Source organism: Gallinula chloropus (assembly GCF_964237585.1).
Source record: "Gallinula chloropus genome assembly, chromosome: 9".
NCBI classification, from domain to species: Eukaryota; Metazoa; Chordata; class Aves; order Gruiformes; family Rallidae; genus Gallinula; species Gallinula chloropus.
In genome coordinates, this window is record NC_140094.1 from 1012763 (window position 1) to 1119216 (window position 106454).

General features: G+C 39.7%; 1 protein-coding gene across 1 annotated transcript; it reads right to left on the reverse strand.

The window, feature by feature from the left end:
* Positions 1-2419: 2419 nt before the first annotated feature.
* HERC1 (HECT and RLD domain containing E3 ubiquitin protein ligase family member 1) lies at positions 2420-81295 on the reverse strand (the record flags this gene model as incomplete). The annotated part of the gene is made up of 77 exons (XM_084268221.1): positions 2420-3324; positions 4158-4463; positions 5417-5569; positions 6091-6343; positions 6755-6831; positions 8152-8317; positions 8495-8664; positions 9040-9209; positions 9945-10083; positions 11109-11278; positions 11974-12076; positions 12415-12537; positions 12806-12961; positions 13432-13613; positions 13978-14116; positions 14745-14870; positions 14985-15050; positions 15767-16060; positions 16401-16574; positions 17004-17105; positions 17629-17775; positions 18321-18435; positions 18930-19129; positions 20114-20244; positions 21091-21291; positions 21810-21937; positions 22984-23111; positions 23679-23884; positions 24669-24882; positions 25744-26014; positions 26758-26932; positions 27514-27714; positions 28592-28644; positions 29096-29364; positions 30556-30776; positions 31030-31154; positions 32231-32462; positions 32644-32760; positions 34285-34445; positions 35349-35547; positions 36610-37385; positions 39467-39987; positions 40937-41020; positions 41223-41462; positions 42430-42606; positions 42688-42798; positions 43026-43132; positions 43350-43505; positions 45689-45882; positions 46882-47119; positions 48043-48163; positions 48255-48470; positions 48755-49026; positions 55020-55071; positions 55352-55472; positions 56410-56716; positions 58361-58532; positions 59192-59305; positions 59422-59540; positions 61100-61273; positions 62145-62366; positions 63436-63627; positions 64094-64226; positions 64394-64546; positions 65556-65777; positions 66838-66963; positions 67512-67677; positions 68904-69038; positions 70150-70321; positions 70412-70556; positions 71378-71505; positions 74086-74229; positions 75833-75929; positions 76555-76866; positions 78437-78631; positions 78931-79026; positions 80366-81295. The coding sequence occupies 77 exons, from the start codon at positions 81293-81295 to the stop codon at positions 3139-3141; spliced, it is 14589 nt and encodes a 4862-aa protein (XP_084124347.1). The 3' UTR covers positions 2420-3138.
* Positions 81296-106454: the final 25159 nt, after the last annotated feature.

Sequence of the window (106454 nt, forward strand, 5' to 3'; positions counted from 1 at the left end):
CCTGGAACACAGGGCCTGATGCCTCTCCAACTGTGCTGTTTGTAGGTAGCCATGTACCCATGACGGTGACATGGGGAATTGTAGGACTGCTACACAGTGGCCACATCCCTTGCAATGTGTATTTCCTGTCCGGAGAGAAGCTACATGTCAACTCTTGATGCTTTACGGATACTTTTCCCTGTCCTGAATACAGATGACAATCCCAGTACAGCCAGAAAGCCTCCATGTATAATCATGTATTACCAAAACATCTGGGTACACATGAACCATGGGATTATTAGGTCCTGTTTTAATAGGAAGGGTTTAACAGCAAGTTTAATGGCAAGGGTTCCCACGACATCGTGTACAAAAGTCGTAACCAAAGGCTGACATGGCTCTATGAAATTAAAAATTATCTTCAGGAGAGGAGAGTTTACGTTTGGCTGAGAGTACCTGCCCATGAGGGGTGATGCGAGACACCCGCACGTCATGCAACAGAAGCTGCAACAAGGTGAGGAAAAGCTGTCATGATACAACCTCTCCGGGAAATCTGCCCAAAGCGCTCGTGACACACCAGGTTAGGACAGTGCTGTGGCAGCTGCACAGCGTATGCACAGCTGAGTGAAGATGGCCTGGGCCTACACTGGCCCAAAGTTTAAACAGGCACCAAGAAAGAAAACAGACCCTCAATGTAAAATCAAGCCTCACTAAACTTGCGGCTAACCTTAGAGTTTCACACAGAGGGTTAAAGTCCCGCCTGCCGCGTTCCAGCTAAAAACTCAGGGTAGTGTCCCGTGCGCCACGCGTGCCGCATATACGGGAGCTTCTCGCCGCACTTCCCTAGGGAGTCGCCTCACATCACGGTGCGTCCCGCCGCACTCCCCTGAGGAGTCGCCTCACATCACGGTGCCTCCCGCCGCACTCCCCTGAGGAGTCGCCTCACATCACGGTGCCTCCCGCCGCGCTCCCCTGAGGAGTCGCCTCACATCACGGTGCCTCCCGCCGCGCTCCCCTGAGGAGTCGCCTCACATCACGGTGCCTCCCGCCGCACTCCCCTAAGGAGTCGCCTCATATCACGGTGCCTCCCGCCGCACTCCCCTAAGGAGTCGCCTCACATCACGGTGCTTCCCGCCGCACTCCCCTGAGGAGTCGCCTCACATCACGGTGCCTCCCGCCGCACTCCCCTAGGGAGTCGCCTCACATCACGGTGCCTCCCGCCGCACTCCCCTAAGGAGTCGCCTCACATCACGGTGCTTCCCGCCGCACTCCCCTGAGGAGTCGCCTCACATCACGGTGCTTCCCGCCGCACTCCTCCCTAAGGAGTCGCCTCACATCACGGTGCCTCCCGCCGCACTCCCCTAAGGAGTCGCCTCACATCACAGTGCCTCCCCGCCGCACTCCCCTAAGGAGTCGCCTCACATCACGGTGCTTCCCGCCGCACTCCCCTGCAAGCCGGAGTGACACGCGCCGCGCGCGGGACGCGCCCGACACAACGGTCGCCGCGCGCCGCTCCCTGACTGAGACGCGCGCGACTTGCACCTCGAGTCACAAGCGCCGCGCGCGGGACGCGTGACAGAAAAGGAAGCGCGGGGCGCGCGCCCCCGCGGCCCGGCGCCGCGCGGTCGGCTCTGAAGGGTGCGCGCGCGCTCAGCGCTGCTGCCGCCGGAGCGCGTCCCCGCCCCCCGCGTGCGGAGGCCTCGGACAAGTGCCAAGTTCTACCTGTCGACCCCTGCTAACGGACACGAATCGTGTGAGGGAAACACACAGGAGTTCAACCCTTTCCTCCAGACTCAGACGGACCTCTCTTGTCCCGGGTGAGATGAAGGTAATCCATGTCCTGGCTAGCCCTCAGCCCCCACAGCACACCCACCAAGGAATTCCATGAGAACAAAGGGGAGAAATCGGGGCGGAGCAACAGCACCTCACCTGGGGACGGACAGACTCCACCCGCTTCCTCAGCCCGGTTCAGTCCTGCTCCTGGTAGTTTGACAGAAACCGTGTTTGAGATAGGGAAGAATCGAAGAACAGGCAGTTGCCCAGTGTCTCTAAGAACAAGAATGTCTTTGTACGGTACATTCCTATCCGAATGTGACCGTCACTGTCTAAGCCAAACCCTGCTGATCACAGCACAATCACAGCTGCAACAAAATCAGACCAAGCACACAACATTTAGTAAAATCAAAGGCATAAACTAAGAAGGTGTATAAAATCCATTGCCTCGACTACTACCCAGTCATCACTTGCATTGAAACTTTCTGTACTCTGATCAGGAATTGGCCACAGTGATCTCTAGATTGGAAAGATGTTTTTTTTTTTTTCCCTAAATGAAATTTAACGACAGATTTAAAGTTTTCTGAGTCAGGGTGGCAGCAATGTAATTACTGTCCACAACTACTACTCTGGAGGAGAACATAAAAATCAAGAAGGAACCAAGTAAAGTGTTAACTTGTATTTCAGTATGAGGAATAAATAGTGGTATACCCGAAAAAGCCAGTACCTTGGAGACATTAAGAATTAAGAGCACAGTACTACAAAGCAGATGTTAAAGGTAAACATTTTAAGATGCTTCAAATGTTACATCCTCTCTAAGCACTGTAAGACTACAATTTCCTGAGACAAAACATAAAAAACACAAAGACTGAGCAAACCAATCACAGTTCACAAATGCAGACGAGCAACCGATTCTTGAATTTGCTTTATTTTTCTCTGCATAAGGAACCCTGCACAGGCAATTCAAATTAAACCAAAATAAATATGTGAATATTCATGTAAAACTGTCCTTGCTAATGAACAATTATACACAATGTACAACTCTTCATGTTCACTGGGAGGGCTTACAAATGTACTATTCCCAACAAAAATGCACCAAAATGTCTCCATGCAAACTTATCAAAAGTGACCAAAAAAGGAGAAAAAACTTACCGATCATACTTTTTTTGTCTGCTTTTTTCCTTTTCTCTTTTTTACAATCACAAAAAAATAAAAACATCTATTTGTTTTGTTTGTTACATTTAGAGTAACTAAAACGTGGCCACTTGTCTATTAACATCTGGGTTTATGCTCCTAAAACATCTATGGTTACTGTAAAGGTATGTCAACAATGAATCGGACTTAGGGCGCTACCTGTAGCAAAAGGAAGATGATTGTGTTCACAGAATGTTAATAATCTGTGTCTGAGCCCTCTGCATTGTCCACGTTCCGTGAGAGCATGTAATTGTCCATATCTATAGACCTGCAATTATTGATTGCATAGCGCAAACGCTCTGCCATGATTAGTTGACTGGAGTAAGGTGGGAGCCTCAGTTGAAAGAAACAAGTCTGTGAGGTAGGCAAGCTGTCGTAAGGCTGTGGAAACGGATAAAAGGTGGGACACCGTTAAGTTGTGAATGAAGCAGAAAATGCAACACATCCTATGTCAGCACTGCCTCCCTTCCTTGCCTCTAGCATTCAGCATTTCCATGTTCTACCTCAAACACATTCATGTATGTGCTGAGCCGCTGCTTTATCTCCTCCATAGATAATTCAATGCGCTACTGTTTCAGGTCCCACTGGAAGATACCAAGCAGCACTCAAGCTCCGTACCGTAGTGCACCTTAACATGTGGCAAGTTCAGAGACACCCAACCCGAGCTGACAGTCAAGCAGCTGTTATCTCAGATTTTGCCAAGGTTTCAATTAACACAGTTGACAGAGAATGTGCTTTCACTGCACAAGACCCAAAAATGCCAAATGAATGCATCCTGTGTATAAAGCAGTGGATGGCAAACTCATCACAGTGGCTTTACGGTGTATAGAATTCACCAGTCATCAAATGTTGCCACTTACAGAGATTTAAAACTTGTTAAAAACAAGTGAAAATTATCAAATGAAAAGAAGGGATGGTGACAGAAAATGACTGTACAAACTGCAATACAAGAAGGTTTGTTTCTTGTACAAGAACTTGTCTCAATCTCCAATTGCGTAACTATAGTAAATGCAGCAAGCCAGTTAAGATGCAATTCATGCAGCGTCTGTGCCTCTGCACAATTAAAATGTTCCATCTGAACAGCTCGCAGCATATCCCACCCCATACTTTCTAAATTTACAATTTGGGAGACCTGTCTCCTATTGCCAAAGGACATGCTATGCTAAACAGGAATTAAAACCCCCCCAAACCGAAAACCAGAACTGGCATCTTACCCTATCAACCTTCATTATTTGGAATCGCTGAGAGATGTCAGCTGTGTTGGCCGGCAATCGAGATCTTCCTGACACAAACCTCATGAAAAGGACTCTCTCCTCATTTGAAAACTCTTCAAGGGTATGCCAGAACCACTGTACTAGCTGATGCTGCTCATCGACTTCTCTGTATCGCACAACTTTCTTCAGAACTTCAACTGATATTTCTGGCATTCCACAGACCATCTGCTCCAACTGCTTGGCAGTCAGCAGAGACAACAAAGGAACTGGAACAATCCAAGACATTCCTTCTCTTACAGCGGCGACCTATTGCCCAAAGAAAAGACATCTGAAGTGCAGCTGTCTTACCTCAGCCACTCGCTGCACTGTCCCAATGCAAAAGCAAGCTGAGAAATGGGATGAAGACAAAGAATTATAGAACGTCTGCCACATTACAGAACCTCCCACACGTGTCCCCTGCAAGGGCCGTATCCTCTCTCGAAATCCCAGAGAATAGCACAGGTATTTTCCATTACAATCGTACTTTAAAGAACATGTTTTGATACAAAACAGAAGACCTTAAAAAAGTACAAGTTAGCAGCACAAACAGTGCCAGCTAAACAAAAACCCCCCAACGCGTAGGCACCACGGATCTATTGCACATCTGGGCTGGAACAGAGTCCTACTCGTAACGAGTCCGCACTTGTTCTAGACAACTTTGCATTTGGTACCTCTGAAATGAACGTTTCTTTTCTAATTCAGGTAACATCATGCATACCTCTGGATCTTGAAAAACAGGAAAAGAACTTAATTGCACGTAATTGCTACTCTGCTTTCTCAAGCTTTGCTATGCAAAGTATGCAAATAGGTAATTAACCCATCTTGAAACTTATCATGAGATATTCGTAGTTTCTGTGCTAAAGCAGAAGGGAAACAGCTTTAAGTTAAATAACCATTTGCCAATAATACCTACTGTATCCAGTATCCAGGTTGCTATAATGTGCATAGCATGCACAACTGTAGGTTATTTTCCTCTGACAGTTGCAGTGGGGCTACTCAAATGAAAGATAGGTTCTGATTTCTAATGCCCTTTGTCAACAGAGCAATTGCTAAGCAAACCAGGACTAATTCAAAACAAAAACTCAAACCAGTTGTGGGGTGGGGGGAGCCACAGAGAGGTAAGCTTTTCTTATCCCCTAATAAACAACGATGGAAACTTGCACAAAGCAAAACCACTGATCCCATTAACAATGGGGATAGGGTCGCGGTGAGATTCTTACCTGACGGTCCATTTCATGGAGTCTGTACTCAATTGCCCTCTCCACATATTCTTTCCTGTTTGAAAAGGTAAGTGGGATGCTGTTCCCTCCAGGGATTATGGGAACCATTTTGCCATCAGCACTTTGGCCAACAAAAGAATCTAAAGGAATCATCTGTAATACAAAACAAGAAAAGCACAGTCAGCTTAAGTCAACTTTTTTAAAGAGCAGATAATGGCAGGACAAGGGGGAATGGACTAAAGCTAAAGGAGGGAAGGTCTAGATTAGATATTAGGGGGAAGATTTTTACAGAAAGAGTGGTGAGGTGCTGAACAGGGTGCCCAGAGAAGTAGTGGATGCCCCGTCCCTGGAGGTGTTCAAGGCCAGGTTGGATGGGGTCCTGGGCAGCCTTGTGTTGGTGGCCCTGCCTGTGGCAGAGGGGTTGGAGCTCTATGATCCTTGGGGTCCCTTCCAACCCAGACCATTCTATGATTCTATGATTCTAAGTCACTCCAGCGACCCAAGTTTAATTTTATTATTGGTCACCTAGAACTATTATGAGATCACAAACTATTCCAAAGATGTACAAAGTGCTTGTTATCCCACTGATTTACACAAATACTGAAGTTAAGGTCAATCTAGTCAAGTAACTGCTTTCCGAATAAACCTAAAAGCTCCAGCTTTTCCTATCTTACCTCATGGAAATTTTCTTCAGTAATCCCACTGTCTTCAATGTGAAGAATGCTGTTGAGGGTCTGCACATAGAGCAGATCTACCTCCTCCAAATCCTCCAAGATGAGTGGGATACAACAAAGTTGCTTCCAGACCATTGGAGCCAAATGAAGATCTAATGGCTTTTTTGTACGAATAGCTACGCCCATGAGAATACCCAAGAATTTAAACTGCATCAGATGTTCATCTAAGCATGCCGACGGGTTAAAGAGGAACCTGGAAGAACAAAGACTCCGTGAAAACGCTCTAGTGTGATTTCTACACGACTTCATTCCAACCATTCAAAGCACAGTGCAGTAAATGTCAATGCAATTATTGGCAAGGAGCATCCAATTAAGAAGATTATTGTTATCTTTGGCTGTTAAAATAATGGAGGCTGAGACAGGCAGAACTAACCCTGACCGCAAAGGCTGGTACCGTTGATGTTACTCCCAATTCTGCTGTCGGGAATACAGGAAGTTCACTTAAAACCCTGCCCTCTCCTCCACTATACAGTAACATGGCAACTGGAAGGAAGGAATACACTAGAACTATAAGACATCTCATAACTTGGTATAAAACAATTCATGGAAGAGTTTAATTTTAACCTCTATCGACTGCGAGAAAAACAAATCTGGGATGACTTACCTATCTCTATTGTAGCCTACTTCAGCAGTAGCATTTGGGGAAGGAATAAGCAGGTCTACTATTCCAGTTTCCAGTTCCTTGAAAATCAACAAGAAAAAAACATTCTTTTACATTATATCTATTTCTTAAGACATCTTAAATATCTATTTCTCAGATACAGTGATAACAAGCCTATTACAGAAACATGACATCGTAGCGTTACAAGACAGAATATTCCATTATAGTGCTGATTACGTCTTACAAATTAAGGTGAAAGATTTAAAGGAAAGTAAACACTGTAGGGATGATTTCTAATAATAAAAACATGTTTATTTCAACACCTGCCCTTACATCCATTACAGAATGGTTATTTTTCTGTGAGATGGCTCTGTGATGCATTCCCAGTACCTGTTTCAGAAATCATCTGAAGCTGTAAGCTATGCACCCTACCGGAGCACCTCTTTCAAGAATCAAAGACAAAGCAAAGTTTTCAATGGGTTCTGTTCTGAATCCTCATTGCACCTCATATTTAGTGTAACCTGTCTAGGACAGAACCCAAAAATTATGCTTCAGGTCCTCACCTGAACCAACCCTACTCTTGTCTTACAGGCTTCAGCAATACTATTAAATAAACAGAGCTCTTTGGCTTCTTCCATCCTCTACCCTACCTCTGACTTCAGTGCCAGCTCCAGCACTATCCATAGCTGTTGCCCTGTCCCAGACTAAGCAGATACACTAATTATTCTCACAAATCTTCATTCTTTGCTTTTTGAAGCTCTGGGAAGATTAAGAAACAATCAGATTTCTCAAATCGTCCTCCTGGCTACAATCACAATTCTGTCACACGGCTGACATACACCTTTAAAACTAAGTGGTACACATTAGCATTGACTGGCTTTCTCTTCGTCCTGGCAGTCTGAGGCCTTCAGTTTCCAGGTGAATCTGAAGAGACAGCAGCTATGCTGACAATAGCACAATATCCTGGGTCCAGACAGGTAACAACATGCCCTTTCTGCTACTAATCTCTGTTCAAGCACTGAACCTGAGAGGTGACACACAGGAGAGAAACCTGCCTGAGCTACTTCTGTATTGTACCCAGGGAATGTACCGTCATCGTGGAATGCTGTACCTTACAGAAAGTAGCGGCTGCGCAGAATGGGAGGCTGCAAAATGCCCATATAATGAGCCACCTCAGTGTTTCAAAGGCCCCAATTATAGCATGGCCTCTCCTTGCTACAGTCTAGGGAGATTCTTTACCCTCAAAGACATCCTTAAGTAAGCAGCTCTACTGCTGTGGCTCAGCACAGAAGAACAAGTATCTGCTAAGCTCCAATAAGGAAACGTGGAAAATGCTAAGAGGCATCGGAGAGAACCAAAACCTCTACTCTGGCATTCTGAACTGGTAAGACTTTTCATACCTGACACATTTCTGTAATGGTGTCATCAAACACTCCACCTGCATCATCAGCTCCTTCTCCAACCAGTTTCACTTTCCAGGCACGGGAAGGTAAGCGAAGGTCTGATGCGTTCAGCTTTACCACTTGCCTTGCTATCTGTACAAAAATGGGCTTGCATTTCCGACCTCTTTCAAAACAGAAAACAAAACAAAAGAAAGACACGGCCATACAATGTAACTCATAAACATGTAAAGGCTGCAGAAGTCACTGGATGAACAAACACATACAGAGAGAGCTCAGTATTGCAAGATGTGAGAGTATCAGTTGTTTGTCTAATACAATGCCCATGGAAAACAATACTGACCTGGTTGATATCCTCTTCACAGTAATCTGAGGCCCATAGTTTTTCCCCTGAACCATAGTTTTTCCTATAGAGCGTACCATGGGGAGCGTGTATACGCGTGGTGCTAGCAAGGGCCTCAGCTGTCCTTGAACTATTCCCCATGTTCCAGCATTGTAATGAGATGTGCTGTTCTGCAATAAAACAGTATGAGAAAAAAAAATTAATAAAGGCTTTTAATTCCATTCTTTACACATTAAAATCTTTTGTAGTAATCACCAGCACTTTGACATTTCATGAAACAGACAGGTTTTAGCTTTGAGGTTCCTAAGCATTTGGAAACCGACACACTGACATGTCAAGTTAACATAAGGGAATATGTATAACAGTACTCTGATGAGGTTTGGTTTCATCTGGATTTATACTTTTTAAAATTATATCAAAACCCGTATAGAACCCATGACTAAGATCTGCTTTGATCTGGTCAAAACCACTCTAGCGACATCGCATAACATGACACAGCTAAGCTGGCTTTTTTTTTCCCCTCCCCTCCTGCAATGGCATTTTACCTGGTTATTGGGACTGAGGTTAAGTAATCTCCACGAAGAGTACATGAGGTCAGAAAAATGGTACAACAGTCTAAGCCTTGCTCTTACTGTATGAACGCTCACTTCTTTCAGTGCCCCATACTGTGGTGGGATGGCATCAGGCAAACCAAGCTGTAAAGGCACTGAAACACCTACCACAGAAAAGAAAAAACACCACCATTATTTCACACAAGGTTGCCGTACTGCTTTTGGTTGACTGAAGGGAGCTTATAAACAGGAGGGGATTCAACTTTTTAAAAGAGCAGATAATGGCAGGACAAGGGGGAATGGACTAAAGCTAAAGGAGGGAAGGTTTAGATTAGATGTTAGGGGGAAGTTTTTTACAGAAAGAGTGGTGAGGTGCTGAACAGGCTGCCCAGAGAAGTAGTGGATTCCCCGTCCCTGGAGGTGTTCAAGGCCAGGTTGGATGGCCCTGCCTGTGGCAGGGGGGTTGGAGCTCTATGATCCTTGGGGTCCCTTCCAACCCAGACCATTCTATGATTCTATGACTGAAGTTAGTTTTCTTTGTGGTAGCTTATGCGGTGCGCATAGCTGCCTACTGGAGTCGATGGCAGTGAATTTGGTTTTTATCCCCCTTATTTACACCTCCTCAATGTATGCAAAATGAAAAGACAGAGATAATTTGAAAACCTGCACAGTTATAAAACAAAACAAATTTTGTCCAAAATTCACAGAACAGGAAGGGCTGGAAGGGATGTCTGGAGATCATCTAGTCCAACTCCCCTACTAAAGCAGAATCGCATTTCACAGCATTGTGTCCAGGAAGGTCTTGAATATCTCCAGAGAAGAAAGTTCTTGTTGCTTGTGCCCCCCAGGAAACAGAAGGCCTAAATCTATTGACTGTACAAACAATCTCAGTTCTTTACCTGGAGCTCTTGGTGGAACAGGTGGAGCTGTCCAGGCAGCACTGTGGCAACGTCCTGCTGAAATCTGTCGAACATTCTTTCCTTGCAGGACTGTTACAAGGGTTGGTTCTCTGACATGGTTGGTATGGCCTAGTCCAAGCTGACAATTTATAACAGATGTAACAGGGACAAAGAAGAATCAACAACAGTGATGATACTTCTAAAACTCTCCAAGCAAAAATTCAGAGCTAATGGTAAAGAAATGGTATTAATCTACAGTTTATAACGGGATAAATGTTTATTTTCATATGTATTTTCATATGCTAAATGTGAAAATTCCCTATTATAAGAGTGTAATTCCTGGTTTTACCCCTTGGTATAAAACAAATTTTTTGCACTACAAGGAAAAACATATAAAACAGGCTGTCAAACAAAGTTTCTCTCCATTTTTCACCCTAACAACTTTCTCTCTTCCAAAAACACAAAGGCATTATTAGACAAAAGCACAAAACCCCCCAAACAAAACCCAAAAAACTTCATTCTTTCAGGTTCCTCATAAATTATTCTCAACAATTTGCTTAACAGCCCTTCTCAAAATCTCAATCCTGAAATACCAGAGGGCAAACTTTACCCAAACTTCTTGAAACACCAACAGCCAATAAATCCAGAGACATTTGTAGTGTGCAAAATTCTCAAAAAGCTGAAGTCCTTTCAAAAGGTTGAGTTGATACATGGGGTGAGGAATGAAAACTGACCTTCAGAGGCAGGGATAAAATTAGGGTCCCGAAGAAAACAGAGAAGTCATTATTGCCTTCTTTTCCCCCTAACATAAAAAAATAACTCTCTACAAAACCTTCATTTCTCATTTATGAAAAGCATCTGCAGAGTTCACAAGCCTGACTGATATCAATCACAAATGTTGAAAAAGTTGATGACAGCTCAAAAATTAGGTAAAAAATTTATTGTTTTTTAAAAATGTTGTGATTAGAATAATTTGGTTAGAATGTTGTCAGTAGTTTCCCAAACTGCTATCATGTAAGATCACAGTTGTTATGGCTGGGGGATGGCAGGGAGGGAAGGAGGAGAGAAACATTATTTGCTGCAACAGCACAGATATTCCCACCACACCTCTAAGTACAATTATAGCCTTGTCAAGGTTAGGAATGGACAGGGAATAGTACGTACCTGCCCTTCGGAGTTGCTACCCCAAGCGTACACATCCCCTGTAGATGACAAAGCTAGTGTGTGCTCTGCTCCTACAGCTATGTCTTCAATGAAGATTCCTGACAGTACCGGAACTTGTTGGGGTCTGTTGTGATTTCGGGCTCGACCTTCTGGCAAACCTATCAGGCGATCTAAAATTGCAAGCACATGTCTGTGTATTTAAAGAACATTCAAAAGTTCTTTTTACTTGAAGGCAGAAGTCAGGGAGGAACAAAATGAATTCTGTGTACTCTTGGAACTGGGACAGAAGTGCATGGGTTACAGGTAAAGCCAGTGTACGTTTCCTACAGAGCAGTGCTTGCTACGGCGCTCGTTCATATTGCTGAAGCTGTTATTTGTGCTTTAAGTCTGAAACCAGATGGATATTCTATTTAAACAAAACTTCCAGATCTCAGTGTACAGCGTTATAATATGTGAATGGACTGACTTGAGGCATTTGAACAGGTATAATTTGGCGCCCTTGGAAATTCTCCTATCCAGCTTTTTAAAGCCCTTATGTAGACATACACTTTATTAGACAAAGTAAGCTTTTAAGTAACCTAATGTTTGTGGATATGTGGCATTCCATGAAGTTTCAGGAAAACGCTGTTCAAAATGTAAATTAGTAAACTGAAAGGCTATCCTGAGCTCAAACTAGACAGATGCACTTCTGGATTTGAGGCCTATGTTAAAACTGCTATGGTTACATTAAAAACTTCAGGTAAGGTCAGCGCGAATCTAAACCGCAGCATTAGGTCAGTCTTACAAATGGCTCAACAGTCTTCCTTTTCACTTGCAATTCCCACAGACCTCTAGATGGAAAGATCTAAGTCCAAGATTGTCCTACCTTGTCCAAAAGTGTACACATGACCATCTTTCGTCAGTGCAACAGAGAACTGGGTTCCACAGGCAACTTTTTTTATTCCAATTCCACAAAGAATATCCACTTTCTAGGGGTAAAAGAAAGGAAGAAGAGCTATGGTATTATGAGGAGATAAACAGAAAGCAAGCACGAATGTAATCTGTAATTCCTGCTTCCAAAAGGAATTTTCATAACTCCCCAATGCACACATGGCAGCCCATCTAATTAACGCTACCTTTATCTACATTCAATCCTTTGAAGTATCAGGCTCTGTATCATCAGAATCTTTTATGCTAGATTGTATCAGAACAGCATAATGGATGGAATTTCTATTTTAACTTCTGCAAATTACACTCTAAACACTTTGTAATGTGTGTAACAACACTGAAAATTTACACAAAGAATAATTTCTCTAAGAATTCTCACCTGTGGGGAGGATTTTGCAGTGGAATTTCCCAAACCAAGTTTACCATAATCTCCATCTCCAAAAGCCCAAACCATCGAGCCATCTGTTGATACAGCTACAGTATGATTGAGTCCACAGGCCACCTGGTTGAGAGAAATATGTTATTATCACAGTTTTTCCCTACTTATTACTAACTCAAAACACCCCAACTACCTTTAAAAATAGGAGAAGTTTTTCAGAAAGAGGATTAAAAAAGTCAGGAAAGCAATCATTCTAAAAATAAAAGCCAAGGTTAAAAAAAACAACCCTGACCTCCCCTCCCCCCCAAAAAACCCTACCCCAGAACACTTAAATATGTTGAAAATTCCACCTTTAAACAAAGATACATTGCTAGCTTTAGATAAACCATGCCTGTCCTATCTGGTATCCTTCCAGCGCTGTCACTCTTTCTGGAAGTTTCTTATTGGATGTATTTCCAAGACCTAGTCGACCATAGTCACCGTTTCCAAATGTAAAAAGTTTGCCATCTGCTGTCACCACAGCTGAGTGTTTGAAGCCACATGACATCTGGAAGCAAAATAAACGTAATTTTTACATCATTTTAAATTGGGGGGAGGGAGGGGTATTACAGGTAAATATGCAATATCTTTTCCTCCCTAAATTATATGCTCTTTATAAAGCAACCTCCAGCTAAAGCCAAATAGGTTTTTGTGCATTGTTGTAATGCATGCTTAAGAGGTGGTCTTGGTGACTAGTTTTGTCAATCAAAGACAAAGGCAAGGGCAAAGGGAAACTTCTAGATCATGTCTGTCCTGTGACGATCTTTTGATCACCCTTGTCTTCCAAGCTCTTCCTAATTTTTAGTCCTCTCTGGTAGCAACTGTCCATGAACATCACAGACCAATAATGAGCTCTGTGACATTAACACCCTTCATCCCTGAACTGTCACTTGGTTTGTAATGCTCAGAGAAGGAAGAAGTTCCCTCAAACTGTCAAAACTGACAATGGTTCTGGTTCCTAGCACCAGGGTAGCACACCTGCACCACTTCTTCTCCTTGCAGAGCTTCTATTTGCCTAGGTCTGCGCTGCCTGTCGCTGTTTCCATGTCCCAGTTTGCCATAATCTCCATCTCCCCAGCTGAAGACTTCCCCACTTTCTGTTAAAGCCATGGAATGTCCATCGGATCCACAAGATGTCACCAACTGTGTCACAACAAAGCCTGATAAAGAAAAGTGACAGAGCCAAACTTTAGACAACTTATCTATTTTTATTTTGAACAAAATCTTTCTCTTTCAGAGCACAGCCTATGCTGCTGGCCTGCCAAGAGTTCTGAAATTAAATGCTCCTATCTTGAACAACCGCTTTTCCCTGAAGTGTTCTTAAAATTAAGGCATTTCAATGTGTTACTACTTAAATCTCCCAGAGAAAAAGCAATCTATTTTATTAGTTCGATTGTTTAATTAAAGACTACGACATTTTAAAGTGTGAATCTGCAAAACCAGCATTGACACAAATAATTATGTTCCTACCGACGTCTCATTTGTGCTTTATCAACTGCCTCACTTCAAACCCAAGGGCTTTACCTTGCAGTGCTGAGATGACGGTTAACACATGAAGATCATCAGAGTTCCCCTGTCCCAGTCGCCCATAGCTCCCTTCTCCACAAGCCAAAACCGTGCCATTGGCTTGAATGACAAAAGTACAATTCTGACCACAAACAACCTGGTTTGGAAAGACACAAAGGAGTTTCAATACTTTTTGTGCTAGGTGCAGCAATGCTGTAATACCCACATTGCAGTGTGCAATCTTCTTGCTGAGCTGTTTTTCTTTGTGATTTTCTCATACAACAGAGTCACCAGAAATACCTCTGTGACAACCCCGTTCCCCCTGTGACTTCCACTCACCCCATGGAAGTTTCATTACCCAAACACATCACACAGTAAAAGTTACTTCACTGAAACGTGCTACTAGTTCTGACAAACACTCTTCCACTGAGAGTAATCACAACATACTTCTACTCGAGATTTAGTTTTGACATGTCCATACTGAATATTGTTTCAGAAAGAAAATTTAAAAGAAACTGGCAGACATATTATGTTAAAGCTCTGCATATGTTTTCAAATCATGCTCACAGCAAACAACTTGGTTTTGTCAGATGTCAGTGGCTTCTTGGTCTGCATTTTTTAAATAATTAAAGACTTCCTCTTCAGTGAAAACATGTTTGGGGGTACTTCATGGTAAATTGAAACAAATAGAAATGGCATTTCGAGAGCAATTTGGAACAAATGTACAAACAATACAGGCTAAAATCATTAAAAATAGAAACATGTGACTGTTTATAAATGATCACCTGCTGAGCCTGAGAGAATGAAGGTGCTGCTACCGGTATCATGACATTTCTACCAGCTTCTGCTAACTGTCCATGTCTTCCTGCTCCCCAGAGATACACGTCACACTTGCCTCCCAAGTGCCAATCCTATGGAATAGCATGAAAGAATGCTTTACAACAAGAGTATTTTCAGTAGCTTACAATACCTACAAACAGTAATCCAAACCCCCAAACAAGCAAAGCCACATCGATTTTACTAACCTCTGGCCTTGACGTAGCCCAAGACATTATCTGTTCATCCATTCCATTGATCCATTTACTGTTATCCTACACAACAAAGGTCACAGTTGCTACATTCAGTTTAAGAAATGAACATTATTTTGCTGTTATGTAATACACACTTTTCTTTTTACATATGAACAATACTGACATTAAACGGTACAGCAGTAAGAATGAATGCCTAGACTCAAGTACTCTTTTCATCCATGTGCCAAGTTTGTTTCCTTACTATACCCATCTAGCAATGATATCATTACCTGTAACTTGCAATCAGAATGAAAGAAGAAAATCCAACAAAATTCATGAAGCAATCTTTTTGTATTTACTGATGATTAGAGCTTTTCAAAGTTTTAACTGCAAACACTGGCTTAAAATGTTAAAACGTTGCCAATACAAAAATTCTTAATCAAAAATTTCTGTTTTGCCTTACATATCTCAACAAGTCATAGAGACATCTAATTTGATGTAGAAATGCATTCAAAATGTTACCCTAAAAATACCTCTGTAAAGCTCTATCATATGCCAGAGTTACTGTCACAGCTTGGGGGTTATTTTGTAACAGGCAACTCACTTGCACCTGTGGCTACATGTACAGGGAGCTGATTTTACAGGATATTCTAGCCAGTTAATTGAAAAATAAACTTCCACTTATCGCTGGTGCTTACGTTAATGAATCTAAATCTTTGCAGTTCAGAGATGTTAATTGCATCGTACCGTTCGCTCGACAACATGTTTTGCTGTTGGGGCAATATAGCATGTTTTACCATTAGGAGAGTCAGTTCATCCTCTGGAACAGGCTCCAGGTCTGGAACAGTGAAGGATTCTGGGAACCGTGCTCCCTTGGCCAGGGCTTCAGCAGCTTTTATGGTGGTAGAGAAACACTCCAGCCAGGCCCATTCTGTGGGATTCCAGGCTGATGGATCAGGGAGGCAGTGCTGGTGATGAGGTGGTACCGGGGGGTTGCACAAGAGCTGGTCTAGGTGAAGGCCCACAGCAAGCGATGCCAAGCACTGCATATAAGGACTATGAACAAGCTGGTCTCCACAAACAACATGGGGCTGAAGGTGCAGGGAGTGGGAGAGAGAAATTGAACATGCCAAGTTAGAAATATGTATCCATCAACTCACAAACAGGAGTCCTTCAAACTTAGTCCTGTACAAAAATACTTTCCTCCATCCTTAATCAACATTATTCTAATATTTTAAATTTTCTTAAAGCAGGAGAGTTTTGTAGAAGACTTAAAGTCTTTGTAGCTCTGAGAATACTGAAAGGCATCTGCAAACAGCATGCAAGAAAGTCTTCTGGGTTCTCTGTGGTCAAACACTGAGACCAGCTGAGATTCAAACAGCGACCTCACATCAGACTTGATTTTTAAATGTTCACATTATCTCCTCTTACCTTCTCATAAGCGTACTGCTCCTGAAGCATTATTGGCAAACGTTCCAAGAAAGCTCGCATGCAAGGAGCCATGTTTAGTCCCAGAACTCCCTGCTGTTTCAGTGCAGTCCTACAGGTTGCAAGGACGTGATTGGAAGAAATCCACTCTGATGTACAGTTCACTACCAACACATCCTGTTTAACGGCAGTCACAAAACACATTAGAAATTAAAACTTCATAAAGCAGGATTATTCAGCTCACTGAAGTATCTTAATTGCTATGGGAAATGAAACATTTTTTCATGCTGCAAAAAGGAAAAAAACCCAATAAAATATGTCTTTTGCCTGGTTTTGTTGTCCATTGATGGCTGCTGCCATTAAATAGATAATCTAACTGATCTGCAGCATCCTTTATAACCAGTGTCTCACAAGGACTCCACCTTGCCACCCTCCTCTAAATTAAACATGGAATATTACTTTAAAAAAAAACCCAGTAGTTTTAGGGACAGGTGATAGCTGAAAGCTGAAACAATGTGTCTTGAAAACATATTTCTGTCTAACAGAATGTCTTCTGGCATTTTCTTTTAGTAAAAAATTTGAAAAAACATTAACACGTGGTGTCACCTTTGATCTGTTTGAGCAAGCAGCTACTCCAACTTCAGGTATCCACACTGCAGTCTGAATGGCTCCAGAACCTATCACAACGCTCTGTAGTACTGAACCATCCTAAGGTAAGAAGGGGTTTGAGTCAGTGTGTATACACAGCTACTCTTCTGTTCAAATGCATACAATCACAATCCAAAGGATGATATTCTCCCATGTTCAACAGCTATTTAAAAACTGAAATATTTACACTGAAAGAAAATACCATTTTTATCTTACTAAGGAGACAACATAGCTACAGATTTAGAAACATTTAATTACCTACATCACCTGACACCTGGAAAAGTTCTCAAACCAAGAGAGCATTGTTTCCAGGTTTAAAGGGTGTGTGGCCGGTTCAGCGAAGCCTAACTATGACAAAGTCTATGGCATGAATCAATAGTAAACCCTTAAAATATAAGTCACTTCACTGTTAAGTACAGCTTCAATCTAGATTTTATTATTTATAATTTTATACCATCATTTTATAGCACTCCTTCTCTAAAGTTTTTAACATACTGGGGGGAAAAAAACCTAATTTGATGCCTCAGCTGTTTTACATACTCATACTAAGAAAAGAATCATGCCACATCAAAGATGATCTTACCCGTAACGACCAGATATTCATGAGTCCACCAAGTCCTCCAGATACCAATGCCAGTCCATCAGGACTGAAGGCAACAGTCCGAACAGGAGTAATATGTCCTCTCAGCTGAAATACACACTTGACTTCCACTGCTTTTCTGTATCCATCCTGTAAATTATTTTATAGTTACGGAACACTGTGATATACTTACAGAAAACAGAATAGCTTAACAGCTTCTGTACTCTGCAATAAATACTGATCACCCATAGTGATGGGGCTATTTCCACAGAATATTAAAAGAGCAATACTCTGAACACATTTTGCAAATATCTTTAGCACATGATCTTTTCAAAAAATGCCATTAACTTTGAAGAACACATCACTATTTACATGGGTGAATTCAATCTTGACTTGATTTTATCTAGAAAATTTCAAAACTCTTATATAAGTTAAATTTTATTATAAATCTATACACCTTAAAAATTGAAAACAGATCAAAATAGCATCTTTAGACAAATAAAATTATTTCAAACTTCCTATTTTTCATCTCCCGTTCTGAAAATGCTGCACATACAAATGCAATATCAATGTGTTTTAGCCAATGTCTTCACTCAGGAAATGTTGAGATTTGGTAACTTGCTCATACGCTTCTCTTCCCACTATTCTGGAATGAGCAAAGTGATTTTCTTAAGTATCAAGTTTAGTCATTTTACCTTGGCACTTGTTTCCAGGTCCCACCATCCTTCTGAGCAAGTCGAGCTAGACTGCAATGCGATTACTATGTCCTGGGGAACAGTCCAGACACACACCAAACCATTGTGGCATCCTCTAAAGGAAGTCAGGATAAATCAGAAAAAAAAAAAGCAAAGTAATTAACTAACAAAATATCACTGATCTGGTATTGACTTACAATATTGGTAGTCTTTACCACCTTCCTATAAAACTATACTGTGTCAATTCATCTAAAGTAGAAAGGCATGTTCCAAATAAATACTTTTTCTTCTTATTCCCCAGACCTTGTAGCTTTTCTAGTTTTACTTAACACTATATTCTCAGAAAAAATATTTGGATGAAACAAACAATAAATTCGAGCAGGACTGCCATACACAGGTCTCATAGAAAAATGAGAAAACAGCTGCTACAATGACCAGAGCCACTCTTTCCCTTTGAATTCTGAAGCCTTAAGAATCTCATGACAACTGGCTTATTGATTTAATGTTATTAAGAAAAAAACACTACGACAACACTTTTATTTATTTGGAATAAAGATTCGTAGAGAAGACCTGCAAAAGAGCTACAAAACCAATTTTAATATTACATACGTAGCAAATAACAGCTGCAACTTGGGTCCTTTCCCTGGAAGAGCACACCACGCAATGCCGTTCACAAGAGCCGGGTGGGACAGCGAATGCATGTGTCTCCAACATCCTCCCATATACCCCCAGAGTTTCACTGTTTCTTCTTTGGCACACGTTAGGAGAATCTTACCAGTTGGATCCCACTTCATGCTAACAATCATATCCTGTGGGATTTTAAAAAGTTAAAAGTCAGTATGAACTAACAGAGTAAGAACAAAGAAAATTTAACTCTCAGAGCTGATGTAATGTTGAATTATTAACACCAAATAACAAGTTATTCTCAAATATATAATTACAGAGATAGTGGGTTGCACTTATGGAAACATAATGTTATTTCTCAGAACTACCAAATTCAGACAAAACCCTAGGATCCTGAAACAAGCTAAGGGAAAGCATGGGGGCGGGGGTGGGGTGGGGGACAGGAAGTGGAGGTGGGAAGAATTATCTTCTCATTTTATACCTTTCTTGATCCTCCCATGCTGAAGTAGACAATGGGCCAGATGTAGCTTTCAGTCTAACTAAGGTAGCAGAGGGGAACAGCCCATAGTGTAACAGGCAAATACAGTTCTACTGTCACAGCAGGCTCACATCTGTGACTAGCCTGCTTCAAATACCATGACCAGTTCCCGGAAGCACTCAAGCTGCTTTGACTACACCTACGCTTGAGGAATTCTCCTCTAAGCCAAACAAATCACTTATAGCCTACTAATGGCTTATTACCACATACTAGCCAAGCAAAGAATGGGGCTGTATATTTAGAAAAACATCTTTTGCTCTGCACAAGAACTGAAGCTTGACAGAAACATCTGACATAAAAATTAAAATGTAATTATGAGTACTTTTAGACAATAGAAGAACTACAGTCTTTTAAACGCAGACATGCACAGTTGTGTCCTTCATAAGAGTTGCCTGAAGTGTATGCATGCACACTTCACACCCAATTAGCAAAAAGGTCACAAAATAATTTGTATTTTATTTGGTAAACTGTTCCTTTACAATTTAGTGTTTAGTATGTGTACTATAAATAGGTAAGTGTTCTTAAAATAATCTGCACTTGACTTGATAAACAGGTTTCAAATAGAGAAAATAGTTTAAACAGATATTTACCTATAAAAACTATACTTGAACTTTAAAAAGACTAACTCTACCTTATGTGCATCAACAAGAACGATTCCTCCTTTTTCAAGCGGTTCCTTTGTTCCCATTAGCAACTTTCCATCTGAATAGCCAACTGCAAATGGTCTGTCTTCACTGAACCAGGCAAGGCATGTGACAGAAACTAAGTAAACAAACAACAGGAAAATTAAACTAAACTGAGTTTAGCTCTTAACAAAGAGAGTTTTGCAGTCCAATGTCTAAAATATGAAGTGCATACAAAGTTCCCCCACCACACAGTTTACTTAACATACTTCAGGTCTGACAGTTTTCTTGAATTTGCACGGTAAAGTTAAAAACTGTGCATATTAACAGCCGCAGAGATTTTTTGTAATAGATTTTTCATTATTCTTCTTTTCATTAAAACATTTTAATTTATGCTCCTGACATGGTGAAAAGAGCTATGCTAGGGAAAACAAGTAGACTGAATCCTGCACGTGTATCTGAAACACAGATGCCTCTGAGGAAAGCACTGAGAACAACTGGAGCCTTTCTTAGCACATAGATATTGCCTCACTTTATTCTGCAAAAAAATCTGCAAATTTCCTACAGAAGCAACGCACAAAACTGCACAATGATTTGCTACTTGATGTGCCCTGGAAGTACAAAGGAAAAATGGCAGTAATTCTGTAGTGTGGATGACACTGACCACATGGTCTGTATAGACAGAGCACACACTGCAGGGACTCTATGCTGATTTTATATGAATGTCCAGATTTGACTAGGTTGCTACAAATTGTTTGCCTCTGCTGCAGGGTAATCAGGGTGCAGGCAGAGATCCCACACTCTTCTCCTGAACATCCTCTTGAACACAAGAGGATGATGCTTGGACGTAAAGTACCAGATGTTATATCCCATGAACATTACTAAAACATTGAGATATTGCTTTATTAAAAAAATAGAAGAAAAAAAAAGGTAAGAGTGTGTGTGTGTGTTTAATTTCTCCTTAAATACCATTACAGTTACCTACCATCCTTCCTGTAGCAGTGTTCCAGTTCCAGCCGGTGCATGGTTGAAATATCTACAACTTCAATAAGACCAAGAGATCCATCCATACGACCAATTAGCAGTAATTCTGGAGCATCTCCTGTCCATGCTGCAGCTGGCCCTTCTTCTGCCCATGCTAGAGCAGATACCCAGTGAGGCTGAAGATCCAATAAACCTTTTCCTCCTGTGAGCCCAGAAAAATCTTTTAAAAATACTTCATTTTCATAAAGAGAACAAAAATACTTTCCATGACAAAATATCGAGATCCTATTTAGAACTAGCCCATGCTACAAACTCATGTCATTTACAAGCCTATGAAGCAATGGTCCAGTAGTCTATGCAGACACAAAATTTTGCTAACAAATCTCAGTTACCAGTCAAGTTACATAGATTTATTAAGGAAGCAAGTAAAATTCTTCAGTACTCAAGTAGATTTCTACTTTTTCTGTGGACTGCCTATTAGCACAGGCAGCGTAACTGGAGATTTTCATATGCACAAACCAAGATAATGAAGTTTCAGAGATTACAAACAACAAAGCGATTCATAGTCTTCATCTAACAGGAGTTCTAAAGGTATTAGTGTTGGATTAGTCAACACAAATAGGGGTAAAGATGTTAAATAATTGGGTTAAAAAAATTTCAATCACTTAGCAGCTTATTTAGAAATGTATCATAAAGCATCACAGGCACCTAAATGCATACCATTGACTTGCCATATGTTCACCATCTTTTCTGTAGCTCCAGCCAGATACTTGCCACTGATGCTCCAACAGACAAGAGACAAACTAAGGTCACTAGGCGATCCCAGACCTTCTTCAGAATCGCCTTCACTGAAGTAGAATGAAATAAGGCAATTAGAAAAGGGCATTTCCTTTAAGCAGACAGGAAAGCACAGAGTTAATGAAATAGCTCAATTAAAATCTAGAATACTCCTGACTAACATTGCAGGCTAAGATAATTTTTTGTGATGGTAGTTATATTTTATATTTAAAGCCACTTCAAATTACAGAATGCGATACCAGTTATTTCCACAGTAAGAAATTTGCTGTTAGGCTTCAAATAGAAAAATAATGAGCTTTACCTATTTGTACCTCAAATTTAACAACTTTGTCATAAATACAGCAGGTGATGGGTGCCCTAACTGTTCTAGACAGCATTAACTTACTAACATAACACATGTAACAATAGTATAAACAGCATAACAAGCAGTAATACTGTATCAGGGAACAGTAGTCTAGTGGCATTTAAATAATGTTCCTCCAAACTCAGAAAAACAACAAGTATTATTTGCAGAAAGAGAAGACTGTTGGTTGATGAAAAGCTCAGGGTGAGTTGGCAATGGGTGCCTGCAGACCAGAAAGTCAACTGCATCCTGGGCTGCATCAAACCCAGCATGCCCAGCAGGTCGAGGGAGGGAATTCTGCCCCCCAGCACTGCTCTGGGCTCCCCAACATCATAAGGAGGACATGGAGCTATTGGAGTGAGTCCAGAGGAGGCCACAAAGACGATCGGAGAGCTGGAGGAGCCCTGGAGCAGCCTGGAGAAGGGAAGGCTCCAAGGAGCCTTTTTTCATATGACAGTCCCTTACAGGTGTTTGTTTTTCTTTACCCATTTCTCATTTGAATTAATTAAGAATATTCTTAAACAGCTTAAATATGATCTCTTCATAATTACTCTTATCAGCTTGGTATTTAAGTTGTTTTCAGTTTTAAGCTATTTAATTTACTTTGCATTTCATAATCACAGCAACAGTCCCAGAGGAAAGAAAAAAACCCCGACACTCTGTGCAGGAGATACTGCAGGGTTGGCTCTTTCCATTAGCTTGCTCAGTTACTGCTCAAATTGAGTATCTTACTGTTATAAAGGATCAACTTACAGCTTGTTGAGCACACATGTCTGTTGCAAAGAATACTGCTTCTTTGTAACATTCCACACTCTAATGGTGCCGTCATTTCCACTAGTCGCCAGAAGTCCCTTTTTATTGCACCAAATGCATGTCATGACCTACAAATACGAAAGCAGTCATAGCAAAACTGGAACTTAAATCTGAAGCTTAGGTATCTTTGTTCACTAATATTAAGTGATAATAATCTGCCCCTGATGTGACAGAGCGTAGCTACATTACTGAAATTCACAGTACAAATTAACAATATAAACTTTTATAGCACCTGTACTGTAGTTAGACATGCTTTGTCAGAACGTTACACTTTGTTCAGATCCAAGCTCCACAGGCCACTATTGCACAGGATACTGGACAAAGATATTAACTACTATAACAAAAAAACCCACAGCAAATTAAGGTCTAGTCTAAGAAAAGATGTAAGGTGATTCTGCTGACTTCACGTGCTGTGAGAACATTTTCATGTTCCCTTAACTGAAGCTTCAAAGCAGTTATGGATTTTTCTGCATCAGAGGTACCCTCAAGCCATAACTTACTTTAGCACTAAAAATCTACTTCTTGTGGGGAATAATTTAGTTGGTGTATTTGTAAAATAACAGTATTTTACTTGTCCTGCGTTCTACAAAAGAGAGTATCAAAATTCATGCAATTTTGTGGGAACTCATGCTTACCCTGTTCTGATGAGCTTCTAGTTTTATGAAGGAACATTTTCTTAAGTCTCCCCCCATATCAGCGAGGGTCTGAGGAATACTTTGATTATCCCGATCGTGCGCTGCAAGAGTTCGCACCAGCTGCTGAGCAGCCCACTGCCTATGCTGTGAAGATAACCTGGACGAGAGGCAGCAAGCTGCTAGTGCGTTAGCCAGCTCCAGAGGGCCTACAGCAGAAGGATCATAGGAAGGATGGGCATACAAATGGGCAATTAAACCTGCTTAAACAAAACAATGAGATGATGCCTAGATGAGTACCAAACAGAATTACACAAACGAACACAGCATTAGCCATCATTTCCAGAATAAAAGAAAAAGATTAACAATCATAACAATGTTGCAATCATGTTAACTATTAAAAAAAAAAACCCACCCTAAGAGAAAAATAACGCCCTTGAGAATTTCACAAAACCCCCTTAAGAACAGGATTACAAATAGTCTGATTCCCACCATAGGAAAAATAAATGGTTGTTCAAAGCGCAAATGCTTTCCTAACAGGAAATTGCCTCCTCTGACAGAAAGGCTGCCGTCACTGCCATGTCCTCCCCTCCTTGTGACTCGGCAACAGCCCGGCGTTGAGGCACAGCTGCTCTCTGTCTCCCTGACCTCCCACAGCGGAGGAGGCCCAAGTCTCTGCGCCAGAGACAGAATGCTGTCATCTGTTATTCCCCTTAACTTCATTAGGTGGCAGCACTGAGGCTGAAAGTCTTAGCTATATGGCTTTGCAGACACACGTTCAGGGGTTTTCTTGTGGGAAAAGACACAGCTATGTAATAGGATCATATTTCTACGTAAGATTTGTGTATTGAACTGTACGATCACTTTGACTAAATCAAGTTTTGTACATTTTGTACATTAGTATAATATTTATACATTATTCTAGGACATCTCTCCTTAAACGAGAAATTGAAGAACTAATAAATTCTATTTTAAAATAAAGCTGTATCATACCTTTCTTTTCAATTTCTGCTTTATCATAATTTGGCCTCAGTTTGGCCCCTTTGTCTGCCAACAATGCTACAAGTGCTTGAGTAACCACAAAATTCGGAGATGTGACAAGTTTGTTTTCTTCTGCGATTCCTCTTAAAAAACTTGGTAAAAATTTTCTCTGAATTGGATCATCAACTGTTGTCAAGTTTACACCAGTTGCTGCAGAAATCAAATTCTAAAAAACAAAGACAGACAATAAATAACCAGAACAAACAGAAAGATCAATTTCGGAAAACAGCGTTAGTTGAATGAATCATATGGAGCTATAAGATTTTCAACTTTTTTTCCAGAAATTTTCAGCTCCCAACCACTTTTATTTTAACAGGTGAAGATCATGGACAGTATGAAGTTTCAGTCTTCTGCACTGTGGAATGCTTGGTCTTAATGGAACAAACTACTTCAATCCAGGAATGAGAGAGAAAAAGGAAAAAAAAAAAAAAAGAAAAGATAAGAAAGAAGTATCAAGTAACCAAAAAAATACCAGGAAGAACTAAGGAGATTATAGAACTTTTTATAGTTACGCACCTGGTGGCAGGATAAAAAGCAATAACACACAACAAAATCCATTATCCCATCCAACACTCATCGGATTGGGATAATCTACAATTATATTTCAAACTCAGAAGAGCAAAACAATTACTCTGATTGCTTAGAACTTTCCCTGCACATATGAAATCCTGCTGCATGTCTACAGCTATAGATGATCTCTTTCTAACGTAAACAATCTGTGCTCAACACAGAGCTGACTTAATTCAACACAAAACTTTACCAGAAAAAACTAACGACACAAAAGGCACATCCATTTTTCTCCACTTGAAAGGAGTACTTGGCAAAAAAGTACAGGTACTTGGTTTTTATCAATAATAAAACATACCCTTGGGCAAAGTCACAAACAAGAACTCTAAGGAGATCCTCAACCTGAGGGGCAGTCAGATCACAGTTCAGAAGACAAGTTATCAGTCAGTACAAAATAGCAGACTTCGTATCACGTCTAAGTAGTTTAATATAAGTATTTATTCCTCAATAACAGTCCTACCTGTGTACATAACTGTACCAGCAGTTTCGCAGCACTAGGAGTGTTTGATGCCAAACAGCCTACTGCTGTGCTCAGATAGGCAAGACAAGATATAGGCTTGTTTGTTTTGCTGTGGATTCCTCTGGATCGCTCTGTTGAAGTTGACACAGTGGATGGGCTTGTGGAGAGGCCTGCCCTCCCTGCTGCAGCGAGGCACATCAAACGGACCAAGGTTCTGATATCGGTTAATCCCAAGGATTCAAGACCAGCTGCCAGGCTGCAACTGGAACCACTGTCAAAAACGAATGTAAACGCTCTTAGTTTTGTTAGAACATTGTAAAAGAAAATTGCAGTTGGATAAAGCTATTCCCAAACCATCACTGAACACTGCCTGTGTTGGGCATAGCTGGACATTTGTTACCATGCGAGGGGAAGGAGGAGAAAAAGAAATGAAGCTGCAGCCCCTCCAATCCTTTTCTTTTAAGCTGAAGACAAAGAGACTTTACAGACCTGGCCTGGCTAAAAAAAACCATCATGTCACCTGGAATCACCCATAAACAAAGTTATATGGATAATTCAAGTTTAAAGTTACACTATGATAATATGCACATGAACATGCCAGATGTCTGCAATGAAGTTGTAGTTGCACAAGTATCTAGTCCAAAGCCAGTTTTTAAATCTTCATAGTCCACCAACACTTCCACTTAATCTTCTTTCCTCTTATGTTTACCTCTACTTTCTAATACTTGCCTTGAACAAAAACTCACTGATGAACACAGCATCGTTATGTTCTGAATGGCTGATAGTACTGGAGTGCCCTTTCCATGAAAAACCCCTTGAGTTTTCTTTAGTGAAGTTTGAAGGTAGGGTTCAAAATGAGATTAAAATCAACAGACCTTTTTTCTCTTAATAGTACGATGTAAGTACATAAAATGAGAATCACTTTCCCAAATAGCTTAAAACTGCATCCCTAACAAACATAACTTGAGAACTGGTTCCAAATGAAAGAGTGGAAGTGTTGCCAATGCCACAAACCTGACAGACAGAAGCGAGAGCGCTCTCATAACCATAGTTCTTGCAAGGAGGACTTGGGCGGCAGCTGTCACTCTCCTCAGAGCCATAACACGGTCATGTGGATTTACCAAGGCAGCTGCTTGTTCTCCTAAAGTTATCCTGCCAGAAGAGCTTTTTTCTATAGAGCCGTGACAGCCTTGGAAATAATGATGATTTGTGTTAAGTGTTTAAAGAAAAACAAAACAATATCATGTAGTAATAAGCAGAGAAGCAAATTCGGCCTAAGTTTGCAAATTACTCAGTAATTTTTCAACATTTCATATACACAGAACTGCAGTGATAATGAATGAAAGGAAAATACAGTCCTGAAATACACTCCACAGTTTATTTACCCCTTATTTTCAAAGACAGATGGACAATAACCCAGTTAATGTTACTTCCTCTGTTGCTCATTTCCACTAAAGGGGCCTACAAGCTTACACACCGATCCTGCGTTTCAACAGGCTGGTCAGTAAGCCCCAGCTTCAACTCATGATCCCTCTGAGTTCTGCAAAACGTGCTAATGGCAACCACTGCAGGACTCTGGTTACAGTTTTAATTAGTAAAACAAAGCCTTCTGCTAATACATGTGCCACACACGCCTTTCCCCAACTCCCCCCTATAATAGAAGGAGTTAAGAATCCCATCTTCAATTCCTCATAGTGGAGGCAGGAAAGACTGTCAAAATATTTCTGCATTGCCCCTATAAAACCACACCAAAGGCCATTTCAAATTTACCTATTTGCATTAATGTTTCTTCCATACTATTGGTGGCTGTCACCATTGCAACTGAAGCACCCAGAGGGTCACTGTCAGGGAACTGCACAGGTTCAGGTACGATACGTCGATCATTTAAGCCAAGAGGCCCAGCCAGTAATTCAAACTCCTCTTCTCCTGTCAGCTTTTCATCTTCATCTACATCTAACATATCCCAGTCTTCTAGAGGTGGAGAAATATAATTAGACCTGGTTACAAAAGCTAAAATAATAAATAATTTCAATTAATTAAAAAAAATTACAGGGCATAAAATGTGGACTGTAATCTGCAACACAGTAGTCTTAAAGCCTCATCTTCCAACAGACATAGAAACACAACACAGTAAATCTGGAAATCACACTCTTGCCTTTCTCCCCAACCAATTACACAGATGTCAACTTATAAATACTGATCCCTCCAGTTCTGTCTCACTCCCCACACAGTAGAATCTGAACACCTTTTATTTATTGGAAGATGAACTTGCTGTTATGTTCTGGAGGACTCATTTACTCTTAGACAGACAAATGTGGTAAATCATATGACTCTGACCACACAAGCTACAGCAAGGCCAGGAATCAGAGAATAATCTGAAAAAGGTTTTCTACAATCACTACAAATAACCTGCTTAAAGCAAAAGCCATCTCAGGAAACTCACAGGTAGTACAGAGGTAGAAGAAGTAAGCAGCAGCATAATGGCAGACTTTCCAGACTCTACCTGATTGCTAATTAACTTCTACATACGCAGCCAAAGAAATTTATTTGAACCTAAAGCTCTGTGCAGTTCTGGATATAAGACCTACCCACAATATTTTACCACCCAAGTTAAGTATTTGCCATTTCAGCTACTTAGATCACCGACACAGGAAAAAATGGCACTGATTTTTATCCCATTTGGACCAAAAAATTACTGAGATACTACATCTAGTCTGAAGAATATTTTAAAGCCTAACTTCATGTACAGTTTCATGACTGGTTTATTTGCATGCAAGTAGCTTTACAGAAAAATCAAACAGCAGGCAAATGTGAAGTATTTAACATCTTCAGCAACTTAAAAACATACCTTCGTAGACACTGTCCTGTTTCCCTATTAAATCAGGAGCCTGGCCTTTGTACCTGTATGAAAAAACAACAAAGACAGTAACTTTTCTGTTAGGTCAATGTATGTATGATGTCTGGAAATGTCTAGTAACAGAGGTAAATAATAAATCTGCTGAAATTGTCTGTGGAGTGGGGAAGCATTTTGTAGCACTAATGAGAAGAAGGATCACAGAAACCACTTGAATTGTCAGACAAAATTGAATAAGGAAGTTTTCAAGAGATAACAAGAGTAGGCAACTTCCCAGGAAATAATTCCTTGTTTTTCATCTAAAAACCTGGAAATATCAATACAAGGTTCTTTTCCTAAATATGCATTTATTGAATGCAGAGAATGATTTTAAGCCTCAGTTAAAATAAAGACAAATTCTGCTAAGGATTTTGATTTCTTAAAATGCTGATGCTAGGAAAGATTTTTAAGTTGTTTCCTTTCATCACAGAGGATATTCCACCACTTGAACTTCTGTACCTTTCAGAAGTTGATGTTTTGGATTTACTCTTCAGGGCTAAGTATTTTTCTCTGCAGATGCCACACAATAAATAGTAAGGATTTCCACTTCCACATTCGCCACCAAACCATCCATCCACATAAGAACCATTGCTACGATAGCCCTGGCGATTTGCACTGCGACCACAGCCTGGGTGGTTTCTTTTCATGTGTTGATTGAAGCTGACAACACTGGATTCACACAGTTCACAAACCACTACTTCTTCTCGGTCTTCAGATTCACAAACATGCTGCACAGTAAGATTTTGACATGTTATTTGTACAGAATTACTATCTTCATGTTAGATAAAAATAGGCCACTATTCTTTAGTGGATGTTTCTGCCCGTTACTGTTACGCACACAGAGTGATATTCACGCACTTAACTTGCACAAAAGCAAAGCAGAAAGACAATTTATGACATAATGAAGAACAGACCACCTCGACTCAGGAAAGAAATTCAGAAGTCCAAGTTTCAGAGCATGAGATTTTCCCTTTTCACTTCAGATCTGACTGTGATTCAAAATTCTCAACAACGTAACTTTTTACGTGTAGTTCTGCCTGTTTGCAGTCAGTGCTGTCCTTATCTCCTCCTCCTTCAGGATCTCACAAGACTAGTTCCAACAAAGAACAATCAATCCTTTTTTTTTCCCAGACAATGAGACTTCATGTTTACAGAGCAACAGTAATTACCAATTGCATCAATAAATTGTGAAGATTTTTCTGAATATAAGTTCATTTTTCCATAATTACATTTCTCAGTAATTTCATTGTAATGTTCCAGTGGAACAAGCTCTCTGAAAAATTCAATACACATACTTGAACCTGGCTTCCCTATCAGTCAGGTAACACTGTGATCAGAAGACAAGAGCTTAGTCTTGTGGGTTGCTTGTCTATGGATAACCTAAGATGAACAAAGATGCTGCTGTTATATTATGGTTCCACGTATTTTTAGTGGGCTATACAACAATTTATTGAAGACTGTCACCCTATACATCCCAGAGAATGAAGTACATGACATGACTAAATTAAGAAAAACAGATTTAAGAGCAAATTATGTTCCTACAGATCATGTTATTATTATTGCTATTACAACAACAGCAACATTTACAACTCCGTGTTATCCCACACAGCTCAGCAATGTGGAACCCTTAGATTTGTAAGCGATATAACACCAGCTAAACTAGTTTTGTTCTCACCTTTCAGAGGAAGGAGATAAAAAAATCCCTATGTATGTGTAGAAGCACAGAGCAAGAAACAGAAGAAAGAGTTGTTCTGAATCTAATAGTGAAGCTACAGAATATAAGAACATTTTAAGCACTGTTGGTGTTTAGTAAGGTGTTTTCAAACAGGCTGTAAGCATATCAATGTTACTTTAAATTTAAAACTATGAACATGCAAAAAGCAGTAAGTTAAAGCAGCCCCCGCTGCAGTCACACACACCCAGGTAGGCCAATCCAATACCTCTGGGATCCACATTCCCAGAATATCATTATCACTAGCCAGGTCTTGCCCAAACATAGCTTCCATTGCTTCGTCATCCAGGTCAATTTCCAGCTCCTCATCTAAGTTGAAGTCATAAAGCGCCCCTGGATCTTGCTGCAAAGATATGCCCTCTCTTCGACTCTGATTCCTGTGTGCCTGAACAGAGCGGTACAATCCCGCTCGAGTTTGAAAAAAAAAGAGAAAAAAAGAAAAAAAATAAAATACTCCTTTTATTTTGCACATAATAAAGGTGACTGCACATTCAATTTCCTTTCGCTCTGTTTTTAACTCTTCCCGCGAGCATCATTACTTATTATCACATAAACCACTTAAATTTACATGTGTTTTTTAACTTCCATTCTATGCACCAATACCCCCTCCTCTTCATTTACTGGATGAGCAAAGACCTTGGAACTCTTTCAGCATGCTTACCAGCACGTGCCAGCAACGTTCGGGCAGCTAAATCAAACTTGTGTCTTCTTGTTACGGCTGAGCGGCTTCTAGAAGGAGGACCACTCGCAGAAGCTGCGTTATCCACGTGATCCATATTCTCAGGGCTACAAGAATTTGCAATTGACAGGTAAATCAATCCAAGTTTTAAACAGACAGAACAGGAAAAAAGGAAAAATACTACAATCATATTTATTTGCATTTTTTCCCCTTTCTTTCATGGAAGGAAAGAAAAGGGAATTTGGAATTCCAGATTTTCAGTTCCACTGCAGCACATATTTACTGTCTTTTTGACACTGAGATTTACCTCAAACAAATTAGATGCAGCAACATCCAACACCTGTTACTACCTATGTATTGCCAAAATTTTGAAGAGTATTCGTTTTATGCTGTCAATGTAAACTACAGTATGAACTAGGTTTCTTCTCCTTTTTAAAAGAAATAAAATCAACATTTCTGCCTCAACCATTCCCTCTTTTGCTCAAAATCTTTCACAAAACATGGATTTAAGCTATTTAGCAATGCCTTTTGCTTAGTTTATTGCTCCAAACTGAAATCGGAGTTCTTGGTGAAATGAGTTTACCTGGGACAAAGTAACTTAAAAATGTGTTTCTCAGAAGGATAAAGGAATCTGCACAAAGTGTTCTCAAAATACATCTTGTAATTGTCATCCTCCCTAATAAAAAGTTTCATCCTCTCTGGAAAATCTAGGAATTAATTTAAGAAGAAAAGTGTAGAAAAATACCAGTTGATGAATACACTGAAGAAACAAAAAAGGCCAATGACATTATCCTTTATTATTAGGTCTTTTAGGTAAAATGCAAGCTATGTGCCCTCTTTTTTTTTTATTCTCCCCCTTTTTTTGGGGGGAGGGTTTGTTGGTTTTGGTTTTTTATTGTTGTTTGGTTGTCTGTTTTGTTATTATTTAGTTGTTTTGTTTGTTTTTTAAATATTTTTTCAGGAAGGATGTTGGGTTACATTCTTCCCCAGTTCTGTGCACAAACAGTACTGGAATATAAATGCACCATTTGCACCAAACTGAATTGCATCTTTGTTTTTACTCACACTACAGTGAGATTCCAAAGCAGTATTGCAGTGTAAGGTTCTGTCAGCAACAATGAACTGGTGAGATTGTCACTTTCAGCAAACGATTACAAGCAATTAGAAGAAAACTACATTTTACCTTTCACTAAAGCCTTCCTCCATTTCAGTGGCATCAGCAGAAGGGATATCACCTGGTGACTGCAAATAACAATGATCACCAGATTTTCCACCACTTCCAGAGACTATTGTCCCATGTCGTGAATCTGCAGTCCCTTCTGACTGGGGCTCTTCATCATCTTCGTTTCCAGGGTGCTCTATCATCCACATGGCCAGCACTGTGATATTCTGTGCATCTGCCTCTCCTCTAGCACCTGAAAGCAGGTAAACCCTACTTTAGAATTCTCTTATACCACTGATAGTGAAAAAATTAACTGTTAGAGAACATTAATTGTTAGAGAACTTAAAATTCAAGTACTCCATTGGAAAAAGTGTCACATATTTACCTATTCTTTCAGTTATTTTTTAGTTTTCCAGAACCAGTGCCATAGTTACCTGTAGCTTCCATAGCTTTTGCAATTTGCCTGAGGGAGAACCCCATTTCTAACAATGGAACAGCAATGGCAGGAGGAGGAGGGGATGTTGAAAGTCGGCTGCTTGGATCAGACAGAGCTTAAAAGACAGAAAACATTACATGTAAGACACATAATTTATTCTTTATTGTTAGTTTACTAGTACTTAGTTGATGCATTAGCTTCAAATGAAGGAATAATTGCCCTTAATGACTTTCCTCTCTACTACTTCCCACAAACTAAGATACTTTCTGTAATGAAATCAGATGGAATTCATTCTTATTGGTAATTGGTACATGTTATGCAAGCTTCTGTTTAATCAAGCAGTATACTGATGACAGCGAAATAACTATTTATTTTAAAATATTTCAAAGAATTTATTTCCATTTAAAACTGTATCAAATTATCTATTTGATCTACGTTTAGTTAATTATCATTGTAATCAAGATTCTCAAGACCTCAATCAAAGTTGGTGACATATCTAGAAGATCCCTCTGCAGAGGATGGCTCTATTTCTGTACAGAGAGCCCTTCAAGGGACTCTGAAATGGTCAGTTACTGCTCCCCAAAAGCCTTCCTTATCATTTGCCATAAAAGTGAGATCTGATCAACAAAGGCATCAAGTGTGCTAACATGCACTGGTGTAAAGACAGCATGGGGACTAGAAGCAAGTCATCTCATTAAAAAAGAAAAAGGAAGAAAAAATCCTGTGAAACTGAGCAGAGAGAATCACACAAGCTGCTATGCAACAAATGAAAACAGCTGTAAGACCCAACTAATAGCATGGATATATACGATCAAGAATAAAAGTTTTATCAGGACTTTGTTTCTGAGCACTGAGTGTGAAATCTGGAGAACATATGTCAACTCAGCCTCTTCTATTCATTTAATACAAACCACATAAATATGAACTTATGTTGTTAGTATTACTTGCATCATCACACTCATTTGTGCTCTTTAGAAGCTCAAGATTCGTGCAACAATTTGCTCAGCCTCCTAGCTGTTCCATTCTGTATGTACACTGGAAATAGAGCAAGTTTCTGGTTTGAGTAGTACAGTGCAGGCAGCAACAAAACGTCTGTGGACAGAAGCCTCCCATTACCTTCATGTGATTCCAGACAGCAGCAGGAGGAGCCCAATGGACAGCCCTTTCTATTTCATTAAATAGGATGAATTGGAAGGAGCTACACTGGTGTATGTATCATAAAATACACCACTCCTTCTTTTTGCAGGGTCTATGATCTAACAACAGCTAGAACATTAGTGCACTGAACAGTGGCACCCAACTAAGGAAACAAGCCCAAATTTGATGAGCATTTTCAATTACAATTTCAATTTCAATTACAGTACACTCTCATTTTCTGGGTGTAGTTTGCAATCCGTTCCACAGCTTTTAAAAGCTAATTTCATTTGCTTGACAAAGTCTACAGCTAGATGCCTACAGCTTTTTGTCCTAAGATAATCATTAAAAGGTTCTTAACAATGCTTTACCCGTTAGATTGCATCAAAAAGAAATCCTGATGGTTTTCAATGTCTTAAAAATCTACACTGAACTTCTGTGCATCTACTAACTTGTCCACTGACTTGTCAATATACATTTCTATCTATATTTTCTACAAATTTACCTGTACGATTGGCAGGCCTTGCAGACTGTGAATCAGGAGAAGTCAAACTTTGTCTCCTTCCAACTTCATCTGAAGGAGATGTTGGTAAAGAAGATATTGGAGGAGTCTGAGCACGTCGCGTTGGAAGTACAGTCGTAGTAGGATAACTGGAGAACATTTGCCTTGAAAAAAGAATATGTCTTTATATTAAAAAGACCCATGCTAAAAAAAGTCTGATACAAGAAGAAACATCAAATTAGAGAACACCTGGAAAATCACTCTTTACAGTAACTGAGTTTTTTAAAAGTAAAGCACAGTACGTACATTGGGGCAGGGAGGGGAAAAAAAGCCCTGTCAGAAGGGCTCATTCCTACCACATTTGCCTGGAAAATTAAATTCAAAGTATACACTATTTCCCCAAATTGTTCAGATTTCAGCCTAACTAATAAATCAAGTGAGCATTTTACTTTCACTGCCTTGGTAATAGGTCATTGTCCTGGACTTTGCCAAATTTTATCTGCAAAACCTCTAAAAACAGAGGCTAGATACACCAACAGAACGAATACACTTAGAACAAGACTCTCTTCAATGTAAAGCAGATTTCCTCCTACATCACAGAGTTATTTTACTGGTTTTATCTTACTTCCATTTCAGTGTTTCAGGGTAGGATGAAACAAGGTTGGTCTTAGCTGGCAGGATGTTATCTTCAAACTAAGATCTATTCCAGTTTGAAAATCAACAACTATTAGTTTATAAGTATCTTAAATTCCGTATTTTTATTTAAATTGTACCAAGTAAACGTGAGAACTGAAGGACAATAGAAGGAAAGTTTTTTTCTCCTCTCCTGAAGAATCCAGATGTTACACATACACACAGCCCATATGAAAAACTTAATAGCTTTTTCTTTCTAGTAAGGCAAAGTAACAAATTAAACGCTGTCCTCTGCAGAAGCAGTTCTTTACAGCAAATACAATCATAAACATTTCAAAGGGCTCAGACAGCTGAAGACATATATTGCATATAAAGCACACAACTGGCTCCCTACACCTGCAAAATCCTATGTGCTGAAAATAAAGTTATTTCACCTCAGAAGACTGAGAGGCATAACTCCAGGTGATTCCGAAGCTGGAACTGTTTCAGTATCAGTTACTGGAGTAGTAGCAGTGGTAGTATCCTCCAGAGAACTGCTCATGAAAGATGTTGTGCTAGAAGCAGAAGGGCTGGTTGTAACTGGTGTTTGGGCTTGCTGAGACTGATCACCTTCTTCTACTTGCTGATCTATTTCTGCAAGAGAAAAAAAGGACTTTACAGGAACCTTAAAATAATTGTGTATAGCAAAATAGTAGCTGTGGCTAAACTATGAAAAAGAACTATCATTATTTAAGATTTCCCCTAATGAAAGGGACATGTAGAAACACACCCCACGCAAATAATTCTGCCAACAACTCACGGCCTCATCTAAAGAAATCAGAAATGATAACATTGTCATACAGCAGGAGTTTACCTTGTCATACACAAGATAAACAGTGAACAAGTCTTTCCAGATGATAAGAGAAGACCTTATGATATTTGGATTTAGAATTGTAGTTGTAACAGCTAGGATTATTCTCTTAGGCAAAAGGGAATGTAGTCTCAGATAGGGAAACAGACCCAATAAACTATAAAGCTATTTTTAAGAAACAGATTTCCGAAGGTTTTTTTTGGTTGGTTTAGAAGTCATCCTTAAGACAGTAAAGAACCAGATAGCACAGTAATTAGCTTTCTTTGTTTAAACTGACTGAAATGGTTTCCCTGAAGATGCAGACTGTCATACACACATATTTAAGAAGAAAAGGAACGATACATGTTTTCTCTTCAGCTTCTGTGCCAAAGAAACCAGAAAAAAACCTCAGAAAACAAACCCCCAACCCCCCCCAGCTAATTTAGAGATTTCCACTGACAGAAACACAGGTTACTTACACCCTGATCAACATCATCTGTTAATGTGATGGTGTACAATCACACTAAACAGTGTGAATTTTAGGATACCTACGTCACATGCAAGCCCTTCTGACAAGTATATACAAACTGCCCATTTTAAAAGACTTACAGAGAAAACAGAAACTCTTCTATTTCTGACTGATATGCATTCCCCTTTTTATATAAAATAAAGAATTGGGGAAACAGCAAAAAAGTTCACATTATAGCTACAAAACAGTAAAACGCTCTGTCCAATTAAGATTCCTCCCAAGTATAAACACTACAAAATGACAAGATGAAGTTATTTGTATTACCATTGTTATGATTAATTCTAACAGAAATAGAAAAATACTTCAGTGCTATACTTCTGTAATTTTTAAAAAGTACCTTGTTTAAGACGGCCACCGAACTGATCCTCCAGCAGCCCATGAACCACTAATTTGTAGATCATGGCTTGGGCTCGTTCCAAATCCGCCAGTCCTAGAGCTCTTTTAATGGGCGAACGCATGACCGCCCGCTTCACCATGTGCCGCATCAGGAACTGCAGGGCAGCGCGCAGCTCAACGTCTTCATGAACCACTGGAGAACTCGCACAGTCCGAGTTGTGACCATTTTCTGCCAGGACTTTTGGTATTAAAAGTAGTTCAGCATATTTGCTACAACTAAGAAGAACGCTAAGTGACTTCATAGCACCGAGATAAAGGTAAGAGAGCTGTACTGCTCTGATTTCTGACTGCACTATGTCATGACTTCTTGTAGCATGGTCATGATTCTTTTTTCTTCCTTCAGGAGGCTGGTGTTGGGATTCCATACCTAATGCCGATGACTCTAAAGAAAAGGAAGCAATTTCATTTTCTGACTTAGAGCTTGTAGCACCGTGTCCTTTGTTATCATCAACACTTTGTCCTGATCGTGTATCTGATGCAACATCACCCTCTGTTTTCTGCTCCATTTCCCCTTTATCTTCAGATTCGTGTCTGTGTTTTTTCTCATGTCTCTTGGTGCTTTGCTTTCCCGTATCTTCATGAATGCCAGTCAGATAGGTAAGGTCCAGCAACACAGTAGCTGTCAGCCCTCGAAATCTTGCAACATCAAAAGGCAGTGGTTCGCAGGGTTCCAGATTATACAACGGAGTATCACTAGGCGACCAAAAAGTTGGGAAGCTTTAATAAAGATCAGAATGACACAGGAAAAAGCAAGTGAGGGAGAGACAGGAGGAAAGTACAGGAAATAATGTAGGCAAAGTAAGATGTAAAATATCTTTAATAAAATAAACAATCCGATTCTAAAAATTAAATGCAAACAGGGAAAATGAGGTTGTGATTGGAAAATGGGGAGATATGGTATCAGAGCAAAGGCAAAAAAGCATGCACAGGCTTTCAAAACGCAGCATTAAACCCCAGAAGTATCACAGAAGCTATCGATCCTGTGCTGACAGAGGTTGCTGCTACATTATTTAGAAATACATAACAGACTTCTACTAAGAAAAACTACCTTAGGCCAAATTTCATGATCATACCTGAGCTGAATTTGTGAATAGGTATAAAATCTTAGAAAGAAAACACTCCTAAAACCACCTTCAGATTATGAAAAAGTTTTGATTGGCCTCACATTCCTGTTAAACTCTTCACCACAAAGAGCACAGTACTAATACCTTATGATAATTCTATTTCTGGTTATGTCAGGACAGATAACCTAGAGAGGACAGTGACTTTGTAAAAACACAGGTCAGATAACCCCAAAGACACATGTAATAAACATTTATCTGTCCATCTATATTCAGCAATAACTTTCTGTAATATTTAGGACTCTTAAACTTGATTAATTTTCACCCTAAGCAGGGCAAAAATTCTCCAGCCTGTATCTCCATATATCCAGTAGATAAAAGACTTCTAAATCTTCCTTTTGTTACCCAAAATATTTTCCCATCTTACAAAGTAAATGACCTAAAAATGATAGCAAGCTTTAGCCTGGTTTTAATTAAGAAAGTCCATTCTGAACTTGATTAATGCATTACCAAGGGCTTGCCTACGTTCAAGCACTGTATCACTTCACTCAAATAATATTTCAAATTATTTTAAGAGCACAGTTACTCTGTACTGTCACAAGATCATACTTGAAAGAATTCATATCTGGAACTAAATCTGACAATCACCTCCACTCAGTGCATTCAGCATAAGCCAAACAGCCTTTATAAAGACAAAATAGGCATACTGCTGCAGCAGTGCCAAGCTGCGACCTGACCATCTCTGTTTCAGAGCATAATTCTAACTGGTGGCACAAAAAAATTCCTGCTCAATTTCTCCGGGAGATTATGGTTCAGCTACAGCCAGGAGGGGTTTGAGATAAATGGCAAATCAAATCTTTTCCAGACAAACACACAGGACAGTCCAGTGAGAGCACCAAAGCACCCAGACAAGCCTCACTGCAGAGTTTCCTTCCGAGTGCCTTCTCTCTGAAGGCACGTCTCCAAGATAAGTGGGAAAAGGAGTATCTCCTCCCAGCCTCCTCCCCAGTTCTCCCCACCATCTGCAGAACACTCCAAAGTGTTACCATCTAATACACTGGCATTCCTTCAGCTCTCTAAGGGAGGTCACAGAATGAACAAATGCTGCTTCAAGGCAGCATTAATTTGAATATCAACCCACCACTAAGAAGAAAGAACCCTCCCACCTCCTGACCTTAACCACTCCTCAAGCCCCACAGTGCAATTTCCAGTCCCCTAAGAAGGGAATGGCAGCGCAGCAAAAGACACATGTTCTCAACTCTGAGAAACCAAATCAGGTCTCTCTTCAGAACCAGGTTCACCATTTACAACAAAAGTATGCACTAAGCCCCACTAAAAATCTCTGATCTTTACAGACATAACCAAGAAGCACTAGTAAATTAAGACAGCAATAATGTTTTAAGTTAGCTAGTATAAACCAGAACTAAACCGAGCAATGCTCATTTCAAATCTAGGAAAACTGGCAAGCTGTTCATATCTCAACTCTCAAACCTAGAGGCCAAATGGTAGTCTCATGATGCTCTATCAATTCAAAACTATCAAATTTATTTTTGGTATACAAGGCATTTTATTACTAGATAGCATAAAAATTTAACTCATAATATTTGCTTTAAAAAGCCAAATTTTCAAGCCTAATCTTTAATTGATCAGCATGACTCTAAGGCAAAATTTATGTTACTTCTGCAGATTTCAAAGCACAAACCACTAGATTGTGAAAGGTTTAAGAAATGAGCATACCTGATAGTAATCTCTGCTTCGTCCCACTGCACCTTGGCAGATGTACTGCCTTCCTTCACTACTCCAAGCAAGGTGGCATGACGTCCAGTTTGCTTGTGTACACATCGGCCTCCAACTCTAAGACCAGCATCAACTCCACCAATCACTGCTAGAACAGGCCACACTTCCACACAGAGCATCTTCAGCTGGAGTTCTGAAAGGTCAGCAAGACCATGTCTACCGTGTTTGCTTTTCTCCTCCTCTTTATTTTCCTTTTCCTCTCTCACCTCATTCTCTTCTCGACTCTGAACTGAGCGACTTTTCTTTAGCTTTTGGCCTGCTTCTTTAAGGCATGTTTTGATTTTATTCAGTCTTTCCATCATTTTTTTATTGATGCAGTGTGTCCAACGGTCTGTGCGATGAAGGATACGAATGAGTTGGATAGTGGCTTCCGCCAGCACTGCGGCAACGGGGCTACAGATGGGGTCACCAGGTAGCAAATCTCTTGGTGTACCACGCATCTGCATATCACAGATTTTCACCTAAGTGTTTAAGGAGAACAGGTTAACATTATCTTATAACATACCCAGAGAATCCCATTGTATAAACACAGGAGTCTCCTGTTGAATAGAAGAAAAATTCTAGCATTCTTTTTTTACTTAGGCTCCCTAGAAAATCCACATTAACACTGATCAAAACCTGTGTCCCTTCAAACTCAAGGATGGATTGAGAGCAGCCCTGAGGAGAAGGACTTGGGAGCATTGACTGATGTAAAGCTCAATGTGAGCTGGCAGTGCGTGCTGGCAGCCTGGAAAGCCAACCCTCCATCTCCCCGGAGAAGACTCCAGGGAGACCTTACTGCAGCCTTCCAGTACCTGAAGGGCCTACAGGAAAGATGGAGAGAGGCTGTTTACATGGGCATGGAGTGATAGGACAAGAGGGTGAACAGTTTTAAACTGACAGAGGGCAGATTTAGATTCATTATGAGGAAGAAATTCTGCCCTCTGAGGGTTCTGAAGCCTTGGCACAGGCTGCCCAGAGAAGCTTTGGATGCCCCTGGATCCCTGACAGTGTTCAAGGCCAAGCTAGATGGGGCTTTGGGCAACCTGGGCTAATGGAAGGTGTCCCTACCCATGGCAGGGGGGTTGGAAGACAGCCCCCAATCAACAGAACCCCCTGGCAAACTTCCCTGCAGTTTTATTGCTGTGCAGGATGTTATATCATATGGAATAATCCTTTGGTCACTAAGTGAGCTGCTGCACCCCCTCCCAACCTCCTGCCTACAGACAACATACTTTGCTGCAAGGGGTGGAGTGAGAATCCAAGGAAGCCTTGACGCAGTGTAAACACTGTTCAGCAATAGCTAAACCACTGTGCATTATCAACATTGTTTTGGGAATAAATCCAAAACACAGCACATACAGGCTGTTATGGAGAATATTAACTTTATTCTGGCCAAAAGCAGTACACCTATCCAGACATTCACATTACCTTTTCTCCTGGATTACTGCTATAGAACATAACACAAGGGTATAGCTCCGCTGCATCCACATCTTCAAAAGCTAGTTTTGGCTCCTAGTTAAAAACAAGACAAAAACCCCTCAACTTAGAACACCTTAAGAAGCAAAAATATGAAACATGAAAAAGTTATACCTGTATTATCCTTGTAAGTACTGAGACTGTCACATGCCTTAGCTTTCATGCTTAGCTTTGTATAAAATATCCATGCCAAATTACTGTTGCAAAAATCACATGTAAGAAAATTACTGTTAATTACCTCTCCATTTTTACCAAAGGAAATAGTTCTTGCTTCCATATCTAACACGCATGTGATGAAGTCTCCTTGAGTAAAGCTGGACAGAGTCAAAGTCTGTTCTCCATTGTGATAGAGGTTACCACTGTAAGCTCTGTATAGCCACATATCTGAGGTAGTGCGATGGTTAAAATCATGTACTGGCCAGCGGGAAACTCCTACACATGTGCCTTCATTGCCTCGATTCTCCTTCACAATGTAGAACTAGAAGGCAAAACAAACCAAAAATGAGATGGGGAATGAAGTAATGAATACCCTTTTTAACAGAAGAAAGCAATAAAATTTTACCTTACATATATACATACTTCTAACAGTTTCATACCCAGAAGCTTTTAATAAATATAAAACCAGTAAGCTAATAAGCTAAAATCATGCTCCATTGCTAAAATGACATCTTGCTCTGTAAGGTCAGTCATTAGCAAGTCATTTACGCTCAACCTATTACTAATGAGACATGTATGTAACTGCATGAAGAAGTTGGGTTTTGTTCCAGACTCAAAACATAAACACCCAGAAGTTGGGTTACAAGTGCTAAAAATAATAGTACAGAACTAAATAATCTTCACTCCTCATATTCACAGGAAGGATTCACACAGATTCAAGTAAAAAAAGAACTAAAAGTGTTATGCTCAAAGGTGGTACTAACTAGGACTACAACTGTGTATGTGTATTAAAAAATTCCCTGCAGGTGCGACACTAAAAGCAGATCTTGTCAGTCAGAGGGGCTGATGTGTCTTTCTGAACGAAACCAAAATCTTTTGTGGTGTTTTCCTGAAGAAAAAATTCAAAATCTACAGACCTCAGTAGGCAACTTTTGCAAAACAATGCACATTTGTGCTGACTGTGGATCTCTGGGACAAGTATTATCACCTCTACAAACATGTAACACACATTCACAGTCTCCAATCCGTGCACTGAAACAGCTACATGGCAGCACTCAAAAGCAGCTACAAAAACTCTTCACTTTTGAACTGAAAATCACATAACCATTTAGGTTGGAAAAGACCCTTACCTTATGAGTACAACTGTAAACCTCATGCTGCCATAATGTCATTTACGCAAGAATGTTGTCATAAGGGGAAAAGCCCCCATGTAGCTGTTGTTTATAAATCATAGCATATTTCCACAGCAAAGGAAGAGAAATTAAGAAATACACATTTATGCTACTTACCTTCCACTGGTAACACCCAGAAGTAACTCCAGTAGATGCTAAACCATATCCTTTACCTCCACTTCCATGAGTTAGAATCTGCCCATTCTCCACTATGCAGCATTGAGCTTTCTCAGGGTCAAAGGACACTTCCTGTATGGGAAGATTCTCATCTTCATCTTCAGACTCTCCTTGTTTCTATCAAAAACAGGACAAAATACCTGTGGTAAATGTAACTCAATTGCATTCAGTCAAAAGAGAAAGTAAAAGCATCTTTACCTGTAGCTTCATTTCTTGTTCCTTCTCCTTTATTTGAATTGCTTGTTTGGCCTGAGCTATCGGAGTCTCCCACATGCAGTCAGACAGAAGTGAGAATAATCGTTCCACAACCTGGTGTATTAGAATATAATTCAAATAATTTTAAATCTCAGACTTGGACAACAAATACTATTATACTATTTTAATTTGTAGGTGTAAATGTTAAAATATTTAGTGCTTTTAGATAGGGAAATATCTGCACTGAGCCTCACTCAATTTGGATTCTGAACAAACCTATGAAACATTGACATTTAATGAGACTTTTTCAAGCGTAGAAACTTATAACAAAATATAAAGACCTGAGCCATTTGATCATCTTCAACACCAGATTCACAAGCAGGTAACACAGCTTCTAGTACATGAAGTGCAAGAAGTCTAGTCCTCAAATTGCCAACCAAGGGGACTCCTAAAGATGGAACAATGTATTAGTAACCAGGAAGTGACTTTGCATCAGGCACTCGCTTATGATGCCAGCTGCATCAACAATGTTCCAAAGCACAGCTTGTGTATTGCAGGTGGGTTTAGCTGTTCACTATGTAACACATGTTCCAACAGGACCTATTTTTAGGAACTGCACTACAGAGCTGCAAGTAACCATTGAGTACAGCTTGTATGGATCATACCTGAGCAACACTTCTGAGAAGCAATGTTAAGCAGTACTTCTGTCCACTTTGGAGATGCCATTTTTGACTGAATTGCTTTTGAAGAAACAACTCTACGTAGGAACACAAGAAAGTCTCCCAAGTGCAGTTCTGCTGCATGTTGCTTTCGGAGGGCAGCTACAAAGTTAAATTAAAAGTTTTCATTTGCAACCTTATTTTTACAGTATCTGCACAAAATATTCAAGTCAAGGTTGAAGTAGAAAAATGAGAATGAAGCAGACATTCACAGTTGAGTTTTGAGTAGCAAGTTCAGAACAGAACACAGACAGTTGGCTCTGTGAGGCTAGACTATGTGGACTAGCGTGCTCCTCAAATAGCACACGGTGCATTATGGACAACAGGTGCTTTGGAATGCTAAGACTTATCAGTAACTGTAGGAACTACTCTATATATCTTAGCAAAAGTGTGGCTGTAGAATTCAGTATTTGCATTCTTTCTATATTTAACCTAAAATGTAGCCAAGCAACACGGAGATTGAACCAACCATTTGAAGCTGAATGGAAGATGACAGGAAATATTAGCAGTCCTTGTTACTGGCAGCAAACTGTTCTGCCAGTAAAAATAGTTACCAGTTATTACATGATGGCTGGTTGTTAACCTTGGCTGGCTGATAGGTGCCCACCAAGCTATGCTCTTACTTCTGAGGGTAGAAAACAAGATGAAAAGCTCGTGGGTCAAGATATGGGCAGCAAGATCACTCAGCAATTACCACCTGAACAGACTCAGCTTGGGGAAGGCTGATTTATTGCCAATGAAAAATAGAGTAGGATAGTGAGAAACAAGGACAGAATTAAAACACTTTCCCTCCACCCCTTCTTTGCAGGCTTGACTTCACTCCTAACCCTTCTGCCCCACTGCCTCTGGGTGGAGCAGGGTGATAAGAACATGAGGGTCACTTATTAACAGTTCATCTCTACTACTCCTGCTCTACAATGGGTCCATCCCATGGGCTGCAGTTCTTCAAGAACTGCTAAACTGTAGATGCTTTTCCACAAGATCCCATCTCTCAGAAACAGACCGCTCCACTGTGGGTCTTCCCCAAGCCTGTTTCTGCCAGAACTGTGCTCTTGCATGGACTCTGTGGACTGCAGCTTCCTTCAAAGCATATCCACCTGCTCCATCCTCCATGGGTGGCAGGGACAACCTGCTTCACACCAGCACCTCCTCCTCGTCCCCCTCCTTCTTCACTGACCTGGTGTCTGCAAAATTGCTTCTCTCCCATTCTCCCACTCCTCCTTCACAAAGCTGTTGTGCAGTGTTTTTCCCTGTCTTAAATACATTATCACAGAAGCAGCACCAGTGTTGCCAACTGGCCCAGCTTGGAACACTGGTTGGTCTGTTTTGGAGGTGGCTGAAACAGGTTCTGTCTGTCTGACACAGTGGCAGGCTGCTGCTTTCTCCCCCTAGGTTGCTGAAGCCCCTTTCCCACTACCAAAGTGCTGCCACAGAAACCCAATACATATGATTATTTATAAATGTCCCTGTCATATAAAACACAGCCACTGTCTGCTAACTCTGTTTCTGTTTCATGACCATACCTTCTCACACCCACGATTCATATTCCAAGGCAATTTTAAGAAGAAAATGTTTGCTGAAAGAGAAGATCTTATATCCTAATTTTTAATTGATTAAACTACCTTATCAATTAATGAGCCATGAATTATTTATAAGCAAAGGCAGTTCTAAGCACAACCAAACAAATAGGTACACCTAGAACCAAGCTACAATTACACACTTCTTCGAACACGCAACTTCCATAGAAATTCAAAATGCTCCCTGAGTGTCTGCAAATTGTGAGAAGAAAATAATATTTCAGAAAATCTTTTGTTGCAGATTTTTTAAATATGACAGATTAGGATCAACCTCTTCCCATTCTCTTGGACAGCAAAACTGCATAATACAAAGCCAATGGAAAAAAATCCTGAATTAAGCTGAAACTTCCCTGAATGAAGTTTGAAACTTAGAGAATTACATTCTTATGATCTCATTTATGAAACACACTACCACCAATAACTGATTTTTTCAGGAAAACAGTACTCTTCTAATTCCAAACCAGATGGAGAAAAATTCTTATTCTCAGCCTGCTCCAACCTTTAAATCGATCTATTTATTGAGTGTATCTAAATCTGCATCGAGTGCAAAATTAATTGATGACTTTAACCAATGTAATTTACAGAGTTAAAAATGACCCAACAATAATCAACACAGTACAGTAGATGAGACAGTCAGCATTTAGTGGTTTCTTTTCTTATGTTTTCTGGTATTTCAAAATTGTATCAGAAATGATGCAAGTTATTTACCTCTGAAGTCTCTCTTCTCATTATCCCCATTTGAATCTGCCTTTTTTGATTCTACTTCATCTTCCTCACCCTCCCCTTCTCCAAAGGAAGCCATAAGCATCACACCAGCTTGTGACAGCAAGTTCTTCAGCTGACTGCACAATAAATCCAGCAAAGACTGGACCACCTTCGGGCTCAGTTTGTCAGCATAGGTTCTATACACACAAAAAACCACAATAAATATAAGAGCATTTGAAAGCTGATCCAAAGAAGAATAACAAAAAGACACAACTACAAGCTCAGTGCAAGTGACAACTGGGCCTAACAGAGCACTAACTGTAGTTCACTCTATTGCAGCAAGTCATTTTTCCTTATCCTTCACTATATACTTGGCAGATTATTCATATTTGAACCCCTTTTTTTAAGACACTTGAAAACATTCCAATCTTTGGAACCAAAGGATACGATTCTTTTTCCCCTAGGAAGTACTGAACAGCTTAGTCAATTAAACATAATAATCCCAACTTTCAAAGATGGGGTGTTGGTTTTGTGGTTGGTTTTAGAGTTTTGTTTTGGGTTTTCTTGGTGTGGGATTATTGGCGTTTTTTATATTTGGCAGGTAAATGCAATGTGCTGTAGGAACACTAAAATATGATGCATGTAACGAATGTTAAATAATACTCTTCCTCTAAATAGAAAATACTTTCTCCACTATTTCTTTCTTTACCAAGTTAAGCTAAATATTTAAGTGCTGATAGGAATTTGGATACTATTCCCTGGTCTAGCAGGGGACAGTATTCCTCAAGAAATTACTCTCTGTTCTGAAAAAAAGCGCCATGTACTGCCCTGAAGAGCTCCTACCACATTGCTGGTACTGCCCCAACAGAAACCCTCATCATATCAACTAGAAACCCTCATCATATCAACTGAGCAGATCTAGATACAAAGCCAAAGTAGAAAAATGGGGACTAGTAGAATGCACTGTTTACAGATCATAAAGTTCTAACTATTGTGGTCTGAACTACTCACAATTTAAAAATCTTTATCAGTCTCATGTGCATGTTTCTTATGAATAAATGAGACTAATTTTTTTCCCCCTCTTCACTTACATGCTTCTGAACTTTTATTGTCCTGAAAAGACACGTTGTTTTTGAAGGGTGCTGGAAAGCTTAATGACTAAGTTTTCTAAAAGCAAGGGAGCATTCCATACTTACCCTGTGGTGATAGCAAGGATCTGAAGTAGTCTGGTACTGGCTACTTTCAAAGCTGTGCTGAGCTGAGAAATACCAGTTTTGGGCAGTAACTGCAGTGGTTGTCCTAACATGGTGTCTGTGCCACACAACTGTGACAGCACATTTAGCAGACCAGTGGAAATGGCCAGGGAGACATCAACAGGCTGATAGTGCACACTCAGAGCAAAGACTGTTACCAACAGAAGACGCTGCTGTGCTTCTAAAATTAAAATAAAGTTGTTTTTAATTAATAAGATGCTCAGAGTAATACTAAGACAGAAGAACGGCAGATTATTTTCAAAATAAAACTTATTTCATTAATTTATCACATAAAGAGCTACAATTCTTTGTCAAATACTCTGGAGTAGTCTTTCTGTTGTACCACTGTATCCCCCTTTAATTCAATGCAACCTTTATGTCACGGCTGTCCAAGGAAGATCACGCAGATCTTAGTTCTGATGCTAAATCTCAAAACAGAATCCTCTCTCTAGGGTAAGGATAACTAGCTGAAATACTTGATATTCTACTTGCTCTTCTCAAGAAGTTTCTTTCCATTTTATTTTTAAGTGAAACAAGAAAACAATTCAGGTAAGAATGTCCTTTAAGCTCTACCAAAAAAAAAAGAAATTGTGTAACTTATGTACTGAAGCTCTCAGTCACTGCAAGTTCAAAGGCACAAAAAGGTGCAGAGTTCCAGATATCCCTTAAGGACAGAAGCACACAGAGATACCTGGGTATAGAAGGCCAGGAATCGGCTTCCAAAACAGGCCAAGCACCCTGTTCTTTGGGTTTGAGTTTAAAGTTCACTTAAACAAAAGAAAAAAGACTGGCCACTTTTTATGTCTTCAGAAAACTGCTTATCCCTGAAAAACCTAAAAATCACTTTGAAGCACCAAAGATATGGGTGAGTGTGGAATATTGTGGTATGTGAAACAGAAAGGTTGACAGCATCTAGACACTTTAAAATAAAAATGGCTAACACTCAAAGAAAATTAAGACAGAAATAGGTTAAAAAGCTTCTCTCCCAGGAAATGAGGGCAGATACCCAGTGAACTCTGGTCAGTAATATCAAAGTCTGTTAACCACAGAAGCTGCTGTAGTGTATGTATGAGGACGTATGTCACAAACCCGCTTTTCACTTACCTATGTGATGTTTATTAGCCTGCAGAGCTCTTTCTAACGTAGCAGACAACTGCTGATAAATTTTGTGCACAGCAACTTGGATTTCAATTTGAATACTTCTCTTAGCTGCTCTGATGCCATCCTGGGTCAAAACAAATTATATGACATTATAAAGGAGTAGTACATTTTTATCACCCAGTTACAGTAACAGCAGAAACTATAAATCCATATACCTGGTAATGATGCAATCTTACGCTCTCTCCTTTGGTGCCCGCGTGTCCTACAGTGCCCAAACCAAAGCAGCCAGCAAGAAATTGTAGTCTAACAGAAGTAAGCAATGAAGAAGACTGAAACCCTGGTACTTGACGACTTCCCATCAATGGCACGCTGCCTTTTTCCTCCATCCCTGACAGAAGCACTAAAATCTGATGAAGTGCTTCCAGACGAAGCTAAAAATCAAGCCAGGCAAAAGGTGGTATTAAGTATCCACAGAAATTACATCATCAACTGTAAGTGAGAACAAATGAAGTAGCTGTTTCTTTGACACTTCTTTTTTAAAGGGAGTTCTTTAAGTTTCATTTTAGAGTTTATTTACATAAAATTTCCAGTTCCAGTTAAGATATTTTAACAGAGAGGAAAAACGTTCTTAAGAGACAGAATTTGTTTTAAAAACTCCACCATAAAACAAGCACACTGTACAAAGAAAAAGAAAAGGTCTTTAAAAGAACATTACCTCAGCCCTCAACTGTTGCTGCTCCATTGCAATTATTGATGCCTGTGGACTGGTGGACATACTTTCCTCTGGTTCCTTAAATCCTGGTGAGTTTCCCACATCTCCACTTACAAAGCTGACAACGTTTTCAATCAGAGTATGAACTCCAAGAGATCGTGAGAGATCAAAGTCGGACTCAACAAACGAGTAGGACGAAGTGTGTAACCAATCTCTGCTGTGTTTCAGTCGAGCCCATGAGTCACTTAAAGGTTCTACTTGACCGTGTATGACTCCTAAAAGTGCACATAATGAAGCCTCATAAATTACAGTTCACCAGGTAACACATTTTGACAGTAGGCAGATTCAACTGCTGCGATTCATACAGGTGGAAAATGGATATTCATGTTAATTAAACCATGCATTAAGCAACTTAGAGCAAAACACTTGATTTAAATTTACAGCAATTTCCCTAGAGGAAAGGCTGTATTTCTTTTAATTCTATTAAGCAGTATTGCAACACGCTGCCAAGTGAAAAAAACAGAAAGATAGAAGCCACTCAAACTGCTCAGCTTCAAGCTAGAACACTGAATAAAAATGCTTTGCAGCTAAATGACAAGACAGTAACAAAAAGATCTGCTATGACAGAAATTGTGCACTTTGGATATGTATTTTAAGGTCTAACCATAAAACAAGAGCATGTTGGGTTGTGGTTTTTTTAGTCAAATCACTGTATATTTTATTGTTTTGAAAAAGCACAATTAATTATTTTTGATATTTACAGATTTCATGATTGCAGAAGGGAGCAGAATTCTTTTATTTTAAAGTAACAGAGAGCATTTATTTTGTTATGATTCAAGATAGAGACATGCATATTAAATACAATCTAGAGCACATATTAGAACTCTATCTTCCATCATCTGACAATTTCACAAGTCTATTCTCAAGTATTCCTGTTACATCAGCAGGTCATTATGGTACCTGAAACTTCATTGTCAGTAACAAACGCAGTTCTTCAAAGAAGCATCAGTCATCAGTCTGCAGCATGGAGCTTTTACTTGATCTCATTTGCAAAAGAGGTTTGCTAGAACTATTTTGCTATCCCTAGCACAGGAGTGGAACATCACTCCTAGCACAGGAGTCACACCATCAGCAGCTGGCTGATATGCACCAGCTAAACACATTTCAACAGAGAAGGTGGTATTGTATGGTTTTTGTGAACGCTGTTAGCCAACTCGGAGCTATGCAAGACACTGCAAGAGGGCAGCCCACCTGCAAAAGAACCTTCTGTCTGTACACACAGGTAATGTCTGGAGACCTATGTGGAACCCTGACATATGTTTAAATTCACTTTAAAATTCTAAACTGAATTCTCTTAAATAATCTACATAGTATTTTAAAATATTAATGACTTTGGTGACCAAAGAGATACAAATCTCATTTGGAGACTCACAACCCATTCACATACAAATCTACATTAACCCTTCTGTTTTAAAAATCTGGCTGCAGGGGATTGGCCTCAAACATTGTTAAACAGCCAGTTTCAGAAGAAAGTCACACAAATTCATAGAAATTCATCCATTTCAAGATTTCTTTCATCAGTGAGGCTGAGTTCCAATGTTACCAGCTGGACACTTGTTTCAGGGCCTCTTTTAAACGCTGCCTCCTCTGGGGCAGCTCTGAAGCAGCTGCTCATAGTAACAAGGACAGACAGACAGACACATCAGTGCTTGAACTTAGGACAACTCCCCTAGCAACCCCTCCACACCATTCTTTTCCTGACATAAAGGCAAAGCATTATTATTCTGTTTACCAACCAGTACCTGCAAGTCACAATTTGCACTTTCATATTATTGACAAATGCACAACACTGAAATTTTGCTATTCCTTTGTAAATTAGGTCACTAAGCTCCACTTACTTGCCAAAAAAATTGTCAGGGCTAGGAATTATGCAAACCTGTTCACATGCCATTTTCTGTTCTGTGAACAGCGTTCATGTGCATTTGCATGGTAATCCTCACACTTGCTACTAAACAGATTGCAAGGGCTTCAGAAAGAATCACCACAGTACTTAGGTCTTACCAGGTATTTGACAAAAACATATGCTAACAAACTTATTTTGGAACACAAAGATTAAATTTAAACATTACTTTTCAAAGTATAATCTGATTTCAAAGTTTCTGCTGGTTTATCAAAGGCAGCAATATTACCTGGTTTACAGAGAACAATATTTTGTCACATCTACTTTGAAAGAATTTAAATGAACACTGTTATCAATTTTAAAATATATATATACCTGGTGACAATATTTAAAACAAAAATATAGATACCACCTTACTCTAATTTAAATATTAGTTCTTTTAATACTTGTTTTAAAAACTAAGATATATATGCTGAAGTGACAGGTGAGAAACATAAATAGGACAGAATAGAATTGGAATGTGCTAAAATACTCCGTTTCCTAGCATATGCATGGTGAACAGAGCCCAAGGGAGCCCTCATCACAAGAAGGACGCTGACCTGTTGGGAGTGTGCTCAGAGGAGCACCACAAAAATAATCCAAGGGATGGAGCACTTCTCCTGTGAAGACAGGCTGAGAAAGTTGGGGTTGATCAGCCAAGAGAAGGCTCAGGGGGGACCTTATAGAGGCCTTCCATTACCTGAAAGGTGCCTGTAAGAAAGCTGGGGAAGAACTGTTCCCACGGGCATGGAGCGATAGGACGAGGGGTGATGGTTGTGAACTAGAAAAAGGGAGATTTAGGTTGGACATTAGGAAAAAGTTCTCCAATATGAGGGTAGTAGATCACAGGCACAGGTTGCCCAGGGAAGTAGTGGAGGGCCCATCCCTGGAGACATTCAAGGTCAGGCTTGATGGGGCTCTGAGTGACCTGGATCTAGTCAAGATGTCCCAGCTTCCTGCGGGGGTTGGGCTAGATGACCTTTAAAGGTCCCTTCCAAGCCAATACATTCTATTACTCTGTAACAATGGAAGCCTCAGATTTCCTACAAGAAGCATAGCTAAATCATTATCAAATCCACAAAACGTTGCCAACATAGATAGCAACAACTATTTCAAAACCCTCCTTAAACCCTACAGTCTTCCAATATTGGGAAACCTTACAGCATCCCACAGTGACATTGGCTTCCTATCCTCTCCCCGTCCCACATTATACCACTATGAATGAAGCACAGCACAGAACCGAAGGATTTATAAAGAAAAAAAGCTATTCCAATGCCTTAAATCACAAGTTTTAGGAGACATTTCAATGTTTAACAGATCTGAAGAACATTTAGTTTCAATAGTCAACAAATCTATAAGAAAAAAAACCCACCATATATCAATAAAAAAGTAAATTTTTGAAAAACTTGAGGTCTTAGCTATTCATTTTAGTAGTAAATGCAAGAATGTTTAAATGTAAGCACAATTTAAGATTGTTTCAAATTGGGAGAAAAATCCAACTTTCATGAGATACAGACTAAACATAAAACCAGAGAAGTTATAATAAAAAATGAGTTTAAAAAGAAGGATGTCAGAAGCCCAAGTAACATACTTTGGTACTAACAACATTTAACTAGGGAACACAAATCTAAGACAGAAAAATTTTTTCCCTTGAAGATGTTAAATATCAATAGAAGATTCTAGAGAATGATTGTGTATTAGAGCTTAGCATGATTCTGTGTAATATCAATTACACAGAACTGATTGCAGCTTAGCACTTCCATAAGCCTTTACAATCACATGAACAGAGCTGCACGTAAGAATAAACTTTAAGCTTACAGTAAAAAAAAAGTTTACTTGTCCTTAATAAGCCAGCTTGTAGTAATGAGTTTTCTAAATGAATGTGGCACAGCTGCAATACACACTTAATAAAACATAAAATATGTAGGGAAGCTATAGAGACAAAAAAATAAACATGCCATCAGTTACTTGCTTGAAGCTCTTCTTTTTTCTGGGGCTCAACTGGCCAAAAAGGAGTAAATACACTACACCACACAAGAATCAGAAGACAAAAGCAGACATTTGAAACAGAAGATAACATATTCATAAAATCTCTTCCTCATATTACTTAGACTTAAATGATGAGTCTCATCTCAAGCAGTACAACAATATATCCAGCAGCAAAGTTTGGAGAAAAAATACTTACTCTTGTTTTGAATTAGCAGAGCCTAGATAACAGACTTGCTAATCTCTCCACCTTTTCAGAGGAAAAGAAAAAGTCTATCTATCTGCTTTAGCACAGTTATATACACACACCAAAACACATTTACAATCCTTACTCAAACGTGACCTTTCAATCAAAAGTTTACAAATTCCAAAGTAACTACATAACAGCAAGGAACAAGATGCTCAAAGGGTCCTCAGGCTGAAGTGGGAATATTGCAGTCGTATTTCTGAACAGATATAATCAACCAAAGAGAACAACTAAAGCCTGGACTGAGTGGCTAAGACATTGACTAGAAAGAGAATGCTTTCCTCTCATACTCATCTGTAAAGCCATAGAAACAACTTCCAGTATTTACTAGTTTTTCTACTGCTGGTTTTCTATATTGCAATTTCTGAACAGGAACCACTTTTACACCATAAAAATCAGACCATAAGCAGGAGAGAGATTCAGTTATTGAGGAAACGTGACCTGAATTCTGAATAACAAGTGGCTGCATTCAATAAACACCTCTGAAATAAGCCAGTCCACTCCAGAGAGATTCTTGCATATTACAAAAGAACCCTACACACACTACCTTAATGTGACAACTTTGCATGGATCAAATGCTGTGCATGGAGTAAACTAGTGCCACAAAACCTCAGCTGGACATATCCTGTGTGGATGTTCTGTCAACTGTAACAGGCAGTGTGGATAAGCTCTAACAAACTTGTTAAAGAAGGGGAACCTCATATGCCCATATAATAAGTTCTTTTTGAAATAAAAAACATCCCTCTTGCATCTCAAAACCAGCACAGCATACAGGAAAAACAACAATGGTGACAGAAGGAAGTTTCTTCAGGAAAAAGACTCACTTTCCAATTAGCTCTGCTTGTCAACTTCCTTCACACAGTTTAGACAGACACTTAAAAGGACAGATAGTTTCAAAGAACTGCTGCAAACAGCATTAAGATATTATTGTATAAACCACACAGAAACGGAAACATGGCTCAATCTGTTGAAGAATAAACTTCAACTGAAAGAAATAAGAAGTGGTTCCTATGGTGGGTCTTTGAGACTCCACTTGTTTTTTCCCATCTAACACTGCCAAATCTACATTGAATCCAGCAAAAATCTGAAGAGTTCATCTCCAAGTCACTTAAAGCAACAATGGTTACTGCTGTTTCACAGAAAGAGAAACAAGAATAAACAGGAAACTTTTCATAATATTAACTGCAATTCAAAAAGTGTTTCCTGTGGACACTTCTGCTGTAATACACAACTATTCTCTGCACTCAGAATAGAGATCTTCTCCAACATCTATGGCATACACAATTCCTTCCTCCCCCTCTCCCTCAGTCAGAGTGGCACCTTCGATGCCTTCCACTCAAAAGCAGATCATATATGGAAGTCCTGGGAGGTGTAATTAGAACATATCATAACCCACCCTAATTCTTCTTCTTCTCTTTCCAAGATTTTTATAGACACAAAAGACATAAGTTGTGATTCTAACAGAGACTCTGCCAGACACCTCTGTGTACACAAACATCCTTTCTCCTTCCACTCCCTTCTTTGAAGAAGCTCACTGAGATTCTCCAGAATGAAGCGGCAACAAAAAGAATAGAAATGCTAAAAATATGACTTAAAATATTGGAGTAGTGGAAGAAGCAGTTGCTTCATTCTGTAGGTGTGCTGGAGTTGAGAGGAGGCAACACCTGGTATTTTCTGGACATAAATTCCCCACATTCAAGCACTCTATGATACAAGTTCATTGTTACCAAGAGAAGAGTGTTCCACTTGATACTGAACTTCTTTGCCCATTTTTATCTTTCTCAAATCATGTTAGTAAAAGCAAAATGAAAGTTCCTAAGTCACTTGACCTCACAGACTGCTTCAGAAGAGCACTGCAATTCTAGAAACTAGAATAGATAATTATAACCTAGGAAATACTACAACCAAGCCCCAAAGCAACAGAACTTCACACAGCAAACAGCAGGCAATAATTTATTGTAAACATTATTTATAAATTCTCAGCTTTAATCTCCCAATTTGCCATGTACTGTATGTAATTGCAATCATGTTTTAACTTAAGAAACAGGAACATATTTATCAGATAAATATTGACTGGGTAAAAAAATTAAACTTACCTCTCTTTCTGTGTGATGATGCCAAATCCAAATCAACATTTCGTCTTCCACTCTAGATTAAGAGATTAATAAAAGCCTCATTTCTTTAGGTGAACATACGTGGTGCATAACACTTCAATATTTAGAATGCACCCCTCACCCATAAAAGTGAGAAAGGTAACAGAGCTATAACAATTTCAGCTAATTTTTAGCACCATTACTTTCTCTTAGAAGTGATAGTTCTTAGAAGACACCTCTATGCCAAAACACAGTAGTAAATAAATGTTTGACATGTACTTCCCACCTAAATATTATATTGACAATTACTAAACACATACTACTAGTTTACTTACCAGTGAATAGCCTTCCTCATCTGATTCTGGCTGAGATAAATCAGATTCACTTCTTGACTTTATCAGTCTGTAATTTGAGTTTGCATGGATTGAGCGACTTTCTGCAGTAAGACTTTCACTCCTGCTTCAGATGTACACACAGTTGTGGATGCACACACACAGAGGAAGAAAAAACTGACATTAGGCAAATGTAAGAGTCAATTAGCCAAATTTAGCGAGTACCAGAGTTTTACTTGGGAGCAAACTATCACAGAACAGCACAAGACCACACCAAAGAGGAAGAAAGTGGTCTGATAAAGGGTACTAGTAAACTGTTACTTCTTAACACCCTATTGGTCAACTGAACAAATGGCAACCTGAAATGACTGATCATTCAAGTGCCTTGGCAAGTATTACATACATCATACAGAAACACTTCTCAGCTGAGGGGACAAGGAAACAGAGACAGTGTAAGTGGGTGAGAAAGCACTGAAATTATTAAAAGCCCACCCATAAAATGCATCCTAAAGTTGATATGCTGGAGTTTGAATGGGTTAAGTAAGTTACCTAGACTATCTCAGGGCATTAAAACTGAAACAAAGCATGCAATATTTAAAGAATCAATCACAAATGACACTTTTATTCATGATAGTCTTTGAAACTTCTGGTTTTAAACATATCCTACAGGCTTTTTTTCCTTTGGACACCACTGTATAGAGCATCTGAAAAGTTCAAGAATATACAAATGTGGTAATAAAAAAAACCCAATTACCTCAAATACCTTCCAATTACCTCAAATAATCTATACAGCTGATGACCTCACTACTATTGATCACTAACTCAAACTTTGAAACATACAGTCCACACAGAGTAAAATTCTTACTACGGTTTAGTTAATGTGGACAAAGAAAATGGAGAAAAATTGCTATTCTCAACAGAAGCATAACAGTGCTCTAGGCAAAAATCTTCTTTCTAAAAAACTTCTAGGAATCATCAGAAGAAAACTGAGGTTATTTAATTAACTAGAAAGTTAGCAGAAAAGAGTTAGTTAATTATTCTAAGCACTCCACAAACCCCACCTGGTCATGAGTCCAATCCCCTCAGAAGTAGTGGAGGGAGGTTGCTGTAACTGTCCATCCTCCCTTCGTTTCTGGACCTCCTCGATAACTGGGCTTACTCCTAAGATCAACAAGGCACATCTGTGGATCACAGAGTTGCATGCCGCAGTATACACATCCTGGCCTTCTGTCAGGTCAGTGCTGATTCTTCGTTCCTGCTGAGACTGAGGAGTTGGATCATCAAGTCTAGTCCCTGTCCCAGTGTTCATCCTATCTCGATCCCGACTGCGAGCTACTTCACGGGCTGATAGGAAACATTGAAATATTTCTGTAACATGCAACACAAAAAGAAGGTCTTAACTTCTAGAAAAAGCTACACAGAATGAAATATTCATGTACATCTTGGGCCAAAAACTGCCCCACTACAAAGAACAATGAATATTCTTCCACCAGTAAAAGAACACATTAATAATACAAAACTTTAAAAGAAGTAATGCAAACAGGTTAAATGAAGCATTTACACAATGTTGTGTTTAAAACAAAGTGGACAATGCAATTTGACAGAACACTAAACACTCTTTCAGTGTCTTACTGCAACCCAACTCCTGTTTGGATAGCATCAAAGAGGAAAGAGATGATTTAGTGTTTGCCTTTTAGCAGATGTATATAAAGAAATGCTTCTGTAAGTCTTCATTCAGTCATCACCTTCCCACTTACTTGTGTATGTAACACTACTGTTTGCCTGGATACTTCTGGATACACTTCCTTTATTGTACCCAAAAACTCTGTTCAAGTAGAATTTGAGAACACTGAGCATCTGCCCAGGATAACTGCCTATCAAGCAGCAAAAGCACTTTGCATCTACTGAACAGGCAGCATACTTATACACCTTCCAGAATATCATCTCATAAAAGTGCATTTCAAATCCACAGCACACTTTCAGGAAAGTCTGCTGCACTGTGGATATGATAAGGCATCATACAGAAACTGAAGGCATAATACACATTTTGGCCTGCAACATCCCAAACTGGAATAATGGGAAATTTAAAGACTGACAGCAAAACAGCTGATGACAGCAGAGGCTGGAAAAAAGAAAAACATTCTAACAGCATGCAGAGGAACAATATTTGGAAAAGGAAAAAAAAGGAAGAAAAAAAATTATAAAGTCAGTGGATTTTCTTTTTTAGGCTGCATACATCCTACAGCCATTTCCAACAGCTCACACAGGCTCTGACTTTGAGAACACCAGGGTAACAATAGAAAAAAAAAATTGAGCACAGCTGGGTGGGTGAGAGGTGGGCAATGGTCTCTTCACCCGAGTAAGAGGAGATAGGACAAGGGGCAATGGCATGAAGCTGTGCCAGGGCAGGGTTAGATTGGACATTAGAAAAAAATTCTTTACTGAAAGAGTTGTCAGGGCCTGGAACAGGCTGCCCAGGGAGGGGGTTGAGTCACCTTCCCTGGATGTGTTCAAAAAAAGGGTAGATGAGGTACTTAGGGATATGGTTTAGCTTAGGATGGGAAAGGTTGGACTTGATGATCTTCTAAGGTCTTTTCCAGCCTTGTGATTCTGTGACTGTGTTGCTTCACTAAAACTGGAAAAAATTAAGTATTAACTACACCATCGAGTCTGATTACAAGCCCTAGTCAGTGTAAGTTTGGGGAATTCATCTTTTTCTATCTATCTTCTGAAGAACTAAACAAATTTTTTTAACAACCCATGTTCTCAACAGATTCACTTCCAAACCTCAGAATTGCATTACCCTTCAAAGCTTATTACATAAAGATTAACACATACGAACTTCTATATGCAGATACTGATGAAAACTCAATAGATCTAATGAATAGAAATCTAGGGAAAACAATATGAAACCCAGTAGTTTTAAGTAATGTCTCCATTTTACCTCGGAGTCAAAAATATGTTGTCTTTCCAAAGCACATTACATTACTGACACACGTAACTAGTACTTACTACCAGCTGTCATAACTTCATGTTCTCTTTCCTCCTCTTCGTCTTCCTGCTCTGGGTGCCCTTCTTCTCTGTCACGTTCTGCCTGCTCCTCCATCTCTGCTTCTTCATCAATTGTACGAGTAAAAGAATGTTCTTGGGTATCAACATCAGCAGACTCTTGGTTATCCAACATCTTGATTAAAAATGAAATAAAATACACAGTCAATTAATTCTCACTGAAATGGAAAATGACCATAAAAGCACACAGGTATTCAGTATGCTTTTTCCCATTGAAAAGATACTTTTGTTGTTGTCTGAAATGAACAACAAAGACAGCTGTTTACATTCAAGGTTTTAAACACATAAGTTAGAAAATTTAATTTCCTTAATAACTATTAGCCAGATGATTTGTCAAAAAATGTCTCCCTGTAATGACTACTTAAATCTATATTGTCAAATTTTGATACTTTAAGCATCAAAGCCTTTAGTAATCGCATACTGTCATCTCAAAAAATTTTCTGCCTTTAACAATTATATGAACATAATAAAATTGATTTTGATGGACAAGATTTTGTTATTTAGAGTGATACCCAATATGTTTCCAATTCTTATTCTTAGCAGTCCTGAATTTGCAGTTCTTTCCTCTGTTTTATTTCAACAAAATTAAACAGATGCATGCCCCAAGATCAAAAATTAGAATATGAGGTGCAAAATAATAGTAATAGTCTCAGATTTTGAATTAAAATGTATTTTTGACTGAGTGGTTGTGTTTGGCTTGATGCTTTCCTTCAATTTGAGGATACAAGTGCTCACCAGTAAAATACTGAACTGAAAATAGATTTACAGTCTTACCCATCTGTCTCTTGAGGATGACCTAGACTGAATAAGTTCCATGTTCTTGCAAGCAAGCAAGCGACTCCGCACTTTATAGACACACCGGTAAACTTCTGACAGGGCTTTGCCAGGCTGGTACCTACCAAAAAAAAAGACCCAAAAAGAATAATTAAAAAAAAAAGTTAAAAAATCATACAGTCTTCCTTTTAAAAATTGAAGTTGAACTTTTAAAAGCAACTTTAAGTTACTTGCCTGCTCTCACCACAGGCTTGACCAAGTAAACTTGTATGTTTCAGAAGAGCTGCAAGAACAAATCTGGACACAGTATCTAGGAGTGACTCATTACTTAAAGTTGCAGTATCCCAATCTGAAATTAGAAAGGATTCATCAAAACTGGTTACTGTGTGTTTCCAGCAAACAAATATATTGTCAATGACATCATTAAAAAACCCTTTCACTACTAAATATTTCCATTTAGGAATATGTTCAATGCTTAAGAAATAAGTTTTGCATCAACAACACATAAATCCACTGCTTCAGACAAAGGTGTTTTGGTCTGCTCAAGGTACTTAAGTCTAACAGCCAAGGGCAGGCACACAAAGAGACTCCAAGAGCCCAACTTAGGGTGCAACTTCCTCTTTCAAGCAAGGATACTGAACTGGAGGAGCTCTTCCCTTTAGAGAGCCACTGACACACGTGGAACTTGTTTAGAAACATGCTGGGCTTGAGAAATCCTGCTGTTTTACACCTGGTTGAAATCACATTCAGGAGTTATTTTGCAGACCTTCTTACAATGATAAAGCCTCATCTCCAGAAGGAAAGCCAATTATTAACACATGCACAAGCTTAAGCACAAACTTCAATGCTTATATTAACAACACACGTTTTTCAGGTCTCAAAAGTGAGATTTGTCCAGGGTTTTCAGAAACTGGCTCTTTAAGTTCAAAATTTTTCCCCACCTTAAAAAGAACTGTTCTGAAAATAATGTTACTCTACTACAAAATAACTGAACTGCCAATGAAACCTCCACAAGGCACCATCATTTTTCACAAGCAATAAAAAGAAATTACTCTCCCACAAATCCTTAGAAATACCCACGTGGTACTTTTCCAATTAAATATTATCTATGAATCTTTGCACACTGCTGTAGGAACCCCAAAAGCTTTCGTGGCCACATAAGGTTTAGTCTAACAGACCTGCTCCTCAGCAAGTTCCTTTACTTTGCATTTCAGGGTATGCTAACTTTGAGCTAGTCAGCATTGCAAACAGAGCAGAGCCCCCAAAATTTCTAAAACACCCAATTCCATAACCAAAATAATACACATTAGTCCATTCATCTCAGCTCTTGCAAACAGGCAATGAGCAGTTTTACTGGAATTCCTACTTCTGTGGAATTTGGCAACAGAATTCTCTGTGTTCCTCTCAAGAGGCACTTAATACCATTTGCTGTCATCTTGATCTGACCTAGTTTGGCCAGAGATGCACAGAAAATCATCTCTGGATCCAGTCCAGAGTTACAGTACAACCCCAATGGTTAAGTGGCTCTCATAAAAAAGACACATGGGAAGCTTGAGCTGGAACCCAGATTTGAGGCCACCCAAATTTTTAGGCATTTTTGTTTCACCCTGCTCTACTTGGAAAACAGAAAACACCAACAACTGAGTAAGCAAACAAGAGTCTCTCTTTTTCAGTTTGGAGGGAAAAAGAACATCGAACTACATCTTTTTCAAACAGTGGAAGCTGTGTCAAAAATAAGTAACAGAGAAAAGCAAAAGGAAGACTGTGAAATACAACAATAAATTCAATTTGTCATGTCACAGAATTAGAAGTCATTGCCAAAGAAAGTATAGGTTTCTGCAAGTCATGTAGTTGAAGCATGCAATATGCTTTGAAGACACACACATTGGTATTTTTTCAACATCTTACCTTTACTAACAGCATAGTCTTGCATACTGATCCAGAGGCTCCTCGCTGGCTCTTTTGTACAACCCAAGGCCAAATCAACATAAACAGAAATTTCAGGTCGCAGTTTATAATCAAACGGCTTCTGTTCTTCATTTCCAGAGAGGGCCACTTCTAATAAGGAGCTCATGCATTTGTCTAAAAGAAGGGAATTACTTAAAAAGTTGAACTCCAAGAATTTTGAGGATCATATGCATCTCTCTAAAAGCACGTAAAGCAGCTCTGACTCTCCACTTTGATTAAAATAAAAGAATAATCAGAACATCTCATTGTCTGATTACAAACTCACATTAGATAAGGAATACAGTGACTTAGAGTTTCAATTTACCTAAAGTATTTGGAATGTTTGCATTATGCAACTCTGTTTCAATAGCATAATTCTGTGTCATTAATTTTACCTGAACTATACAGCCATACTCACAGTACTTTCAGACATGGACACATTTCAAAATACTATGTTATGTAACTAAGTCTTGAAATAGTCTACTCAGGGGAATAAGGAGATGTGAACTAAGAAGAATGTGAAGGAGATGTGAATTGAGGCCACAGAGAAGCAGAAGCAAGAGCATTATTCAGTTAAGATGGGATGACTGGAAATGCTGACACTGGGTCCTGTTAACACTTATGGTCGGCTGGAAGGATTGAAGTTTGCTGTTAATGGTATTATTTCTAATTAGTACAAATATCACTTTGTAAGTGGAATTTAAGATACTTTCCAGTAACAAATCTGAACAATGAAGTCCCTGCTGTGCCTGTTCAATGCTGAGCATCTAATCTGAATTAACTCAGTGAAGTCTGTTACTTACTTCACAAACTGCCCAATTTCCTCCTTCTGTATGCATTTCCAAGCCCCTTTGCAAACTACAGCATAACCTAATAAACCATGTTCCAGGTTTTTCTATTACTGCGATACCTGAGGCACACAGACTTACTCAACCACCACCAGAAATTTCCAAACTGAACACAAACATTCACAGTGACAATTAGATACATGCAGGTAACAGCTTACCTAAATGAGGAATATCCATTTCCACTCCATCACTAAAAAGTGGAGTTTTCAACCAATAGGCTGTATCTTGTTCCTCAGGGGACACTGGAGGTCCCTGAAGCATGCCACCAAGACACCGCCCAATGAGCAAAGCTACAGTTCTCTCCAGATCAACAAGCCACACCCAAGACTGGGCAGGCTGTGGCAAGGGCACTCCAGCAGGATCAATTAATTCAGGTCCACCTAGAAGAATTAGCAAGGAATTGTCAAATTAGTCACTGTTGCCCAGATGTTAAAAGAAATTCCAAAATGAGTTAAATTAATGGCAGATCTCATTAGCATTTCCCAGTTAAAATCAGATTTGCCCCAGTCAACAACCTGTGAACTGAAGAAACTGTAGTCTGGACAAACAGATCATTCCACATTAAGGAACAGCAGAGACCACCACCATTCACAGCACAACCATTCACTCTAAATGAAGTAATGGCTCTTTTAAACTCAAACACCTATTTTGTCCAATGCATATCTCTTTGCATTCTAATAAATGTGATTGGAAACAGCACTTAGTAACAGCTGAAACCTTTGTCAAAAATATTCATTAAAAACTGAATGAATAGCAAACAAGTATAACACCTTCTATGACAAATTTCAGGAGTTTTACCTCAGGTTTTATATTTCTATTTCACTGGCACCAGAAGTATCTGGTGGTACATATTCAGGAATTTAGTAGATAATTCAGGATTTTAAGTTAAAATTCTATTACACCACGACATGGAAAGCAAAAGCAAAATCTGGGCATTAAAATAAACAAATCATAACAAAGTTATCTATTAGCTATGTCAGGGAAAGTTCAGATTGGACATTAGGAAAGGGTTCTTCACTATGAGGGTGGTCAGTCCCTGGAACCAAGCCTGTCAGTGTTCAAGGAGCATCTGGACAATGCTCTTAGCCACAGGGTTTAGTTTTAAGAATCACAGGTTCCTTCCAACTTCGAGTGTTTTATGATTCTAAAAGAGTGGTATGTTCATGTATTACAAACATAGTATTTTCAGTTCATAATATGTTTCCTGTATTGTTCTTGGATTCCTACTCAAGTTAATATACATTCTGGGTTGAGAGAATAAAGAAATTTGCCTGCAGCTCAAAATATTTCACAGCAAAGGATGTCAGCACATTCAAGAATTTCAAAAGGAGACACTTAGCTTTAAAAAAAAGTGCCATCTTTAAAGGGACAGTTAAACTTCCACCATAAAAAAGTGACATGTCATTCATTATTTTTCAGCTTAAGAGTGTGTTAGCTCCTTACACTTACCATGAAGTGGCCACTGTAATTCTTGATCTTCTAAAAGGGCTGCAGCAGGTAACAGTCTATTTAGACGATCCAAAGGTGGCAACAGATCTAGCAGGTAACTCAATAAAGGCCGAGCTACTGATACTGGCAGTAACAATAATGAGTTGACAATCTGAGAGAGCATACTACCAGCAGCTGAAACATAAATCACATCTACAGAGGAAAAAACTCTAATTAGAATTCAGAATACCATTACAGTTCATGCACAATTTAACAAGAAAGAGTTATATGAAAATCTTTCAGCCATCTCAAAATGTCTCAGCATATATGTTGAGTTGTATTTAATAATTATTAATCTATTCCATATTTAACTTTTGCACCTTTCAGTCCCACAGAAAAAATTTACTTGTAAAAGAGAAATCTAGAACTAATAAAACTGAAAGAATGACGCACAAAACCAACATCCTCTCTATTCTGTATTCTTCCTGCATGCAAAATACATCAGAAATATGAATCAAAGGCTATCCTCCTTGGGTAGACACCTAACGTCCTCCTCTGGGATGTCTACGTTATGCAGATAGAGGGAAAACAAGTTTTTTCTTTCTAATTCAAATCCAAACAATCCTGAACCTGTGCTTAGAGTGGCACCATACTGATTTTTCCATGAACATTTATTTACCTCTCAATTTTTCCCCAACACTACCATTCCAAGAGCTTTCCTTAAGTAGCGTTGCTGAACGGGAATAGATATCTGTAGCATGGGGCAATAAAAGCTGAAGGTGCTTGTGAAGCAGGGCCACACTGCTGGAATTCTGTAAGGAAACAAACAAAAATAAGTCAAAATGTATTTAAGAGGTTCATTACTTGAATCAGTTTAGCTTTCACATACTCAGATTCTCCACAGGAATTTCTGAACATTCTGCTGCTTGTGCATACTGAATTAATTTTTTCCCCTAATAGAAAAAATAAGGTCACACACCTCACTAACACTGTTGATGTGGCAATAAGCCAGCAACTGTTTCTGCAGTGAACATAAAAGCTCATGAAGATGAGCAGGTTGGCTGTTTTCTGATGCTGATGTACCCAGTAGAAATTTATCACTGTTCTTTTCCAGTTCTCCAAAGGCTTGGTCCTATTAAGACAAAAGGGGTGGAGGAAGAACAATTAGCTCTGTCTTGAAACTCTGCAATACTTAAGACCACCTTAAACCCAAGCTTGCACCTGTGATTATCAAAGAAATCAGGTCATGTCAAGTGGATCATGGGATAACTGAACATGAAACGACAACCATTTAGAATGTCACAGTAATAATTATGATAGCTGTCAATCAAACATTTCTATTCTAAAAAAGGGCATTTTCAGATGCAGAAATACTTTGTTCAACTCACCCAGGATACCTGGGTGCAAGAACTTACTCCCCACACTGACTCCCAAATCACAGTATGTTAAAATAGAATGTATTGTGGGCTAATAGATAAAAAGTTCTAGATTAGAATCCCTCCTTGCATTATCTGGCATGGCAATACGAGAGGCAGAAATTATATGGGTGCTTCACTTCATTCTGAATTTTACTGAAAAAACTGAGCTAGTTTCATGTAGAAGATTCAAAGTAGATAGCTCAATCTAGACAGACAATGAAGAGCTAGAGGAAAGAACAAAAAAATTACCCTCACCTTACCCTCAGGAGATAGGGAAACTATGCCAGAGAAGGAGAGATCTCTGATTTCCTTTTGCCCTTAGTGAAGTTAATTCAAGAGATTCATGTTCCTGGTGTCTGCCTATCTTTCCCTGATAGCTGACAAAAAATGGTTCCATACAATCTACTTATTTGATGTGTTACATTCTGTCTTCCAAAAAAACTTTTGAAGCCAAAGTAAGAAGAATAAAATACTTCAGTCTGATATAAAACAATCTTCATCTACACAAACAGCTTTAAACAGTAAAAGCCTCTATAATATCATTAGAACCACAATGTTAGAGACTATTTAATGGATTGTAGCCCACTTTAGGAGAAATATAGATGGCAATGTTCCTTTAAATAAACAAAAAGATCACCATTTTCAGAAAGTGGGGGGAAACTTGTAAGCCTTCTGAGTATCTAAAATTCATTAACATTTAAATAAATAAATAAATACACATACTGTATAAAATCCCAAATTTCTCAGAAGAGTCTTCATTAGGATTTCAGCTAGGTGAGTATCCGGATGACTGCTCTGGACACCGTATGTTTGATCAGAGAGACTTCCATAGCTGATACACAATGAGGAAGTGTCTGTGGTATCGGACGGCGAGCTATAGCCAAGCAGGGAAGCTACATGGGTGTGATCCTGCAAGCTTGTCAGAATAATATCCAATTGCATTCTCTGAAGGGAGATGTTTAGACACAAGAAACACTCTTAGTTAATGAAGATAAAACAGTGAGCTAAGAAGAAAAGAGCATCAGGTATAGTTATGCAATAAAAATATTCAATGAGATGAGAAAACAAGCTGGAGGACTGCACGCCAGAAACATCCAAACAGTTCTTTCTGCAGGTTTGTGGTATTAAAGAACAGATAAATATACCAAATTATATGACCACACTTAGTAAAAATCAGAGATCAAGAAAGGAAAATTAGCCATTGGATCAAATGTTTTGTCCATTTTGTTATTATCTGAGTATTTGTGGGGTGGAGAGAGAAGAGGCAATTATTCTCAAGTACCCTAGTGACCACCAGGGGCTTAACTCTGTGCCAGCAATAATCTTCAGAAATCTTTAGAAAATTAGAACCAGAAGACTCTTTTTCACAGTTTCAGTATCAAGTCTGTTCCACAGTCTAGAGAATAAGGGATTTGACCAGGATCCTACCTGTAGAGAACTGGATATGCCTTTCTCTCATTTTCTAACCTAGGTCTACTGCTGAAGGTTCAATTCCTACTGCCCTAAAGGACAGGAACACATGTTCCTTCAATTTCTTTCCTTCTATTTGTAGGATACCAAGCAAGTCTCCTAACCTGCATTAATTGCTGTTCTTTACATTCAAGAAAGAAAGAAAAAAGAGGGACAATCCCAGTGATCTTTGCAAAGCACAGTGAAATCCATGTAGGAAAAGCATCATACAAATATTCTTCCTAGAAAATAACTGCTTTTCTGTTACCAACACTTGCTTCATCAGGCTACTGCACAAAAATGTCTAACCTTCAAAGTTGACTAGATACACTAACACAGCAATTCCTAATTTTTCTGCAGTCAAGTTTTACTTGAGGAAACATGTGGCACCTTACCTTGCTAGATTCTGTTTTAGTCATGCTACAGATTTGCATTGGATCTCACCAGTAATGTGTGTGTACTCTGCTAATGAAGCTCACTGTTCAGAATGTTCTAGCAAACAATAAATAAATGCACAACTGCTTTCAAAGCACAGTGTGTTTTTACTTGACCTTACCTGTCCTTTCGATAAGCTTTCCCATCTATCAGGACCTTGGGGTAGAAGAGAATGTAGCAATTCCATTCTCTCTCGCAATGGAGGAAGTAGCATAGTCGCTCCTACTGACAGAGTCTCTATTACAACCTAAAATTAGAATAGCAGAAAAGACTTTTTCAGGAGAGGGAGGACGGGACAGGTAGAAGTGTCAGCTCAACTGCATATTTATAAAACACAGCACAACACACATGGATATATCAAAACCATTCACTTAAATTTTAATCACCATCAAAATTCAATCACACAAGAGCACAAGTATCTGATTCTGTAATCCAGAGAAACACAGTACACTGAAGGAGTGAAATGAGACCAAGATATTGACAAAACAATATGAAATTCTTTATAAGTTGCTTTGTAAGTAGAAGTTACTCAACTTAGTTAAGTTATTCAATACACAACATTGCCACTTTAGGCTCCTTATTACAAGCAATCACAATTTTTTAAATTCCCATGCAAACATTCTTCTCTGTTTTCAGATCACAAAACAGTGACAGTGATTAAAACCGGTAAGTCAGAATCATGTTCATCAGGACAACAAGTTCAGAAAGTCAGAGAAATCTCTAATTACACAATCAGAGAAAGAAAGAAAAGACAGTAGTAGAATATTCACATGTAAACAAAAAAGCAGTACTTACCTCCTGAATTTCATCAGGGACAGAAGAGTCCATCAGTCTAAACAACAAGTTTCGAAGAGGACCAGCTTGGCGGCCAAGAATGCTAGTGGCTACACCTCCAGCCAGTGCAAGTGCAAGATGATTAGAAAGCAGCTTCAAGCACAGTTTAAGAAAATTGTGATGTTCCCTGTAAGAAGAAATACATCCCTGTTAACGTCTCCAATTATTACCCTTATTACCTTTCACTTATTTGTGAACTAAGGTCTTAATTAATTTAATTTTTAATCACTCTCATTTGATTTTGCATAGAAAATAGATAAATAAATTACAACCAGGTCTTCAAAGAAACTCCTCCTATTGCAAATCTGCTTAGGACAACATTTTCTGGAGTGCCTTCCAGAAAAGACAAATTTGTGTAAACGCAGAAAAGCTCTCCAAACCCAAAGCAGGGAAAATCCTTCCATATATATTTCAGACCTAAGTGATGCTTCATATCTCTGAATCTCAGGTTTGTGAGAAGCAGCTTGTATTTTCAAAACCAATGGAATATCTCACCTCCTTAAAGAAATAAAACAACCCACTTGGAACTGACCACGAAATATCCTCAACTATCCACTACTAACTCTGTCTGTATCAGAAGAAAACTGTTGCAGCTGTAGTATTACACCTCATTACAAAGGCTCATAGGCAAATCAGTCCCTAGAAAAATTGAACCACCTTTCTCCACTCTGTTCCTTCAGATAGGTAGGTAGTTCCGCTTGCTAGCACAAGCTGAACAACACAGTCATACATGACCTTTAAAAGTGTCTTTCATACATTCTGAATGATTTCTATTTCTCCAGAGGTGGTCAGAGACCTTGAGCTGCATGCAAGAAGGCAACAGGCCACTCTCACAAGCTAAAAATGTCAGTAGAAAAATATCCTAATTCCTTAGATAGAAACAGGGTTTTATCACAGCATTGATCCCAACTCAGAACACAATGGCAACTATGCATGTCCTGGTCTGACCACCACACAGTTAGTCAACAACTGAATGCATGGATTGATGGATTTGCACTTGAAGATTGGGTTTTTGCCTTAGCTTATCCACAGAATAGTCAGTAAGCATCCACTCAAACTGGTTACAGGAGGAAGAACTTACAAAGCAGAAATAACGTACAGAAATAGTAAATGTATTTCAACAATACTCTGAAGAAAATACTTAATTCAGTGCAAAATTAAAAGATCCAAAGGATCTGCTACAGCTGAGGCACTGAAACGCTCCTGTGTTACACAAACACAGCACCCAAAAGAGCCAATAAATCAGACTTATTGCTTGTTAGAGAAAAGACGCCACACACTGCTGCTGTAAAGAAAAAAACCAACCCCACAACACAATACCCCACAACTGTAACATGCATATTCTATCTATACCTTGATGAAGGAAAAGGAAGAGGGGGAATTTCACTGTTGATTTTGTCACAGTAGTGCTCAAGAAAAGAACGAAGATGTGAAAAGGTACTTTCTTCAAGGTCTACACAATAGGGTCTGTGCCATGCCACAACTTGCCTGGAATCAAACATAAAAATAAGTACAGTACTGAAAATATTCCACATAAAATGAAAAGTTGAAGCAGGTTGAGTACATGCTTGACTGAACCAATTTTTTTCTTAAAACAAACTAATATGATTGAGGCAAAGGTTTGCCTGTTCTCTTCCGCAAAGTTCTTCACAAATCAAACACTCTTTTATGAACAAAACCACCTAAAGCACCAGAAATACAAAGCCACATGTATTTTATCTCACTCGTGCAAAAGCTGACTAGTACTCACAAAGCTGGTTTTGGTATAAACACCAGGTCAAAAGGAGACTTCGATACAATGTCAGGAGAATTCAACAGGGGTAGTATCACTTAGAACGATTTGAGTCTTGTTGTTTTCTTAATTGACTTTCCTGAGATAGCTCCCTTTAAAACAGGGCATTTGAAATTTTACCTCAATTTCTTCCAGTCCTTTCTGTTAGTCCATGTATAAACTTGACGTTTACGGGTTCACTTCTTCAATCACTTGCTCATGTCTTTGATGTGACAAAGTATAATTTCTGTATATTGTATCGTATGCTAGTAAGTATTAATATAAGTATTTTTTTCAGTATATTGTACACCAATAACAAAACTCTTTACTTAGGTACCTGGTTTTAGTTTAGGTTAACATGTAACCACCCAGGAATTTGTTAAGAAGTTCAAATCCGTGTCGGTAATTTGTCTAAACTTCTCCATTTCCCAAGTCTCATGCTTAGTTTAGTCCTTGTTAGACTAAAAGAAACTGCCTATAACAAAATCCTGTCACACAGGAGCACAAAATAAAAAATACTGAGTTGTTTCTCCTCCCACTGCCTAACTTGTTGATTTTTTGTAAACAGAGGTAAGTTTTGTCTAACAGCAGGTAAGAAATTATCATATACAGAAAACTAATATCCAAATCCTTGGTACTGCTGTATTTTCACTTGTGATCTGTAACAGTTTAAAGAGGAGAGAGAGAAAGAGAGAAGACTCTCCACTCCAAGACACTACAAGCCGAATATTTGACATGTGTGATGTGGTTAGCACCTTCAGGAAAGACCTGCATGCATCCCAAAATGGACTTACATACAAAACATTTACACCTGTCACCCAGTGTTACCTGTCCCTTGGAAGAGCTGTCCAGGCAAGGCTATGGGACGTTCCTGCTGAAATTTGTTGAATTGCAACTCCATCTAATCCACTTACTTTCTTCGGTTTAGTAATGGGACCAGTAGAGTTTCCCTGACCACACTGTCCCATTGAATTATTACCCCAAGCATAAACTTCATTATCTGTAAACATAAATAAAGCAGAAAACAAAACCTGAGATACAATTGCTTTTGATGAAGAGAAAGATTATTTTTATACCTTATTGTTTTTACCATGAGAAAGTGCCAAACAGTGACTATCACCAATCGAAATGTCCACTATCCTTGTCGCAGCCAGCTCTTCAATAAGCTTGGGTCTGAGAGCAGTTGCCTCTGAAGAGCCACAGCCAAGACACGCACCGCAGCCCCACGCGTAAACCTAGTGCAAACAGGCCGGAAAACACCGCGTGTCAAACGTGTGTTACTGGTGACCACAAAGAAACAAACCCCCAGATTACCACTCACACCCCAACTGCAGCTACACTTTCAGCAAAACATGCACTGTACTGTTGTGACTCCAGTGTATGTTTCATAGAATCTAAGTTCCTTTCCCCCAGCCACTCAGGTGAGCAGCCACACAGCACATCAACAGGGAAGCAACTGCTACAGTGAACTTCAACACTCCCAATTCATGCTTTAAAACCCCATTGCCTCTGAAACAGTGGGGTGAGGAGAACAGAAATGCTTATTGTATTACATGTACGTACTTCATGTCAGTAAGGGCCCTCTTTTACCACCTAAACATTTATTTCCAAGCTCTCCTGAGATTTTTCAGATTGGAAATAAACTTTCAGTTAACACCTATGTTCTAAAATACACATGCATTAAAAAAACCCTATTAAATCACTTAACTACATGAGTTGTTAACACATTAAAATTACAAGCATTTCACTGCCCTTTGTTTCCAGAATTCACTTTGCTTCTTGGATCCAATTTGGCCTTGCAGTGGTTGCATTTATTAACCTAAAATTACTTCATTTTCTGTGGCTAAGCAAGACTCTAGCAAACCCTACTTTCACATGAGTCTGCAGCACATTTTGAATTACTCTATCACATTAGGATCTCAGTCAATCTCTAATCAAATATGTTACTGATATTTATACATTACTGATATTTAAGTAGTTGTTGAATGTCGTAATAATAAATGCTGAAATAATGATCCCCACCCGATCATTTGAATGCAAACTTGCTCTAGCCTACCTGTCCTGTTGATGTCAAAGCAAGTGAAGACTGGCTCCCAGCACAAACTTTTCGGATAAACATTCCTTGCAAGGCTTCAATAACTTTAGGTTTATATACTCTATTTGTATCACCGTGACCAAGTTTGCCTACAAAAGGAGGAAACACAAGGACATTTTCAATACATAAACTGCAACAATTACAAGTACCCAAATCCAATTTATTTCCAGTTTCAGAGTCTATTTTAAAAATTAAAACATTTTTCATAGAATTTATTTCCCTTCAACTGAAGTAACTATAGACTTCATGAAATGACAGTCTCCCCCAGCCTGTAGTGCTGCAGGGGGTTGTTCTGTCCCATGTGCAGCACTCTGCACTTGGCCATGTTAAACTTCATCCCATTGGTCTCAGCCCATTGGTCCAGCCTGTTCAGATCCCTCTGAAGAGCCTCCCTACCCTCAGCAGATCAACACTCCCTCCTAGTTTAGTGTCATCTGCAAACTGAGGGAGCATCCAATCCCTTCATCCAGGTCATTGATGAAGATGTTGAACAGAACTAGACCCAGGACTGAGCCCTGGGGGACGCCACTCGTGACCGGCCTCCAGCTGGATTTGGTTCCAGTCACCACCACCCTTTGGGCTCGACCTTCCAGCCAGTTTTTAACCCAGCTGAGGGGCCACTGGCCAGTGGCAGCCAGTTTCTCAGTCAGAATGCTGTGAGAAACTGTGTCAAAGGCTTTCCTGAAGTCCAGGTAGACACATCCACAGCCTTCCCCTTGTCCATTAAGAGGGTCACCTTGTCATAGGAGGTGATCAGGTTAGTTTGACAGGATCTACCTTTTGTAAACCCATGCCAACTGGACCTGATCCCCTGGCCATCACATGTGCTGCATGACAGCTCCCAAGATGACCCTCTCCATGACCTTCCCAGGACTGAGGTCAGGCTGACAGGCCTGGAGTTCCCCGGATCCTCCTTCCAGCCGTTCTTATATATGGGTGTCACATCTGCCAGCCTCCAGTCCAGTGGAACTTCCCCACTCTGCCAGGATTGCTGATAGATGATGGAAAGGGGTTTGGCAAGCACGTCTGACAGCTCTCTCAGCACCCTCAGGTGAATCCCATCAGGTCCCATTGCCTTGTTAGTGTCTAACTGGCCAAGAAGGTTGCTAATCATTTCCTCCTTAACCATGGGAATTTTGCTACTCCTCCCCTCTCTGTCAGCCAGTTCCTGTGGATGAGTACTCAGGGAATATCCATCATTACTAATGTAGACTGAGGTAAAGAAGGAATTAAGGACCTCAGCCTTGTCCTTACCCCTTGTCGCTAATGTTCCCTCAGCATCCAATAAGGGCTGGAGATTCTCCCTGATCCCCCTCTTACTGTTAATGTACCTAGAGAAGGACTTTTTATTATCTTTTACAGAACTGGCCAGTCTGAATTCCAGTTCAGCTCTAGCCCTTCTGACTTTCTCCCTACATGATCTTACTACATTCCTACAGTAGGCCCAAGACACCTGCCCCTTCTTCCAAAGCTCGTATTTTTCCCTCTTTTCCCAAACACCTTCCTGGATCTCCCTGCTCAGCCAAGCTGGCTTCCTTCCTCAAGGACTCCTCTTCCAACACACTGGGACAGCCTGTTCTTGTGCTGCCAAGATTTCCTTCTTGAGGAGCAACCAACCCTCTTGGGCTCCTTTGCCCTCCAGGGCTGTGTCCTATGGAATCTTATTGAGCAGCTTCCTGAACAGACCAAAGTCAGCCCTACGGAAGCCTAAGGTGCTTGTTCTGGTGTCTCCCTTTCTTACTTCTCCCAGTACTAAAGAATTCTATCAGCTCATGATCACTGTGCCCCAGCCGTCCTCCAACCTTCACATCCCCCACTAGCCCTTCTCTGTTTACAAACAAGTCCAGCAGGGCACCTTCCCTGGTGGGTTTGTTCACCATCTGGGTGATTTGTGTCGTTTTCATTTTCCTACAACAATATTTTGGTACCATATTAGTAATATCCAAAAGCCAAAAGTTTATCATCTACTGAAGGAGACGAGCAAATTTCAGTATTTTGTGATGGTTAAGATGTTAAAACTGTTTAAAATTGATTTTTCAACTGAAGTTACAGAAAAAGAGAGACAGAGGAGTGGGAACGCTTCTATATGCACATGTCAGAGCCAGCTCTGAAATTGAAATTCCTACCCAGTTCTATTAACCACTGGTTTGATTATGAGATTTCTGCATTTTCCTCTCATCACAACAATATAGGGAGCAAGAATAAGCAATTATAATCTGAGTTTTATTTTTTATCTAGAAGAAATTTAGCTAAACACAGCAAGAGTAGAAAATTAATGATATGACAAACTACTGGCTTCAAAGCCCTTCATTTTTTTTAGACAGGAAGTGTTTCTTCTAGAGGCAGTTTAAATGCAACAGCTTCTAGTACATGAATGGAGTTACTCCCGTATCAAATAAGTGAGCTTTTTTGAAAGTTACCAGCAAAGCATTATTTCCTGAATTGTTTATGCATTCATTGAGTTGTCTTCTCCCCCAAAACTCTTATCTTTCTGGTAATCTGGTTTTGAAGTCTATAATCTTGCAGTTAAACTTCAAATAATTTATTTAGACTTTATTAAAATCCTTTTCTTGAACAGTTACCCAACAACCCAAACTGCAAGGAGTACTGAAGCTATGAGGTAGATAGAATAAGATGAAAATTACTACCCAAATGTTAGTTACACCTACCATTATCTCCTCCTCCAAATGACCATACTGTTCTCCCATCTTTGGACAGAGCTATTGTGTGTGAACTCCCACAGGACACCTCTCCTACATTGCTAATATCCTTCACTAAAGTTGGAATGTTGCGGCTGTTGCTGTCACCGTGACCTAAGGAAAAAAGAAAAAAAAAGTGGTTTTTTGGTGGTGAAAATTGAAGTGCTATTTATGGTTTGTCACGTCAGTAAGATTTTTGCAAACCCCACATACGTTGTTATTGTCACAAACTAATTTCTGCCCACGTTTTAGGAAGATTTACAGTGAAGTTCTGAAGAGATCTATAGTAAGGTTAATAAACATTTTTTATGACATAGTGCAGAACATTTGTTCATACCTTTCCATCTCTAAATCACAAGACTGTTATGTACCTGGTTTAAATAAAACTGAAAGAGCCAACAGTAAAACTGATTCTTGATCACAGCTGATGAAGATTGATTCATTAGGTAGCTATACTACCTTATACTGGGCAGCAGGTAGACTGAACAGCATGAGGAAACTATAATAAGAACACACTTTTACCCCTGTAAATCAAAGCAAACATACTGCCCAGGCACATAAAACCAGCACACTAGTTAGTTTTAGACAGTCACAGTTCTAACCAGTCCCTTCTGCAGAAGCCTAGTACATTACAGTATCACCTACTTCATAACAGGCATGAAACTTCAGAAATTCTGAAGATATGGAAGAAAAATGAGGAAACAGAGGGAAAAGAACACTACATGGTATCCCTAATGGATTAAATGTGAACCACTTACTGTGACCCAACTGAATGCTGCTTTTTAGTTGTGCCTCAGAACTCACCATTGCACACTGCAAGCTCCCCAAAGCATGTAAAAACTTCACATTAACCTAAAATTCAACGAGAATGTTTCCACAACCCCCTCCAAAATTGCAGGTTAAGCCTCAAACACAGCACTGTGGTCTTAACAGCAGGGATAGGCTCAGGACTTCTACCTATTCCCATGAAAACTGTGAGAGTTTACATTGCATCTTCTGCCCCTGCCAGTTACTTGCTTTCACTCTTCTATTCAGTAATCCTGACATTCAAAGCAAGACAGCACAAAGGAACTGAAGTCCAACGTGAAGGAATTCTCTATGGAAAATCTGTTGACCCAACTGAACCTGCTTGAGCAGGGTTGTTTTACACTAGACATAGCAGCTGTACAGAAAAGATGTTGAAATCGACACGTGAACTTTAAGCAAATAGAAATACTGTGGTTTTCCTTCCAGTTAAATTTCACTTTTTAGATGTATCAAGGTAAAAGTATATTATGCTACTCTGTCAAGTATCCTTAGGAGTATCACATTAGAATGAGACCCCTGATATTATTAGCCAGTTACTGGTGACTGTTAAAGAACCATCCTGCTATTACCAGATCATGTTCATAGAATTCCAGTTCAATTAAAATGCTGGCTGTTCACATTTATGTGGCAGTGGCAAGAATATATAGTCTGATAAATGAATAAATCTACCTTTTCCTAGAAAGAGTAATTAATTTAAAAGAGAATCTTTGTAAAATTAACTGCATTAGAATATTTTAAGTATCTCTGCACCAGTTTTAATAGTGTCACCTATATACACACACCTGTATGCATATGTCCTTGTATATTGGTATTTAGAGGGGACAAGAAGAGAACAAAGCAAATACACATATAGTTTTGTTACCAGACACACATATTCTTGCAAAAGCATGTAATGAATTTCTGAAGTTACCTAATCTGCCAAAGTCTCCTTCTCCCCATGTATACAGCTCTCCATCCTCTGTAACAGCAGCGCTATGTCTGTATCCAGCTGATACACATACAACAACCTATGTTACATGCAAAAATAAAAACCAAGCTTTTATACAAATTGAATAGAAAATCTGAAAGCTTATGAAAAGTTTCAGAAGCAGTCTACATAAATCAACAAGTACACACATGAATTAATCTTTGAAATTTCCTTCTACTTATTGTTTGGTAAGTGGAAATCAGTACAAAAAGAGACAAGTTTATATATAAACTGGTTAGGATTTATTTATTGAGCAAAGTTAACATATCCTAGACTTACAGCAGCAAAAAGAAGCATTAGTGGATGTATAAAACACTGGCCAAAACATAGATTGTGGGTTTTCAAATGAAGCCACTAAAATGTTGTATGCAAAAAGTCCTTATGTTACAGCTAACGGAAGCATCTGCCTCCTGGCAGGTCAACCACAGGTCAGCAGAAGCACACGAGGAAGCTCCCCTCTTAAGACTATGAGGTGATTTATTGCCAATGTTATGGTCCAAATCACCTGCTTAAAGGCAACCATAAGTTTCAGTTCTTTGTTGAAAGGTGACCCAGCTTCAAAGAGAAATTAAGAAAAAGTTCTCTTTTATCTAAAGATTTATATATTTCAAATATTACACAACATCACAGAAACAAAAACAGGTCTTCTACTATACAAAACATACCTTTCCTTGCAGAGGACCCTGAATAAGTTTGGGATATTTCTGAGTTGAACTATTTCCATGTCCTAGTTTTCCATAGTCGCCATCACCCCAGCTGAAGACTTCCCCTTCTGTTGTAAATGCTAAAGTATGACCATCTGATCCTTTTGAAGATGACACTTTTTTAATAGATCTATGAGGCTCAAAAGTCAACTTTTTCAATGTAGACTGATTATTGGAGTCACCCAGTCCTAGTCTCCCGTAGCTGCCTTTACCGCAGGCTCTAACAGAACCATCCGTAGAAATAACAAAAGTACAATATTGTCCAGCTTCAATCTATAAACAAAAAAGTTAAAACAGTAAAAAAGAAAGATTAGACAAATGTAAAATTCATGCAAAGGTCTAGAAATTTGTATTTTTCAACACAATGTCAGGTTTCTTTACATAGCCCCTTTTTATAGCACAGTGTAAAAATTACGGAGAATTTTGGACTACAGCAAGCAGTAAAATTCAAATTCTTGGAAAACATTTTGAGTAAATCTATTTTCTTGAGATAAAGATGGAAATAGTGATTAATCTATTTCAGTTGTTCCATCTCCTCAACAGACTACAGAGCTTGGGCTGCCTTCAGATCCCCCAGACTCAGGGATGGAAAGAGACACTCTTTGAAAGTATGTTAAGTTCTTAAGATTAAAAAGACAAAGAAGCAACATAGGGTTTGGCTCCATTTTAACCAGTACCAAGTGGTAACATTACAGAAATGTGCCAAGTGCTAAACACCTGTGCCACTTGAGGCTATGCATTTTAATTCCATAGACAGCAAAGCTGTAAGACCAGAAGACTTGCCTCTGCTGGGCAGTCAGCACACAGCTGAAGAATGACTTAAGGGCAAATCAACTAAGGCTGCCATCATTTCCTATCAGAACATGAACACACCGTGCATGGAAAGTAGGTTCACAATGGAAGCATAAATGCACTGTGCATCTAGATCATAAAAAGGCACAAAGCAGGTGGTGGACTGTGTGGAAACAGCCCATGTACTGTGAAATAAGTTCTTCATATAGACAAATCCTACAAAGATCAGCATGGAAGGTTAAAGAACAAATTCTTCACCCTGGTGGGAAATCACGTAAATATTTGTACGGGTCTATACAGTAACATTTAAAGAGTAACTCATTAATTCAGCTCACTCAATCCACTCTTGTGTATTACTGTTTTAAATAAGGTGTTTTGAATGCATAAACCTACTTTATAATGCCTGGTCCTGTAGTCCAGTGGCGTACAAAATACAACAGCAGAAGCAATGCCAGAAAATGTACTGAAACTGTCTAGTAACCAAAAAAATGCTTTTACTTAAGTCAACACTGCAAAGCCAATACAGAAAAGCAAACTATTCTATTCTCTGTCACACATGAATAGAAGTCCATAGTTGCAACTACAGAATTTGAGCAGGATGTATATTGATTTTCACAAAGCTAAATAAGGTTTCTCTGCCTGCAGTTCGGCCAGTTTGGACTTTTAAACTAAGCAACCTTGGTGTGAAAACCACCAATGGAAAAGAAGATTGAGTAGTTCAGGTATCTTTTAAAGAACAGTTTAAAAAAACCCAAACAGGCAAGTAAATTAATTTCTGCAAATGCTTTCCATAGCAAGTTATGTAGTTCAGTCATTCTTGTTACATGGATATGGACCTGTGTGTGTCATCAGAAAAGAAACAGAATGTTTCTTCCAAGCATCAGTAAAAGTAGAGAGATGCTTTCAGTAAAATAACTTGTGTGATGAGTTCTGAACATCATGACTTCATTATAATTTGACACTCAGAAACAGAAGGATTATTTTTCAATTTCATATTATAACTATGAAACTGTTAAATATTACATAATGTACCGCTATAAATGTCACTCACCGTCTGTGCATCAGAAAAACTTGGAGCAAGCTTGGGTTGAAGTATTTTCTCTTGAGTTCCTTCTACCAGTTGATGACTGCTGTTGCTACCCCAAACATATACTTCACACGTCTCAGAAACAATGGGAGCATCACCTGTCTGAATGCTGTCAGGGCTGGCACACGTTCTTGAATAGTCTGATGCCATTCGACAAACCTAATAAAATGAGAGATTTATTACAGCATTGTCATTGATATCCATATAGTCACAATGTTTAATGCAACTATAATTTCCCATCAATATGCTTCTCTGACCAAAACACAAATCATCTAACACCACACCATTAGCTTGCCCAGATTATTTTCTTCCTTTACATCACGTTTTTTCACCTTCCTTTTTTACTGCCCAGTAACTCAGCCAAGACTGGACCATACCCACATTCACACATAGATCAGGCATGTGAGAGGGAAGTAAACTACCATTACCTTAAAGTCATGATTCACTTCAAGACATACCTCTTCAAATAAACACAGAGCTGCCTCATAAAGAGAACATAAGCCATCCGACGTTCTAGTTGGCTCTCTCCATTGACTTCGATCAGCAGATGATCCCTACAATATTTAAATGTTACTATGAGAAAAATACTTCCACAGAACAGTGCACCTATACACAATACAGAAGCCATTTGTTCTTATAGTTAAACAAAATTCTCCTGCAAGCTGTGGTATCTACATACACTTAAGGATAGCAAAAATGTGACATGCTCGTTAAACATTCTTACTTATTCATTTTTGTGAATATACACAGGTTAAAGGTTCATCTCTCCTAATACAGTTTTGTTCTGCAATGCATGACACTCATGTTTATTTTAAAGTGATGATTATTATTTAATTTAAAAATGACTAATCAACATTATTTCTACATTTATGCGTCTTCCACATTTTGGTATCTAATTTTATAATCCAGTCTAAAACGACAGCAAACAAAATTGCCCATCAGGATACTCAATCCAATTCAGTTCCTGCCATTGCCATGCTCTTCTCATGGTTCCCATTCTTTAGTGGGGTTTTGTTTGGTTGGTTGGTTTTGGGTTGTTGGTTGTTTGGTTTTTTGGGTTTTGTTTGGGGTTTGGATTTTTAAAAATTTTAAATTAATGAAAAATTTTAAATGTTGGATTTTACATTAGCAAGCATTACAAGCCTGAGAGAAAAGAATGCCCACTTGAAGGAAAAAGTCTTCCCCTGTTTCAGTCTGAGCATACGAGGCAGACACTTGCCGTAGCTCCTGTTGCGTATGGCACAACAATTTGATGGCTTTAAAAGGAATACTCATTAAAGCTCAGAAATAAACATTCACACACAAAACAGTGTACTGTATGTCCAAACTAAGCTGATTTTCTCATCACATTAATTTCTGAACAGAAGCAAAAATGCTAAATATCTCAAGCCATACTGATTTCTCTGAAGATGTATAAACAGAGGCCCAGGTTAAATGGAGAGCAGGAATGTCCAATATAAATAACTCTGAATAGGAAACAAGGCATACTGCAAAACTTTGAATTCTAAGCAATTTCAGCAAAGCAAGCCTAAAAACCAGCTCCATGCTTTCTTTTTTGCTATGAACTTAAATGTGAAGTGCAAGTGGATCGAGTGTGTCCTTGATTCTTTTCCTGAAATTAGAGCGTAATGCCAAAAGTGAAAACACAGGGATTCCTTTGCTGTTTCATCTCCTTTACTTACAAGGAAATGGGATGGGAGGAAGAGAAAGAGACGATGGGTAACAAATACTAAGAAAAATGTATTTCTCAAAATACCCCAAACCAAACCACCTTTTTTATCAAATTAAACAAACTATTCAGCAAACTGGGATTCTGCATTGAGAAACTATTAAAATAAACTTATAAATGTAACTATATTTGCAATGTAGAATAATCAAAGGAGGTATACCTACCAAAGACCGTCGCATCTGTGTTAATATACTCATAAAGCAATCGAAGCTGATCATCCCTTCTGGACTCTGCAGCACCCTGGTTTTCTCCATGGTGTTTACTACAGCTGAAGCACCTAAAGCCATTTCTATCCATTCAAGAAGGTATCGCAAGGACCCTCGTTGGGCAGCCAAACCAAGAAGCAATTCAGAAGCTAACCTACGACCTAAAGTGTCTGCCCCAGAGTTTGGAATCGTTACTCCTTTAAGAAATGTTGTTACTTGTGATAAACAGTCCAAGCCCATTGGTGGAATCTTGCTTTCATTTGCTAAAGATAAAGGTGGCAAAGAGCTCACAACTTCTATTGCAGTATGGATAACGTCATTGCAAAGACTGAGGCCAGGTCCTGACGCGGGCATCATCCAGCTTTGTCTCAGCAGTGCAAATAACAAGCTCAATCCCGTCCGAACCCCCATTTCTATGAGCGCGTCGGTGCTCGACCGAGGACGTTCACTGACAGAATGCACATCTGTTGATCCAGAACTGCTTTCTGGTGAATGCTGCTGTTGTTTCACTTTACCCTTATCATGGTATTTATTAGAAAGTGCATAGAAGACACGCTGCAACACAAGGAGCCGTTTTCGAAGCGCTCCAGCAAACGGAGAGTCTGAGCACACCATCTTCGCCAGTGCCAGCTGGCTGCTAAGAAGGGCATCCAGGTAGTGATCCTGTTCATCACTAGAGAGAGACTCCCGCTCAAAATCTGGTAACTGAGGTCCTTTGAGGCACAGAACCTGCTGGGGCAATGGCACTACTTCTTTATTGCTGACTAACTTAGCATACAAGATAGAAACTCCCTCCCTTGTTGCAATAGATTCACTGTCTTCTGTGATCCAGGAGCTGTTCAGATGTTCAAGCCATTTCAGCTTCACAGGTGGCACCATAGCTGCCATGTTGGTTTACTCCTTTGCCATTAGTCCTGAAGATGGAAAAAAAAAAAACCTGTAAATAGGCATGCAATATTATCTACTGAATTTACTACTCACAACAGGACAAATCCTAGTAATCCTTTAAGAAAGCAAATAGCAGGAGATTAATCACCAAGAAGTACAAAAATTCCATAGTTTAACCCAGATAGGTGCTGCAATTAGCAACAGTATAAAAATGTTTTGTGGATTAATTTTTATTTTCCTTTTAAAAAGTGCATGCATACATGCAACACCTGGAAATGATCTAAGAATTTTAGTTTAAGTCTGCATTTTCTAAACTCACATGCACAAGGATTCACACAAAGCATAGTTAATTCTGCTACCTTTCAGTGAGAAAGCACTTAGTGTTCTCTGGAAAAAATAATATTCTCTTTACACACATAAAAACTGAGGACTGAGACTTCAAAAGACGCACAAGATCACACACCACTATGCACAAATTAATTATTTTACAACAAAAGAGACTACTAATTCAGTCCAATGCTAAGGACTCAGCCTGTCAAGCACATTTTTAAGTCCTGCTGTCACAAGCCACTCTCTCCCCTTTCTAAAGCAAGCTAGAGATCTCCTTACAATCCGTGTCAGAATGTTAAGCAGAAACCAGGACAGATGGCTTGACTGCTGGAGTGGCACATTATGTAGATCCTATTCATTCAGTGAACAGGCTCTTCAGAGCCAAATACACATTACAACTGCTCCAAGTAAATTTACAGTTATCAAAAATTATGTATTACATTATATGAATGTATTCTATAATCTATGACTTTGGAAAAATTTCAAGACCTTAATATGAATTTTTAAGGAAGGAATCATTATCAACATGGAGGTAAAGAGAAAATTTAGTAATGCAACAACACTGGCTTACCAGGGAAGTCCTGATTGGTTGCCAAACCAACCTGACAGCTTCCAACGTTCTTTCAAATCAAAGACAACAAAAGATTTTTTTTTTTGCTGATGATTTTAGGGGGAAAAGCCAACACAATCATGACACTTTACAGCTCAATGAGAAATTATGACAAATTGCTACAAAATTCCTGGGAATCCTAGAATTACAATGGGATTCCTGGCCACATACCACAGAGCTTTTTTTGGCTAGCACTAGCCTGGAACACATCTGTTTCCTAACTTTTGCCCTGCCTGAACCCAAGTCAACTTATTTAGCTGAATGGAAAGATTCCTTTTTTCCATGAGAGACACAGTAGGGACAGAGTTCTAAACAGATGGTCTAAAACCTCAGGTACAACATCCATGTATGATACGTAAATGGTTTGATAGTAAGCCACTTAAAACTTGGCTAAAAAGAATTGTAGTGTCAAGGGTTTAAATTAATTGTATGGTATAATACTTTTGTTCACTGTTATAAAATTCAAAATCAATCAACAGATGGAAAATTTGCACTTAAATTACAGAGTATCAGATCTTTTCAAAATGTAATGAGTTGATCAAGTTTCAAACCAAACATGGCAACAAGTCCTCTTTGATCATTTTCAGAAGGGAAAATACAGTGTTGAAAAAGCAGATTATTTTCCCTACATAGTCCTCCTTTCAGGATGACACACCACAGGTATATGGCATGGAGAATATAGCAAACATGCATATGGCCCTGTAGTTCCCCAGTGCTCAGTCATCACACACCTTTTAACCATACTACTCACAATGAAAGTGTAAGCCATTTAAAAAAAAAATCATCATCAGGGCATCTTGTATATTCAAAAGCATACAGAATTATTAGGCAAATGACGCTGTTTTAGTTAAACTATTTCCAAAATTTAAGTGGTGTAAGTTTATAGAAGAATTGTATGATAGGAAGACAAAATTAGGAGGTAAAACAGGGAAAAAAAACCCATTTGTTTTTAGTTAAGTTTTGAGAGATCTTCTCTATCTTAACTATTAGCCAGCTGGATTTCTGTCACTTATATCCTGAACTCATTAAAGATTGACACTGGATCATGCAGAGAGAAAGATTATTCCTCTGATCTATCCTAATAGATTATCTAGCCTGAAAACAGATAGAAGACTAGGAGTGCAGCTTTTCAACATAGCAGATGAAAATAAATAAATACACAATAGAAATGAAATAAAATTATATCTGTCTATAAATACATCAGAGAAAAAAAAAGGAGGTGAGAGTGGTCAAATAAGGAAAAGAAGAATATGGGCATAAGAACAAATGGGTATGAAACAATCATACATTAATTTAAACTGAAAAACTCAAAAGTTTGATCCCAGTTAAATTCTGCAGTTAATTTCTAATGGACATAGCAAACCCTTTTGAAATGGGAGTATAATAAATTCTGATATTCACCACAGAATGCTTTGGACCCGATGATCTCTTGAGGTCCCCTCCCACCCCTAAGATTCTGTGAATTCTTCTACTCTTTTGTTGTCATTCTACTAGGAAAACATTTCTTTCAGGCTAACAGAAAGATCTTCCCTGAAGAGATTTGTATCACAAAAAGAAACCCTAAGTAACCTGCAGCAAGAGCACAAACTGAAATTTGTTCCAATCTTGCAATATTTAGAGTCATAAAGTAAATTAATTCTTTTCAAAATGTATCTAGGAAGTGCCTAACACACTCTTAGCAACTGCTCTCTCAGATCTATGTGGGAAGACTGTTCCATGCAAACGCAACAACACACGGCACTTCTTTGTCATGACACACATCTCATCACAACTCACTTCTTCCAAGTACTACAGAAATGTATATAAACGGTAGCAACCACAGCTGGTTATTATTTTTAAAGAACACATAAACAGCACTTATTTAACAAACAAGGTAATTAAAGATTTAGATCTGAAGAACTATAAAGCTGCAGAACTGATAAGCATACCTCAGCATTATGATGTTTTATGTCTGCATTGAATTACACAAAGAGTGCTCCTACTTTCACGTTCTGGTATTCCATTAGGATAAAGGGGCTTAAGCTAAAGGGGTAGCTTTTCTGACAAAAATGTGAACTGTGGAACAGTCCACGCCTCTCATAAAATAATAAGAAATTACACAGATGGTAAAACAAGGAAATACAACCAAAAGCACTCTCACAGGAATAAAGCAATGACTAGAACTCCTGCACTATACATACTTTATAGAGCTCAAAAATGGAAGATGTTAGTATTCTTCAAGATATGGTCCTAACCAAAGCCATTAAGGTATGCCACGGGTACCCAAGGCAAGCTGCTGCAGAGACTAGTGTCTGCATGGGCTAGAAGTGTTGGCCTATGTGGGACCATGCTGAGATACAAGCAAAGCTTGTACTGGGATATTTTCTTAGCTGAACATATTAGCTCAAGCACAGCACCATGCCCATACAGTCAGACTGTTTACAGGACCCAAGCTAGCTCACATATGCTCACACAAGCTAGCCACAGCCAGCACCAATAAACTCTTTGGTCCATTTCTTCTCTTTTTTTCCTTCCACCTTGCAATTTCAGGCTGTTCTGCCACTACTTAAAACTAAAAGAAAAAAAAAGGAATGTAACATGGCTTCGGAATAAGCATCATTTAGGATTTCCAGCCATTTAAAAACGAACCGAGGGCTTCATTGCCAGATCCTAGTCAGAGTTATGGATCAGAACCCTGCAATGAGTAGGGAGAAGTCTATAAAGTGCAGCCTGCATTGAGCATTTTTGTATTTGTATGTGTTCTGTCAATTTCAAGGAGTGTCTACTGCATTTTCAAGGAGTGTCTTGGCATTTTTTCCTGTTCACTTGCAACCAAGCAGCATTTTACTATTTCAGTGCTTTGCAATTCAATTTAGGATACATTTTTACTGAATTCAATTTCTGTATTCCAAAACAGTATTTTTATATTCTTTTTTGCTTATTATTTTAACCCTCATAAACACCATATTTTCAGCAGACAGCTTTTGAAATCAACAGCAAAAATATAAACCACAAGAACTGCATGTAAGCAAAGTAACAATGTAGTCACTAAAATCAATGTCCCCTACTTATCATTTATGTAACACTCAAATGCTGCAAAATTAAAAGTATTGATTACATAGAAAAAATCCCCTAATTCAAAACCAACCAAACAAAACCAAAAACAACCCATGGAGCTTCTCACATACAAGAATGCAAAGTAATAACAAGTATTTGAGTCCAGGGTTCATCTAAGCCTCAGAAAATTTTAAAAAATAATCAATCAAAAGAACACTTTGTTCCCACAGACACACTTGAGTTAACTGAAATGCTAGTAGAATTTACAACTGGAGTTTCTTTGAGAGTCTTCACATTAATTGTAAGTATTATCAAACTAGCTTGTAGATTAATATGTAAAAAGGCTTTTTCAAAGCAAAAGAGTGTTTTCAAACTGCTGTTTTTAAAAGAAAAAATGTTTCAAATAACCCACAAATGCTTCACCTCCTATTGTACAACACAGATTTGTTTGATTCTGGTAATAATCATTAACCATGGATTACATAGGATCTGAACGCTCAGTTGCTGTTCTTTGACCGTTCAAGTTATAACGTATTAGAATCAAATCAAAAAGTAATATAATATTCTAAAGAGGAGATTTGTATTTGTAGTCTGAGACCTGCTTGATCTAATTTATAAGTAGGCCTCTGGAGGGACTCTCTGCCATCTAGTGAGAGGATGTGCTTACTGCAGCCGTAGTGCTGCGGTGAACCGGCGGAGAAGACAGAATCCTGCTCCCGTGGTTTGGCCCCGGCAGGCAGGATGGGGGAGAGAACTGCAAGAGGGCAAGCGAGAAAACCCGCAGCTTGAGATAAAGATAGTTTAACAGGTAAAGCAAAAGCCGCAGGCCCAGGAAAAGCAACACAAGGAGTTCGGCAGGGAGGTGTTAGGACATCTCCAGGAAAGCCAGGGCTCCATCACGTGTAACAGTTCCTCCGGGAGACAAGCACCATCAATCCAAACACCGCTGCCACCTCACCCCTCCCTTCCTCCTCCACAAGCCCGTTATAAGCTGAGCATGACGGCACACGGAACACCCCTTTGGTCAGCTGGGGTCAGCTGTCCTGGCTGTGTCCCCTCCCAACTCCCTGTGCACTCCCAGCCATCACGCTGGCACCACAATGTGGGAAGCACTGAAGGCCCTGACTCTCTGTAAGCACTGGTCAAAACCAACAAAACTGCCTCTATGTAATAAAACATCCCTCTGTCATCAGCACTGTCTGCAGCACCAGTTAAAACACATCCGTATTCTACCTACTGTGAAGAAAATTAACTCTCCCCCAGCTGAAACCAGGCTAACACAGTATCTCTCAGACCTGACATTTCACACTTTAGGAATTGAAAAAAAATCATAACACTATGCTACAGCTCTTCCCCCAACATACTGGCCAAATAAGCACATTCTGAGCTATTAAATACCTGCTTTTATTCCAGACCATTTTTCTCTACAATCGATTAGCACCTTCATTAAAAGCATTACAACTGAAGTTATTTGCACACTGGGGCTCCAGTACTACAGCAGACAAAATCCTGACACCTCTATCACACAAAAGCTGGACCCACAACCGTTAACTCCCATTCAGAGTAACTAAGCATTCTTTGCATTTCATACTGGACACACCTTCTGTTTGCTCCTTCTACAAAACACACCAACAGCTCAGCATCCAAGCCACACAGACAGGTATTTTTACACCCAGGAACTTGTTCACAAAGAAAAGGCCACATTTTCTCATTTGCAGGAAGAACGGATTTGCTACCGTTTGTTCTCAATTGCAGTTCAGATTAATTGTCTGAGGACAATTAATGCAAAGTTAGCTCCTTCTCAAGAGGCAATACATGGGGATCTAGCTACTTTAAGAACTTCCTTTTCCTGAAAACTGATAACTTTTTTTTTCTTTCTCTTCCTTTTGTATGCATCTCTAAAAATAGAGACAGAAGCTCGCATCTGAGCGTTTAGGACTGACCTATTCTCCTACCACCACTTGCAAAAGAAATATGTTGGTCTTAAAAGCAACATTGGGTAGTCTTTCACCAGACACACCTATGGCAACAAGCTGATTTGATGCTCTTTGAATACAAATGTAAATTATCTCTATGCAGAGTACAAGCATAGGAACTACATAACACTACAGTTAACGAGAAACCAAGTAACAATGGCTAGCACTGTTTATAGGCAGGGTTTATTTCCTCTAGCTCATTGCCAGAGGACCACAAATGTAAGTTTTATAAGTAATTTATAATTACTTTGGAACATGGGCAAGTACATCTCATTTTTAAGTGCAAAAAGGAAATCCATTTGACTGTGAACCACGTGCACACACTGACTGCTCTTTTACTACGTCTAACCAGCACAAGCTCAGCTGACCATGTGGAAGGTACCAATTCTGCAGCGCGGGCCAGTGTGTAGTTCCACCAGCTTTTTAAACAAGTGGATCATATGACTAAGCACAAAGCCAGAAGGCAGAAACATGTGACAAGACATAGAGAAAGGAAGCAGCAGCACCAGTCTAAATGTACAGCAACAGCTTTATAAAACCATTCCAACACTTAAACCACTCTGAATTCAAAGTTCTGAATTCAAAGTTCCCAGAACTTTCTGGGATTTCTATTTTAACAAAAAAAAAACCAAAACCCTGAAAAAGGCCAAACAAAAAGTCTTTCTGAAATTACAACCACCTCCTTAAAAACAGCCCCATCACATTTTATTATGCTTATATTTTCATATTCTGGGACGCCAATTAGATAAAATATCCCTTTTGGCAACCTGAAAATAACTTACCCTGCTGCCAAATCACTAGTCAACAAATTATTTGTAGCAAACCTCCAAATCTTCCAAGTGAACAGCTGTCAGTGTTTCAAAAAAGCTAGGATTTAACCAAGATGAAGCTTTGAACAGGTACATACCAAAGTTTTAAAATTAGAATTACTAGACAAAGTTTTGGTATTTTACTTTTTATAAAAATGTACCTTTCCAGCACCAGGTGAAGCAAAGTCTGTTTACACCCACCAAAACATCTAACTCTCATTCCCTTATCCCTGGTTTTCTACTCCTCCTCAGAGGGGGGTGGGGAGGGAAAGAAAGCAAAGGGGGAAAAAAGTGCTAAATAACCAGAATATGCAACACAACTCCTTGTCATATCTTTCAGAAGCACAGCTCTTCCTGTTGGGCACGTGGCCATTTTGGGGGACACACATTTTACTGTTGCTGATCGTAAAGTCAACTAAAACGGACTTTAAACTCATAGATGAACAAGGGTTACAAGACAGTCTTACCAAATTTAACACCCATTTCAAAACCTCACTTGAGGGAACAGTTGGGACAAAATTGAAATACTGGCCTGTAAAAATGAAGTTCTATATATCCTGGATGTAGATTTCCCCCCTGCACCCCACCCCCCCATAACAGCAGTGGCAGCAACCTGAGCTGCAGTGGAATAAATCCGAAGGTAACCAAGACTTCCTTCAGAGCCTGTTTGCTAACTCAGAATTCCAAGTGCTTTCCTATAATGTTAGAAACCAATTTGGAAAACCTTCCACCTAAGAGTTGACCCTGAGAAAAAAAAAAAATTCAGAAACACATTTAAATGCAAACACTAATCAAATGCAGTCAATGAGATTTCGTTTCACCTCAAGGAAACAAGCAGCATGAAAAGGTGAAGTCTCACAGAAGCAGGAGACTACCTTCAGAAAAACCAGGGGCAAGGTCAAAGGTCAACTGCATTCCTTATAAACATTATTTAGACAAAAGAATTTGGGTATTTCTGATCCAACTTAACGCCTGCCAAGGAAGTGGTTTTCATTAACAAGTGCTAGGAGGAAGCTTCAGAAACCTATGGATACTACTGGCAGTTCCAAAAAGAAAACTGCTGCTGACTAGGAGACGAAGAAAAAGCATTTGTCCACCACCTTCTTACAAACTACTGTTAACTCTGGGCAGAAAATGATGCTCAGTAGAATAGCTCTGTGAGTCACAGGCAGTGCTGCAGACTCTATAACTGAACTGAAGGAAAGGCTCAGATTGATCAAATACTCTGCTGGAATTTGCATGCTGTAGAACAAACAAAGCTGTCAGCTACCCTTCACTTCAAATTGGGACACTAACTGCTGGAGGTTTTTTTTCCTCTTACATCATAATAAAGGGAATAATAAGGACTTTAAAGTGAAACCTGTGAAAGGAAGAATAATATCATCAAGGGTTTGTTTTGTTTTAAGGTTGTTTTTTTTCCTTGAGCTAAGAGGATGGTAGATTATTACAGTAACAAAAGAAAACATGCTTAGCAGAGCTCTCTTAGTGTTAAGAATCATGGAATTTACCTGCAGTATTGACAAAGGTTCTTTTTCTCTGTATCAGTCCACCTTTTAAAATGCACCCAAAGAGAAACCTACATCTTGCACAGCTTGCCTCACACTGCTGCCTAAATGAATGCTTATCCCCTTGTGTTTCAGATCCTGTGCTTTCCAGCACCTAACTATAAACCAGCTACCTCTTCTTGTTTATTCAGGATTTCCCCCCATTATGTAAACAGACTAACACCAAATATATGAATTACTTCACGCTATTACCACTCCAATTCTAAGCTCTGAATGAAGTCATCACATCTTGCAATAATTAGGAAGTATGAAAAAAATCATAGGCTGCATTTCAAATTCCAGTAAATCATATGCCAACCAATTCTAAGCATTATGAAATTACAATAATTAAATGGTTGACACACGTTTCCACATGGCAAAGAACTCCCTTTTATACATATATTTCTCTTCATCTATTTACTTACACAATGATTTTGAAGACATTTTGGTTTAGACAATGTTTGCTGCAATTAGGAAAACAAACACAAAACCAAGAGCCTGCAAGTGTGTGCCAGCAAGACAGAGTCAATGCTAGTAAGAATACATTTACTACCTTCCCTTTTGAGTTAAATTATGGAAAAAAAGAGGAATCTTGCCATATTTTAGGGGAAGAATGTAGTCTTCAGTGGCCTAGCAAATATTTTTAAAGAATTTTAAATGTTCAGTGTTACTAAAGAGTTTAAATTTCTTAAATAGGAATTAATTCAGCCCGAAACCACAAGCTATGTCTGTCTTCCAGATGACTTAAAACATTAATTTTTAAGATGTAAGCTTGTCTAGAATAACTACTAAATGGCATATATTAAAATACAAAAGGCCTGTTGCAAGCAATCATTAAGCACAACAGAATATTGAACAAAGGAGATTTCAATTAAGATTGAGCTTATATCAGCAATGAAATAGGCCAAACAGTAAATGCTTTTACTAAAGAAAACTGTATTTTCTAAGGAAATAACTACCTACATATCTTACATAACAATAAAATAAGGGACTGGAGATGCATGTAAGTAAATTTACAAGTTATTTCTATGAAAACAAAAATAAATTATGAATTGATAAATTCTACATACCCATCTTTCTTATCTCTAGCACCACAGCAATTTAAACGCTCAGAAACTGAAAGAGGAACTTGATCTTGCAATTAATCCCAGCTTGTTTATTTCACATATAGAATACCAAGCCACTAATTGCACGGACACAGGAGCAATACCCTGATGTAAAACTGACTAGGGGATAGAACAAAGTAAGTATTCTACTATAAATGTTTTGGTAGTTTAAAGTATTTTTTTAGTGTTTCTAGTATCCACCATAAATATTTCACTATTAAAAAACATCTGCCTGAAGCACTAGAAACTTCTGTATAACAATTCTTTATTTGTGGAGTATTTCTTTCAAAACATCACAGTTCACATCAAAGTGAAATTACGGAGAAAATTATGTAAAAAGATTTTTTTCTTTGTTTATATCATGTGCCATATGACAGGTAAAATGTGGCTGGAAAGCAACAGTAAGACTTCCAGCCACTTACCAACACCTTCTAAAATATCTATGGAAAACACAGATTTTTCTAGAAGGGGAAGCAAAGCAAACACTGAAGAGTTCTCATAAATCCACTTATTTGGCTCAGATGTGAGGACCATCCCATTGCTAAGACCAAATGTTTGTCAGATTTTTACTACAGCTTCTGGAAGCCATGAAGTTTTTAGGTCTTCTCTCTTTGAGGTAAATGGGACAGCTTTGATCAACTTCAAATGCAAGTGTAAGAACAAGTCACTAGCAGGGAAAAAAACCATTACAGAACAGCCAAGTTCTCAACTTCAATACAGTCAGAGGACTTCGGAATTTGGAAAGTGCAGAAGTGCCCGTGCTGGGATAATAATAACAATTTTTAAAAAGACTTCAGCATGAGGTTGAAGGTCAAAGCTTGTATGGTTATAAAGGTCCTTGCTCTGAGCATAGCAGGAAAGATCAGGTCTGTACAGAATGCATACACAACTTCCCAGAAGGAATTTCTGTAGTCTTTCCTTTCAACATCAGCTTGGTAATTCTCTGATATATTTGAATTTGTCATCTAAGAACTGGCTGCGTGCAGCTGACAAATTTATCCTAATATGAACTCCCTTCCAGGGTTTAGAATTACAAAAAAAAAAAACACCAATAAAAACACACTCTGAAACAAAAAAACACCCAAAAGAACCCACTGAGAAGACTGCTGTGATAAAGAGGGGTGGAGATGGGAAGAAGCTATATAAAGTTTCTTTTTGAGGGAATAACAGGAAGATAAGGAATAGCTCTAGGCACCTCCAAAGAGATAACTCTAAATTCCTGTAAGAAGAGATTAAGTATGAGAGTCAAGGCAAGAAAACACAGAGGCTTTTTTATTTTGTTTAAAAGAACATTGTACAAGAGACCACTAAAACATGGAAGACACAAATATTATCTTACTATTTTAAAAAGTAGAAAGTTTAACAGCACTGTTACCCCATACAAAGGTGTTTTGTTTTTCCAGTCCTTGGCAGACACGTTCAGCTCAGTCACAGTCAGAAACCCCCTAAATGTGGGAGGAGTGGATTTTAGGGCGCTGCACTTTTTTTTTGCCTTTGTTTTTTTAAATAAAGAAGCATGATCCCCAATACAGTGGTTCCACCTCATCACCAAACATGAGTAATTATTGGTATTCTATCAAGAATTTCAATAACAATAAAAGCTCACAGATAAGAAGGAAGAGGGTATAACTGTTGCCCACAGAGCTAGAAGGAAAAACTGAACAATCATCTCAGAAATGAAGACAAAACTTCAAGTACAGTGATAGCCCAGCCCAGGGCCTGTTATACCCCAATCTTCCTGTTCAATTGTTATTTTACAGCTTTGTGCTTTCCCCCCTGTGTACAAGGTTCAAACAAGTAAACACTGTAATAAAGGGCTAAAAAGAAAACCTCATGATACATGTTGTTATGTGTTGTTAAATGGGCCCAATACACAAGAAGAATATATTTTAACCTAGTCTTTAGGCATCACATGGTGATTTTAAAACTTAGAAAAATCATTATTCTTGAACCAAAATAATTACAAGTTTCAAAGTTTTCTATGGCTCATGAAAGCCTACTCCTTTGCTACTTTAGTAGTGATAATACTTCCTGGTAAGCACACCTGATTGCATCCGTGCTACTCAAACAGAAAGCAAAGCACAAATCTTCCATTTACTTCCTCCACCCCATTTCAAAATAAAACCAGGTTTTTAAGAGATTTTTCAAGCATTTCTTTATGACAATTAAAAATATTGCAAGTATTGTGTCTTGTACAAGGTCCATCTCTTTAACCCAAGTATCTCATGGTAAGTTAGACAGCTGAGGAAGGATCAACTATCAGGTTAGGATCACCAACTCCTACAATGGTAAATGTATACAAAACATAAAAGCCTCTTACTTCAAGATTTGGAAAACACTGTCATATTCTTCTGTTCAGAAAAAAGCATGGCACGTCAGCCAGAGAAGTAACAAGAGAGAATCATGTGTTGTAGGAAGCAATATTATGATTCAACAGGAAGTTACTACAGTGTTTCTGGAGACAAAACACAGATATTATCTCTTGTAATTATAAAAAGGTATCAGCAGCTCTTAGAATAGTAGAAGAATGAAATTTAACATGCTATCCAAATTCTACTTTGGTTAATTTTATTTCTCCCTACAGCATCAATTCAATAAAATGTCGGATTATTCACTCCCTGCATAAATAATATATTAGGCATAAAGCAATTAACAACAGCTTCAACAGCTCTACACCAAAAGCCCTAAGATATCCAGAAACTGCTAGAAAATTACTTTAGTACTTAAAAAGTGTTAAGTTATAATATCCTGCAGCAAAACCAAGATAGAAAGGAAATGGAAAAAAAAAACCCTAAGGATGATCCAGAAGCTTCTGGATTCTGGAAACATGAAGATAACACCACTTTATGAACCACCATCTGACAATCGATACACATAAGGTGACATACAGTATCTTCCATCAGTATTCCAAAAAACAGTGTGACTAGCACACACACTGAAGACATTACAAAGGTCAGAATTTAATGAAGCTCCATATGACTACATTTTCCCATAGCCTAGTCTGACTACAGCAGAAATCAAGCAGACAAAAACAACTGCTCTGACAGAAGCTAAGCACTCAGACTCTTAGAACTGCAACAAAAGCAGTCAGAAGCTTTATTTTCTGTAAAGTTCTTAAAAAACTGCACCTGAAGCTATAAGCACTACAAGTCCTAAAAATTACAAGCTTGTTCAGAGGAAAAATAAGCCTCAGAAGCACCCCCTCACTGTCTCCTCTCTAGAGTTAGCCATTTCAGCAGATTTTGTAAGACGCTGATTACATTTAACTTTATTTTATGGGAACCCAACTCCGAAAGCTTGTAACACACAAGTTGGAACTCTACACAGTCCAATCAAAGGCAGGGAACACCAAAAACTAAAGAACAGGGAAAGCACTGGTGGTGACACTCACTTGTCTGAATCCTATTTACTGCCTCAGAGTATTTCCCCAATGGACAGGTAAAGAAAAACTTGAACAAGCAAAACAAATCAGGAGACTTGTGCATTTCTAAAGTACAGAGTTCTTCAGTGTGTGCTCACTGACAGTGATCTTTTTCAAGTTCACAGCAGTTTCATTTACTATTTTCAACATGAGTGGTCCTAGAGTAAACTGCCAGAAGTATTTTCAGCATGATGTCACCTGGGTGGCTTCTGAAAAGGATTAGAAAATTTAATATTTCAACAGATCGCAGCCAGGGTGCACTACAGCTCTTAATACTGCTAAGAGTAGTTAAATGTTTTCTTGCAGCAGTGAGAAAAAAAAATTTCTCCAGATGGGACAAATAAAATCAAGCTTTTTTTAGCTTTCACAGAAGTCAGGAAAGATTTCACAATCAGATTCATCAGGTAATTCTCCTAGCTCATTACGAACGTAATTCAATTCTGTAAGTAAGTCTGACTACTCAACAGCTTTTTTTCTGGGATAGTATTTTATATGGGTTCTTTATACATATCTGATCGGGGTGTGGAACAGGTAATTTATTTGAGATATGACTGAAAACCTGATGTAATATATCTCTATTTACTGCCTTGCTTTGATGAATCTACAGTTCCATTACGGAGTGTAATCTCCTCAAAGTTACAGCATTGTAGTTTCGCAGCATATTAATTTCAAATCCTTCTAAATGATTTTGTTATTTCACATAAATGTAACATTCTTACCAGTAAACCAAGGACTTCATTCTGTGTCTAAGTCCACTAGTTTATCATCTCAATGTTCTGTGCAATTCCTAATGTAACCATGACACTTAAGAAATGTGGTTATTTTATTTCTCCCTTGCGGTATCATCTGAAAACAAAGCCTCTTCTTTCCACAGAAGCATTGCAGACCTCTAATCATCCATACTTCTTTGCCTTCCTCCTGGTTTCTTTATGGCTATGCATCATCTATATTGACACAACAACATACTTGCAAGCTTCAGTGGATGTATCTCTAGGTATGAGTCCAGAGTTGAGTGTGGAATTCAAAATACACGTCCCTTATTGGGGACGGTAGGTCTGTTTTCTGGTTTTGCTGAGTTCCAGTTCTAACAGTTCCTAACGTTCTGTAAAAGGACATATTACCTAAACTTTTTACCCTTCCAGACTTCAACGCTTCTGACTAAGGAGGCCCAAAGTCCCAGTAAGAATCATGCTTCACATGCTACCAATTATTAGAATGCAGCAATTTTTACAATCCTTATTAACATTTTACAATATGAAAGCACAATCAAAAGAAAACTGTTGGGATTTGCTTTCCTATTTTCATAAATAAAGGGTTGTCCAAATATGATTTAGCAGCAGGTATCAGGGATCCAAACAACATCTACAGCCCTCTCTTGAAAGGCTGATTTAGAAACCAGCAATATATATTAAATTAATCAAAATCCTGCCTTGTCATAGGCCAACAATGTAAAACCTACAAGCAATGCAATACCTGTGAGATGTTCCATATCATTAATGTCCACGGCACTTTATAAGAGTTGAAACCAACAGTAACAGGGCATAATGTTGCCTGAAAGAGTTATTTGTTCAGAATTTTACTCATGCCAGAAAGCACTATGGATCACTGTGCAAGATAATGTATCTCAAATGTTCTTTTTGGCCAATACGTTTAGTCTCTCTCTACACAGTGTCATGACAGATGGAGGGTGAATGGGAATCTATACTTTCTATACAGTCATGGGAAAGAAAAAGAGAGAATGAGAAATTAGGAAATACTGACACTGCAGAGAAATTGCTACAAACTGACAGAGAATTGAAACTAAGGAGACAAAAAAAGGGAAATGGGAGAGGTGTTGGATAGTAGGAGGTGGACGGTAAAAAAATGCAGAAAGAAATAAGCCATAGTCTCCTACAAATCTGGAAGAGCAAGAGACCAAGCAAAAGGAACTAAACCAGAAAGAGCAAGCAAGAGCAGCAGCTACAGCAGATTGCTCTTCACTCATAAGAAAAACATTACAACAAAATACACACTAACACTAATCGATTTAGGTGAACATCTGTCTCTATTGGTCACAACGTCCATTATCTTCCCTCCTTGTATTAGCCTTCTGCTCAGCATATGGAAACCAAATTGCTGATAACCTAATTCTGATTAATTCTGCAGCCAATTATCAACTTCTCATTCTGAATGTTAACATCCACCTAGTTTCATGGTATTCATTAGGTAAGCCACGCTGAGGTTCTACTGACAGTCTTCCAAAATGTAGTCTTCCTACATGATTTTAGGTTTGTCAATATATTCATAAATAAACAAACAAACATAACCCTATGCTTTCAGCTAGTCATAACTGAGCACACCCAAAATCTTTTGGGAGAAAGAAAACATTATGCTTAAGTTGGTAAGAAGTGAAATCTATTTGCTCTTTTACATTTATGTTTATAAAGAAAATTATAAAAAAACCTGGTCGTGGTTTGTAAACATAAACCCTTACACCTTGGGTGCCGTTCAAAACCTAGGTAGAAGAGACATAAAAGTTGGTTATTACTATTCAGCAGAGAAACTTACAAAAATCAATTTAATCCATTACTTGTTCAGATTCACAGAAGCATACTGAAACAAGAGCTGACAACAAAGTAGAAAGTCCATGCACATAATCATCAAAAGCAGTTAATAAAAAGAGGTGCCAATAAGCAGACATCCCCATGCACCAAATACAGTCAATCACATGAGGGAAGAAAGGTGTCTGATCTTGCACTGGGAAAGGGGTGAAAACCCTGGTGAGGTTTCATCACTTTCACTCTCCCAACAGTACGACAATTTATACTTTCACTAAGTTGTACTTCTACTAACCGCGTAGTCATAACATTTCAAATCACCAAAGACACAGGGACAGACATTTGCTTGCAAAAACTAGAAAAAATATTAAGCTATTTACCAGTAATCATCATTTTAAATCAAGAAAGCCAGCCATGGATAGGAGAATGCAAAATCTGCATGTGTATATATATTGAAAACTCAACAAAAATCAATTTAGCTCTGATGTAAGCAGAGAGATGGATTGCAGCCTTTCTGTATGCACAAAGGGTGCAGAAAAGAAAGATGGAGAGACACTTTTTATCAGGACCTCTAATGACACAACTGCATTTTAAACTGAGAAAGAGTAGGTGTAGATTGGATATTAGGAAGAAATTTTTTATCACAAGGGTGCTGAGGCTCTGCCTGGCACAGGGTGCCCAGAGTAGTTGGGGCTGCCTGTGGATCCCAGGCAGTGTTTAAGGCCAGGCTGGATGGGGCTTTGGGCAACCTGGGCTAGTGGAGGATGTCCCGGCCCTTGGCAGGAGGGTTGGACTAGATCATCTTGAAAAGTCCCTTCCAACCCCAACTGTCCTGACTGCACATCCTCTCCAGAGATGTCTTAAAACCTAATTACCTGATGGTCCTCTTAAGCAAGCTTTTTCATCACTTCTCTCTCCGGAACGCAGTGAATAAGGTGTACATAATTCTACTTTACAAGCCAACTGAGTCCATTTTTACTTTAATAACTGATTTCTTATTTGAGAACGCAAAATAGGAAAGTACTTTAGAGCTAAACTGCAACTCAAAAATAAGCAAAGCATACACCTTGTGTTAACATTTCTATTTCTTGACTGAGAGTACTCCCAAGTATAACTGCTAAGTGAAAAAGAAACTTTGGTGGTATAGATTGGTGCGTTTGTAAGGACACGTTTGAGGAGGAACTTTCTGTGTCATACAATGCTGACAACAAAAAAAAAATAATTATTAGTGGTAAGGAGGCCTCACAGTGTAGGTTCTTCTTTGAACAGTAAATTCATTCCAGCTTCCAGCAGGGAACACGATTACGTGATCCACCTAAACATACTGCCAACTAGCTTGATGACATCAGGTCAATCACAACAGGCAGTCAAGGCCAGAGAATATACCTGGCCAGCTCCCAGGCCACAATTACAGTTACTGTTGACCAGCACATTCCATAGCCACTGGGTCCCAAGCTATTTTATTTTCTCTTATCTCCAGAAATCCCAAGGGTTAATGTGAAGTTACTATGATGCACAGTAAGCACCTGCAACACAGCACCAGTTACTTCAGCAGTCCTAGGAAAGCAGAGCATCATTTCCTAAGGGCTACTTTACATGTTTTTAAAGAGAAAACACCTACCAGATTTCAACACTCCATGTGATCGTCTACCACTATAGGGAGACAGGAAAAAACTCCAACCTGACAGCAATCTGAGAGTTTGAGTACTTCTGAGAACCAGTCATGAGAAAGAAACATAGCCAACGGTACTCCCCACTCACCAAGGTGACTTCGACACCAGGAAGTCAAAAGAGCCATAGACAAATGCACCCTACATTTAACTAAAACATCCTAGTGCAAGAACAAAATCTTACAAGATATCTCAACAGCAGAAGACTGAGTAGCTGTACAGTATCTGAATGGAGATGGTCATATTGAAAGGATAAGGACTTCATACCATCCTATGACCAGAACTCCAATGCCTGCTCCACCAATTCTTCCTCAAATACAGGTCATTTTTCTCTCTCTTACTTATTTCTAAAATGGGGATAAATGTGCTTCTCTACCCCATAATAATTATGATAATAATTAAAACCAGAAAGACTGGAATACCAAAAGTGTTAAACAAAAGTACCTAAATGTATACACTTTTATTATTTCACGTGCAGCTTTTCCCTGTATAAAATGGTCTTTCTCCACTCATCACTGACACTTGAAAACATGCAAAGCACCACTGCATTGTTTTCTTAAAAAAAAGCAAGGTTAGGGCTAAAACTGGTAAATTAAAGACCAAAAACAACAGAGATTTTTAGTTAAGCCACTTAAAATCTTTCCTAATCAACTAATATCCATTTCATTCAGTTCTGGAATAACATAAAAAAGCTTTCACTGGTAAACGATCTTTCAGTTCAAGGATTAAATCAATAAAAAATGCTGTGTTATATTCTCACTATACCAAGCAGTACTTCTGTAAAAATAAGCCAGAGACTTTTACATCCCTATTATTCTTAATTAACAATAGATATCAATAACTCAGCTTGCAGAAAAAAAATTTCAATACCCCCACCCTCACCTTCAACTTATGTACCTCCAGCCACAAAAACACTGCTATGCTTAATGTTAAGACAATGAACAAAACATACATGATACATTTAAATAAGGACATTAAGAGCAGGGGGGGAAGCTTCAAATGGGTATAGGTTTGTTTATACATAAGAGACAAGGAGCCCTAAGATGTTTCATTCTATGAGACAACTACTGTGTATAAAACCACCAAACTAACTCCTTCCAAGTGCAAGGACACAGGAAACCAACAATGCCCTTCTGTCCTGTAGCATGTTAACATGGTAGAGCTTTTCATCTTTCATATAAAATTAACAGACTGGCTTAGAATATTGGGAAGCAGTAGCAGACTGACCGGGTATAAAATCTACCTTTCCAGATTAAACGTCTATGACATTTTTCTCCACAATTATGTGAGACTCAATCCTGAAGATCCAACTCCTCTACAGTCCCACATCCCTATGCAATGGAAAAGATGTGGTTTCCAGGGGGCCTCCAACAAGGAGCACTAAATTCAGTGCACTGAGTTTATACCTCTGAGTTTTTGTTATGAAGTAACCGCACACAACATTTTGCTAAACTAAAGATCTGATCAAGCTCATGACACAATATGCTTATGCATATATATACATGTATGTATATAATATGCATGTATGTACACGGAGCACGTGGTCCCAGTCATAACAAACTGAACAGTCCGTAAAGCAACAATCGACTTCAGTATGTGACAAGAACAGGTCTAAAACAACAAATGGTGAAGATTTTTCTCCTATGTACACTGTGAAAGGGAGAGAACATAACAATAGGGTTCTGTCCCTAAAGAACATGAAAAGCAGCTTGTATAGAATAATTTCGAAAAGCAATTAACAGTATGTAGTTCAAAAAAACCCAAACCAACCACCTGCTAAAACATCCCTTTAGAATACTGCATAAATCATTTCTAAGTATACATATAATTTTTCAGTACTGCAAGTAAGAGGCAGCAAATAAGCCACAGGAGAAGGATACAATTCAGGTGATGTATCTGGGGATACATGGAAAACCTACAGTCACACACACTGTTGATAAAGGCCAATTTCAGGCAGAATTTGGTGGCACCAGCCAGACTCGCTTAGAATGCACACAGCCAGAGATGCATTTCACACTTGGGGGAAGAATGCACGGCCGTGCTACACCCGCATTCACGAGGCTCAAGGGGGAAAGCACTGGCTCCGAGGATCTCAGCCGAAACACAAGGCGGATTTTGTACAGTTTACGTTGCTTTGAAGAGGCACTCAAGAGCCCTCTCCTTCCCTCCCTACAAAGGAAGACAAGCTGCTGGACCCCCGTCGTTCCGTCGCCCTCAGCAACAGGGCACTGACATCTGACCGGCCCCACCTGCTCCCCCTCTTCTCCATCTCCGCCTGCACCTTCTTCATTCCCAGACGCCGGGACTAGAGCGCTGCGGCCTCCCCTCCGTACGTCCCCGGGTAGTGTGGCCGTCCCCCACCCCCCCACCCCAAAACCCCTCGGCAGCACTGGGGGTGCAGCCGCCCCCGCATGACAAGGTGGGGGGGGGGGGCTGTGCCAGGCTGGAGCGGAGCTGCAGCTGCCCCCCGCGGCCGCGCCCCGCAAGGCGGCCGTCGGTTTCGATGGGGAGCGGCGCTGAGGCGAACCCCCCTCCCCCGCCCGCGCCGGGCCGGCTCAGGCCTCCCACCCCCGGCCCCGCCGGGGTCTCAGCTCGTCAGCCCCCCCCGCAGCCGAGCGCTCACCAGGCAGCGGGGGGAGGCGGCGCACCTCAGGCCGGGTCTTCCGCGGGGCTGGGGCGGGCGACAAGTCCCCGCCGGGAGCCGCGTCCTTTCCTGCGGCAGCGGCGGCGGCTTGTCAAAGAGAAAACATGACGCGGGCGGGGAAGGGGGAGGGCGGCGCCGAGATCTCGCGGGGCTACCGCGCGGCTCTCGCGAGGCGCCGGCCGCTCCCCGCCTCCGCGCGCAGGGCCACGAGCCGCCGCCGGCCACGCCGCGGGAAAGCTGGGCGCGTGGCCGGCGGCTCCGCGCCTCCCCTGCGCGCGCCGGCCGGCCGGCAGGCGGCGGGGCGCGCGGGGGCGCGAGCGGCGCGGCCCCGGCATCACAGCCGCGAGCCGGGGGGGCCGGAGGCTGCGGTACCGCGCTCGGGGCTCGGCCCGCCGGGCAGGGGCGCGGCGCGGCGCGGCCGGCAGCCCGGCTCCGCGGAGAAGCGGGCGGGACAGGGCCCCTGCCCGAGCGGGAGGGATTCCCGGGCGACGGGCGGCCTTAGGATCTCCGCGCCCCCGGGCAGACAGGTTGCAGAGCGGCCCCCGAAAAGAGGAAGTGTTCGGAGGGACGGAGAGCTCACCCCCTGGCCCCGGCGAGGCCGAGCGCAGCTCAGCCAGAGGGAGCCGGGCAGGTCCAGCAGCAGCCGGCTGTCCGGAGTGCCTGCGGTGCAGGCGTGCTTGCCGCGGCCAGGCGGGGTGTCCGGAGCCCCTAGCCGAGAGGCTCTGGGCGCACGGGCCGCGGAGAGAGCAGAAAACACAACACCGATGCGCAGAGGAGAGACCCAACCGGCCGCACCGCGCAGGGCGGGAGCAGGGGCCGCACACGCAGCAGGGACGGGTTTTCCTCAGTGTGAACGGCAGCAGGACACGGCGCTGGGAATTGAAACATTACAAGAGGGTTGATTGTTTTCTTAACGCGTGAGGAGAGGCAGCCAACTGTTCTTGCACAAAAGCAATCTCTAAAGCAGGGGAGATTCAGGCTGGACATTAGGAAGCACTACTTCTCTGCAAGGGTAGTCAGGCACTGGAATGCACTGCCCAGGGAGGTGGTGGAGTCACCGACCCTGGGGGTGTTGAAGGAAAGACTGGATGTTGTATTGAGGGACATGGTTTAGTGGGAGCTAGTAGTAATAGGTGAATGGTTGGACTAGATGATCTTTTAGGTCTTTTCCAACCTTGATAATTCTGTGATTCTGTGATCTCAGCGAGGTGAGGATACTGAGGGAACACGTGTATCGCTAGCCGGGCTAGCGAGCGTGTAGGGAAGGCCAAACAGGCCACAGCAGTGAATGAGCAGGAGCACTGAAAAAGAAAGCGTTGGCTGACAATGAGCAGGATAACAGCAGAGGAAGCACAAGAGTCACAGAGATTGAAATTCTGGGTGTAAGATGTGAGAAGTATACTTTTAAGACTGAATTACGGGCTAAGAGGGTGGCAGCAACAGTGCCCTGCCAAGTAAGCTCAGTGAGGCCACACTGGTAAGAGACAAAACTATGAGAAATTTGAGTTATATCCACACTGATGGGTTACAGTCCATACAAACATAGAGATGGCATAACTGAATTAGCATATATTGTTAATGACTCTCATCAAATAAATAGGAAAACTGACAAGAACCAAAGAGAAAAGCTCCTGGGCAAGGGACAACTGCAGACACGTGCACACATCAGCCTTGGGTAGGAATGTAACTGAAGTTTACACAGACTGGGGACAAAATCAGTGAACAGGGAACAACTGTTCACACTCTCTTCCAATAGAAGAGCAAGAAGCTAACAAGTGGATCGAGCAGAGGTCAACTAGAACAAGCAAAAGGACAATTCATATGCATATAATTAGGCTGCAGAACACCTTGCTGCAGAACATTGGAGCAAAAGCTTATCTGGGCTCAAAAAGGGGCTGGGGAAAAGAAAGAAAAAAACCAAATCCACCTCAGATTACTGAAGACACCTCTGGTAGAAAAATGCCCCAAACCACAGACCACTGAAGGCCAGAAAGTATCTGGGGACATATCACTCAGTGCTTGCTCTCATCTTTTCTTCCCTGGGCATCTCCTGATGCCTCTCCCTCAGGCACACAGTACTGAAAGACCAGTGTACCATACAGGACACTTTTACTGCATCTCTCTTCAGTGCAAACTTCCCCCCTCAGCCCAAAGCATGCATCCTGAAGAGTCTAAAGTGGTTGTGGGTAGAGCCTAACTCCCAGGAGGGGCTGTATAATGCTTGATGCGGGTTCTAACGAAAATTAGATCACATGCCACTGACAGCTTTGGAGGCAGATCCCATCTTCCCCCCTGAAAAGCTAGTCACAGATTTGCAATTACTTCACAGCAGAATAAAACTCAAATGCCTTGCTTGGAAAAACAGTTTGACCCAACCAAGCTAAAACACAAGACACCAAAGATGTCTCTCTTAGCAACTTACCCATGTAATATCCACCCACAAAACAATGGCCACAACCACCCATTTTTGTTGAAGAAGGCTTGAATTTTTTTAGGTTTGGAGCCCTAGCTGCACCAGCTTATTTTTTTTCCTCTAAAGTCATAGGCTAATTCTGCTGTAAATCAAAAGTTTCTTTGTTGGGACCACTTTTACACCAAAACTGGATTAAATCATAAAACCTTGTTCAGGCATTGAGTATTTAAAACATGCTAGCCAAAGGATGCCATGTAAGAAAGAAAAAATTCAACAGATCCACCAAAATACATTCAGTTCACAACTGTCCAGCAGATCTGTCACTCCACAACCAGAAAGCAGACTAAACAGACACCCTGAGCACTACTCTGCAACACCCTACCATGCCCCACACCCACAGACTGCTGTTAAGCACAGCATGAAGACAAACCTTATCATTAGCTGCAGGTTGTTATGGCTTGCAGGCTCCACCAGCAACCAGGTACTGTACAGTTCTCAAGGAATTCCTTCTGTTTGCAAATGTTTAATGTCTTGAAGTCTCACACACACTTAGATATTAAGTTCCTAAAGCCGCAAGGTTTTCTTGTTTTGGTTGTCAATTCTTGGCACAGCCCATCACATCAATCACCTGGCAATACTGAGAGTCCAGGGCTTTCATCTTGCAGTTTGGCTACATGCAGATGTATCTGCCTGTTTCCACAGACTGATCTCAGAATCGAAGTTACACTGGAGATACTATGCAGCTACTCCGAGACGAGGACCTGAGGTGCCAAGAACATAAGAAGAATTGAGAATTCAAATTAAGAGTAGTGTTCTACATTTAAAATCTTCCCATCATTTTAGAATATGTAGCTTTTTAAACATCCATGAATGATAGAATACAGACTGTTATCATCAAAGTACCTAATTCCCTAAGACACCTTGAAAACCTTTGCCATGTAATTTCCAGTCATTGCTGTTGTGAACCAGCACGCTGCCAACCAAAGGGGCCTAAGAGGGACAACACCACAAAAAAAAAAGGAAAATCCAGCTTGGTATACCCAACCTTTGTAAGGTTTTCAGCCCATGGAGTGCTGCCCATGTGACTTCCCCAGTTTCCCTGGGAGTCCAGGAGGGCGCTTGTAGCGCTGGAGCCCCCACTCACTGGGGGCCACGCTGCCTGAACTACTGCATGCCCTTGCAGGCAGTTGGCACTCAGGACCTCCCTGACTCAAAGAAAACACAGGATGGCAATTGATGTAGGATGAGAAGGTGTATTCCATCTCCCTGTACTAAGGCAGCAAGTATTGTCAAAATTCCCAAGAACCTAAATGAAACCAACAACGTCCTTGTCTACAGCAGTACCAGTAGGTCTGAAAATAAGGATCTAAATAAGGGGAACAAGATCTGCATTTGCTCTGACATCCCCTATGGCTGTCACTAGAAATCAGCCACCTCATTTGGGAGTCAAAACTATCATTAAATGACAATACAGAACTTCCATTCTCTGGAAATTGCAGAGGCTCCTGAAACCTGTCTGGGCACCCTGAGGACACATCAGAGGAAAGATCAGCCCTCCAGCCATCTGCAGCTTCGTATTAACAGGGTGAAAATAAGAAGAGAAAGTTGAATTTTATGGGAGAAGCCCAGACAGGCCAGGAAAACCCAAATCACAGCTTCTAAGTGGGCAATATCGTTTATCCTCTCCCTGCCTTATACAGCAAGCACAAGCAGGAGTCTTCAAAACCTAGTTTTCTAGAGTCCAGCAGGTAATGCCCCTGACTGCAGCATACTGATGCTCAATTTCAGTCTCCTTCTTAGCATCAAAATATACAAGGAGGCCAGGAAAAAGCCTATGTGATCATGCAGGTTTCAAGGGAAAGGAGGCTGTAGACACTACCTAGCTCTGTGCTCCCACCTCTTTTTTAAAAACAGAAACAATCCCTCCTGATGACTGCAGATCTCTCTAGTCCCACCTCTCTGGCTTTCCTCCTTCGTGGCTTTGCTTGGACTGAGGCAGATTGCTTCTAGCCTTCAGCTCTACAAGACTTATTTTCCATCACTGATTTCCTATTATTGCATATGAGTTGCTGCATTATTTATTAGTTTCAAATTTATTGTTAAGTAATCCCATGAAATGTACTTTTAATCTTAGTTATGATGAGAAAGGTATGACAATGAAAGAACAATGTGCACTTTAACATCTGGTCTTTCTTTTTCTAAACCTGGTAGTAATTACCCTTTGCTCTTAGTAACATGACCAGTTTCACATCACTATTTTTGTAGGATCATCTTTTGTAATGCAGTGCCTAGGACAGAACCCAGCATTCAGCATGAGACTATGCTATTTAGCTAGGGCTTGTTCTTAACCACTTCTCCACAATGCAAGATAATTTTGGATCAGAAAATTTGATTTATATATGAAACATCTCAGTTAACAGTATTTTTCATTTACTAACAGTTTTTTCCAGCAGTCATTGCTAACATTGGCATGCCTCACTGTTGCCATGGCAACAAAAAGGAGTCTATATGGTTTTGGATGCAACTCAGAAATCATTTTATACAGAAATGGGACAACAATCAGAATAATGGACACTGGATGCTTCTGTACTACCAGGTAATAAGTGGTCAATGGAGAAAAAAGAAATGGCCCAAAAGACACTGAACATAAGCTCCTTGAACGGACACGAGACATCAAACTGCTACTTATGACCCCATTTTGCAATTAGGTCTGTGTAGGTAAAGCTTTACCATTCTTGAGCGTTGGTAAAATCACAGTTCCTTAAGTAGACCAGGACCTGGATTTGCCCAAATAAATGGTGCTGTTAATGTTTGGAAGTACATGAGAAACAGGTCCCATATTGTGTGCTCATCCCAGTTACGAAATGTCATGAAACAATCATTTCTCTGTGAGGGCTCATTCAAAGGCAAGGCACTTCTCCTGGCCAACAAGTTCACAATTTACAAGAGGCAAAAGAAAACGAAAAACATTTGAGAGGGGCGAGTTTGCCAATGGAAAGATGAGGAAAGGAGCCTGTGTCAGTCCCTGCTCAGGTGTGAAGCAGCAGTCGCAAACACTGAGGA